The sequence below is a fragment of the Falco biarmicus genome, chromosome 12, assembly GCF_023638135.1.
Source record: "Falco biarmicus isolate bFalBia1 chromosome 12, bFalBia1.pri, whole genome shotgun sequence".
In the NCBI taxonomy this organism is placed as follows: Eukaryota; Metazoa; Chordata; class Aves; order Falconiformes; family Falconidae; genus Falco; species Falco biarmicus.
The window spans coordinates 27,258,597-27,368,048 of NC_079299.1; the positions used below are offsets into that span (position 1 = coordinate 27,258,597).

General features: G+C 37.4%; 4 protein-coding genes across 12 annotated transcripts; 3 read left to right on the forward strand and 1 right to left on the reverse strand.

Moving 5' to 3' along the window:
- Window positions 1–2,355: 2,355 nt before the first annotated feature.
- Window positions 2,356–82,203, reverse strand: SLX4IP (SLX4 interacting protein). The gene is made up of 9 exons (XM_056357788.1): window positions 82,019–82,203; window positions 80,531–80,698; window positions 75,950–75,998; window positions 41,694–41,783; window positions 38,327–38,450; window positions 21,142–21,219; window positions 18,324–18,412; window positions 5,666–5,775; window positions 2,356–4,188 (listed from the first exon to the last, which is right to left on the reverse strand). Exons 3-9 carry the CDS (start codon window positions 75,974–75,976, stop codon window positions 3,372–3,374), a joined length of 1,335 nt encoding a protein of 444 aa, XP_056213763.1. The 5' UTR covers window positions 75,977–75,998; window positions 80,531–80,698; window positions 82,019–82,203; the 3' UTR covers window positions 2,356–3,371.
- An 81-nt stretch (window positions 82,204–82,284) lies between these two features.
- Window positions 82,285–85,776, forward strand: LOC130157831 (uncharacterized). 9 transcript variants are annotated; one of them, XM_056357790.1, is made up of 4 exons: window positions 82,285–82,406; window positions 82,999–83,050; window positions 83,599–83,828; window positions 85,574–85,776. In XM_056357790.1, the coding sequence occupies exon 3, from the start codon at window positions 83,616–83,618 to the stop codon at window positions 83,805–83,807; it is 192 nt and encodes a 63-aa protein (XP_056213765.1). In that variant the 5' UTR covers window positions 82,285–82,406; window positions 82,999–83,050; window positions 83,599–83,615; the 3' UTR covers window positions 83,808–83,828; window positions 85,574–85,776. The 9 variants fall into 9 exon arrangements, with proteins under 9 accessions (XP_056213765.1, XP_056213768.1, XP_056213769.1 ...); XM_056357793.1 differs by having other exon boundaries at window positions 83,603–83,828; XM_056357794.1 differs by lacking the exon at window positions 82,999–83,050 and adding an exon at window positions 83,051–83,198 and having other exon boundaries at window positions 82,292–82,406.
- Window positions 85,624–86,093, forward strand: LOC130157833 (uncharacterized). Its single transcript, XM_056357798.1, has one exon. It carries the CDS (start codon window positions 85,624–85,626, stop codon window positions 85,762–85,764), a length of 141 nt encoding a protein of 46 aa, XP_056213773.1. The 3' UTR covers window positions 85,765–86,093.
- Window positions 86,019–91,105, forward strand: MKKS (MKKS centrosomal shuttling protein). Its single transcript, XM_056357786.1, has 4 exons — window positions 86,019–87,009; window positions 87,504–87,679; window positions 88,385–88,495; window positions 88,998–91,105. Exons 1-4 carry the CDS (start codon window positions 86,019–86,021, stop codon window positions 89,436–89,438), a joined length of 1,719 nt encoding a protein of 572 aa, XP_056213761.1. The 3' UTR covers window positions 89,439–91,105.
- The last annotated feature ends 18,347 nt before the right edge of the window (window positions 91,106–109,452 follow it).

Sequence of the window (109,452 nt, forward strand, 5' to 3'; positions counted from 1 at the left end):
ATAAATATGTAAAAGGCTGGGCTAGCTTTTGATGTGTGTTTAAACACAAAAGTTCGCTAAACAAATATCGTTAACTACTTTGAAGTAAAGAATAATGGAAACAATAGTCTGTACACATTAGAAAGCGTTTGGCTAGGAAAGGACCGTTTCACTACCAGCAAACAGCACAGACCAAATTAACCAGATGACCCATTAAAAAAAAAAAACAACCAAAGCTGACTGGTTTGGAATAAACAGTTATTTCTCTTTAAGGCAAACATGCATTTTTTAGTGTGAGCTCTGCATTGAGGGCTTTAGCCAGTCTCAGATTTACGCATATTTCACAGGAGTTAAAGAAGCTCTGAAAATGAAAAAACCCCAATGTAACAAACACACACACACACACACAAAAAAAAGCCAAAGAAATTGTTTCTGTGTTTCAATGGCAGTTTCAGAACAGAACAGAGCCTTAAATATTTATTACTTTTAACAGAAAGGTATGCTAATGCTGCTCAGAAGCAAAGAGAAAGCCGCAGCCACAACTTGCAAACTGCTAATTTTACTCTCTCTCAATTTCCAGCTTCCTCCCCCCGCTGCAAACCTGATTTAGGAAATCAGTTTTGTTGTTCCAGAGCATGTCAGAGCACAACTCCACCAGGCATCTGGGTGCAGGTGGATTATTGATAAACACAGACTGGGAAGATGACCTTGGGCTTAAAGTACAGAGATAACAGAGACATACAGTAACAATACAGCCTGGATGCCACAGCATCATGTAAAGCACCCATAAGGTTTGCAAAAGGGAAAATTCTATAATAGTCCTGCTGCACAAACAAGTTTTGAGCAGCGACACCATATAAAATCCAGAAATAACCATGAATTCAAAGCTTTTTCCCTGAATAACTGCATTTCTGAGAGGATCCAAGAGACAGATTTTTGAAGTAAGCAAGCTCTAAATACACAGCTCCAAAGAACTAGGAACCTAACAAGTCAGTAATTACAGTAAGAACGATGCAGCTATGCACTTTTGCGAAAGTCCACTTGTATTTCTTCTCTCTAGGCTCTAACACCTTTAATTGATCTAGCCTTACATTTCTTACTGTTGCACAATCACTGTTTGAAAATGAAGGTGTTCCTGTGCCGCCAGTGAGGTGATGGAAAACAGCATTTTGGGTAACAAATATCCTAAAGGAAAAATCAAGTGTTCTTAGCTACATAGACAATGGCTTAATCTACCCAAGCCCCTATAAATGCATGAGATTCATTTGCAAGGGTGCATGCAGGTAGGCTATTCAGTTAAGATTAAAACGAAATTGTATTTATAAGGTTGAAATATATATAATAAAGTATGCAATGATACAAACCATATGTGGTCACCCTCTGGCTTCTAATACTTGAGTTAAATGGATTAGAAGAGGAGAGAGGCAAAAAGGGAAGCTTCAGAAATCCAAAAAAATTTGGGGTGTACTTGCTCAAGACCATCCACAGATACAATCAGTACATCTGCCAGCTTGCAAAAGCAGGCATAAGGTCTTTTTCCTAACCAGAATGAAATGAAAAGTAGTAACTGAAGTGGTTTTATAAACTCAACACATGTCTGTTACTGCATAATCATATAAACCTTTCCTGTACATATCTGTTACAACCAAGAACATCATCACAAAGATCCAAGGAAAAGAAAACAGAAATAACGGACATTTTAAACTGCAGTCTAGAATATATGCTTGTATCATTTTTTTATCAGTTTATTCACTGTGAGAACTTAAAGAAGCCACCCAGAGAATCTAAGCTAAGACTTTAAAAGAAACTTTCAAATTATTCCATTTTAATTACTCTTGCTTTTCTGATACTTACTTAAAAGTTCTTATACCTCTCTTAAGCCTATCAGAAAGGTGCTTTTTACTCCGTGCCTGGCCCAGTCCATATCTCCAGTAACAGTAAACATACCTCAGACTATTCTTCCTCCAAACCCAGGTTCATTTGCAGCCTTGGTTTTGCTGTTACTAGAAACGACCTTTTTGTGGAGCCCGAAGATTTGTAAGCATTAATACCTTAACACAAAGTGCTGTGAAAAACATCATGTAAACAGGCTGAAAGAAAAAAAGAGAAAATGTCACCTAGCAGGCACACAGAATCTTTTTCATTTATAGCAAAATCAGAAATTATTTACAGCAGAAAGGTGCCGTTCAACGGTCAGCTGCCAAGTTGCTCTCCTAAGGACCTGTACTACACCACCGACTCTAAATGCTTATGGATGTGAATCTTCTTAACCCAAATGAGGATATCCACAGTTGTAAGTACATGTCAGTAAGATTTTTTTTCAATATTACTTCACATAAAACCTCTGCAGTCACACTGATTAAGAGAATGATGAAAGAAGGCTTATAATTTTATTTTAAACATTTTAAAAATAGAAGCATGAAATAAGAAGTTACATTTCCTTAACTCATTAGTATATAACATACAAAAGTAGTATGAAAATGCACTGTGCAATTAAAAGTTACGTCTATCTTAAAATAACAAATAACTCGAGTAATGCTAACACATGAAAATCAGCGTGTCATCCCTGCACACAAACAAGGCCTGGTTTTGACACATGACTGTGTGAAGATGTGTATGCATGTTTATGTATGAACTTTTCCCAACAGCAGTGTTTGCACATCGAGGTGAGTGCATATATAAAACCAACCTCCATTATTCCGAACGCTCAACGCATGATCACTTGTATCCACAACTCGGGTTAGAAATAATAATTGTTCATATCAAATCTGCACAAGCAGAAACCGTAGTTATTTGAAATATTTGAAATTTGAAATAACTATTTTGAAATAACATAGTTATTTTGAAAAAACACTGAAAAGGTGGGCCTGAAATTATCAGCAACATTAAATACTGGTTAAAGCTTTTTTTTGAAATAACCTTAATTTGCCTTACTGCTGTAAAAATCACGTGAATAAACCATCAACTTCCTAACACAGAAAGGATTTTCGCTAAAACTTTGTTCAGAAACAAGCAAAACACTGTTGCTAACAGATCACGAAAGTAGTTTTAAGTTTTACTGTCATCTGAGTTTTTTAAAATAATAAAACATACACAGATCTAAAATTTTCTAAGTAAATATTATTTTATAAGAGATTTTTCTTTCTATAAATACCACACTAGTTTGTACAATATTAATGTCTAATTCCTAAAGGGTTAACAGAATTACCTTCATTACAGTTCCAAATTACGAAGATACTTAGTTAAATAAATCTTCTTAAAAAGTATTATCTAATTTTGGCTTTGTATTTTTATTAGTTTTCATTATTTTGTATTGCTTCCTACTTCTTGCATATGTTTTCCCAACACAAATTTGGCTGTCCACCCATGCCATCAGGGTAATATTTCAGACTTTATGATTTCTTATGCCTTCGCAGTTTTAACTTGCTGAGACCATTTTCAACTTCTCTTTTTCTTTTTTGGATAAGCTTCTCTGAAGACACGTGCTGCTGTTGTAAACAAGATGATGGCTTCACTGGCAGTTCTTTGGTGGTTGTGCTTGGGCCATTTTGGTTTGTCTGCACTACACTGTTCCTCACAGAAAGAGGGCGGGAGAGGTTTTTTCTCAAAGTTAGTGACTCCTCATCAGATGCAATCTTTGTCGTGTCTTGTTTAGAAAATAATGTGGAATTAAGTGGGGTCTTCTCCTCCGGGAACGGACCTAAACAGTTATCACCACACTTGGTTGTTTCTGCATGGCTAGGAATGAAAGGAGTCCCTTCAGAGGATACTTCTTTGAAATGCTCTAACTTTTCTTCTGAACCACAGCGCTCTTGTTGAGCCTGTGTTTTGGTCACTTTTTGACTTTGTTTTGGACTTAGCAGTGCTGACTCAGAGCTACAAGAAGGGTTCTCGCTTAGAAGACTCAACTTCAACAACTCCACAGAGTGAGGTTTTTGCTGGCTGCTAACACCATCTGGCTGTCTCTGATTAACATAATTTTCCAGCTCTAAAACAGGAAGCTCCAAGTTGCTCTCAGCTGTATTTATGCAGTTCTTCAGCAGTCCTGCACTCCTACATTTCACTTCAGATTGAGGACTGAGAGAAGTTTGACAGTTGCTCTTTCCGTTCCCTGTCTGCAAGTCCACTGAGCCAGGATACACGTTCTCAGAGTCCTTACTGATCTGAGGTTTGCTTGTGCTCCTTTTCCTTGTTTTTGTCCTTTTCACACTGCAATAAAAAATAATTTTGTTTTAAATTAAAGACGACTCTTCACTGCCTCAATCTGCATTTCTTACAAACTCTGAAACACCACAAGGTCAACCCTCTTTCTGAATGGGGAAAAAAGCCCTGTGTATCATCTTGACAAGCAGTAATGTTTGTCTAGTGTGGATAATATCAAGTGTTATCCATCTGATTTTCCACTGCACTAGGGGAACCCTATTTACTAATGACTAAGCCTTAAAAGAGTTCACATTCTATTCGAAGAGGCAGAACCGGATTCATTACAGATGTTAAAGGTCAACACGGCATAAGTACATTGAACTCCTTCCCAAACTGGCTAGATAAAATACTATTTCAATAAGTGCCTAAATTATTTCAAACCATTCTCATATATTCACTTGTATAATGTATATCTAAAGCATAGAGGGGGGGCAGGTGGGGAGAGGCAGCATGCGCATTTCTGTGTGAGAATTTCTAATCTCTATTTTAAAATGTTCCTCTGGAATTTTTCCCAGGACATTTCAAAGCATTTCTTTAAAGTTAACCACTGCTCTTCTAGTATCAAGCCCATTCATCTGGGAAGGACTTCGGTAATACAAGTAGATGATATTCTAAAAGGAATTATACAGGAAAATGGGATCACAAGGGACCTGCTGGAGTGTCAGTACATAAACACTCCACAGCAGTGTGTTACCTACAAATCTAGATTTCACATACACTGTAAAATTAACTTTACGCACAACTACTGAAGCTGCATCTCGAATCTAAAGATATTACTATAGATTGTCCCATGCTGAGACCGCTTTTGGCTGCTCTGCTGAAGCCAAGCAATTTCCATGTTGGCGTACCTAACTCTTCAGAAAAAGGACTCTTCTGAAATAGGTAGAGCTGGCTTACCTCCAAATCTAATCTCACTTCTAAAGACAACATGGGTAAGAAGAAAAGTTGCCAGGGTTCACAGCAAATCCCTGATTCCACAGCTGATTTGGGGCTACCGACAGCTTGCACAAGCAAAGAACGACAAAGAACGACAGCAGGGACCCAGTGAAATGCTCAGCTGACCAACTAACCCTCCCCACCCGCTACACCAGGGCCAACTCTTTTAACTGTGACCAAGGATCCAGACTGCACTGCAGACTCTCCAAATGAACAAAAAATATATTTGCAAATGTGTTTTTCACCAGATTCAAGCATCACATATTTATTTTGGCTCACAGCTTCATTCAAGGAAAAAACACCCTGTTTTGATTCTGCCTAGCGCTATGTGAGATATGTATGTGGGTTGTAATAGCTTTTGTCAGGCCGTACAAAACAACGACGATTGTTTTAAGTGTTTATCCACACTATAGTAGTAGTCTCAGTAATTTAAAATAATCTTTTGTAAAGTTTATATTATTAGATTTTTTTTTACATAAGCTCGATTCTATCTACCCAAATTTTACCAGATTATAATTTTAACACCTTAGAAAGGATAGTGACATACATTTCTTTCAATATGTCTTGCTTTGTTTGGTCATTCAGGTTAATTTTGCGCTCATTGTTCTCAGCAGGTTCAGTAAAATATCTAGACATTCCACTGGCAACATCTTCTTTCTGTTCCAAAAGAAAACACAGGTTTAAAACATGACACACCAAGCTGTAAATATTCAGCATAAAACTCCATTTCTAATATTAAGACTTACAGATGTTCTTTATTATTTTGATCTGAGCAGTCTAAGAGAAACAGAATTATTTTTTAATCTTTTAATATTTGGGAGTCTAGTCAGCTCCCGCCCCTTTCAGAGTCCCAATGAACATATTTCATATGCTAAAATACACCGCAAACAAACAAGACTGTAATGTAAAGGATGTAGCTTTCCAAACCGTCTGAGGAAACTGTTGGCAAATATTTGACATCTTTGTGGCTCAAACTGTGACAAATGCCAGGAATCTCTCTTGCAGACAGCAGCATGTTTGTCAGGTTTTTTTCTGAAGAGACTGACTGGCGCAGTGGTCTATACACTTATTCTCAGAAGAATTCCCATAATTTTCCATACTTACAAAAAATATACAGAGCGTTATCTGCTCATTTAAGAAGGCAAGGGTTAAAACTTTTAATACTAACATTCAAACGCTCACAGCTTGTAGTGGTTGGCTACTACAGGACAACAGGGGAATTCTTTCTGGTCTCAGCTAACAGCAGCACCATGGTTTTATATAATACGAAATTGGGGCGAGAGGGAGGGAAGGAAAATGCTCTTTTTCTTCAAGCTGTGAGCATTTCCTTTCATAATGAAACGATCTCAATCAGAGAAGGGCCATTTGCTGACTTCACTACTAACTACCACATACTTCAAAAAAAGTATTATCTCTGAGGCTATGGAGAGGACAGAAAAAAATGTGGCCAAGTCAAGAAGAGAAGAGGCTTTGTGCATCTCCTTTTCTTTGACAGCATCTCTCTTCATCAGCCTGCATGACGCAACTTCTGATCGGGGCTCATCAAATGTAGGGAGTACTCATTTATACCATTTCTTGCTCTGCACTGCGAAGCTAGTGCGCTGGAGCCAGGCAGTACAGAAGAACTGAAGAAAGCAGAGAAAGACGGTGCAGGCACAAGGCCAAAGCATGTACATGACTGCTGCCTGGAACACCTCTCAGGAACCTGTCACTTACAGAGGACGAAGCCCTGCTGATTTTTATTTTTATTGCTGTTTTACAGGAGAGGGGGTAAACTTCACCGCTCTTTCCAGAAGAATAAACCAGTGAAAACAACTTCCTGTTTTGTAAGCAGAAGGAGGGCAGTCAGGCAAAGAAATAAAGCCATTTTGACAGTTTAAAAAAATACAGCTGCTTTGAGTCTTCCTTTCAGAGGCAAATTACATGAGAGTGTGTGTGTGTGTATTGATAGATGCATGAAGTTCTGTCCACTAATGATGCAACACATGTGTTTACAGCAGGCAGAAAACACACGGACATACATGCAATGTGATTTCAACCTCAGAAATCAAGCCTAACTAGTTTAATCTGAGGGATTAATTGCTGCTTCTATTCTTGTTAGAGGTACGGACTCTCCTAATTTGACTATGTTTTCATATTTTGTAAACTATTAAATGGAGTACTATTAAGATATTCGAGAGCCTTGCTAATTTTAAGAGAAAACACAGACTCTTAACTGTGAAGTCTGTAGAAACTATTCTGATTTCCAGTAACATTCACACAACTCAGACTGAAGGATCTTGCACAATCCTTCTGCATCAAAGCAGCTGCAGGGGACTCTTAGTTAACCAGAGAACAAGAGCACAAGCAGAAGCTTTTGAATTTCTGCTTTATGGTAACTGGTAAGGCTAGTTCTATTAAATCTTCTTCAGTCCTCAACACAGCAGACCACGACAGGTTCGCCGGTGCACTAAGGCACTTCGTGTATATGTGGTAAGCAGCGCTAGTGCTTTGTACAAAACCCAGGAGGACTGGGGACAGTTCCTGTCCACACGTACTCACTACAGTTCTAATTTGCATCAAATTATGGACAGCAGACAATCGTTGGCTGGAGTGTACTGTCATGCCAGAGCATGAAGAACAGACCCTGGAGAGAGGCAAAGATGACGAAGCCATGTCACTTATGAGCCGAGTCAGAGGGCAGTTAATGGTCCAGAGTGGAAGGGCTCACACATTCCCTTGTTAACGCCATCGGCAACCTCTCCTTTGGTCTTCACAGAACTTATCACATAAAGCAGTGACAGAAAAGGGTTAATGCATTAAAAAATTAAAACTCAAAATGATTTATATGTGAAACACTTCTGAACATGCCCTCTAAGTACAGTAGATTTTCCCCTTGGAACCACACCCTGTAAGTGCTGTATTTTGAGAGCTGAACAATTAACATAAGGCATATGAGTCAGTCTTTGAAAGACTCTGTGGGAACCAGAGAGCCTTTTGCTATTAGGAGTGATGTAAACTCCCTAAGGCTGGAATAACTCCACAATAGAAGGCAGAGAGAGTCATAAATAACAACAATGGGCACTCCATATACTACTAAGACACTCAGCCATTATTGGTGATACTTCCTTTATTTTCTTTATTAGACTTAATAATTTTAGTTAATTAAAAAAAAATAAAAAACACTGTCTGTTTTGGGAATACTATTTATTTCCTATGGGAACTTCAGGACTTGTTAAAGAAAGAAAAAAACCTAATCTGCTCTCATCCTGTCTAGTAATCCCAAATTCCTTTTAGGCAGTGAAATAATTAAAGAAAAATATTCCAGGCATAAAAAGGAGGACAGCAGAAGCAGACATCATATAAACAATGACACCATGACAGAGAAAAACGTCAAAGCACCGCCAGACTTGTGACTTGACTCTGAAAGAGCTGCAGGGAGTGGGATTGCTGCTAACAAATTAAAACCACATTTCTTGGCAAATTGTTAAAGACAGACATATTTACATTTGTATAGAGACTGGGTGGGCACAAAAGATTAAAATGCTTCTTTAGCCCTTGAACTGGCAAGTTCTATTAGAAATATGTGCTCTTAAAATCCTAGCGTAAGCTCACTCCTTTTTGTCACTAAAACTTGGCAAAGAAGGGCTTGCAAAAACGAAGCTTACGAAGTCTTACTACCCTACCTGCTCATAATACTGGCCTCTCAAAACCTGATTTTGTGATCCTTAGTACTTATCCAAAGAGATGTCTGGGAAAAAAAAAAAATTCTATTAAGACCGACAGAGAAATACGACTGCTAGGCACACAATATACTTGGTGTAAGGCTTATCAAATTGAAAATTCTTTCTTTTACTTTCTTACTCAATTTTTCCTCAAAATGAAAAAGAAACCCTCAAAGTAGTAAAAGTGGTGACTGCCGTCTGCAGCAATCCCCAGAACAGCTGAATTCAGCAATACAGCATTAAATACCTGTAAAAGAACTACTTGTGGATGTGCACTTGTAAAGAATCTTCACAACTCATTATCCTGAAGAAGAGCGAAATGTTTGGCCTTTTCAGCCTGACAATAATACCCATACAAACACTGATTTCTTTTCAGTCTAGGGTTTGAGATACTGGGTTGAAAGAAAAATTTGCAACGTGAACAACGCTGCTCCCCTTCCTGCCCTGCCTCTCGTTTGGTTTCACATTCTCTAGCTGTCTCTTATGCTTCCCAGGATAACGGTTGCACATGCTTATGTACCAATAAGGTAACACTAAAGGATAATTAAATGTCTAGTTAAAAAAAAACACGTATTTTTTTCTGAACTGCATTTATCAATGTGGTTCAACTTGCTCATCAAAAATACTTAATAAAAGACATCAATAGGTCAATAAATCAAATTTAGTATCAGCGTGGCATACAGGAGGCGGGTCAATATAATAATCTAGATTAAACAATGAAATTAAGTATTATCCCAGGTACACACAAGCAAATAAAATTAAAATTAGTAAAATGAATCAGACAGAAGCACTTATTTAGGGGAACTTTATGTAAGCTTGCAATTGCATGATTTCTCTTAATGTCGCTCTAAGCAGTATCATGAACTCAACCATCTAAGAAAACCTTTAGGATTCAGAACTGTTCTAATAGATCCGACGGCAGATCAGAGAGGTCAGACAGGACTCTTTCCAATCTGATAAATAGAAAAGGGCTCCTAAAGCAAGTGAAGAGGCTTGTCAGCGAAGGATGAATCACACACCATAATCTAACAGATAGAAAACAGACACAGACAGGATTTTGGGTCTAGCCTTCTGCCCTCTCCCATCCCACATGAAGGAAGAGCTTCCCACAATTTCACGATGCAAATTTTTCAGCGTTTCCAATGTAGTGATGCATCTGTCCTAGCAATTCTACTTAGGAACTTCTACCACGTCATACAACATTCATAGTTTCCCAAGTACAGACATGGATACTATTTTCAACCTGACATACAGTTCCTTGATCAGACTTGTGGAATATTGCTCTACGTTTTAAAATGGACTGTCCTGCTCTGTATGTCAGCAAGTTCCAGTAGAAACATTAAGGATCATTCCACATTACACATGGGAATACTGATTTTTCATTTCAAATAGATATTTTTAAGGAATGCTGGTGGTTTTAAAAATTACATCAATTTCAAGACAGAATCACCAGACAAAACTGCATGAGTCCGTGAGGACCAGAACTGTATGGCCTTGCACAGGAAGGAAAATCTAACTCCCAGATCAGTGGAGTCTTCATTATCTACTACCAAATACCACTTTGATTTGACACCGTGGATATTAACTATTAAGTTTTTGCTTGTCAAGAGTCCCTGCAGTCTGTACCACTTAGTCCGAGAGCTGGCTCAGTCTGTTACAAGTCCCTGTGATACACATTCCATTTTCTCAAAATACAAGGTGTGAACCCAAGTTTCTCAATTGATGCATAAGTCCTGGCAATTCCAAACACTCCAAAGGTCCCCAAAGCATCGTCAATTAGCTTAAGGTGTATGACTTCTATGAGGAAAAAGCCGCCTTCTTTTGAAGTCTTTTGTTCTGATTTTAATCGTATGATACACAGAGCAGGAACACTAGACTATTCCAAGTGTAGGAAATTGAGTTCTCTAGATTTTCATTTGAATGCTTGCTAGATAATAGAAAACAGAAAAAATCCTAATAAGCTGTAAATGGCACAGAACAAATAAAATGTGATACTTCATAAAAAAACCCAAAGCTGCAGGGGCACCTTTTTAAAAAAAGATGCACATCTGTAACACAGATAGCAAGAACATACACAACAATTTCTAAAGCCATAGAAGGTGCTCCTGAAACAAACGATTTATTTACATACCGAGAAGTACATGACACATGCTGTGTGTATTTGCTTGAAGGCAAAAAGTGTCAAAATTAATGTTAAGTAATTGAGCTATTAATCATTCTGATTTTATATACTGATGCTACAAGACTCAGATTCTATCTTCAGCGAAAGTGTCCACTGATAAGAAATGGAGGAAAAGACAAGAGCTTTTCAACCAAAATAACTCCTCTCAATGACACTGAAGAAAAAAAACCGTAAAGCATATTAATGCTGAATTTTGGGTTTGTTTTTTTTTTTTTTTTAGAAAACCAATGTCTTAAAAGCATACATCTTTAGCTAGCCTTTCCCATCAATCTTATTATTCCTGCTTCCAGTAGTTATGAAAGAGGGCATGCACGCAAGATATACATGTTTTATACTTCAAAGACATTTTTATAAAATAAGACAGCAATTTTACATGGCACTCAATCCCTTCCCCCAACTTACAAATCACGGGGGAAGGAATCTACTACTCAACTGTCACGACTATCTGAAAAAGCAAGGCACTCCTGTAATCCTGTACCGCATTTTTTGACATGAGGCTCCTCTATCTCACCAAAGCTAAATGGGTATCAGCAACAACAAGTACAGATGTCTAAACATCTATCAGTAATAGTAAAGTAAATTTTGTATTTATCCTTCCAGATATAGCACAGGTTATATGACATAACAGAATACTACTTAGAATCCGTTATGTATACAGCAACATGATTTGTATACTTAAAACAGAATTCTTATGGAAAGAAAAATCTGGAAAAGAATACAGCAATTTTAAAAACAGCTGTTCTCTATATACAATTACAATAGCGTTTAACAACTGTAGGAAATCTTGGAAAGATTAACTTATACTCTTGATCTTGCTGGTTATACAGAAGCAAAATATGTAAAATAGACAGAGCTGCACAGCCCACGAGATAATTACTGTTCAACAATTTAGTCAATGTTTTAGCTTGGTTTCCAAAACAAACACCACCACCACCACCACCCTCAAAGCCCCCAAGATTTCTGAGCTCACGCTGGGGATATGTCCCTCCAAATACATTCAAATCATGACAAATTGTTCAAAAATCCTTCCATGAACTTTACCATCACATATTTCAGCTTACTATTCAGTCAAGTTATGAAATTCCTATTAGTTGTAACAGATTTCTGCTGAAGGCTGAGGAACAGCTTGCTCTTTTAAACAATTTCAATCCAAAATCCACCAAATATTCTTTGCCCGACAGGAATACAGAGAATTATTATCAAAACATGAAGCAATTTAAACGTTTTAAAGTCCTAGAGTCATCAAAATCTTGCCGGTGCACAGCAGCTAAATCAAACCTTTAGCTCGCTGCAGCTTTAAACATTATCACTGCCAGCCTTCCACCCTGCACCGCTGCTGGAGGTGCCAGCCCCCTCAAAGTCAGCAGAGAGGAAAGAACACATTCAGTGCAAAGTCCAGAATCTTAGCTCAGATCTGCACTAACCACCAGCACGAGCTGTGACAGCAAAAAAGCGAGAGGGGAGAGGAAAGCAAGGCAGGTGAAAGGATGATGACAGACGATAATATCTTAAATAACCACAAGGCTTTGACAAATGAGATCTTGTGAATGCTGCTCAGTAGTTATATTTAAATCAACTGGTGTTCTCATATATATAAGAAACAACTACCAAAATCAGTAAAAGATTATCCAATTTGTCCCTACTTTTTGAAGATTGCTTCAGACAGAAATCATTTTACGTGCTTAATCACTTACACCGCTGTTATAGGGCCTTTTGTATTTCTGTTGTCTTTCATCTGGATTTTGCATAATGAGAGAGACATAATCTTTTATTGAAGAAGTATTCAACTTACTGGCCTTAAGACAATTTAAGTATTACTTTTTTATTTCATTCCATATATATTCTAATACTCTGTCTGCTTTTCAGATAAGTCATCCTATGGAACAAAGATTTTCAAATCAGTTCGTCGCAGCAGTATTTAGGCCTTTTTCCAGATCCTGTACAGTTAATTCACTCAGTGGTATGCATGAGCACTGTAATTGCTCTTTTCAGTAAAAATACCGTGCATTTATCAACAGATGATTTTCATTTACAGTCCTAATGCCCTCTACCCAGCTCTGTGAGGTTTCCCTGAAATTCTCCACAGCATTCTCCAGTCCTGGACTAATTAAAATAATTGTGTCAGATTTCATTTCATCATTTGTCCACTTCTCCAGGTCATTAATATAACAAACACCAGACAGCTATTAAGCTTTTTGCCATGCAGAAAGTAAATCAGTCAGTTGGTAAGCTATAAGAAGAAACTAAGACAAGTTCAGACAAATGTCATTGAGGCAATTCACAGCTTTACTGCTCTCAGGTATCCTCCCTCCCCTTTTGCAGGAGGTTCCTACCCCCGCACACACACACCCCCAGCTGCTTCCACCCACAATTCAATGCACTAGCTTAAAAACCAGGGAAGTTTGGTTTGCATGAATCCACAAGACTGTGATATGCAGCAAGATGAGATGCAGGCACACAGCCCTTTTGGCACACTGCTGTAGCAGTGGTAATCTGCATGGAGAAAAGGCAGACAGCTGGGACAAAAGGGAATATTGTAAAACTGCCATAGCCGTCTTCTTTATGACCAAGGCAAAGACATTTGTATCATTACTTTGCAATGTAGTTTCTCAGAGAGAACAGCCTTATGATTGAAGCTAATTTAAAGCCATCCTAACATTGAAAGGGAAGTCTCACCTTCACCCAACACGTGGTCCTGCCAAGTCTCCGTGTCAACACCTGTGTTCATGCAGCCATGCAGTGAGAGCCTGACTTAAGTCATCCAGCCAAAAGTTAACCATGCAAACAACAAAAAACTCCCAAACAAAATAACCCTCTTTTTTTTCCAGAGGAATCAATGAATTAACCCAGCTCCCCACACATGCCAGTACTGACAGACACTGTAGACAAGAATGCCTGGATAAGAGAAGGCAGGAGCACTGCATGTTTCAGTATCATCAGTCTTGGCATCAGCTTGAGAAGAATGTGAAGGGTAAGCAGAAAAAAGTGACAGAAGCCTGAAGTGTCAAAAGTGAGAACTGAAAGAGAAAAGCAATTCTTTACCTGTCCCACATGGTATTTGAATAGAGCTCATTAGTTTCCCCTCTCTACCTTTTTGAAAAAACAGTGAACCCTATTCACATCAAACTACAGCTTTATATCAAGTTCTTTTCCTCTAGCTATGTTTCCTACAATGACTGAAAAGAATTAAGCATATTATCTGAAAACACATAAAAATTAGATTTTATGAAATTTTAAAAAGGATAATGAAATTGAACACCATCAGCAAGACAAGTATTAAAACAAATGTAATATTAACCTGTGTTTTGGATGTTACTTCCAAAGCAGGGCAGCTATCAGCTGCTACCTAAAGGGGTGGTCCTGCTCTCTTCATCCAAATCCTGGCTGCACGTTCCTAGAACATTTTTTTGTGTGACAGTTGGCAAGTGTGTGGATACAGGATGACTTGATTCAGTGAACTGACATGATGGAAAACTAATCCTCCAATAAAAGACACAGAAACTACATAAGTGAATTGGTTTTTGCCGGGTCAAGTCAATGAACTAATTCATTTTCAAATGAAGAATCACTTGGCCCATTGTACCCAGAAAGGAAAGGAATATGTAGCTGGAACTAGAGGGGATATGGACTGACCTTTTCAGCAGTAGCCCACCACAACAACAGTTTAACTATAACATTACATATATCTATATATATATATATACACACACACACACACACTTCCATGCAGAGATTAGCACTTCCACAGCGTGAATTGTGCAATTGTATTTCAGTGTTTCCTTCTTCCCCTACCCAATCTGATATCACTTAACAATAGTCTTTAAAGTACTTAACTAAATTCCACTTGAAGTCTTTACTAATCTTTACAAATTTCTGCTATCTGAAAAAAGTTTTCATTCTATCTTCCAATAACACACTATTCCAGCAGCATATACTCTCAAGTTAAGTCTCCTGTTAATTACAGCTAAGTGTACGTGTTTTCATGAAAGAATCAGAATCCTCTTCCCAGAATAACCAAAATCCAAGCAAATTATGTCATTTATGCTCTTATGAGTTCTAAGAGAATTCTCTAATGTACCTGAAGTATGTTACAATGGCACAATTTATGAAGTCCGACACATATGAAGAAGATGAAACAGTTTGCTTTTATTTCTCTGTTGGGGATTTAAAAAGCACTGGGCATAACTTTAGCACCTTTCTTCTCTTGTTTACCTATCCCCACTTTCTTTTCTGACTTCATATGCATGGTAATTTCAAAATTCCACTTTCCTATCATCATTAGCTTAACCACCTTCATGCTTTCCCTATAACTGCTTCCTCTCATAGATTCTAGTATAAAGTTGATGTGGTTATCAATGAATACTCCATTGTTAGCACATTTTCAAATGTTCACAAGCCTCCAGTAAGCCTTCCACCCATTTCCATTTCCACTGTTTCTTCAGATAACCCACTTCCAATTTTCCATTTTAGCTCTCTACATAATAATCATCAAGAAAATGCCGTCATTGACAAAGATGACTAATGTTTCCAGAGTGCTCATATATTTCCCTGGGTTTCCTCTTTTGCCATGTTCCCAAAACTGCCATCTTTTTCAAGATAAAACTATTCAAGATTACAAACAGTTTGGCAAAACAGGAAACTGGTTTTATGTTTAAACTTAGCATTAATCAGCCAGGCTATTCTTCCATCTTTTCCTTGAGACTTCCAATTTGCTTATGTATTTTCAATAACTTGCTGTATTGTTTCTTTAAAAAAATTTCCCTCCTTCCAAAATGATTATTATTGCCTGCAGCCTGATTTTTAGATATGACCACAGAAACGCCCATTTCTAAACATTTTCTTCTGTTTTATTTCAGCTCTACTCCTTAGAAGTGCTCTCAAATATTCCTTAGTTTATGCTTAAAGCTAATTTGACAGCGATTGCCTAATCTACCTTTTCCTTGGTCTTTACAACATGCATCACAGAAGGCTGCAAATCACTTTTCTCGGCAACTGATGCTAAGGTTTATGCTTGTGAATATCTCAAAAGCAATCTAACGATGATCTTTCCTAAGAAAGGACGTAAGAATTTAGTTTCATATCTGGCCACATCCCTCTTGGTTAAAGCACAGTCTATTTCAGAGATACAGAAAACAGCCTAAAAGGCAGAGAAAAGGCAAAGAATGAAGTGCTGAAGATAGGTGAAGAAAAAGTTGCAGTAAGTGAAAGTAATGCATATCAGGCTGACATAAAACTGGTTCCACATAATAGGAAGGCAAGACATTGAGCCTGACTTGTCTTGACAGAGATCAGGAATGAAAGCTTGACCCAAACCATAAACCAGCATAAAAGCAGTTAAAAAAAAATAATTGTTAAATTGTGACCAAGTCAATCGCAGTGACATTCAGCAACACTGAAAAGTGACAAAGTCTCCATTAACATATAGTCAACTACTTTTATAAAACACAGATAGGCCCTCAAAACCAAGAGTGTGAGATGACTGAACATTTAAAAGAACTTGCATGCAACATTACGAAATTATGCAAACCCAAACAACATATAGAGAAAACCAAAACATATGCCTCATTTTTAATCCGTGACAGAATACACTGGAGTATATCAACGGAAAGGTCTTGGGTGGTCTTTTGTAGTCTAGTTTAGAGTTCAAGCATACTCACTGCTAAATTGATATAGAAAAGTACACACACAAAGTGCAGCTCCTTAGCTGTTACTTCTGGAGCGCCAAAAACTTGAAATTACCTCTCAGTGGCAATCAAAACACTCCCCCAGTTTGGCAAAGTACTGAACTGGAGTATATGACAAATTTGGTACTAACGTGCCGTAAAATTCTGGATCAACAAAACAGTCTGGAGTGGACCCTTTAAGTCAGAGCAGTAAGAATTAAAAAGATACTCCAAAACATCTGCTGAGGGTCTGTTTGCATCTTCTTAGACTCTCTCCTACCAACATACTACACTCACCTTTCCAGTCAGTTCTGTGCGCACATATTGCATCTGTAAGTAAAGCAGGCCTCCAAGACTTTATTATTGATTAGGTTATGATCCCACTAAGAGATTTATTTTTTTAAAACGTAAACCTGTTTAAACTGGCTTTTTAAACAAGGAGTTTCCATAGATCAAGATCAAATTTTGAAATAGTCAAGCTATAAAGTCCATAATATATTTTTCATTTGCCTTCTCCTTAATAGACAGAACCATGTGAAACAAGCTAAAGGAAACTTCTCATCTTTTATTTTATGGAAAGATTAAAAATACCAAATGGGGTAATTGGATATCTCATAAGAGACACTTAAACAAGTTTTAAAAAAAAAAAAAGAAGATAACTATTTCTCGGTCAAAATGCAGAGACAGGGTTTTCTACTTAAAGCATCTAAGTAGTTTTCAAGACAATACCAAGAAAGCAGTCATTTTCAAAACAGCAAAGTATTTCTAAAGCAGTTAAGATTTTTTCTGAGGGGAAAAAAACATTTGCTTGATCCTCTAACATTTAAGGATACTTGTCAATCTAAAAATCAAGATAATAAAATCTGCATTTAGTATAATAAATAAAAGCACTCTGCTTGATATTAAAAAATATTAAGTTGAATGACTAGAAGAAAAACTTTTTCTTCATGGGTCAAATATACTTTACTATGTTTAAGATAAACTACTAATATATATATATAGACCTCAGCATGTAATTCTGACTCTTACTGTGAGCACAGAAGAGACTGCCTGCCATAGAGCAGGCCACCTGGGTCAATGTGAGCACTCCTGAGACAATCAGCAGTTAAATGTGGCATAAAATTTATAAGCCTTTGACCCCGATAAAGCCTTCAGGATGAAATATTTAAGTAGAATTGTTTATGCTATTTAACTACACACCAGTGCCTTTTTCTCCATAAATGTTTGGGGAGGTTTTTTTCCCAGCAGGGCTAGCACTGATCTATTTCAGTTGTTTTGCGGAACAAATGCTAAGAAAACACACAAGAAACTCATGGATATTAAAACCTACCTCGTTACAATTTTGGAAAGTAAAATGTTACAAGGATAAAACAGAAACAACAAAAAAATCCTTCAATCAAGGTGCTAAAATCATACCTAGCTTTCTAAATACATGGTCACCTTCTCTGAGCCTCATATGGCTCAGAAAACCTGAGCTTCAAGAGTTCCCTTCACTCACTTCAGTATGTCCTTTTGAATACTTTCACCCAACTGTTAATATGACTTCTTGGTTCCCAAGATGACAGTCACAAATAGGTTAATAACTACCTCTATATATAAAAATTAATCTTAATTATAAAATACACCAGAAAATTTATGTAAAAGTTTTGTACATACCAATATGCCATTTTCATATGTCCAGGCACTTGGATTAGATTCCAGTTTACTGACACAAACTATAAGCCTGTCTGGAAACACACGTAGCTCTATACAAAAATAATTGAAAAGAAGATTATAAAAATTACAACCATATTCAAAAACACACACAATGACAACATACATACCTGTTTTTAGTGAACAACATAATTTATTTTTTGAGTTGCACTCTAACTCACTTCATACACTCCACTAGTTTCTTACCTACCCTCTTCAACACTGCATCCCTCCTTTTGTTCTGCTTTTTTAAACCATTTAAAAAAAAAAATCAATTAAGTCAGAGTAAGTTTAGTTCCCAAGAGGATAGCCATGGCTGCAAATTAGTCCACCTGCACCCCTGGACAAACATGCCAGACAGAACCAACAGACAAACTACTTAATGATGATTTCTTTTGTGCTCTTCTGGTGATGAGTCTTTCCATCACAAAAGCTGTAAATTATGTTTATAATACAGCACAACATATTCAATCAGGACTTGGCATAAAAACTCAGCATAAGGTTAAGTGTTTCAAAGTCTGACTACAGTGATTTTTGAAGTCATCAAACAAACTAGTTAACTACTACCAAGTCACATTTCACTCAAGATTACATGGTTTGTTATGAACACAACAAAGTTTCTCCATTTACAAAGGATTAAAAACTGAAGGGTTATCAGAATAGAATAGACCAGACAAAGCTTTATTCAGTACCTAGCAATGCTATGAAAAGAGCGTAGCTGGATATTGTGTTATTTTACATCTCAGACTATTTTCAGATCACTACCTTCATATTTTCAGCTCAGATTTTTTTCTGTGTTGGGTTTTGTTCTGGTTTGGTTTTATAAAAAGAGAGTTACTAATTTTTAATGGTTGCTATACTTGAAAAGCAAACCATAACACCCTATTTTCTGGGTCAAGAAAGAGACAAGACATGCAGAAAAAAACATGAGGTTTTGCTCATAGATTTTTTTTTTTTTCTGGTAGAATGTCTTCTCACGATGAATTGAGCACAGGCATGATGTGAACAATTTGTCAGTGATGATCAGGTCACCCATATGGATGACCGCCTCTCTACAAGGTACTGCTTCTTCACCAACAGCGTATCTCCATTAGTATCTGACAAACCTCTGTGAGTGCATACCAACAGCGACTCTTCTAGAGTCATTACAATGAAAGATGGGGATGTTGAAACAGATTACCTTGCATTTGCCATTGGTTGAAAAAGCATACACAGAGACTTCTGATGCAGCTGTATTGGCACAATAGCTTGTCAAGCTACCATGACTTGATAATGAATAAAGTCTTTCATAACTCTCTCAGAAATAACAACTCTGCAACACAAAATTGTGTCCAAGGAAGTAGTCACGCTGTGCCTTATGTCCAGACTATTCTTTTTCTGCTTGTATCCTCAAGACCTGAAAAGCCACCCACAAAGGTCTAGTACAACGGCTTTCAAACTGCAAGCAGTCTACAGGCATCTTCCAAATGGGTTACAAAACAAAAACTGGACAACTGTTGCAAGGACTGAATGTTTTATGTGGGGTTCCAGTAATAGCCTCTTAGACAAATTTACTTTAGTCGTTGAGTGAGCATCACCGATTAGGCTCAATGTCTGGGTTTTGTATGCAGAGTACTAGGGGTATCTTACAGAAAAGAAACACTGGTGCCAAATTCTATTATTTACTTATTTTTTTTAGGATATATGCTTATTTTGCTATTTATTGGGAGCAAAACCAAGCAAAAAGAAGTGTTTTTTATTTGTTAGGAACTTCATGTGGAAGCCAAATTTTGACTGCAGCATCAGAGACTCTCTTTTTGGTAGCACTAGTAAGGCAAGTTCATTCCAGTTAGACATTTTTATTGTTACATTTTATAACAATCCCACTTGTTGGCTAACAAAGTGAAAATATCTTTAGGTATTCATTGCTGCTTACAAGAATTTCAAATTTAACACACAGAAACCAATGTTGAGATACCAATGCAGACACTCTTCTATTCTATTCCAGCTATTCTTCTAGGAAGCTGTGAGAACAAATTGATAAAATATTTAAGATCAACACTCCTATCTCTTCTACCAATATAGCCTTAGAAAACAACTAGCTGGCATTTGAAGAGAGATTTAAACATGTATGAATCTGATGAATTACTATAAAAATAAGAAATTCTTTAAAAATATCTATTCAAGCATTCAATATTTTTAAGGGCACTTAATTGATTTATTTTGCTTCTTTTATTATGAAAAGGTTAACACAAAGGGCACAAAATCACTTCCTTACAGAGCATCTTGGCTTGAGAAAACATGAAAAAAAGATCTGGTCCAGTGACATCACCTACGTAAAGATTTTATAGCACTGAGGTGAATAAAAGCCTTTTCTTGCATACACTTGTAGCGTACAGTTGATGTCACAAGACACATGAGCAATAATGAAGTGATTCATACTGCAACCTCTGGTTGATTCACCCTGCAGAGACTCAGTAAAATGCTGAGTCTCATCGTACTTACAGAATTTGGTGTGGCTTAGCTGATTAGCCTGGGGCAAGGTATATACAAATTTAAAATTAAGTTTAAAAAAACACCCCATCATATGTTAAAAAACACTTGCCTTTTTTTTTTTTTTAAAAACAATTTCTTGGTTTTAAGAAACATTCTCTGGAAAAAAACCGAAAACCAAGCTCTGAAAGAAATGTTGATTAAGTAGAACAAAATCTGACAAAGTATTAGTTTATGTTCCCTTTTTTCCCCTCCCAGAAATGCAAAATTCTATGTAACGATGTAACGATGTAAGAAAATTATTTCTTACCACGATAATGTTTCCCTACAGCACAACGGAGATTAACCCATCTCTTCATAAAGTAGGCAGTAATGTGAAAACTGTTGGCTGCAACATAAAACAAAGGGATAACAATAAGTGTCAGGGTATCTTGGGCATTCTGGTCTCAAAGTGTTGCACATCTGTGAAGACAGGATTGAGAGAAAGCAGCAGCAGCTCAAGAAAACAAGAAAATGTAACTTTAAAGGAATATTTTTCAAAAGAAACTGTTCATACTGAATTTTCAAGAAATTAGTATCTGAAACAGGGGAAAAAAATCTACATTAATTACTAAACACCAAGTTCTGGTATTCAACCACAGAAATAAATTAAATTTGATTGATTGATCAGAGGTGTCATCCGCTTAACAGCCTCATGTCATGGTCACTAGACCGGTAGGCTAGAGTCCTATTCACTATGGTGGTTTTGTGCATATTCTACAAGAACATTACAGATGACCATTTACCTACCTGCATTCTAGGGAAAGGTAACATACTCAAAGCTGATAGAAGGAATGCTGGCTATAACAAAAAACCACCAAACAAACAAACACGAAAGGTGCTAATTATCTACAATTCCACTGAATTAAGTGAGAAATGCATGCATTTAAACTCCTCAGTACCTATAGGCGTAGCTGACCCAGCAGACACCTGTAACATACGCAGAGGTTTCTTCTGTTTCTATTCCTGAGAATGACAGAAATCCTCATGCACCAGGAGCATAAGAAAAGGACAGAAAGGATTATATTGCAGCGAAGAGACTATTAGACTATGGCTAAAGAAATCAGCTTTTACTTTTGTTCCACTTTAATTTCCAAATGACCCTGGGTAAATCAGTTAGGACTTGATTTATAAAGCTATTTAGCAACTAACTCCTGCTGAAATTGAAAGAAGTTAGCATCTGTGACTCCTCCTCCATAGTCTCTCTGTATACCTCACTAAAATGAATGTGCAAAAGAGGGTTAGTGGTATTTCACTTCCCCTAACTCTGATGGGTTTTACCAGACTTAAATTATTGCTGCTTCCAAGCCAGTACAGAAACCCTAGGTGCAATTACAACAGGAAAGTTATAAAATTAACTGCTACTGCCGTTCTTCTAACATAACTATTTAAAAAGAAGGAAAGCTTGTTTGTTCCAGTCTTAATCTCTACTGAGCAAGTGCCAAGGCATGCTTATTTATAAGTATAAGCTCCAAAATGCATGTCCTCTCCTGCAGAGTTTACAACTCTCCTATTTGTACAGCAACTCCTGGAGCTCACCACTGAGCACTGTTTAGCATCACCTCTCATTAAGAGCTATAGTTATTGATCACAATCAATCCCTTTGAAATTTATCACCCATCTTTTTTCCTTCTCCTCAGGAAGATACCTAAAATTTGACTTCCCTTAAGAGATCAAGTCAAGATGGGACAAGTTGAACCATCCCTTAAAAATGATGAGCGCTAGAGAAAAGTTTGGATGTAATCCACCAGCTTTATTATTTACGAGCACAATTAAAGAAAATTACTTTTAGCTATTTCCAGTTTGGCATCCACAATTCTTTAACATTGTTAGCAGGGTTAGCCAAATCAAAGAATTTGCCCTGTATATAAATAAGTTATTAGTGTGATAACAGCACCTTCCACTGTGACCTCCATAATGCTGAAAAAGTAACATTCCTGAAAGTACAACGTTGCAAAGAAAACTTCAAACAGAGTAAATACTAAAGAGTCTTTCTACCTCCATTTGTCTGAGATATTCCTAATGTAATCTTCTCTAGAGGAACTTAAAAAGGTGTGAATCTTTTGCTTTTCACAGGAAAAGCACAATACTTCTTTCCTGAAATTCTTTATGAATCAGTGACACGTATATTTGTTTATTTTTCTTGCTATCTTGGTATTCTCTGGGAGTTTAAATGTTTAATCATATCTGATTGACTAATGGCCTGAACAAAGTTTCAATTCCTCTTAAAGGCCCTTGATTCAGTTAGCTACTGTTCTCTGGAAGAGAACATCTACCTCAAATCCAACAAAATAAATAATTACATAAGAGGTCAGGACATCTCTACGCTATTTTTGCAGTGTCAGCTCAAGTCTGAAAGTCTTACAAAGCCTTCACAGGGAGTTGCACCTGAGCTAATAAGCTCAGCCTAGAGGGACTAACACCAGAAAATAATTTTAGTTACCATGATTATTTACTACTATGCTGAAAAAGCATGAACTGATTATTTGTTGTTACTTACTGGTAACTGTAAGAACATTTTAAGATGCATTACATTCACGATACTTATATTTTTAAAGTACCACACAGCTATGCTCATCAAATGTTTTGAAACCCTCTTGTATGTGCCATTTGATTTAATCCATAGTCAGCTGGAGTTTACAAAACTTCCCTAGTTTTAAAGTTGCCAGAGTTACTGCAGAACTACAAAAAAACATGATATCTTCCTTCTGCTTCCTTCAAGAGAAATATATCATCCAATTCACCATTCTACTTCATGAAATAAGAAACTAAAAACTAAGCCCTGCAAGAAAAACTTCTTATCCAACAACTTCATGTAAATCACAGCTTTTTAAACTTTCTACACAGTTACTCAGCATGAGTCTAAGTCTGTTCTCAATTCCCGACTTGTCCACCATCCATGTTGTTTATATACTAGCTGGCTTTGAGCAAGCTGTGGATTATGCTCCAGGGAAGATGGCGAGTATCTATTCAGCAAGGACCAAAAGCTGCTATTCATATACGGAAGGAGGGACCAACTAATCTGTACCAAATGATCCATCACTAACTCCTTTTAAGTGCACCATGGAAGTTTTAACTTCAAGTGACGTACAGTATTTTGCAGCCACTAATGTAGAAAGTCCACAGATACTAGTCTCAGCAAACCCAGTGAGCCCAATCTTCAATTTCTTCATCATGCAACATAGACAAAGCTTCATTTGTAGATTACCAACATAGAAGTGAAATGGTTGTTTAGTGATTTGGAGTTTTGTTTTTCTTACTTCAAAACTGTGTATCTAAATCACCAGATCCAGGTTTCAAACACAAACAAGAAAAACAAAACAAAACAAAAAAACCCACCAAACAAAAACCCCAAACCCCCACACCAAATAAAATAAATAGACACTGAAAACCCAAAATGTGACAGAACAAAAGTGGTTCTAGAAAAGCCACAGTTCAGTTTCAGCTGCAATAGGCACCAGTGAGTGCTGCATTTTAAGGGAACGGTAATTTACCCTGCTTGTTATATTTCATAGTCCCACGACACCGGGAGGAAGTATCAGACACTGACTCCTTACTGTAAGACTATCCAGCAACACTTGTTTTCCAAAGGAGTCACAGCCAAGCTGACTTGTGCTTCCAGAGGGCTGCCAAGAAGAGGCTGTGGTACAGCATGGAGCAGTGGGAAGCCCTCTCCCACGGCTATTACGGACCATTCATCTGAGAGCCTGGGAAAATGCCTCTGAGCTGCTGAGTTATCTGGAGCAGCCTGGCAGGTGTTCACTTCCCAGCACGATCTGGCACCTGCATGGCTCTGGAACTAAATTCAGTCAAGTCTTCTCCAAAGCCACAGTACAAGCCTAAGAAGGCCAACCGGCCCCCAAACATTTCCACATCTGTCAGGGGCCTATTTCTCATCACACAGTATTTTTTATACCACCTTTAAAACACCACCTATTTTTCCTCCCAGCCTAGATGTTTCAATTTCTAACAGGTTGTTATGGATTAGCACTGCCTCTATGTTCGGAAAGTAACAACAAAATAAATCATTGCAACGCACAGGTATTAAAAAACCAAGAGGATGACTATCTTATGTTACAATGTAAAAGTAAATACATAGGTATATTAGACTTTCTGAAACACTGTACTGTACATTCTAAAAAAAAAAACAACTACATTTTGCTTATGCTAGATTAATTATTCCACACAGATTAATCTATACTAGTAATAATGTTTACAGTATATAGAGCTTTTCATCTTCAAAGGCTTCCACAGACATATCATTACACTGCTTTTTAGCAGTCACATTTCTCCACTTAAAATTATTCACCACCAAATCCAAATTCCTGATTGTTTGTAAACAAAACAAAACCCAAACATTTTATTCTAAACCTACTGTTAATCGTGCAGCTTTACTTCCCCAGAACAAATGTTCATATTCATAGCATGTGCTCCACAACAGGTTGCCATTTCTGATTTAGAAGAGAGTCAAAACCCAAATGTTGGCATGTAAGTTGAAGTCCACGTCTAGGATAGACCAGGGACAGCAGACAAAAAGCTTTTGAGAATTCCTGAGCCTTTTCTGGTGTTCAGAATGGGTACAGAATTTCTGTGTCATCTCAGACACACGCACACAAAATATTAACTTCACAGTTAATGAAAACAAGCATCTTCACCTAGTGCTAATTTTTATACACCAAATAGCGGCTTTCAAAACAACTTAAACAGCTCAGGATGACATCCATTCTTTCCATCCCTTCTGCCTTCAGTTCTTTGGGGTTTTTTTTAACTTTTATTATTTCAAGTGATAATCACAAGCACATACACATTAAAATGTGTACTGATGAACATTAAATAAAGCCCATAAACTTTTACAAAAATATTTACTACATGAGAAAAAAAAAGATTCAGCCATTAAATTTATATACATAAAGTATGGACAAAAAAAAAAAAAGACAGTGCAGTACTGAGTGAATGAGTATTGCTGCAGGGTCTGATCTTGCAAACTTAACACCTGCAAATAAATTCAGTGATGTAACTTGCCTCTGTCTTTTTCCAGGATGCCTTACAGTCACGTCAGCTAAAACCAAGTATAGACAAAAACAGATTACTGATTTTTTTCACCTTTCACAATTTTATTAGTATTAAGGCTATTCTTCTATATGTTAAATCTTCTGAAAATAGGCCAGTTGCCAACACAGATAGGTGAGAGATCTGTTCCATCAAGGACCTGGGGACAAGACGTAGTTCCTATCAGGTAACAGGGTCCCTGACTGGCAGACACCAACCTTTAAATGAATTCTGATCAAGACAGGATGAGATACACCTAGCAGAATCCTCTCTGCTATCAGAACATTGATAGCGAGCACAGCACACTGTCTAAAACCTTCACAATATGAGCCATGAACAGTGAAACTGGACTGAGCTGTTTTATGAAATCCAAGAGTAGGGTTGTAGGGCTCTCCTCTAGCAGGAGAGGTGTGAAATTCTCTGAAATCAGAACTATACTGGCCAATCTAGATCCAGAATAAGGCATTTCTTACCATGCTTGTCAGGGGTATTCTGGAGGAAAGAATAGAGAAGAACAGCATGTATGAGACCATACAGCCGCAAGATGATAAATGTGTTTGATGGACACCCTGAGAACACACCAGCTCTGAAGGAAAAAGACCGTCTTCCCCTCACTAATACTTGAGATGGAGAGGCAGGCTGATCCAGTCCTGGGAAAGCGCTCTTAAGGTACAGTCTCTTTATAGCCATTCCTAAGGCAGAAGCAAGAATCGCTAGCACCGCCTGCTCATGCCTTCAAGCAGATAAATGCAGAGCAGTATTTTGAATGGCCAGTGCACTGCTATCCCAGACAACTGTTTTCTAATAGCAGACAAGATCTGATTTCACCTTTTTGTTGATCTCAGACTCAATGACCATATTATTAATTGCATGTGATGGGCTTTAAGACATGAACTGAAAGCCATTTATGAATCCTCACTGTTTTGAACACATAAACTGTGTTCCAGAGGAAGCCACGTGCCTGGACTTCTTTAACCACTGGAACAAGCCAGGCAGCTGAAAGAAAGGCTGAGAAAGGCATCTGTTGCTACCAGCCAAAAAGCAGACAGAACTGGAAAACAAACTCTGTGGTAAAGGCTGTCTGACAAGTCAGCAGCAGAACAGACTTCAGATTCTCCTCAAAGCGGCTGTATCACCATGAAGGAGCAGCTTAGCTAAAAACTGTCTGATGCCACATTTGCACATCAAACTGAGCATCTCCCCCAAACTGGCCAGACACAGCTGTATCTAAAAAGAGCCATGTCAGCCAGTTACATCACTGAATTCCTCACAGCGATAAAAGTAAGGTAGACTAGCTAAAATGAAGCAGACACTGTGATGGTGACAAGCCTGACTTCAGGGCACTCAGGAATGCATACAGTCACCTTTTAAAGCATGTCTCTTTCAAAATATATGTCATTTCAACCTAACTATCTCCGCAGTTTTTTCCTTCAGAATATCTGTGAGCTTCATGAAATCTTTGACGCAGTGAAATACTTGAAGGGATGAGTTTGTATTTTAAGTGTCAGGAATCTCTACAAAGCAAAGTCTCTTCTAGCACAGAGACTCAACCAAAATCTGGAAATAAGCCTTTCAGACTTTTAACAGACATGACTGATTCCCCTTATTGTTCATCAGAACAACATAATTGTGGGTGCTGATACTACATTGCTGATTTTCAAATAAAGTCAATCAAAACCTTCACAGGTCTCCAGGCTTTATTTCCCCCCCCGGCAATAGGAAATAACTTCTGCCAAACTTCTTCCCCAAGAGGAAATACAGGTTTTAACCCTATAGCTCCCACAGCTGATGAGACCTTCATCTTCTACCAATAACAAGGTCTCTAGGCAACGTCAGGAATATATTGCATCACATGGTTACAAAACCTATGGGTTTGGTGAAGAGAAGCCTGACAGTGTGCCACTGGAGACATAACATGAGAGAATGAGATGGAAACAAAAGCTAGTAGCAGGTATCTTCAGTAGAACTGAAATGAGCATGAAAACGTAGTTTCTTGTTCTTATCTTTCTTTTTTGGAGGCCTCCTGTTAGGATAGCCCAGTGGAGCTAAGAGGTAGATGTTGATGGTCATGACTCCTTTTTTTTTTATTCTACCCTATTGTCTAGAGGACGCTTCAGAAGAAAGTGAATCCTAAGGGACATGCGTGGACTTGAACCAGCAGGCATTTCATGCTGTTCTCTGAATAAAGCAAGTTGTGCCAGTTTTTTGTCTTTTCACACAACAGACTCTTGTTAGGTTTATAACAACTCAGAATATAAGGAAATTCTGGAGCATAGCAAATAGGTGGCAAGTCACCACAACGGATCTTTCAGTACTTCCCCTTTTTAAATGCTGGCAAATAGACTGTAGTTAAGTCAGCTGCTGAAAGACTCTATTTCCAAGTAAGTCTCAATCTCCTTCTGCTCTCACAAACTCTGATGCAAAGAGGATACCACCAAAAAGACAAAAAACCACCCATACTTGTTATAATCTGATCAGTGCCACTCAGCTCTAGCCATGAAGAAGGTGCTGGCTGTGGGGCAAAGAGCTGGAGACTGACTGCAAGAGTAAGTTGTAAAAAAATGTCCGTTTTAGCTTACTCAAGAATGCAGTGTTACAAGGGACCACCTGAATTATGCAGCTCAGTATCCCGCAGTTTCTGGCATCAGTGTAACAGGTGCTAAGTGCAAAAACATTTACATAGAACTTCTCAAAATTTGGTATCACATTGAAGGTCTTTTATACAAAAGACCAAAAACCATGAGCCTGTCATGTGCCATGAGAAGATAACAGAAAAGAACAGACAGGCATTGCTCATATCCCATGACCCATATGTGCACACACACAACCCCCCCCCCCCCCAAATATTTTAACTAAAAGAATAAGAGAAAGATACTCTGAAACAAATACAAGACTGTCACTTTCTATCCTCTCTAAAGCAAGCATTGTAATTTAAAACAACTTTGGTTTTCATGAATTTGTACAGTGAATATTTCACATGTACAATGTTTCTCTCTGAATACACGTAATTTGCTCTGCACTAGAGCATCTCTTACTGTTTGAAGATGATGGAATACATCAAGTTCTGTTACTGTGCCCACAGTTCAAGATTGCACTGGACTTTTTTCCCTCCTATTTTCAAGTAAAAGTCTTTATTATTTGCTGCACTACTATATGGTTTTTTTAATTATTTCTACATGTTTTTAATAAATTAAGGCCCAAGACCTGCAAAACTTCCCTGGTGTAGGCTTGGTCTGTCACTGGTGCCTTTGTAGTCAATAGAAATACTCAGTGCGCAATACACCCAACAGATCTAGTACTTTCAGTGGTGAATCAAATGCACGTAACTGCTTTCACTGAACTACTTACGCAAAGAAAGTATGTAGAACTTTTTCAGGAATTGGCCCTCCATCTCTATCTGGGCAGATTTCTGTAAAGCCTTGTAAAAATTTTCCAAATATAAATAAACCCACAAAAATGTTTGCAATTTAAAAAGCTGTATTTTCTCTCTACCTTTGTCATATGATAATGAAACCTAAGAACAAAAGAACAAAGGAGAGTATTATTGTGTAATATGGTAACATGGAAAGGATAAAAGAAATTCCTATTCATATTTAACCATGAAATTACACCCACAATTACTTCCAGTTATAATGAAAATAGAACTTCAATGTTCAACACATATCTATAATGATTTCTTTTTCTTAAAACATAATGACAATTTTTGTTTTTCTTGGGACTGCTGGTGATAGTTTGGGGACTTTTATATTGAGACTTTCATGGAATGCAGGGGTTAAAGATGTGTAAAACAGATTTTCTCACAGTTTAAAGAGAGCAAAACAACACATTTAGGAAACCAGACAGCTAAAAGGTCAAAACGTTACACTTCCAGGTCAAACTTCTGGTTGCAATTAAGTAAATTCCTCTAAACATTTCTGGGGAAATCATATTTCTTTTAGGTTTTATTTCAAATCCCTATTCTTTCTTGCTTACATTGTAACCAAAACAATATTGCTCTCTTTAGAAACATTTAATAAAGAATACTTACTTTTTTTTTTTATAAAGGAACCTGACATTTCATCTTAAAATAAAAATCAAATCCTCATTTTTTTCCATCTCATTTAATATACAGTTGAACTAATTAAAAAAACACAAAAGAAGTTATTAAACCTGGTTAATTAAAAAAAAAAAAAGATATTCTTTCTTTTCCCCTTGGTAATCATATGTCTTTTTTCATCCACTTTCATTATCTGTATTTGCATAGTAGGGTTTGGTTTGGGCTTTCCGGTTTTTTTTACCTAATCAAACTATTTTCCCTCTCCCATGCAGTTACACGAAAAACCCTGAAACCTAAGATGCTGACAACAGTCCTGATGTAAACGCTTATGTGCCTACTAAAACACACCAGTAATCTCATGACTCCTATCGCTGCCCAACAAGACTACTTAGGTCTAAAATCATAGAATCTCTGCCCCAGTAACAGACAGATTTTCAGGTTTTTTCAGAAGTCCCAAACTCATAGCCGCCAAAACTGCACAGCACACAGACAGAGCATTATCTGTACATGGACAAGAAACACAACAGCAATGAAGTGTATGTGAGTTTTATAACATATGAGAGGTAGACCTGGTATGTATCCAAATAGCGCAACCTACTATGTATGTTAGCAAGTGTTATATGCAATCATATGTACCCAAGCTGAAAAAACATATTCCTAAAGGCATATTCATATTATATGAACAATACAGCCCAAAGCATATGACCAGATTCAGACATTAATTGCAAACACTTCACTTCAGCAGAATGCACATATTATGTTAAACTGTCCTCACTAATTTATCTGTAGCATATTCCAGGCAGCACAGTGTTCAGGCTGCCCCACACACATATTTGTAAAGGTCAGACAGCTAAGGAAAGTCAGGTCTATCAGACTGACCAAATCATTTCTTCTCTGGTATTTTAGACATTCCAATGCAAGGAATTTGACCATTAAATGCAGACCACAAAAACTATGAAATGTTTCTAGCAGAAATCCTATTTGCCATGTTCACAAAGAATGGGAGAAGACAATTTAAAGTCAAACTTACTCTTCAGAACATTTCAGCTGCAACAGTAAGCACTCAAAAAAAACCCCCCAAACCTACTGCTACCCATTCCAGCTGTGCCTAATGCTTAAACAGGTCCACAGAAGCTGTACACTGACACCCTATCCTCAGTATTCCTGCTTCCAAGTGACTACAGAAGCTTTAAAAGGCTATACAGTGCACACAAGAAAGAGTACCTTCAAGAGGAACAGATGTTACAAAGAATAATCAGGCAGTCAAATCAGAAATGGGAAGCACTTAGGGACATGTTTTTAAAATCACTCCATTTGGATTCCAAAAATGCTGAATTCCCACTTGGACAAACAGATGCTAAGGGCTCTTTCGAAAGGTAGCTGTATGTTTCCTAGACTAGATGAGAGTCACTTTCATATTCTCAAGTATCAAATCAGAAATTAAAGGTTGGGTTTATCTTGCCTAACTTGCAACACCTGCACCAAACTAGCATCCTAATTTAATTCTTAACTGATAGAGATTAATTGCCTATTAACTTCTAGCCAGCTTTGACAAATTGAAAAAGGAGACATAATTCCACTTTGTAAATACACGATTAATAGATACAGATTTTTTGCCTAACTATATAATGAAAACTCCAAAGATAAACTTTGAATTTACATAAATATATGTCTTGTGCATAAACTGAAGTACTAACAGCAAAATTACTATGCAGAAGTACTTGGATGCTATAGACAGACCTTTAGAGCTTATATAGGTAAGACAGTAACTGTAAACATATGTGCATGCAAATGTATTTTTTTGCACACACACATACTTAAAGAGTAGTTGTCATAGTATCTTTTCTTTTCATAAATTGGAAAAAACGTACAAAAACAAGAGACAAACAAAAGATGGAAACAAGAAAAACAGAATTAAGGCAGACAGTAATTAAAGGTTAAAGGTCAAGACTGTTTTCAAAACCAACAGCAAATTCTTTCACAAAAATACACTCAGTTAAACAACTCTCTTGTTTTAAATAAATAATATTTCTTTTCAATACAATACTAACTATATAAAGTACTTTATTAAGGTCATCTGTAAAATAAATACACCATTTCATTTCCTATCCAAGACCATAAATAACTTCACATGGGAGCTGCAAGTAGGGAAGAAGTAAAGTTAGGAGAATGCATTCTACCCACCTGGTGCTGCAGCTGCAAATGTCCCATGTAAGACAGCAACAGCAATTGCTAAAGTCTCTGCAAATCTTGGTGTAATAACAGGAAGACAAAGGTAGATCCTTCAGTCTAGAAAGTGCAGAACTTTCTCTGACAGTCTTTGAAACACCAACTCTCTCTGGCATACTAATGAGTTTTCAGTTTATAGTGCAGGCTTTTTCCAGAAAAGTACAATAAAAAGGCCATATTGGGTAAGATCAAAGGTCCATGTAGCTAAATACCTTGCATACAACAAATGGCTACAAGGCAAGGGGAAACAAAATACAAGTGCAAAGTGTATGCAGCTATTTCCCCAATATTCTCCCAGAGTCCAAGCACTCTCAACTCAGGCCTTTATCGAACCAAAACAGATTTGTGAATTCTGTACCCTCCCTGGATCCCTCTCCCATGTCCTTGTGGACTCATTGTAAGCTTTCATCATACCCATTATCCTTTGGCAAAGAGTCCCACAGCTCCTTTAACTACCATGGTGCTTCCAATACCTCCATTTGATGCCCTTCTGTTCTCAAGTTGGAAGAGAATGAGAGAAGAAATTATTTTGCAGAACTCTGTTGCATTCCCCCCAATTCATGTATTTGCCAGGCTCAAGAGTCCTATCACACTTGACTGACTGTTCCCTGTATTTTGCATGTTCCCTGTATTGTATTTCCTCATCTTGGATCATCTCTGTTGCCCTTCTTGACTTTTTTCCCAATTCTATTGTATTATAATCTAAGGTAAAAAAACCCACACACCAACACCAAAAACCCACTAAAAAGAAAATAATCCAAACAGTGCATAAGTATGGGGGTTTCTGTGCTTGTAAAATATCCTCTACACCAAGAACAACAACAAAAAAATATTCAGATATATAACCTTGATCTTCTAGAAGAAAAATGTTTTGATGAAAAAAGATGCCTTTATTTCCCATTAGCTGGCTGAAAAAAAAATGGAAAAAAGCAATCTAAAGCAAATACAGGAAATATTAAGCACAAGATACTAATCAAAACATTTTTCTTAAGTTATTGCATAAGTTACTGCATACTTCAGGGAGCTAGGAGGCTCTGTTGTCACAGACAGATGACTGCAAGTTTAAAGTTCACAAAGATCTGCAGGACTTGGCTACAAATCATAAATTACTCCAGTGTAAAGAAGCTGCAATATAATTCTTCTGAGAGACAGAAATTACAACGTGCAACTGTAGACATGAAAGTTCATTAAAAGACTTCTGTCCTCCTCCGTCCCCTATGGTAGCTTATCTGCCATACCTTACTTTCCCTCCAGTTGTACCCACCAAGTTTTCGTGGAGTTGCTCTTTAGGCAGGATAGGTGAAATAGTTCTAGTTAAAACCAAACCAAACAGTTTCACAGTAGGGGAGTAAGTTAACAGCTGGGAGAATAAATCAGTTTTGCTGCTACAAGACTGTAACATGGAACATACCCTACGAACACCTTACACAATTCATGATCTACAGTAATAGTGAACCCTCCTAAAGCAAACTAGGGCAGTCTGAAAAGGGTGTTTTTCTTAAAAACATCATAATGTTCAAATTAAAATGCAAGGCCAAAACAGTTCAGAATATTTACGATCATGTATTTTTACCATCATTGTATATTTTTTGTGTACTTACAGGAGCCAAACAAACTGATAAGCAATAGAAATGTATTTTCTTATGAAATTGCATCTTATGGGGGTTTTTAATACTAAATAAGGCATGAACTTTGACTCCATATCTTTGTAATGCTGAACTATTCATGACAGCTCTTATACTTCTTCCAGTTTCTCATTTTAGTAAGCTTATCAGAAGTAAATGTCTGAGACTTCTACCTGTTGATAAAGTTCAATCGTGTTTGCAAAAAGCAACAGGGGGGAAAGATAGACAGACAGACCCAGAGAAAACATGATCACAGTAAGCCCCATTTCCTCAGAAAATCAGGTTGAAAATATTAAAAAAATATACACAATCCCAGAGAAAGCAGATAAAAATCAAGCTGGGAACTCATTGTACCATGTGACAGCACACTCTCTAATTATTTTCATTGTAGAAGAGACTGTACAATAGAAAGATCTGAAATCAGAGCAAAAATGTTCCACTCTCAAGCCAAGAAAAACAACAAGGATGCTAGGGAAGGAATGAGAAAAGATCTGAAAATTACTTGTAGGATAAACGTAGTTAACTTTTTCCTCCCCCAAGAGGGGGAAGAAGGTCAGTTTACCAGATACCTTCTTCCTTCCTTCCATTTTGAATATGGACATTTCTACCAGCCATATTTTCTTTCTGCATCCTCCTTTTTGTTTCCTCTGTGCCCATATAAACTTTGCCTTCTTCCTTAGTTTTCCACAGTCCTTCCTTCCCCATTGCCCTACATCTTCGTTCAGTCCTCTTTATAGCCTCTAGTTACTTCATACCCATTGCTTTTTATGAAAAACAGCCACCTCCCATGGAACATGAAAAAACAGGCTCTGATTTTCACTTGTTTACGTCTACAGTAAGGTGAGCATTACGACACACTAACATCCTTGACATCACTAAACCCCAGTACGTGTTACTGAATAGCGCAAGTGGTGCAAAGTGAAACTGTATGGCACATATATATAAAAACATAAGTTCTAACTTTAAAGATTACATATCTGTAAAGTGAGGTAGTGGGGTCCTTTTAGTGAGAGAAATTCACTAGTACATGGCTTTTGTTATCGAATGGCATGCATTCATCAGCTTCAAATCAACGACAAACCATACATGATCGATGCCCTTCTTGCATGACTTTGGCCATGCAGATTGGATGCAAGCAAAATAATCTTTGAAAATCTGCCCCATTTTAATTTTCTCTTAAAAAAAATAAAACCAACCAAAATCAAACAGGTTTGGACATTAATTAAACAGAGGAAACACAGAGTTTATACCAAAGCCTATGTCCAAAGACTAAATTAAAGCTTACTTTGGCAAATTATTCATACTGGCCATTTGGGAGGGGTGGGGAAATTGTTCAGACAGAAGGAAGAATAGGAAGGACTTGCTTGTCTTGGCTACTTTCTCTCATTTTTCCATTCTTTCCTTCTTTCTTTCTTCTCCTGTGTGTAACACCCACAGATTTCCTAATGAGATGGTATGCGACCCACCACACACTGCTGTGGGGGTGTAACTTAAATGAAAAAGAAATGTAAATTAACAAGTAACCTGCATAGATATTTATATTATGTGCCACAAAACTGAAAGGTGGTATTAAATAATATTAATATTAAACATACTAGAACATTAAAACTAAACAGAAATTATGATAGGTGAAAATTTTCTCTTCAAAATAGTTACAGTAGCCAGCTTAACAGCCTTCCCCGATTAACAGATCTAGACAGCAGGATGAGATCTGCTCATCAAAGTAACGTAGCTTGGCTTCTATTTCTGAAGAAAATCCTAAAACAACATGCTTTGATATTAGAGATAGACTAAAATCTTACTAATACTGGTCTAATAATTCTGATTCTAATAGCTTTTGAATACATCTTGCAATGCAGAGAGCAAAGTAATTAAAATTGACCTGAAAAGATGCGAGTTCAGATAAGGGTGGAATGCTGACCTGGATATTCGAAGTAGTAAATAACCAGCTAATAAGCATCTTAATGTTCCTTCCATAGATACGCTCTTCCTTTACAATAGCAGGGATTTTACAGCAGTGAAACTCTAGACACAGACTTGCATAACTTTGAGCAAAAGAAACCACATTCAGTCTGAAGAGCTCAAAACCTTCTAATAACCTCCAAATGCAACAATAGCTGCAAGCTTAAACATTTCACCAGCAGCACCTACAGTATGTGTATGTCCTTAGCCACATACCAAGCCTGCGCATTTCTTTGTATACACCAACACAGTCAGCCAAACACTGGCCAGCTATCTTGCACTTCATCTGTTTGTGAAAAAACACAAAAACATATCATTGTACTCTACAAACAGAACCTGTGATCCTGGAGTGGAAGGCAAAACACAAAGAGGTTTCGGAGCCACATTTAAGTGATGGTAACTGCTGAAGACTATTAGACTTGCAGGCCATCTAAAAGGGTCAGTCCCTTAGAGGTAGGCCCCAGTTGCTCCAGTGAGCACCCACTTATCCTGTTATTTCCTTCTCAGGTAAGAACAGACTTGAATGTAACTTGAATAAACTTGATTCTGGGACTTGAACAAAGCACTTCTTTCTTACAAATTACACCCTGAGCAAAGCAAGCTGAGAGAAGAGGAAAAAGATGGACTTAGAAATTAAGTTAAAAGTGAATGTTGATTACCACAGACTATTGTCTTCCTTTATTTCTTTACTGTTAATTAATGACAGTGAGATTAACTTCAGAAAATTGATGGAACAGTAATTCTGCCTCATACAAAGCAAATATTTTTTAATTTAAAACTGTCACAGATATTACCGATAACCTCCTCAAATGCATATCCTTAAGTTTTTCACTTCCAAGAAATAAGGGGAAGGGTCAAGCAGAAGATCAATTCACAACCTTGGGACAGCATGCCAGTATTTTTACTGAAAACGTCACAACATAAAAGAAAATGTAAGATCCTAAAATCTCACAAACACCCTCAAATTAGTGTTCCATCTATCTACATATATGAAACCAATTAATTATGTCCGGCAGTTTTATCTTACAAACTCATTGTTTTTGAAAAACTACTATTTTATTGAAGCAGGAAACTTAAAAAAAAAAAAATCATAAAAAATATCACTCAGTAAAATAAACCACAGAAAACCTGCAACAAATCTCAGAAATTCTGATCCCACCCTCTGTAATGCCCCTCTGCTTTCACTGCAAGGAAATTCTATTTGTCCACTCAAAACCAGAGAAGTATGGAGATCTGATGTGTTTTATAAAAATTAGTAATATTTTGAAGTTGTTACTACAACTTGTAAGGAAGAAAGGGCTTGAAAATCCTTTAGTGTCCTGAAGCACTTTTTGCTTACATGGTATTGTTTTAGTGGCTGGAAAATAAACCTTCCTGTCATGCCATAACAATCTGGCTCCCACAATATGCTTAAAATTTTGCAATAATAAGCCAACCATACAGTATTTAACCTGTGTTTTCTTTATTAAGAACAATCGTTAATATTGATATTACTGTTTAAAGCTGCAACCATTAACTAGAATTCTATAGAATACTTTTTCAATAACCAAAGATATTTTGAAAGGCGAAGAATTTGTTCTGAATTAGAACTGTTAATGTAATAAACATTGAATTCAATATTTTCTATCAGTATACTGATTGTATATTGCAAGTGCATAATTACATTCATTACAGAATTCATAGTTCAGTACAGACCTATTTCGAGATATTTAAGGAAATGTGAGAAACTATTCTGTGACAAGTTTATAACATGCTCCAGGCTGGTAATAAAAGAAAAGTCATTCTTTCTTAAGAACTATTTAAAAAGAAATTGCTTGTGTGATATAACACCAATACACAAGCCTATCAACTGTAAAACCCACCATGATGACCACACCACCTAGTGAAATAACATTAAACAAAAACTGGCAAGCCATTTAGCCCCCAAAAGATGGTCTATCGTTAGAGCACAGGCTATAGTGATCATTATCTTTAGTTTACAACATGCGTGTACTGAAATTGCACCGATTAGTCTACCACCCTCACATACATGAAGAAAAGTTCTAATTGGGTAAATGCTCTTACTACTGTTCTCTTCTGGACATGAATTACTCCCAAGGTCATTGATGCTACTGCCAAGCCTGAAGTAACACCGGTGAAATGATGAATGCTGTTTATCATACCATAGCAACTTTTTAAGACTGAACTCTTAGGCTCTCAGAAGAGGAAGTAAATAAATTATTTCTAAATAAAAAAATTAGAAACTAAATACTCAAGTTGAGAGTAGACTTAACAAACCAGCACCATCAATTTAGGAGAATTATACCATTTATTCAATTCTGCTGACAGGCTCTCATACCAATAGTACTAGCACTATGTTCATTTTTCAATAATGTAAAAAATTAATATCCATGCAATTTTTTCAGTAACGTAGCTCAAGTAATTTCAGACCCAAACACCAGCTATTTCAGGCTCACTGGCTTTACTGATGTCAAATTTCTCAAGGAAAAAATAAAGAAGTTTCCACCATACCTTATCTTACTTTATTTCACATTAAATTAAATAATTTATCTTACTGGTAAGAAACAAAGGGCCAGATGGTGCACGTTCTGTTGATTTCCCTTGACCTCTCTGTTTAGGTGCTTCCAAGTAGTGTTTGACCCTTGAAGCCACAACTTCTTCTAGCAGCATGCAGACCTCCTGAAAAAGCAACCATTGGCCTGTTTAGATCTAAATTTATATACGTGCCCACAGACACACAGCAGAAATCAATAGAAATCAATACAAAATCACTGCCTTTCACATAAAAAGGGAAAACATTATTTGCAATTACGTACTGAGGTATTACATAGAGGTGAGAAGCACATAAGTTAGGAAATGAATGGGAACAAGGGCAAGGTGGGTGGGGAACCAAACAATTTTGCTATAAAACAAGAGAGGAAGTACATTATGAAACTCTAACTTGGCAGATTAAATACATTATATTATGATACTAGTAATTTCTGAACAGCAAATTAGTTTCATTTGCGTGCAAAGTAGGAAAAAATACATGTTAAAAATGTATCATAACATTTGGTATTTAAGCAATATATTAGTAAAAATCCTCCCAGGAATTGCCAACACACTATTTCTCTGCAAGAATTCTTACGAAATGCATCAGATATTTTGGTTCAAATCAGGGAGGGGGAGGGAAGACTCAAAGCTAATTAGGTCAAAACAACTTAATTTCTCTAGTCCATTTTGATTTTTCTGCTCCTAAATATAACTGCTCATATCTTTCATACTCCCTTCAGCAAAGCATGGTAAAAACTACATACAACTCAAGAAGAACAAACCCTTCAGCCAGAATAACCATGGAAAAAAAACCTCTGGAGTAAAAGCAAAACATTAATGTCTTGAATACCAGAATGAAGCTTCCAGATTAATACATACACACATATTTGAACCTTTTCCCTCAGTATTCCCATTTTTCATTGTGCATAACTATGTGTTCACAGAAACGATACTTTGTGGCACACAAAAATATCATTTTACCTTTTTACAGCATTTGGACAATAGACAGAATTATATTAGTACTACCTAAACTAAAATATCTTTGCTTGAAATTTACTTTTGATTAATCTAGAAAGTATGCAGAGCAACAAATTTTTAATATATTGCTCTAAATGAAAGCAGTGCACATATACTGGTCAACCACAAACAGTATTTTCTCCTTACCGTAAGAAATAAATTTTCCTTTCTTCTAGAAGAGTACAATTATAAAATACTATATTTACTTATTCTTCTGTTTAACTCATTAAAGTGATCTCATTACACATTCCTTCACAGGACTATGCATTCAGGTTAAAATGAAAAGGTCTAGAAAGCAGCGGAAACATCATGTGCATTTGGTTCCTTCTGCAACAATAAAGATTAGGATGCACTTCCTTAATTTACATGGAAAATATTTTAGTTGTTATGCTTATGGAAATATTATTTAAACGGTTCTTCACAAAAACCTATACAGATCTATACTTAAGAAAGCATAAACAAGAGTAGGCTTCAAGAGAATTGTGTCTACGTACTTTCCACTGCTAAAAAGAACTTGTAACTGAGACCTTCTATATGCATATGGAGAGATTATAGCAATGACATGAGTAGAAATCAGTTTAGTAAACGTTTCTCAAAGTACAAAGGCAATACTTTGACTTTGTGATTCCAGGGGAAAAGAGATAGGACAGCAAGGGCAGAAAGAGAGAAAAGCTCAAAAATGGTGGTCTTTACAATGCCCAGCTAGACAACATGCACTGTGTTTGTCTTCTTACACCAGTCTCATGCTTATGGGCACTCATTCAGTTCCCAGCCTGCTCAACACAACCCACTCTCCAAGCAGGAGCTTACACCTGGGACCGCATCGCCAGTTTCCATTTGCTACAAACAGCAGCCGCCGACTTTCATCCAGGGTAAGCAGGGGATCAGCAGAGATGGTGTTTTAGTTACAAGGGGTCTAAGAAGCATCTGCTTTTCCCACAGACAAGCAGAGAGGGCTGTACCACTATTAGTGTTTTCCAGAATCAGGAAATAACAAAAACTCAGAAAACTGTTTGTGATGAATGTGTAAAAACTCTCATAAAAAAACCATGTAGGCATAATTTTCCTGTAATACCTTACTGACCTTTTTCTTCCCACTTTAACAAAGATTCTGCATAGGACTTTCAGGAAGCAAATTGTAAAGCTATTGGAATCACACTTCTCGGCTGTTGAAAATATGCAACCTTTGTACTTCACTCAAAATGTGTGGTCACAGAAATGTAATGAATGCTGCCCTGTCATGCCTTTTTATTAAATCAATCATGATCTAATTTCCTGAAATTCATATCTTTTGTTTTGGCAGTCTTACAAAATACATATTGAAAACACTTAGAAGTCAGATAACCAGGATAGTAAAACTGGTTATAAATAGAAGGGGTAAATGAGTATTCATTTAGTTAGAAAAAAGAAGTCTAAAAGATTTCCCCTATTTTCTTTTTTCTCTGCTTAATAAAGCACCAATCAGATGAACCACATGCTGTTAAATATTCTGCTTTCACTGCCTCAGGATATTAATTTATTGTTTCTTTAAATTTTATTTAAACATATTACTTTGAGATGTATGAGGATGCTCTGGAGTGACAAGTTAATTATGTCATTATTAGGAAAGCTATCTGCTGAAAATTACCGTAACAGAGACTTGCGGGAAAGTCCACAGGCATTTGAAACATGTCCTGCATTCATTTTCAATAGGGAACTTCTCAAGTTCCCACACAGACTGAAATAGGGGAAGGCTCCCACCAGTAGCTCATCACAAGACTCTAGCAGAAGTCACACAGAATCTGATAAAAGCTACACTCACAATTTTGCTGGTCATTGATGCACTGATTTTCAAAAATTTCATCTGTTGTCAGGAGATAAAATGCTACACTTAAAGATGAGTTTCCTTTCATAAGATACAATCTTATTTTATCATTAGTTAATCATACATACTAATGATGTTTTCTTGCACACACTACACACAATATCATTCACATTTCTCAGAATGAGAAAAGACAATAAATAGAAAGATATTTCACCAACAAGCTCTGCAAAAGTGATACCTGTCACAATCTGTTTTACATCACTCAGGATAATTAACAAACCAAGAAAAATATGTTTTATAAATTAAAAGTTAAGTCAGAAGAATCAAAACAGCATGCACGCTGCATGTATGCACACACACAGAGTTTAAAAATTAAAAGGCAAATTGAAAGTAGTCATTAGTGACCCGAAAAGCATATGTGGTTGACTTAGGGGTCCCACAGCAACCATTGACGAATAGGTATAACTAATAATATTCTCATAACTCTGAAAAATTCTTAACAGTCCAAGGCAATCCAACTTTTCCCCTGCAGCCACATGCTTTTGAAGTAGAATTTATATTTGTTGTACCTCTTTCTCATGATCTGAAAACCAGCTGGTGTCTTTACTGGAGCCTTGAGGCAAAATATGAACATCCACCAAAACTGCAAAGTTCCCACACTAAAAAAAACAAGAAGAAAAAAATGTTCAGCTGTAGCTGCTATGAAGCACATGTCAAGCAGACAAGGAGGTAAACGATCAGGTAAGCATATGCATCTGATTTAGAGACACAGCAGGCAGAACATAAAACTGTGAAAGATTATGAAGTATGGAATTACAAATTTATTGTTTGTTTGTGGGCACAGTGAGAAACAAGAGCACCAGACCTAACTTGGATAACTCACTGAAAAGTTTAAACACCACCAACAAGCACAAGTACATGGAATTTTCCTCTGCTATCTTTGTGTCACTTTTAAATCTGAATTCAAGCAAATTTTAACATGTGAAGAATTAGCTGTTCCTTCACCAAACTCCCATCATTCTGTTTTCTGAGAATTTAGTACCATATTAGTTACCTAGTTTGCATTTTAAATGTATTAAGTCCTTAAAAACTCAGTCTCTTTAGAAGCCTTTTTCTCTCTCCAGATTACCCAACGTAAAGAACAGCAAGTTTGAAGAACTTGTGGTAACTACCTAATATTCACTGACACCTGCCATTTAACCAATGCTACACTTTGAGTGGTTAAATGATAATAAGGCTAACTTATTAATAAACACTGTACCTAGCTAGGATGATACAGGCTACATCCCAAGATGCATCAACTATTTCTGAAATTCATTGATAGGCTTCAACTGAGGACAGTGTGACATACAAGGTTTAATTATTTTCTTTCTTCAGTACAGCAGTCTTTAAAATTACCTAATATAAGGCAGAGTGAATGGCACAAACACATCCCCTTAGCTCCACTGTGTACTAACTCACTCCTAGCAAGAGAAAACTGCCTCTTTTCTTGCACAAAGGTATGGTGCATCGCAAGCTAATGCCTTCCCTTTCTTCTACTGTAACACAGCACCCAGCCTCACTCAGGCATCCTTTATCTAAACAACTTGCAAGGTAAAAGCCAATTTCATCATTCTATTTTGGCTGCTGTGCTGCACTTGTGATGCAATGAACTCACTCTTTGAGAAGACTGGACATGTGCAGTCATGGCAATCGCACATCCGGAATGTCTGATGGAATAGAAACAACATCCTGCTTCCAGACAAATCTCAAATGTGTATGTACAATCCAGCATCACTTTGGTCTTGTTTCAAGTGGACGTTGCAGCACACACTTCCTGTCCTAACTCATTCCCTCCATATTTGCTCTTCACCGCCAAACATCTGCAAACCCCATGCCAGCATTCCAATTGCTAACAGAATTTGTTCTAGAAATGGTATGATGCGTATTTTTACACTATAATTCTACATCACCTACAGTCTAAGAGGTACATCTATATATTAGGCTTACGACACAGATGTATGGTCTTTGAGAGTACCCTTATCTTTACAGTTAGTACAAAGAACAAGATTTAGCTTTGATTTTATTAATCATGACAGCGTATACGGTAAATTAGAAATTTCTGAGTTTACAAAACACTTAGATCTGTTAATTATCCATTTTTATATATATATGTATATTTAAATTATTTAAATATAATTAGAATATAATTATTGCCTAATGCTGTCTTGTACCTAGAATGCCAAAGTTTGGCAAATGAGACAGGCACTGTGAAATCTTTTCGAGAAACTTCTAAGTTACTTATAGGTATCAGTCACTGAAAGAGCAGAATGCTTTGATCTATTTTATCAAAAGGTTTCTCTTTCCTCCAGAGAACGAAGAATTACCAGATGGCTGCAACAGCAAACCTCTCCAAGCTTTAAACTGATGACAAACTATCTCTCAAAAATCTCTGGTGAATCATCAGTCAGCTCCAACAAACTTTTGAGTTGACTACTGAACTTCAAAGTTAGCAGACACTGCATATTATAAAGAGAAAGGCAGTAAATTATTCATGGTTCAGCACTTAGAACAACGAACAAGCATTTGATATGTCAAGAAAATTCAAATTATCAAATGTTGCATGTTAACTTGCATCATTTTCTATTGAGTACAGAAACTTTGTAATAGATACAGATGCAAAACATAGACCTGTTTATTACAGAGAGATACTGTTTACAATTTATTTTCTTTTGAATGGCAATATTTGTCTCAGTTGCCAATCTTGAAACAACTGGAGAAAAGAAAATCTTGAACCACATTTGAAACTATATAAAGTAACAGTTCAAAATTATCTTTAAAATATTACAAACTGACCAAACATTTGTAGCACTCCAGAGAAAGACAAATATATATGAATAACGTGTAAATCCTCGTAACAGACGAGCTTTCCAAATGGAAAATTTCTATCACTCTGAGTCTTGGAGCACTCTTCTTATAGACAGCATAGCTGGAACTATTTCAACATCCCAAAGCCAATGGTTTTACCACTCAATTAGAATAGCTTTGGGACAGGACACAAGGAAACGTAACTGTCACAGACAAAGAGGAATATGGCGAGTAAGAGCACATAAAGCATAGATCTTTCTGGGTCTTGTTACCTCCTATTTTTTATAGTCCTGAATATGATATAAGCAAGAGCTCCCATGCAGGCTCCTTCGTGCTCTCAAATGATACAATACTTTGCATACCTTACACCTTTACTTACATTTTATATGCCTTCGCTTGGTACACCTTTATGTATGATATTTACACTAAGCAGCTCAAGACAGTTTTGGCTTCTCCAGCAGCAAAGGAGTTCTCTGTACAGACTAAAGTCCAATACAAATAATTGTGGGGAACAAAGGGAAGCGGAAGAAAAATGTATACTGTTTATAATAACAGATTTGATGATCTTATAAAAGTTTCTAAATAGTTTTTATTTCTATTCTGAAGACATGCAATTCCATGAAAATACTAGCTTTTATTTTAGAGGAAATGAAGTGTTTCCAGTCATTGTGGCTGCAAGAAGCAACTCGTGACTCCTAGCTACTGTAACTGGAAGGCAAACAAAGAACAGATATTTAAATTGTATGTTTTCAACCTCAATCTCAAAATTTGCACTAGAAATGATTTTGAGGTATGATTGTCACAACTGAAACCCAAACACCTGATTTGATGGGAAACACTTTTGTCAACAATCAATAGAAAAACACGTAACCAACTAAGTAAAGAGAGAAACAGAGGCACCAACTGATATCCTCCCTTATTCTAGAATTCAAAAACTCTCTCCATTTTTACAAACTGTTTTTTAATGGTAACATATTCACTGCAACAGTCTAATAACATTCACTGTGTTATTATACAAAGGGCTTTAAATGAAATCAAAATGTTGTTAGTGCATTGTTGTACAACAACGGCATTTAATTCAGAACATATTTTCAGGAATCAAACCGTTTATACAAACACATGAAACACTTCATAGATTCTGCAAATGGAAAAGATAACCAGACATATAACATAAACAGAATTATTACCAATGCAAAGTGTTAAATCAGTCAAGGGAAGTCATCTGCTCATAACCTGTTAAAACCCTTGCCCAGGATAAGCACATATTAGATGATGGACTATTATCTCACCCCACCCCCCCCCACCCCCCATGAGCAGATAAACCCAAACAAATGCTTTTTATTGCTGTACTTGTTTTTACAGTCAGGGAACTCCTACATGGGTACTCTCATTTCTTTTAACTGCCTCACTTCAAATAGTGTAAAAGCAGTCATTACAAAAAAAAACCAAAACAACTTGGGATGCTGGGGACAGGCATGGTGAGTTTGTATTCAGTTACATCATTCCAAATGTGCTGTATCACTAAAGGAGACAGGACTAGAGATCCAGCCTCCCAAGACACATATTAGCATTTCCCATTCCTATGATCCTTCTACAGATGTGGGCTGTAGGGTCAGAATTAATTGAAGCTTAGTTGAAAGGGAAACATACAATATTTTGGCTAGCTTTTGGAGGCATGCAGGAAGGAGGCAAGCTGCAACTGTCACACACACTTTCACTTTCAAGAAAGATAGCAAATATAGGTGACACCATCAGCATAACAGTAGCAGTTAGCTTGAAGTTTGCTGTCTCTGCTTGAGATCAGAATGGTCTTTGTAGTATCAAAAGCTTCGGGAGTTTGTTGTATTAATTGGTCTACAGAAAGACAACACCCTTCCCTATAAACCTCAATTTGTTTATAATAAATTTTAATTAAAGATGATTTTGAAACACATTTCCCAGTTTAACTGGGAGAGAAGCATGCCCTACACTGTAAAACTTCAGTTCTCCAGGCTAAACATACAGCTTACATAAGCAAACATTTCTATGTTACCTCTTCCTTGAAAGGTGGGATATTAGTTACAGTGATAATTTTATTCCACTCTCAGATGTCGTCAATAGTTTAAAAAAACCCAACACACTAGACCCTGATGACCACTCAAAAAATGTCACGATGCTGAAAACTACTTCCAAAGACATAATTGATAGGAGGCATCATCACTTTCCAGGTGGCAAAAACATGGCTAAAAGATTGAAGGGCGGGGGATAAATATGATATATAAAAAGAAGCTTGTGTGAAGTGTCTTGTTTTATAATAAACAGGGAAATTCTAATTACACAATTTTAAACATACACAGAATTAAATACAACAATGTCTTGTCATTGGCTTATACATTGCACCAACTGTATTATGACTATATTTTATTTTTCCATGTTTCCCAGGCTTTCTAGAAGCAAGTTTGTTCTCCTCTATTTTTCTGACCCCAAAGAATATGATATGTCTTCCTTTTGTTTACACATTTAGCAGCAATGACTTTCAATATTTTGACTTTTTCTCTTTTACAGCATAGCAACAGGCAAAAATCATTTAAGCAAGGGAGCATACATCACAGGAGATCAACTTGTCATTATACAAAAGTAATTTAGCTTTCATTTACAAGTTTGTCTAGGAGAACTATGACTCGAGGTTATACACAGTTACCCAAACTGTAGGACACACTCTTTCAGTAGTCAAATGCCTCAACCTGCATAAACACGAGTCAGGATAGCTATTTACACCATCACCACTGCCGATGGCTACACAGGGGCAAAAGAGGTTTGGTGACACTTGACATTACCTATTTATGAGAAATGTACAAAGTTATGATTTGATATGTGCGTACCTTTTCTACAGATTTTTCCAGAATCTCCACTTTTTTGGGGTTTGGTTTTTTTTTTTGGGGGGGTGGGGGGGGTGGTGGTAGAATAGAATTTTTCGCCATACAGTCAAATTGCACAGAAATAGTACTTCTAGTAGTTACTGTTCAAAGCAAGGTGGTTTTTCAACTGAATTTCACAAAGGTGTTTAGAAACCAACAGGTCAACAGTGACTGGTTTTACTGTCGTGACATTAATCAGAAGGTCACCTAATAAAAGGAACTGGCTATTTCTCACCAGCTGATTCAGAAAGAGACCAGACAGAAGGATCTGGAAGAAGGCACCAGCGGGAACCCTCATGGAATTTATAATACAAGGCCATTCCTCAGGTTCACAGAATGGTTTGGGTTGGAAGGGACCTTTTAAAGACCACCTAATTCCAACTCCCCTGCCACGGGCAGGGACACCTTCCACCAGCCCAGGCTGCTCCCAGCCCCATCCAGCCTGGCCTTAAACACTGCCAGGGATGGGGCAGCCACAGCTTCTCTGGGCAACCTGTGCCGGTGCCTCGCCACCCTCACAGTAAAGAAATTCTTCCTTATATTTAGTCTAAGCCTACCCTCTTTCAGTTTAAAGCCATTCCCACTTGGCCTATCACCACATGCCCTTGTCAAAAGTCCCCCTCTTTCTTTGTAGGCCCCTTTTAGGTACTGGAAGGCTTAAGGTCTACATGGAGATTTCTCTTCTCCATGCCAACTCTATCAGCCTGTCTTCACAAGAGGGGTGCTCCAGCCCTCTGATCATCTCTGTGGACCTCCTCTAGACTTGCTCCAACAGGTCCATGTCCTTCTTATGTTGGGGCCCCAGAGTTGAATGCAGTACTCAGGAAATAAGCCGCAAAGGTCAGGGAAAAAAAAAAAAAAGTATATGCCACTTCTGACCATTTTTCTGGATAAGAACTGCTTGATTCTGGAAATTTTGCATAGTTTGTAGTCTGCTGTAAATATTACATGGCTCTGAGGAGGTGAGTTGTTACCCAAAACCATCCTGAATGCCAAGCCATTCACTACATTATTGGGGCAGCCACAGCTGCCTGTACCAGAAGCAAAATGGGACTACAGGATCTCAAATTATAAAAAGGGGAAAAGGACAGAAGATGTGCACAACTGGAAGAGTAACTAGAAACTCATGCCAACAGACTGAGCTCTGCTATGTTTCAGAAAGCTTTACAGTATCTGGGCTGTATATTTTAGTTTTGTCAGTGTCCAGCAAACCACCAGGCTTTAGAAATCTCAAATGGGATTCTATTTTAATTACTAGAGTTGTAGAACCGTTTTGACAAATAGCTGGTCTTGTTCAAGAAGAATTATTGCCATCAGCTAACATCACCTGGATTTTTTTAGTTCTCAAAAATATATGGGAACACTCTGCCACAGTAAAAGGGAAGCAGCAGATGAACAACAATGGCAAAAGCAGGTCTAACTTGAAGATCTATCCTCAAAGATAGCTGTACTAAATTATACACAGATCCAGCAGGAACTGGACAAACCTAAAACGCATTCAGACTTTCCAAAAGCAGGAAGGAAATTCCCCCTTTTATAACCTGAATACGAGTGAGATATAACTAATCTTTCTCAAGTGGTTGGCTTGCTTTTTTAGGAGTATAGTTTATGCATGAGAAATTCCTAAAGGGAGGAGTGTTTAATTTTCTGGTATTTTAGTGGAAGAAAAGAAGCAGTTATCTGAAAATTCAATCAATGAGCTACAGGAGTGTTAAGATCACATTCAGAGGTTCCCATGCCAAGCAAAAAAGTCCAAGCAGAAAACAAGACTTCAGAACAAACTTTCAAGATATGTGGTCTGAGAACACAAGAAACTAGGATGCAAGATCAAGGCAGTATTTTAGACTCTGAAAAGATGCAGATGTGATATTAAACATCAGAAATCATGAGGAAAAAGAAAACAAGAAATACTGGCGTCTGATTCAACCCTTAGGAAAATGTCAAGAAATCTAAGTTGCTTCGAATGTGATGGAGCTGTGTATGACTCTGGAGACTTTCAAATGAAGCACTAATATACTGTTGTCACAGCACGTAATTGTGAGAGATCCACCCAAATCAACAGATTAAAATAAATTAATCAAGACAACTCCTTCAAGAACACCCTAAGTATCTGCTGAGGTAAAGGATCTGCATGTTTTTAGAAACATACATAAGTGCTTCAGTGCAAACAGAGCCCTTCAGTTCATCACCCACAGTCAGGCTAAGCAGTAATTACTTAATGAAAACATCTGAACTGGTCTCAGAGAACTGCTCTATCAGGTACAATGTTGAAAAAGAGGCCAAATTGCATGAGAGAATTAAGCTTAATTTAGCTTGTCAATCTCTGCTGGTCTGATCCCAATTCCGTAGGAGGTTTTGTAGCCTACATATTGAAAGGAGCCATGTAGCTGGAGCTCAAACAATTGCAAAAAGCAAGTTTTTCCTCAGGGCAGTCTCCAAGTAGCAGTGCAATCTCAACATTGTTTTGAAAGGATATATACCATGTCCCTGCCTGTGTCAGAACTGATTCAGAAAAACAGAAATAGCAGCACAGTATTTGTTCAAGATGATAAAAAGATAATGAGAGATTCCAAAAGGCTGCTTTCACCCTTTTGTCATAAAATATTACTACAAAAATGATGGTATTTTCAAAATCATAGCTAGCAAGTGATGAAGAAATACTTATCTTTGCAGCAATCTGTATTCATGACGCTTTGGGTTGGGGAGGGTGAGAGCTGATATATGGATACTGGATAGCTGAACACATTCACAAGCTATCCAAATGCAACTAATTCTGAATTGTAAATTTCAAGGACATTTCCTACAGCTTGGACACACCAACAGCGTGCCACAGAAGAGCATGGTATTGTCTATCACCTGATCTTTGGTAAGTGAGTGCAGATAAAGATTAGAGCTATTTTACCTAGCTCTCACCCCCTAAGCTATCAACAATAGAAGTTTGGTATCATGAAAGTGATTCATGACAAGATGAATGGCCTTGTCACTGCCATAATAAACTGGAATTTGGGACATCCTTTGTGGTTCTAGAAAGTCAGTTCTGGGATTTAGTTTCTTACCCAAGTGGAAAGACAAAGGAACTACTACACACCTTGTACAAAGAGCTCCACATCTGAATAATTCATTTTTAAATGATCAGATAATACAGTAATAGGTATCATTATATTAAGTATTAGGAACTGGTAACACTAACAATGATGGTTACTTTTCTGATTTCTGTACTGCAGATCAGAGAAGTATCTAGTTCGCTACCAGCTTCTTCAGTGCTTCCTCATAGTAACTAAATTGAATTTCAAGTTTAGCTATTTCTAACTATCACAGGTCTAGCAATTAGTTAAAACTAGAATAAGTAGAGGTTCATAATACATAAAAGGGTTTGCTTAAAGTCCTGCTAAGAAACAGCAGGGATGACTAAAGCTTCCAACAAGCCTAAAAATCATGAACAGTAAAGTGACAATATACTTTTCTAAGAAATTACAGCCAGTAATAAAAAGGCTTGAGGGCTTTTTAGACCTTTAACTTGTTAAATAATTTTCACAGGTTTTCACATACATGCTCTACATGCTATATTTAAAGTTTGGCTCATTAATATTAAAAATATAAAGAAAAGATCACCAAATGCGTATTGGCAAGCTACTGATGTATTCGTTAAGCATATGAAAAGAACCATCATACAGGACAGCTAAGGAGCTTAGCAATGTACCACCTGATTTTACGTGTTTCTGCCTATGTAGTTGTGAGTAGAAAGTTAACATAAAAAGACCCCACAGTCAGTATCTTTTGATGTAAGTTTATTGTACAACAGCTGCAGGGATGGGCCGACTTCCCTCTCACAAAAACAGAACGGGGAAGTGAGGGCAGGTCCCACGCAGGAAATTGTTCCATGTTCCCCAACTTTGCTATTATTTCACAAAGCCTCTCACTCCTTTTTTTTACTAAGAGCCAAGGTCTCACCTGCCCTAAAATTTACTTCCTTTCCACCCTCTCATGAAGATGTTACCTACCGCAGCATGCAGCTACTGAAGTGGGAAGCAAGAGGTAACAGAAAACCAAACATCTGCAGTCCATGTTTCAATATAAAATATTTGCAGATGTTAAATCTTTATGCCAAAATAATTTAACAGATTAAAGATACATCGATTACACATGCTCAGACTTTGAGACAAATACATAAAAAGCAAAAGTATTTTTTTATTTGCAAAAAAAGTACTAGCAAGCCAAATTTCTTAATATTGTTAAACTTGGTTAAGTAGTTGAAATGTTACATTTTCCAAGTGCGTAAAAGTAGTACCTTTTAACTTTGTGTTTTAACTAGTTTGTCTTCAAAACAAAGCTAAGCCAGGAAAATTTCAGAACTGCATGAAAGCTTTTTCAGAAATAACGTAAGAAAAGTGATTCATTTCTGAAAGAGGCATATTGCAAAAGTGACACCCTTTGGACAAAATCCTGCTATTAAATGGGAGCATATTTAGTCAACATAAAGCAGAGGAAAGCTCAACAAAATAATCAATGCTTTATCTACAGAAGCAGAAGGGAAGAAACCGATGAGCCTTTCAAGTGACCAAGCGATACTCTAAATCTTACTGCTGAAAAAACAGAATCAAATGGATAGAGAATACATTGTATTTCAAAATGGAAACAGATCAGCAAAACCCTCAATGAATTACCAGCTGGAAAGCAAAGGAATATGTGTATTACTTTGCTTAATGTCCAAGGGCAAAATTATTTTCAATCGGTATTTAACAGAGCATATAATAAATAGACTTTGTGCATAAATAAAAAGAAAAATGGATACAAAAGGAATAGGAGCAACAACTGACTCATAAAAATGCATAAAATACTAACACAGTTTAACACTGAAGAGTTGTGAAACAGATCACTGATTCCAGGCAGAGGTGTTTGTCACCAGAAAGGCTGCTTAGATTAAAATTTAATCTGCTAAGGAAGCCATTTCCCCATTTTTCTCTCCTTGCCCACTCTGCCTCCATCTTACTTCTTCCAGAGGTTACCACTTCCAGAACTGAACAGGTTCAACTGTCCCCTAAATAAACCAGTTTCGATACAACATCTGTTTCAAAATGCATACCAAAAACTATTGAGTTTGATAGAAATAAATATGGAGTGACTATTCATGTATCTCTTCTAGGAAACTTAAGCAGTAACCTCTGGTAGGAGACCAGGGCAATGAAAAGCAGGTGGCAGATCACTAGTCCTTAACTGTAATCAGATACAGCTGAAAGAGTACACCATCGGGCCTTCAGGATGCACCCAATAACACATTACTTTTGCCTACAAGGAAGACAGGCGTGTACAGGATTAGATTATACACATGATACTCAGTATTTACATGCACATAGGAGGCACATAAATTTGTAACAAAAAGTGACTCCTGCAAATTTTCCTCTTTCTACAACTCAGTTTCTCAGGTTGGGGGGTTAAGTGCCTACCATTTCTCTTCTCAAGATTTTTACAAATGAGTTAAACAACAAGTCTTTTCAAATTGGGGAGAAGAAGATCCAAACTACATGTGATTGTTTTTAACAGGAAAACAAACATTGAAGGAACATAGAAAGAAATAAACTCAAGTACTTTACACATGTATAGTTTAATCTATAACTGATTTTGTCAGTTTCTATAATTATTTTTCACACTATGTGCATTGATAAGTATCACATTCACATGTGGTCAATCAAGTAATGAAAACTCAAGGGAAAACACTTGGGTTTAATACAATGTACAGACAGTATGGGTAACACATTGCTCATTTTCACCTATTATGAAATGTAATAGAAACAACATGATCCCAAGATTTCAGAGAAGCCCAATTTTAAAGCTAGAGGGGCGGAAAACCGCTAGAAGGACTGAGTTATTCTCAAAAAATATTTAACTATTTGACTGAGATCAAAAAAAGCTGCTGCCTCAAAGAAAGGACATCATTTTAGTAATATTAAGGACTATTAGTACCTAGGATTTCTATTGATATTTGGGAATGCATTTCTATAAAAGCTGAAGTTTTACATTTCAAAGCCAATTTTTTCAAATTTCCTGTGGATTACATTACTAATTGAGAGTATGTGGAAAATATTTCCCACAATTATAAAAGTTCCAGTGATAATTAGCATCAATCCTAACACACGTGGAAAACATTAAAATCACTGAAAATTATAAATAGTGTCGATTTTATGTAACAAAACGTATACTTTAAATACAGAAAAAGTTATATTGGGTCATTCCAAAGGTCCACAGTGACCCATATGCTCTGACAGTGACTAGCAGTAGGTGTCTACAGGAAAAGGTCAAAAAAAGATTAACAAATAATGATACTTTCCTCAGTAGATGTATTAGACATTCAGCAACGTGATATTCCGGGGCTTTATATCCCATAGGCTGTATCTGTATTTAGAAGTCGTCAGTGACCGTTTTCTCTCAGAGTTTGTTACGCTGGTTCATAAAACTGTGTGAATTTTTGCATCCACAATATCCTGTTGCAAGCAGATCCAGATACTAGAATTGTATCTTATAGTTAATTTCAAATTATTGTGTTGGTTTAATTAAATATCCTTGGCTGTTAAATTAGAACAAGCAGTCATTTGTTATTTATCTCTACCTGCCATTCATAATTTAATAGACCACTATTATTCCCCACCCACTCACCTCCAGCTTTTCGCTCTTCCAGGCTGAAGAGTGTTAAATTGCTCCTTATACTGAAGAAGTTCCACACCTCTAATTCTCTCAGTTCCACTTAAGGAGAACTATAAGCATACATAGTGTTTAAAAAGTAGATGTGCCCTCAATTTGTGCCATGGCACAGCGATGGTATTAACTTCTGTTTTCTTCATTCCGTTCCTACAAATTCCTCAAATTGATTTTGCTTTTTAAAATGCTGCTGTGAATTGAGCTGATGCTTTCAGAACGTATTATAAACTTTAAAAAGTCATTCTTTGCATCCGTAAGTTTGAAGGTGTTCTCCCTCATCCCCACATACATCGTGTTACCTGTTCATCTGTCATTTAATAGTACAGTCACTGAACAGCCTTGAGATGTTTTGCAATACTTCGTTGTATGCCCTTGTTATTCAGCTCTCTTCTCAGGTCATTTACAAATACAGTGTCTGCCACAGTTCCCTGTTCAGCTCCACTGTTGCCTCCATCCACCTTTATCCTTCAGCCAGGTAATCTATGTAGGTACCTCCCTTCTCAAGCTCATTTAAAAGAGACTTTGGTGAGGCACCTTGTCAATCACTTTTGGAGAATCTAAATGGGTTGTACCAACCAGATTTCCCTGCCCCTCTTGCCAGTGACTGTAAAGAAGCCAGAAGGCTGTGATGCATGACTTCTCTTTACAATGGATCTTTTACCTTTTTCCCCAATGTACAACACACATCTGTATATCCATTCATTCTGCCATAATGGAGTTTGTGCTAATTTGCCTGCTAAGATGTTAGACACTGATCTGACAACTTTCTAGTCCTATCATACCAGGCACTCTCAAATAAATAGAACTAGAACAGTTTAAAAAGATCTGCCAAACTTCATTATTCACACACATGCTAAAATCCAGGTTTCTGTGTGCTTATTCCAGTGCAGAGTACAAACTAACTAACATAGACAACTATATTAAACTCCATTGTTTCTTTTGCAACTAAGAACATTATTAAACTGGAAAATTAGTTTTCAAAGTTAGCACATCTGTTTCAAAAATTTTGGCTCTAATGACATCTTAGCAAACAGCAAAACTCTACAAATGCATCTTAGCACCTTCTCCTGTTGTGTGCAAATACAGAGCGAGAATCATGCTCGGGCTAGTGCCTTCTCCCTCAGGAAACTCGTTCTGCTTCACTTGCCTCCCAGATTCACCCCATACTGAACCAAACTGCTGCTCACCACCACCACCTCTACATAAAATTATAATCTCGCATAGAACAATCCCGTAATTTTTTATTTTTATAATGTTCTAGCCAAAAATACATAAATTTCTACATTTAACAGATTTTTTTTTTTCTCCTTGCTCTATCAGCAAGCCTATCATGAAAAATTGCCATAGGTCTCCTAATGCTTTCTCCATGACTGCCAAGGTCACAATTCCTCCTTAACACATTCTGAACAGGTGAGTGCTATAGTAAGACTGACAGAAAAGAGCAGCTCAGTAAAGTATGCCATCTAATAATGAGCATCTAAGATATCACCTAGTTGAATTAAATTTTTGCTTAACTGCAATGTTTATGTACATCCAGCAATATGTTAAAATGGAAAACAAACCGGATTACTTAACAAGTCTGCAGTACACCTAGTTTTCCATAACCTGTATCTACCTGCTTAGCTCTGTAAAGGGGGAAAAGAAATACAGCTCACACACAACAAACATCCCCACCTGCTGCATGGGAATTTAATGCCCATAATCAACAAAAACAAGATAACCATCATTGTCAACTGCTTCATATCTTGCAAGGAGTAAATTTCCATAAGTTCCAATTTTACTCCTCTGAAAAGTGAAATTTTGAGACTGGTATCAGCATTTTAAATTAATAAAAATAGCACATTTTTCTTTTAAAAAAGTCAACAGTCACTTGTGAGAGCTGTAAAAGTAGACCCAGTTTATACCACATGCCAACAAAAACAACTGTTTATTAACTTGTTAGTCCTTTTAATTTATTACCATAGCAAGGAGATATAACACAAATTTGTAATTGACAAAAAAAAAATAATTACTGGTGCATCAGCATAAGAAAAGACTTTTTCCCCCCTGCTTGCTGAAGTACAGTTCTGGTCTATATCACTCTCAGTTCCCAAGCCTCTTTCCACCTCTCCTTATCTCTGTCTTCATTTTCCCACTGTCAAAGCCTGTTTTTCCAGGAAGGAAAGTTATGGTAAAGATGAGGAATATTGTTCAGCACCTCTTTGCCCTTTGGCACTGCTATCAAACACTGGGATTTTATCTGCCACATTAGCAGAGATCTTACAAAAAACACATTCCTTTTTGTATAATGTACATGGTGGTCACTCAAACAATAACCAGTAACAGATGTCTGAAGTGAGGAGAATGGACTATTTAAATAGAACTTTATAAATTCTGATGATACTTTCCCAGATTTGAAACCTTGACACTTAATTTATAACAATCAGTATGGCCATATACTTTCCTTTGTGTGTTTATTTCTAGTTCCAGCCTCAGTAAGTATACTTTGTCCATTATGCCTCAAGTTTCACTATGACCTTTGCAGATAATCTTACCCTCAACTTGCATTCATTTAATAGTGTAAAGATAGTGGTAAAAAATTAAAAACTCTTTGCAATGAATCCAATAACCAAATAGGGAATTCTGGCAGGGGCTATGAACTTAAACGCTTACATAAAATTACTGGTCGCATTCAGTACCCTGCAATGACCACCTGGGAAAGTTTTTCTTTCAAAGAAAACACAAAAGTATGAAAGAAATGTAACCTGCCAGAGTCTTTTCCATTGAAGTTTTAACATTACAAGATTTGTATTTAGGTCTGCTTTCCAAGGATTTTTAAAAAGCACTATCACTCAACATGCATGGGAAATGAAATAACTGTTTTAAATATCCTGACAGTATTTATACTTTAGTATTACGAGAAAGTGTTGGAGGTTTTAGAAGAAACTTCTGCATGAATCTATAGAAATAAACCTTATCTGCCAGTAGCACTTTTACTCGTACAGAAACAGCAGAACTAAAGATCAATTTGGCATAATACAGAAGTGGGTTTTTAAGACTTTGTTTAAGACAGCTTTTACAATGCAGCATCATGTTTAATTACCTTGTTTTCATAATCCCTTTTAACAAATAAAGATTCCTATATGTATTTCTGGTTACAGCTGCTTAAGTAATTTTTTTAAAGTCTAATTAAAAAAAAAATCCATCTCCACTACAGAAACAAATGATACAAATAACAGTAGCAGTAATGGAAAAGAATAGATTTTAAAAGACGGGGTCAAATTCTGCCATTGTAACTTCTTTGCATAGACGCAGAAAATTTACAGACACACATTTAGAGACAAGTTGTTGTACTTGAGGACAGAAAATATGCTTCAGGATCTTGAAACCTGCCGATATGTACAAACAAGCACATTCAGAAGTTTCACACTGATTAAATTTTTAAAACAGTTGAATAAGATGAATAATCATCTCAGAAAACATGCAACTCTAATATTTTAAAACTTTTCATCTGCTTCAGTAGTGTGAATCTACTTGCATTTTGCTCATGACATTTAGCCATGAATTTCAGGGTCATTTTTAGGGAATACACTTTGCCTTTCTTCTAAAGGTAATGCAACAGTAGTATCCTGTGTGAAGGTTTTACCCTCTGTGGGCAGTAGCTACACAGATCTATGAAGCATTCTTCTTCCAATAGACAGATCATGTTACAGGTCAGAAAGTTTCTTTTCTTCCTGTTACAAAATTCACCTGTACCCATGTTATTGGAAACCCACTAATTTCAAAAAGAAAGGTTGACAAGACGGAAAGGCCTCTTTGTGTACAGCACTAACATTTCTGATAGAACTTCAGCAATGCCTACCAGTAGTCAGAAATTTTGTATTACAATATGTGATCGTCGATGCTACTAATATAATGTGATTTCATTGGTTTAAAAAAACCCACAGCTGTCATACAATTTTAAGTGTGAAAATCACAGGAGCAAAACTATTGCAGAAAAACATGTTGCAAAAAAACACGCACCAAAAAAACAACGGCTGGTAAGAGTACACCAACGAAGGATCTGCAACAGTAACTGCAAAGCTAGACTGCCATGGGTGAGTTGTCACTGCCTACCTTTTTAAAGGGCTAATACAGGACAGAGTATACTTTATAAATGAAGCAAAAACCCCTAAATTTTTCCATGGTTTAAAAAAAAAGACAAAACCACAAACAAAACCCCAACCATTACAGACAGAGGGAATTACCCCTTGGAAAGCAACAGCTCATTTTTAATAAAAAAAAAATAAAAATTGATAGTATGCTAGGCTTACACCTGTCTGTTAGAAGGAATGAAGAAACAGATGACAGCACACGACAGATTATAGTTCCTCAGTGTCAGGAACACAGAGTACCACAGAGACAGAAACAAGTGAACCACTGTCCATTTTATCTTAGTAAGGGGAAGACAAAAAAAGAACTTTGCTTCATCATGAAATCATAGAATGTCGTTAAACTTCATTATACTTACATATAAGCCATGTATTTATAGCTTTATATTATTTTTTTGCTTCAACTTAGTAACAAAGGTCCACTCAGAACTTTTTAAAAAGACAGAAAACAAGTATTTGTATACAGAAAATAGCAAAAATACATTTAGTTAATCAACTAATAAGACCTACTATGTTGCCAAGGAACACAGTTAAATGAAGAGGAAGTTTTTCCTTACTTGTCTGACACCAAGAATGAATTTGTGATCTACTGTACAGTAATTAACATCAAAGAGAATACTAGAGACCAGGGTGTGTAAACATATTCATTCATTAATATTAATGATCATCACATGACAGAAGTACTAGATAGTCCAAATCTTGCTGGCTTTTAAGTTATTAAATACGGCCTTCAACCTTTCCTTCATTAGGGTGAAGAATACTGGGAAATAGTTACAATAGAAATTAATAGATAAAAAAGTGATCTGGAGCTTAAAATTTACGTCTTCTTGAAATTATACAGTAAAGTCATGAATAACTGAATTAGCTTGACTAGCAAAAATAAAGTTATTGATAGGATTCAGTGCAAAGTTCTTCACAGACCAAAATTTTACATTTGATGTTTCAGAAAACCAATGAAAAACAACAGCACCTTAAAAAAATATTCTGCAATTTATCAACCAAGCATTTTTGAAACATTCAGGCAAATATACAAGTTTTTAAAAGCCATTAAAAGAAATATACACTTTTTGGATAAAATGTTAGACCTTTTATATAACCATAGATGATAGAAACATAATGAACTAAGAACGTAAAAAATCTAGTCATACAGACTTCCTGTTTTAAAAGGGGTTTGTTTTATTTTCAAAGAAATACTGTCCTTCTATACTGCTGAGGATGTGGAGATTATGCAAATTTATTTTATCCTCCATTAACTGATTAAAAGTAGGATTAGCTAGGAGACAAATGTCTTGAAAACTGGAACTTCCGGAATAGCTTTAGCTATATGCCAGTTAAGTACACCTTTAAAGACTTACTCCTGTAAGAATATCACATTGAAGTGAATTTTTGTTTTTTCCAGCCTTACATAGATACTGTTCATCTCTTTGTCTGAAAAACACGCAAAGCGATGCCGTGACAAACTAAAAACACAGTCACAATATACTACAGAAAGACTTAAAAGGCCAAGGACATCACACATGCACCTAGATGACTGCAAAGTTAAACAGTTTCTGAGTAGGACCTTGGTAAGAGCAGGTAGACAACTAATTAAGGAAAATCTACCATATGGTGATACATTGACTCCCACAGGGAAATCAGCAGGATTGGAAGCACCACAGAAGTCTCTGCCCATTGAACCAATACAATCTACAGCAAACCATCATCCTTTCTTTTGATTAGTACTGGAGAAAGATAAAACATTTTGCAACTTTTTTTCACTTCAGGGGCCTGAATTTCTCCTTCCATTGTGCAAAAGACAGCACAGACTATAAAGCAGACAACCGTGCCCACCATCCCCCCAAATCGACACTTGCCAGCACCTGGGTATTCCTAATCTCTTCCCCATTCCAAGCTGCCAAAACCAATGTTTTGACCAGTTAATCTTGCCACTCAAGATTTTCCATCCGTTGGAATATTGTTTACGACTCCCAATCCTCATCTCATGATCAAGCCATCACCAATTGCTGTTTTACTCCCCCTGCTCCATACTTCGCAAAAACAAAGGGCAAGCAGGAGAATTCTCCCCTGTTCCTAACCTTCTCTCCGTTCAATCTTTTAGTTCATCTTTCAGTTTAACACTACCTGCACATCCCTGCTCTAGTGTTGACGTCCATCATTAATTTTCTCTTCATTCTTGCTCCACTCCTCTCCTTAAGTATCAGTCTTTTCTTCACCCAGACTACTGAATCACTTTAGCCCATCCTCATGTCAGCCACCTGCAGTCTCTGCCACATAAATAATAAGGATCTTCAGCAGGTTTTGGTTTGTTTGCCTTTTGCTGTTGTTGGTGGGTGGTTTTTTGTTTTGTTTCGGTCACTCATCCCACCCTTTCTCTTTTTTACTTTCAAATTAGACAGCCTCCATCTTTCCCCTTCTAAAATCCAGCCCAGCAGGGCCCACTAAGATCAGTCTCAACAGAGTTTTCTTCCCTAAAAATTGAATTTAGTGAATAAATGTGAACTGATTTTCCCAGATGTGTATAACTTGGTGGGAAGATTGTGAAACCATTGGCAAAGGGCTCATCACAAAACAGCTTACAATTACTGTCGCTTCTTAAAGCCTGTGGCTTGTTACCATTCAAAATACTAGAATACATAGCTGGTAAGCATGTCCAAAATTTACTGTTTGCAGGGGAAAATGAAGTAAAAAAATAACTTTTTAATATATCTAAAAATATACAGATTAATACAGAAACACATAAATATTATACAGTACATATATATATATGTATCGAAGAGGCCAAATGTTGTCAGTAGCCATTGGAAGGGTAAAAAAAACCCTAAAATTATTAGGAACAGTTCTAAAGAAGCTGCTTTACAATACCGTAACATACAGCTAGAAGATGATCTGGTTCTGTAAAAAAAAATAATAATATTCTGTTCCAATTACCGTACTAAAATTCTTTGCACAAAACTCACAATTTAAGTGAAATGTTTAAAATCTTGGAAAAAAACCCTGCCATCATGAATTTAGTTTTAACTAGCAGATAATGATCATTTGCTGCCTCCCTTTGTAATTTCTATTTATCATTTTTCCATCAAAGGAAATGAAGCTGGGCCAGACAGCTGAACAGGAATGATGAAACACATTCTCTTTGTTCTTATGCTGTTTGGGAGAATGGTATGTTTGGTTTTTACTGGGCAAAAGACTCATTCAAATTTTAGCACTTACAAAACATCTGGCCTGAGTGGTATTCAGTAATGGTAACAGAATTTAAGCAGCAAAGAGCATTTAAGTCTTAAAAATTAAAGGATAGTGACCTACCAACTGAAAGTTTTAGTAACCTCCTATAGTAATACTGACATATTTATTAAATATTTTATAATACTGACTTTAAAAATGCAGGTTTGCCTTTTAAGAGTTTCAGATAATAGCTTATTCTATAACCTGACTGTTCATAAAATTGAACTTCCTCCCAGTAATTTAGTTCATCTATATTGCAATTCTGTCTTTGAGATTTTTAAAGTGGCAGTCTTAGAGATCAGTGCGCATTCTATACTATACTATTATTTTTCACTTGAATAAAATACTCATAGAAAACAAATACTTCAATTTGTACAAACTTACAAGAAAAGCTTAACATTTTAATTCAGTGCCCCTGAGATCACGGAATTAATTAATGGCAACCTTCTCAGGAGCAGTGGCAAGTTTTATTTAGTGACTAGACAGCCTACTAAGTAAACAAAAATATCCTTACCAAAGTTTGGTAGATGTGTCTATTAAGTTCTGAGGTTTGTTTGGGATTTTTTTGGTACCTGTAAATCCTCAAAGATATGCTGAATCTAAGTTCATAAATTCTTAATAAAGACCTTGAGAACAGACATCAAAGACGCTATATAAAAACAAGTATTTATTGTTTGACTAGATATGATATCCATAAAAATGCTTCTATGCCTTTTTACTCTTACTAGCTCCATACTATAAATAAATGAAGAATAGTTATCAGAACTTGTAGTCTTCATAATTCTTTGTGAAGATATGGCACTCAAATAACATTGCACATGACCACTGCACTTGCAGTTCCTAATGGTAAAAAGAATGCTGAAAACGTGCATTCATTACAAAAAAATTTACACAAAACAAGAAATCCTTGGTGTGCTGAAGCCATGCCAAATCTCATGATAACAAAGGTCTGAAACAGATGTATGCTCCTGTCTCTATAGCAAAATTAATGTCAAATAGTAGTTACAGAATCTTAAAGTATTGTACCTGTGCCTACTAACAAACTGATATAAGAACAATATTTATGAAATTTATTGCTCCAATATTCCTTTAAAGAGCCCAAAGCCAGCTAGAAAAAAAAATCCTTTGTTTTACTACAACCAGAGTGATGATGCAAAATAATTCTTTGATCTATTATCTATTTGAAAGTACTAAGCTAAATGCAGACAGCAATTGCTGACAAATCCCAGTAGTAAACAAACCAGTTTCACATTTTACATATTATCAAGAGGCTACAGAATTAATGGTTACAGCCAAAGAAATGTTGACACAGTTGCAGATTGAGCCTTAACATGCTGATCATGTTAAAATACTGCACAAGAAATATTTTTCCACTTTGTAAAAAGCCAGACTGTTTACATGCGTAAGTGGCTAGAGACCTTGTTGTCTGTGTGTGGTCTTAACATTTCAGTATCATAACCATGAATATAAAGAGAAGCAGCATGAAATAACCTATTATACTTACAATGAATGCCAGACTGCCAATATTAGAAGCGGTGAGATTTAAGTTTCTTAAAATGAGTACTACAACATACATATACCTCCATCTTCACCCCCTTTTATAAAGCAATTAATAAATTGAAACAAAGCTTTTTCTAAAAGTAAACAGAGAACTCTTATTTCACAAAAGTTAATTTTTCTTCTCTTTAAAGTGTTTAGAAAGGAAAAGAATTTGGAAAAAAAAACCCAATACAAGAAATTAAAACCAACAAACATTGCCATCATTAAAACCCAAGACAATCTGCAATGATGGTAACTTCACTCATTCTCTTAGCATGTAAGATGTATGTAATTAATTTTTATTACAACTGTAACTACGATATCACAGCCCTAATACATGAGTGGCTTAAATCTCTAATTTTAATTTTTAGCAAGTTTTTGCCATAAATTGATGTTGCTGATTTACTTAGAAATCACTGGAATTTCTTCAAAACTACTGGTAAATGTTATTTTTTTATAATAAAACCCGAAGTCCTACACTGCTGTCATAGTTTACTGAGGAGGGCACTGTGAAACCATGAGGGGAAAGAAGATGCAAGCTATCTGCAACACACAGAGATCAATTAGTGGCTTTATTATTCACACATGGATCTAAAGACTGCCACAGCTAAAGGGTATCAAAACTGTCCCATCTTCCCACTCTATGCCTAGCAATAAAACATGCAATTTTAAAAGTCAAGTATGTAGTATAAAAATATTTTCTTCAATCACTCCATCCAAGAATTCTCAATATTTTTCACACTAATTGGGATTTCTTCTCACAGCCAGCAATAAAAAGCAGAGGCCAGCATCTATCTGTGAACCGCACTTCCATGGCTGAAATTTCTATGGTCAAATTGAGAAAAAAAAAAAAAAAAAAGACAGATAGAAAGTAAAGTTTGTTATGAGGAATGTTGAGTGTAAAAAGATCAGAGACAGGTTTCTGGTTCTATTTGCCTGCTCCCCCGTTCATTTGCATATGGAAAGCAAGGTTCTGCAAAACATTTCTTCACTAAAATTACAGGATTAAAATTAGAAGGAAAACTCAGATATAATGGATTAACACAATTAACATTGTGGGACCATTCTAATTCCATTTGGGACACACATACCTCATGAGGTTGTGTTTCTGTTCCCTAAGTCTTTAAGAAAAATAAACATGCCACCAAAAGTCTACTTCCCAAATTAGAGACATGATCAAGAAGTCATTGGAAAAGAAATATATATGAAGGGTAATTCACTATAAAAACAAACAGTAAATGACCCTTGGAAGGGGTTCTGAGTTTCCTCAAAGGAAACAGTAAGGCTCTAACTAGACAGAACTGAAGTGACCTAATGCCGCTTTCCATTTCTCTGTCTTTGAAAGAGGGGGACTAGTTAGCTGAACACACCGGAGAGGTAAAAACCACGCAGCATGTCTCGCTCCCACGTCAGGCTGCAGGCTGGGTGAAGCCTGGGCCACGGGCCACCACTCCCCTGCGGGAGCTACTGCCTGAGCCCAGCCTGGTGCTGGAGCCTCCCCCCGCACTGGTGGGGTCCCCCACCACCGCTAGCACCACCTCATCGATGTGCCCACTGCTTTCATATCACTGGCCTCCTAGACCAAACTTCATCTTGCAAAGGCGGAATACAAGAATGGTAGCCCACCATGACTGGACTCTTTTAACAGAGAGTTTAGGGGTTTGCTGGTTGTTTTTCTGGGTTTTTTTTAGTTAAATAGAGCTTTATGCCATGCATTTCTTCAGCGTGGAGTTACTTGTAAGCATTTGGCTTTTGCTGTAGTCCAGAAACATTAATGGAATGGTTGAAGACAGCTGCAAACAACAAAGTAAGGCCTGAGAATTTATTTTTTTATAATGCCAGATTGTAGAAGCTTCCTACAGAAGTCACTGAGGGAAACTCCAGAATACACAAGTATTCACTGACAGATTTTCTTTCTGTTTAGGTAGCAGTATAACCATTCCAATCTCATTACCTGCTCACATGCAATCTGTTCTTTAGAATATTAATGGGACATTATTACATTTTCATGCTTATAATATGCAATTTAAGTCGCCAAACATACACCCCTGCTATTCAACAACAGTTATCCCAAAGCTGCACCCCCCAGAGGACCCTGACCTTCCACAGCCTGCTCCGCATCCCTGTCACTTTTCACTTTACTCTCTTTCCCTAGTTCCACCCAATTTGTAAGTCTCTGTAAGGTGCTGCTACAAACATGAAAATAAAAGCAAAGGAGGTCTTCACCGCTGAGAATAAGTTCTCAACAGAATAGAATTTTTATAGTATTTTCACTTTGTGGAGAAGCCTGGAATCCTCACCTTAGTTACATGGGAACCTCCATCACACAGCCCACAACAGAACTACCATTTGAAAGAAACCTTGCTGGTTTCCACCTCTCTAGTAAGATAACAGACAGCATCACATTTAAACTACATATAGATTTTAACACATTTGGACTAATATCTCACTACTTTACCATTTAAACATGGAGCATACTAACTTTTTGAAGAGATCCAAACTATTACTGAAAAGACAAGGGAACTGTTCTAAACATCTTGATGATCACTGAACTGCTTTGCAGATGGCCAAATTAGAGAAATATATAAACCACTTGCTGACGAAGGTCTAACCACTAAATCTGCATAGCAATCCAAAGATTAAAGAAGTAGTATTTCAAAATCAAGTACCAACATGATGACAGCCAGCAGCAGAGAAGATTTTGATTTGGGCATTACTATAAAGCAGATGTTCACAGTGAATGAGCTTACCTTCTTAACTACCATTATGTTGCTTATTCTGAAACTACCATTTGAATCTATGTAAAGTCACTAGTATCTAGGTAGATGAAGTCAGGTGTTAAGGTCACAAACACTTCTTACATTGAATAGAAACACTCAGGAGGAGGATACAAGCTAAAGTTATTCCAGGAACATCCATATTCTCTGAAGAGTAGGCACAGCTCTGTCTTATTATTAAGGCACCATTTCAAAAAGCTCCACGTAAGAGCCCACAGCCGAAGACAGTTAATAGTGATACTGAAATTTTCCACTTTTTGCTTCTTAAAAAACGCTAAAGCATTTGACAATCTACTATTCCTAATACCTCCATGTAAAGGAGGAATACCAAATTGGCAAGAGCAATAGAATGTGAGGCAAGGCTCTGCTTACACGTGGGTCTCTGAGGAACATGACAAGCAATGCTGCTGGTAATTCCAGAGGCATTTTCTCCTTCTAAACTAGTTTTGAACTTGTAGTCCACTACGAAGATCAAACTTTCTATTATGTTTCAACAGTCTATGAGAATCAGTAGTCTTCATAACATTTTGTTACAGATCCAACGGCCTGGACAACTTACAAATCTGGAAATTTTATTTTGCCCACCTTCATTTTCTCTGCGTGGAGTGAGAACGCTGTCTCGTAATGGTATGTGAGTAACAGCTGCCTCACCTTGTCACAACAGTTGCTACCAACAACAGAGCTTTAAGTGATTTTCTAGGTGTACAGCTTTAAATACGGTGAGATTTCTTGATGTGTGCAAAAGATACTCTAAAAAAGGTAGGTTCTAATGATATCTGAGTGTTATTGCACTTTTGAACTTACAATATTTTTTATTGTATCCTTCATCACTGGATCTTGCCTTCCCAGAATCTGTACACAGTTCAAACAGGAATTTACAAAAACAGGCTAAATCCCAAGTTTCTACACGCTTTATAACATAGGCCCCTCTAAGACAACAATGGCAACACATGACCCATCACTAATAGTCCTACAGAAAATGACTTCAAATTAGCAAAGAGTTTTCTGAACTATGTAGAATACGCTGGTCATCTGTAATTAAATCTCTTTTCAGTCTATAATCAGCAAGTACTCCTAGCTGTATCCAAATACTCTACAAACCAAATACTTCCTGCCAGGTAGTAGGGTGAAGGAACACAGGCAAAGAAACATTTTCCTTAATTTTGTCTTTTGAGACTTTTAAGAAGCCTTTTTATGTCACCTCTAAAAGCCACCCTGTGTTTTCACCAATAAAAGCAAAATAAAATACTTGGTTCCATTTCCTGAAAGATGCATAAATTGACATACAAAGACTTAAAACTAATGACAAATTTTAACAATTTTCTGAAGATATCTATAAACCAATGTTATTCTTTTATTCCAAATCCTCCTGTAAGATTTTTCTCTGCTGGGACGCCCATGGCAGCCAATGATGATTAAATCACCAGTCACTGCTCTTCGGTATTTTTTTATTATCCTACAAACACTCTGGACTCAGTACTTGTTTGAGGTGATAATATGTTTTTGTTTGATTGCTTTTTTTTAAATCATGGGCTTCATTTTCAACTTTTGATGTGTCAGACTTACTCATCTTTTAAATTGTTTGCAAATTCCCTAAGACACAGACTGCAACTATGTAACAGTTTAACATCCAGCAAAGTAAGAACCAGAGACCTACAGGCTACCACAAAGGGAATAACTCTTTATAAGCTTGTTTTCCACTACTGAAGATTACCTTATTATGACAAGGCAACGCACTATGGCAGTGGTACTTATATTACTCTCCTTCCTATTTTTATTCTACAGAAATGTCAAAATAAAGAACGCAGAGTTATGTACTGCATGATCCTACCAACTGTCAAATCCTAGGATCTTGGCATTGAACAGATCCTCCTTAATGGCCAAAGACTCAGCTCTTTCCCAGCTCTTTAGTTCAGCAAATATTTTATGTTCAGAGCTACACACTTCTCTTCTATCAGCCTTTATCTGTATGATACAAAGCAGGATAAACCATGACCATGTATATTTGGTTAATTATGAGTGCTATTAAATCACTAGTATATTCAATGAACAAAGACAGCCCTCTAAGTTTAAAATAGGAGAATATTGGCTTGAACTTTAAAGGCTGTACTTAACTGTATCTTATATAAACTATTGTTTCACCAGTTGAGTGGTGTCAGATATGCCAGGCACCTTACTACTTCCTGGAAACTCAGAAGGGCCTTGCAAAGAGGACCTTGCATGTGGAATAGAGCTTAGTTTAGTTATTTTACAGGTTTTTAGAGTAAAATGAGGATAGAGGTCTTGAAGTACCTTTACAGATATCCTCAAATCTCAGTCATCAACAATACGAAAACGCGGAGAAAACGTTCTGTTGGTATGTCACATTTTTTCATGTGAAAACCACTACATCATTTTTTCTTACCTCTGTTCTTTCCCTCATTCTCCCTCAAGACTAACAACTATTCTTCAATGAGCATTTGATGAAACATCTTTACAGTGATCCTCCACTTGAATGCTATTTCATATGTACATGGTAGGTTACACAAAAAAGGAATAAAAACTTTTGTTTTGCTGAAGCTTGTAGATTTGGGATTTCATGCAAGGAGGTTCTGTCTGTAGAATGTACAGACAGCAGAAAGAGCAAAGCCTCAGTGAAGCTACAAAACCAAGAAAGGTGACACTTGCTTGTAAGGCTTCATAAACAGACCATAATTCCCTAGCAAAGTGTACATAGCCAACAGGAACAGACCATCCTGAAGAACTCAAATCACTGAAGTTAAGATTCTGATTCAAAACCATCTGCACATGATCTAGACCACAAACGACTTTTTCCCCACTTTCCCAAGAGAAAATCTCTCACCAACAAATACTGTTTTGTAGTAAGAAGGCAGAGTTGTCTTTTGTGTAGGCTGCATTAAAAATACTGCGTTCTATGAAGCAGGGAAACAAAAAGTAGGTTAGCTTAATACGCAAAGGTACAGACACCATGGCTTGGCAAGACCTATCTTCATTTACCAATTGTCTGTATGACTAAAGGAACCTTTACAGCAAATCTAGGGTTTTTTCATTATGTAAAAGTGGTTATTCTTTCTGTTCATTCAGTATCACACAAAGACAAAAGTAGATTCTGTTACAAAACAGAAGGATAGAACAACATACTACAGGAGAAGGGCTAGGATACAGATAAACTCTACAGAACTTGCCTTCTGTAGTAGGAGTTCTTTTGTCAATTCAGATACCATTTCACTCCATAGCATAGCTTGTTTTTCAAATGTGTTTCTGACATTATTACTACATTTCATTATTAAATCTGCAACTTTTTGCTTCTTCATTACTACACTGCTTGTGGTAATGAAAATGGCAAAGAGATTCATGGGAAAAAAACACCACCACACAAACAAGCTATTATTTCCCCATATGTAATTTGTTGGCATAGTTTGTATGACTGATACTTTAGCATTTAAGAAATTTATCTCGCTCCCACCTTCTTTTCTTAGTATCTGAAGTTAACATTCAATTCGGTCAGACCATTCTTTCTCAAACTAGATGGGCCCCAGTTTTTACTACAGAATAAATACATAACTTTTATCATCTAAGTCTGAAATGAGTCAGCTGGAAAATAAATCGAAAAAAACCCAGGAATGGAGATATAACTACAGAAGTGTAGGAATCTGCACGTTAAATTTTAAAGCATGAATTTTGATTAGTCAAAATCTGTTTAAAAAGAAAGAGAAAAATCAAAGTTTTCTAATGATCATTATCCATTCTAGCAAAATTTTCAGTCATACACATTCAAAATCAATTCATATTTTTATTTTCTTACGCATGGTGTCTCACAGCATTTCAAGTTAGAAATATTTCCAGTTACCACAGGGAAACTAGTGTAAGGCAAAAATCACCGAACTCCTGATCACATAAGCCTGAATGAGCCATCCCACACTACCCTACACATTCAATTACTTGTTGACAACCTTTTTCTGCTTCGTAATACAGAATCATACACACCTAAAGTCTAATTTAATGTTTTTTTTCATAGTTCTATTTTCACTTTATCAATCTTTTCACAGTCCCTGGGTAATCACAAGTTGGCAACACAGGGACTGTGTTTTTTCATTTTACTCTTTTCAAATTGGAATTTGTTTTTGGATTTATGTTTTATTATTTGGCTGTATCACTTTCCAGTATTTCTCCAATCTAACTTCTTTAGACATTTAAATTATAGACAAACAGACTACATTTAAAAAAGACAGATAAACTGAACTGAGGAGGGCTGTTTATAAAATAAATTAGTATGTCCTTAGTTAGGTACAGTGTGCTACCAATATACTCCTACAGGCTCTGAACCAAAGCCCGCTGACTTCAGTGAGGTTTGGGTCAGATCCACTGTAAAAAGAACTTAATTCAGTAATGGTAAATGAATTCTAAAATGTATAATCTGATTAGAAAACACTCCAAATAACACTTCAAAAAATGTTGGCGACTTCTTCATAGCTCACACAGATTTTAGTTCCTTAAACTATTATTAAAAAAGTCTGGAATTTATAGTTTTTGCCAACCACATTGTCACAGCTTAATTGAGCAGCTGTCAACTGTTAGAAAATAACTGCATCGTCATCCCTTTTAGAATAACTCGTGTGGGAAGTGAAACACATGGGATCTAAAGTATCTGGAGTCATGGTAATGAATCTGTTTTCATCAGGTGACCATGAGTCATCATTTTATCAGCAGTTTAAAGGGTTTTCACAATAGCTGAGCATCATCAATGCTTAGCAATGACTGCAGCAGAGAACTGAAATAGGGTGCCATGTCCTGTGGTACCATTTAAAGTCTGGCTATTGAGTCAAGAAAAATACTGCAGAGTCACAGCTGAATCAGAGCTGCAGGGAACACAAAATGTCCAGAAACAAAGCTTTTATTTAAGAATTGAAACTAAGCAATAATTTTGCTTTTAAAAATAGACTCCTTTTAAGGAAGTTGTGATCAACATGGTTGAAACATAAGGAAAAAATAAAAATATGCTGTCAGTCTCTTCTCCCAGTCCACTTCCTACAGTCTCTCTTCTCCATAGTCCAGTCAGAACACTTATGTATCAAACCCTCAGATAACCTCCACATACTGGAATCCATTTATGTTGTCCAGAGTGGGGAGAGGCCACATGAATAATTAAAAAATATTTTATATTGCATTTTCATGATACTAACATCAAGAGCAAAGACTGCATCTTGAAATTGTTTGTACACAGCATTACCAGGTACGGCATGAAACATGGATCCCTTTACCTCCCACAGCCCACTAACCTCCATCTGAACTCACTGGAAAGAATCGAAGTATTTCACCTACAGTGCAAGCTGAAGCCTCTCCCAGGACCTAAAGGTGTTTAGTGACCCCATGCAGCATCTCTGCTAAGCCCTGATGCTTTGTTGGACTCAGAGACTGAAGTCTGCATATAAGCTTCCCATCCCTTCTTCCTTCGCTGCTGGACTCAGGGGTCAAGCAGGCAGTACCACCAAGATCTCTAAGGAGCAGAAGAGTAGAGGTGTAAAATATGGTAGCGCTGGTCAGAAGTAAAGCCTACAGCAAATATTACAGAGATTACATCTTTGAATTAATTACATCTTAAAAAAAATCAGTACCACTTGATATGGTGTTTATTTAGGTTCCCATATCACTGCCGCAACAGTATAGTGCTCACAATTACCAAAAGCCTAATTTTCTGGCACAATTGGTACCTTTAAAACTAACCAGATTTATGTGAATTACCAACAAAAGTAATGCAAGTTCAACTACCCTTTTATTCCTTATTTGAAGTGATCTCCGTGAAAGCAGTGTTTCCACTACTGATGTTTACCCCTCTGGCTTCCTATTCCTTTCTCCTTCTGCTAACACTTTAATCTCTCAACTCTTCATCCACTCATCATTTCCCTAGGCTTGAAAATTAATCCTCTGAGGTCAGTCAGGAAACTTCCATTGACTCCAGAAGGTTCAGAATTAGATCACACACTTAATTTTCCTCCCCTTTCTACTTCCCAAGTTCCTGGTTTCTTTCTTCTGGGATTTATTTACTCATCACTTTAGTTGTTCCATATCTGGTCCCATGAAATTGAGAATTAAACGCAGAATTAAGAAAACTAAATAGATGCCCCTCTATCCACTGTTTTTCTATTTCCTATCTTACACCATATTGTCCCCTGCCACCCAGTTTTTTATCTTCTTCTTTAAGACTTTTAAGCCCTTTTAGACAAGTATCATATTTTATGCATTTATATAGAAATAAATATCACAGCCCAGTGAAGCATATGATGCTATTTGACGGTAACAATTCCAACCAACCTGTATTTATAGTTATTCTGAGCAATGCCACTTTAGAACTCCATCTCTAGAAAACCACTATTTAATGGTTAATATAACTGTTTCTTAATTTTTGAAGACCCAAAAAGCAAACATAAGAACCTACAGAACATGTAAAATTCAACAACCTTTAATCAGTTTGGAGAACACCAGTACCTTACTTTGAAGATTTAGAATACTTTTACAAATGCCATCTAATTGCAGAAAACCTAATTATAGCACATTTCTATTGAAACATTTGTTGAATACTCCAGGTACAAGAATTTCCTATACAAATGTCTTAGTTTTGCAATGGGGAAAAGAAATGGGCATGAGAAAATACTGTATTTATTAGTAATCTTAACAAAGCACTCTAAAAAAACCCTAGTACTGAAACTAGAAATCTGCATGCTAACAAGTTCAAAACTATGTATGTAAGAAAATAATCTGTACTCTGAGCAGTCACAACACACAAAAAAATTTTAAACACATATAGTATTCCTTATTCTTGCTCTCTACTTGAGAGCACGGCATTCATGTATCTATAGTCTTAACATAGCAGTAAAATGCATTTACTATCCTCCATTACTCATTATACAGGAGAGAAAATAAATAAGATTAGAAAACCTACTCATCTCCCTAGCTTTTTTCACTCCAAACAACTCACAAGAAGCAAACATACCACTTTCTCACTGGGCAAAATATATACAGAAATATTGATCAGCTAATTCAATGGACATACTTCAGAGGAATGTGAACTTTAATCTCTCCATCCCACCTAGATGTCACCTAAGAATCATCCAAACAGGCACATTCAATACAGAAATCTTTGTTGAGATACTATCACTGTATTACCTTTCAACTGGTAGCTAAAAAAAAAAAAAAAAAAAAGGAAGCACTAGAAAGGCCAGCGATGTGGTGAAGCGTATCATTAGAAATCTATTAACATTAACACAGGGAAATATCAGAAAAAGCCTCTTCAAATTAAACTATTCACTTTCTTATTCCAGACCAAACACAACAATACTACACACCTGTGAACAGACCCTAAAACTACCTGTACAGCACTAAGTACATCCCAGTGTATTGTCTGATGGAAAGATATCTTTCCATTTCCTTCTGCCTACTGTTAGGGCCTATAATCAACATTCTTTCTACCCGCACTCTCTTTCATCCAGTACTTCTATGAGACAGATGTTAAGATGCCTTTTAGTTATAAATCAGTATCTTAATGGTTACATTAAGATACATCAACATAACAAAGGAAACATACAAAAGCAAAACAAAGGGGGAAATTGACCACATTACAGTCACACTGTCATTTTTCTGTCCAATCATTTCCAGTACTTCCATCTTTGTGCCCAATATAAAACAGAAAAACATGTTCGCTGTTTCAAAGGAACTTGCAATTTAAAGCAAGCAAAAAGTCTGAAGTAGGAATAACCAAAAAGTTTCATATACACTTCCAGCAGGCAGTATTTTAAATTGATAACAAGGAACACTGCTGAAAATCTGACTGCAGAGTATGCTGGCTGACCAGAGGGAACATCGAAACTATAGTTATCTTAATCTATGTGCTAGCAAAGACCTACAAATCTGAGACAGAACAGAGCTCCTAATTTTTCAAAGTAGGAAATGGCAAAGTAAAAAAAGCTTCCTTTTGAGTTGAGCTATTGAATTGTCTTATATTGAATTGAACAACTTAGTCTTCAGTGTTTGGCAAATGAATGAATTGCAGAAAACCATAAATTAGATTTTTCTATTACAGCCATAAAAAATACTAAATTTAGCTCTGCAGTTTGGCATGAATAAAGTCAATTTACACAATTCTGGAAGAGCAATTCTTTCTAGTTTGTCCAAAATTTTAAACAAGGCCCTAGTGATGCTATTTTTCAAATCCATACAGAGTTCATGATTTTGCTTTAAGCCTCACCAATTAAAGTTAAGATTTATATCTCAGAACAGCAGTAAAATATTTTAGCAACACACAGAGAAAACTTAATTAAATTTGTATGGGTTTTTTTCCAGATTTGGGGGTATTTTACCATGCAATGCTTTATGAAGTATCATTATTTCCTGAAATTGTAAATTGCCAATCAAATTAACTTGCATAAAATATTATCTATTGCACATCACAACACTATAGCATCCAGCCACTTGGCAAGTGAAGAAAGCATGTTTAGGACCTAACTGTAGGTTTTTGTATTAAGGTTTAAAGCTATTTTACTGCACCAATTATTTTATTTCAATCGCTGTTAATTGCCCATAAAACCAAGGGTAGGATCACCTTTCAAAAATAAGGAAACTACTCCCTCTACTGAAAAAACTGAGCATTACACTGGAGGCACAGAGACTCATATCAAATACATGTTGTTAAGAAGCAAAGCCATTAAACACATTATAGGTGTTTTCCTCTTAATTACGCCCCAGTCAGCTAAGACTTGAACGACTGATAAGCTGTACTTTTCGCTATCTTACCAAAAAGATTAAAATACACATGCTTGCAAAATCAAAAAAACTTAAAAGTAGAGAATACAGAAAACAAAGCATGCACTAAACAGACTGTAAAATACCCCTATTTCAAACACAAGGAACCTGTAAGTAAGAATTTATAGTATTTTCTATACTCCCCCTGCAGAAAGGTGTGAGAATATTTTCTGCCTTTTAACGAAGAATCTTAGGCACAGGGATCTTTCCTGAAAAATTTATGTGAAAGTTGAACAGTCCTGAAAAAAAGGTAATATTCACACACAAAATCCCCAGTCTAATAAGTGTTAGCATCTGTGCACAAAGTGCATTTCAATCAGCTTTTCACATATTTACATTATATATTTGACACATTTCAGTCAAGGCAAAGTTAATTTTCAGCATTCAGCAGATGCAAAAATGTATCCTCATTTCTCAAATACTATCAGAAAGAGAATATCTCATTAGCACTCTCAGAAGTTCTGTCTGTGCTATTCCTTACATACAAACACATGCTCAATGAGAACCGATCCATTTGCTCAGATACTCAGTGATGTTGAACTCATTAGTGATGGCCAGGGTACATTCTGAATACCAGTACAGTGTCTACGCTGAATCAGCAAGCTGTAATAATGGAGGTCAGTAATCAAACATCTTCAGGCTTCTTATCTAGCGAAGATGTTTCAATTCACACCACTTGTTTTCTTGGGTGCTTACACTAATATTGATGATATCGAGAGTTCTCAGCTGAGAAAAACAATGCCTTCAGGCTCAGCCCCTATTGTTACCCATATCGGTGACATACAGACTCAGCGTATCAACTAAAATATACTCAAAATTAAAGAAATTTCTCCTAACTCCTGTATCAATTCAGAAGCAGTGAATAGTATAGACATTATACTGGCAATTTAAGGTTTGCAATCATGTTAAACATTAAAAAGATTAAAGCAAACGTCCCACTAAATGACAGCATTTTTCCTTGGAAAAGAACACATAACACACAAAAATTAAGCATTTGGTCTGTTTGTTGAACAGGTTGGTTACCCACAAAAACAAAGCTTCAGCAGCTTCCACAACCTGATCAGTCAGGAAGGTTTTTGTAGCTGCCCTCCAAATAACCCAAGCTTATCCTCAGAGGAAAATGTCTCCTCTGTTAAGAAAATTCCTGGAAAACACATTTTCCAAGAGAATAATATATTGTGCTAATCACTTCAAAATGTATGCATTACCTAAACTACACTAGACACAGAAACAAGACAGAAGGTCCAAAAGATGGGATTTCACAATTTTTACTGAACAAATAGTTTTACTTATTGATAAGCTGAAATAGTTATGGTAGAAGAATGAGGAAGTGCTATGTTTATTACAGAATGTTTTGAAAGGCATCGTTCTTTGGATATATAACCAAATGTCAGATACTGCAAAATAAACTGCAATCGCATTTTACTGGATATAAGACAACTAATCCCTGAAAATGGGAAAAGCAGCAACAAAAGATGCAAATGAATCAAGTGATAAACAGTTAAAAAACATTGTTACGCCTTAAACCAGGAACTCTTAGATTATCTGGGAAGTACACAAAGAATATTACAAGATTACAGTAAGAGAAGAATCACGTATTTTAATCATAATCATAAATTTTATTTCAGGTAGAAAACACTTTTATCGAGAAACTATGCAATTTCTAATTTTAACTACACAACTAATCACTTTTAGTTATATGATTTTAATCTTCAGCTGACCTCAGACACACTCTCCTGTGATATGGCAGCTATTCAAGAAGTTTGCTTCCAAAGTGAGAGAAAAGCTGACACAAAATATGCTACTATGACCAGAAGCCTGAAGGATGCACCTCATCACCATTAACTTTTAAAGTCAAGATACACACATTCTAAGTGGTATTACATTTTTATTTTTTTAATTAAAGCTATGACATTCTACTTACCTTAATGACAAATTTGTTGGATGCCATGACAGGTCAGTGGAAGCTGGTCCTACAAAAACATCAATTAAAAGTGATCAGCGCTAGAGAAAAACTCAGATCTCCATACCAACTGAAAAGCATTTCTAAAATCTATTACTCTTTTTTTTTCATTACTACTGTTCTTCAAACTCCATATTCTGCTTTAAGAAAACCAAGGCAAACTTTTATTTAAGGGATAATTACTTAGCTACCTGTGTTGGTTTCCTTTAGTGAACCTCATAACTGTTCAGGCACTTAACATCCAACACATGATACACAAAATTAGAATTATTTTTCAGACCAGTACCAAGACAGACAAACCCACATAATTTATCCTCAAAAAGCCTTTCAAAGAGCAGCAAACTAAGCTTGCCATATTCCTTTACTAGTCTCAACCACTGGTCTCTGTGTATATGGCCCCTAGCCTAGTTTCTCTTTCAAAATAACACCTTCACACGAAATCCCCTTGCATAACTTAAAGAAAGAAAGAATGAAGAGGGGGAAAAAACCACACAAAATTTAAAAAGTAGTATTTTCAAGAAAAAACAATCTATGAAATAATATGTGTTCCCATCAAGAGTCCTCACAACTCTCTACGTCAAGTTCATCCCTTCCTGTCTTGTGGATACTCCGTTTCTACCTAGCTAGGGAGCTCACATCAGCCTGCACATATCAGTGGCCCTATAGAAATAATATCCTCCATATGCTCTCTTAACAGGGGCTCAGTAACACTAAGCAACTTCCAAACTTTGCCTTTGGACCAAGCAGTAGTAAGCAGACTTCGAACTGAAACACCCATTCACTACCTGCAGTTCTGGTAACCAGTAGTGTCAGAGACTGAACCAGTTCAAGAACAAAGCACAGCCAATTTTTTTTTATTTTTTTTTTTGCAATAAGAAACTATGGCTTCTAGTTCACCTAGCATGCATATATACACATAACGCATATTTACAATTTTAAACTACTACAGGCATAAAGCAATGTAACCTGAGCATTATTGCGGTTGCACAAAGGTGAAGCAAACTTTGGATGTCCTCTTTATTTGCTTATCCCCAAAAGAATTTAGATTACTTGATTTAGGATATTGGGTGAAACGTTTAGCTGCACAGACACTGACCTTGCCTCAGATCATTCCAAGTAACTCAGGAAGCATTAATTCATGCCGAAAGTTAAATGCACACTACCTTGTATGCAAAAAGAAACCTTCAATTAATTGCTAAGATTTCCATCACTCCACCCCCCTTAGAAGAACCTTGCGTCGTGCAAATGACTACAAGCTTCAAGTTGGCTTTCAAGCCAAACCACAAGTCTAGTCCCCTTCCACATCAATTGCAGTTTTTAAACTTTTTTTTTCTCTCCAAACTGACAATTACCATTGTACCCCTAAAACTACTGAGGAAGTCCATCATTCTCCCCATAAATGGGAACTAAACATTCACTTGTCAAAAGGCAGAAAATTAGGTTAAATTCATTAAAATCTTTCCAGCTAACCCCACAATGTTAGGATGCACAAGAGACATGGAATGGCCCTATAGTACCAAATTAATATTTACAAAAACCCAGAAATAAAAAAAAAATTGAGATACACTATTTTCACACAGGATAGGAACAATAGCAACAGGCAAGGACAAGACTTGGATTGGACAGAAAACCCAAGCAATACAGTTCAAGCTTCAAAATCAAGAGGAAAAAACAAGTGTCAGCAGCTACTGCCTGCAGTAGACGAACTGCAACAGAAACTACACTGAATACAGCTGCCTTTTACACTCTAAAATATCTTAAAGGATTAGTCTCTTAATAAGATGTAGAAATCCAGTCAATTTTGTAGAAGTCGGTATAGGAAAACAATAAGAATGCAGGAAGACATACTCATTTCTCATTGCATACTTCCAGTTAAAGTACTGCAATAGAGCTGTCAAAATTTCAGGATACAACTCAAGTTGGTGATACGTGTCTCTGTCAGGCACTACACATACACATTTCAAAATGCAGTCATTATCCTTATTTAACTTCAAAAAAGTGCAAAACGAGATAAAGACCCACGTAGCATAACACAGGTAATTTTGATGTTAAGATTCAACAGTAATCATATTTAACTAAACAAACACCTCTATGTAGTGCTTCTATTCCAAATATCCAAATGCTGAAATCCAAGACCGCAAAACAACTACGAGAAAACGTGTAAGTAACAAGGGCACAATTCCATATACTGGCTCAAGGAAAACTCCAAATTACTTCAATGGTTTTTTTTTTTCTATATATCATATCAATATCCAAGCAGTAAGGAACGGAAACAGTAAAAGAATAATAAAGAGAGAGAAGTAAAATGGTTGTTACTGTAACCAGGTTAAAATGAGTTTGAACTAAAAACGATTCTGCAAGTAACTAACTACTGAAAATAAACTTTAATACAGTTAATAAAGTTCGTTCTGAAAAAGCTCAAAGTTAGACTTTTATCAGTTGCAAGTAAGCAGAAAGCTACATAGAGCAAACCCAATTTGCAAGTAACAGTCATGCAGACAGAAGCTGGAATACCATGCCTTGTATTACACGACAATCATTCTCCCTTGCACAACACAGCCCTATAAACTTTTCTATTTTATCAAGAGTAAATTCTGTCAACTTTACCGACAGCAAATGTAAGGAACAGTGCTCTGAACCACTTGAGACATCATACTTCAATTCAGTCAAGCAGTAAGGTGCTACTCTATAGAAGTAAACATAGTACAACTATAAGAACCACCTTAGTAGAAGATAAAACTCGGAAATGCTTGAAACAGCAGCTGCTAGTACTCGGTCAGGAGAGACACTAATGGGAAATGGCAGCTACCAACTGAAAATCAACTGCATTTCATAGTTCCTTATAACTGTGTACAAGATTGTATTCTCGGTGTTCAAGAACTCCAAGGAAGGACTACCCAGGCCATCATGCAAAACCAAAAAGCAAATACTAAGATATATCACAACCTTTTTACAACACACAAAACCTGGGCACATACAACTCATCGGATTCTCTTAACAAAAAAAAAAAAAAAAAAAAAAAAAAAGACAAGGTCTCAGCAGCATTTCAGAACTGGGGTTTTAATATTAATGAAAGGCTAGTACCTAGAGCTTTACTGATGATCCCTACCTCCTCCCCCCAAGCAAAATAATATCAAAAATAGGAGAAACAGTAGGCAAGAAACAGCAAAAAGTAGGACAGTTAAATGCTCTAGTCTCTTCTCCAAGCATCTAGAATCATGGCCTGAAGTTCGGAAAACTGTAATTACAAACATAGTTTGCTATGGAGCACACCATCAACTAAGAGCTCCTACAACAGCAATGACAAGATTGAACAGACCTAATATTGACATGGAATTGCTTGCACCTTGTAATATGGTAGAACACAAGGTGCTTTGCCTCATGCTTCCAGGGACATAGTTTACCAAGATTGTACGTAATTACTGAGCTGCACATGGCATACAATTCACAATGGTACTGCAGGCCTGTGCTCTGAAGAACGCTACTTGCACTGCTAATATTTTATCATTAAACCTCACAGCAGCAATAACATGAGGAAAAGTTGCAACAAAACATGCAAGAGCATTATCTCTTCTCCAAATGCTCACAGCCTGCTTGAGAGCAAAGCACATGGAAGAATCAGCTGAAATCATCCTGGTGTAACAGCTCTCTTTTTCCAAACAATTTGCCATCCAGAATAACTACTGTTGCAACAAGTCTGATACTACTGATGTAAGAGCCACCACTGGCAGTCAGAAATCCTCTCCAAATCCAACCTACAAAATAACAGAATTAAAAAATAAAAAGGATGCACAAGTTACCTTCGGTTCAATTTGCTCTTCATGGGAGTAAGCTCGATTTAGGAGTATGCCAACTATTCCATGCTTTGCATTGACCATATAGATAAAGGAAATAGAGCAGACTGAATAAATGTAAGCAAATCGTTAGAAAACAAAAAAGAACAGACCTAATATGTGAACCATCAGGAAATCACTGAACAAATGAAAAAATATTCAATGCTAAGGTATGAGAAAAATGAGGAAACCCACCCATCAATTATACAACAAAAGAAGCCAGAGAGCCCCAAAAGTTCCTATTTTCTGTGTCTAAAAAACCCACAAGAAACACAGATCTATTACAACTGCTACTATTTGGTAACAAGACTACCTCTCATGGAACACCACATCTGTTGCAAACTAATGCAAAACTCTAAAGGAAACTATACATAAGGAAATGTGAAGATAAGCAAGGAAGGCAGAAAAACTCCTTTCAGAAACTAAATATATATTTAGAAAAAAATATCGATGTGGTATTTGGAGTATTGCAACATCTAAATTTTTGGTAAGACAGCCTGTATAAGAAAACATGATCTAGAATTAAAAACACATACATTCCTTGTAACTAGAGTGGGACATGCTTCAAAAATAACATGGCAGAATATCCTTCTTTCTTAAATTTGACATTAAGTGGAATGGTAGACATCACAAGAAGCCAGGAAAGGAAACATGGCCTCCCAGACAGCAAGCTAAAGTGTCTTCTGCCTGCTGATAAACAGCATCTTACCTCAGCAAGGCAGCAGCTTCCTGTGGTGAGGGAATTTGGAACACAGTGGGAATGAGGAACTGAAAACTGCCACACATGCCCGCTTGAAGGTACAGCGGCTCCTAACACAACAGCTGCGAACCATTCACAGGCTGCCGGTATCTTTGGGCACCTTTACCACATGTAGGCCTGAAAAAAGCAGAAACAGAAAAACAAATGCTAATCAAAGAACTCCCTAAAATAAATTAATATTAACCAATTTTGTAGTTCAAAATTAACTATCATAGCATAAAAGAGAATTTTTCTGAACTTCTCAGTCATTAGGTATCAGTCAAATGCTGTCCAGCCCAGATCCAGCATATGTCAGTTTCTAAGAACTGATCCTAAAGCTTAGGATGAACAGTGTAATACTCAGCTACTCATGCATTTAATGAGGCATTTCCAGTTCTGAAAAGACAAGAATCTTCACATTTTGCAGTTTCAGGATTTTTAGGCCCACTGTTGCTCATTTCACCACTTAACCTTTAGAAATTACCCTTCCAACAAGTTAGCATATTTTAAGGTCATTGTTATCTACACTCCTTCATTCATGAACTGCCAAAGGTGAATTCCTTTAAAGTTCAACAATTCAATTTCAAAAGTGTTACCCGTTCACCAGACAACTGCATAGAACTGCAGGAAGGAGAGATTCTGAGGAATATCAGAGTGCTTATTACAGATGGGTGCTGGCTATTGTTTTGTGAAACAGCTAAATGCAGTTGTACTTCTGAATTGCATTCAGAAAGGAGTTTAACAATTATTTTTTTAAGCTTCATGACACAGCTAAATGCAACTGCATTTAGCTGTTTTCATGAAACTTAAAAAAAAACCCAACTGTTAAACTCCTTTCTGTATGGAGATAAGGCATTAAAAACTTGTCTGATGCCTACAGTTTTACACTCTGCAACTATGCACAAAGTTAAAATTAAACCCATCCATTAACACGTTAATATAAGACCAGATATCATGAAGAGCGACTGCAGGAGTAGGGCGAGAGATAAGAATGAATACAGAAAAGGTGCATGATACAAGAGCTTAGAAAAAAACCTGAGGTCAGACAACAAAGTTTCCTTGTTCTGGCCAGGGCAAGGCCGTCCGCCTCAGGCAGGCTCCAGCAGGCGAGCGCAGAAGTAATGCAAAGGGCCTACAGCAGGAGCTGGGAAAGAACACAAACCAGGGGGCCGAGTGTTGCGGGCCGGCGGGCGCTGCCGAGGCTCGCACCTCGCCGGGCCGGGAGGGGGTGCTGACGCGAGGCCGGCACAACAGGGAACCCGCCGAGCCGGCCCCTGCGGGAGGCGCGCCGGGAGAGGGAAGGCAGCGCCACAGCACCGACCCCTAGCGTATCGCCTCATGTTTATCTAGGGAGGAAAGCGAGACTGAACAGCGAGGCGCTGCCGCTTCCCCCTAGAGCCTCCCGGCTGTGAGTCCCAGCCGGGCAGTAGCAAGTCCACCGCCGCCATCGCGCCGTACCTCCTCCCCACGCTGAGCCTGCCTCCAAGGGTTCTAACGGCTCCTCTGCCCCCAAGCAAGATGGCAGCCAAGCACGAGCTTCTTCTCCCCTATCCAAAATGGCGGCCGCCGGCCGCCCTACCCTGCCCGAAGGTAAAATGGCCGCCCGTAAGCAGAGCGCGTAGCGCGCCTTGTGATCACCTGGCGCGGAGCTTGGCCAATGGCGAGCGAGAGGGGATACGGCCGCGCAGCAGCCTCAGCCCTGGGCGGGGCGCGAGCCACACTTCCGGGTCTGCGTGAGGCCGCTTCCTGTCGCTGGGGGCGGAAAGGGGCCGGGGAGGGTGCGCGGCCCTGGTCTTCCTCCCGCTGAGGCACCGGCGCCTGAGGCCTCCCCGTGGTGGCAGCCGAGGTGAGCCCCAGGGGGGTGCTGGGGGTCGTCGGGCAGCGTCTTCCCGCGCCTTCCCGCCCGCGGTCCCTTGCTGCCTGAGGAGAAGGGAGAAATGCCTCAGGTGTGCCGTCTCCGCCCGCCGCGCCGGGCCTCCGCAGCTGTCCGTAGCCCCAGGGCAGCCGCTGCTCCCTCCGGCGCCCGTGCTGCGCGGTGGCCGGGACGCGGCGGTGGGGAGGGTGGGTCGCTGGGGACGTGTCGCGGTGTGCCCGAGGGCGGTCGAGCCCCTGCCGCTGGCCCGCCCGTAAGGAACGGGCTGCTGGGGCCGGGCGGCCGCCGTTTGTTTCAGCGTCTCCTCGGCAGCCGGCGCGGCTTGCCTGTGGCGGTGCGGCCGGCTGGGTGGCTGGCGAGCCTGCCTGGCCCTGTGCGCCGGGCGGCGTGAGGCTGCGAGGCTCCTACCGCCGCGCCGAGGGGCCTCTCGCATGACACGCTACTCCTACCAGGCGGGTAAAGTTGGGCAGGTGTAGGAGTATTTACTCTGAGTTGTGTCTTTGTCGTTGTTTAAACCAAGAAATTAGTTTGCTAGACTGAGTATACCTTTTTTTCCTTACGGTAGGTACTGCTTAATGAAACCCTGTGAAGAGTAGAGCTTTATGTATTCTTTTTAGGTAAGGATGAATTACTGTGTTTGCACTGATGCTGTTGTAGCCTCTGAGGATCAAGGGCTGAGACAGTCAGGCACAGTTTCCGCTCCGGGCAACGTAAACTGATGTCAGCAGCATCGCAGCGTGTTTGGCCAGCAAGTTCCATATTCTGGTAGGAGCTTGCTTAGTTACTGAATGTTATTAAATGTGAGGGGAAAAAAATACTGGTGTGTCTTGAAACTGCTTTGTTTTAGACTCTGAATATTTACTATCGGAAGCAGTAATATTTGTAATTGGATAAAGCTTCATTACTTTGTTATACTTAAGATTTAGTATGGCAAAGCTTGAAGCAAATGCAGCAATTAATGCTTAAAGATGTCTGAATTGAGGTTATTTATGCTTTTTTTTAAAAAGTTAGCAAAGTAAGACTTCCTTGTGTCATTTTGTGTTTTAAATGTCTGCTGCACTAATTAAAGGTATTAATATTCAGGCTCACCTGTTCTTTGCTATTATTGCAGAGTAGGAAAAGGATTTCTAGAATATATTTAAAATAAATTATTATCTCTACCTAGGTAGATGCCAGTTTGCAATGAGTCTTAAAACCATCTGGAAAGACTACAAAGTTCTGATCGTTATGGCACCTAGCCTTGCGCTGGTGCACTGGGGCTGGTTTCACATCAAGTCTAGTCCTCTCTTCCAAGTGAAGACAGAGAGCTTTGTTCCAGAACCTGGGATTGTGGCATATGTGATGCAAAGCAATGAGAAAAATAAAGAAAAATAGCATTAGTCCTGTGTATTTTGGGTAAGTTGCCTAATCAGTTGTATCTGTATATTTGAGGCAGGAGATGAGTAAATTAAATGAGAATTTTCTAACAGATGCAGTCTTGCTGCTCTAATTTTAGTCTTCCAGAGTTTCATTCTTTTTTGCAGCTGAGTTAATCCGTTAGTTACATGGACCCAAAAAATGTATCTTACATCTCAAAAACTACTGCTAGGTCCCATGTGATAGTATTAAGTGATGGTATTGCAGGTCTTGGAGATACTTAAAACCAAACTCGCAATAACTTCAAGGCACCAGTCAAACTCTTATGACTGATGGGGTCTGCAACAGTGTCCTTTCAGGTTCAGAACTGCCCAGAAGTTGTGACTTTACATAGTAACACATTCTACATTGTTAGTAGGGCAGTAATTATAATAGATGACAAACAGAATTAAGTATGAGAGAAGTCTTAAATACTGTAGAGATTACGTACAAATGTAAACGAATATCCCTTTAAGTTTGAAAGTGTTTTAGAACTTCAAAAAAATAATTGTATGCTAGGCATCTTGAAATAAGGAACTTTTTTTCAAAGGCAAAGATTTCTTACAGTTGTTTGAACATTAAAAGCTTTTGTCTCTGAAATGGTTGCCTGGGAAGCAGTGCTGAGTAGTTCAGTTATTTTGTTCTTGAATAAAAACAGTTTAACATTGTAGTTTTGACGCTTTAATACAGTTCAGTGCACTTTATAGTGGCCTGTTAGTTACAGACCTACAAATAAAACAGTATATAAACTGGTGGTCAGAATTGAAGCTATTAACAAACATGTAAATTTGTGTACTACATGCGTGTAGTATATGTCATACTAGTAGGTTTTCTCAATTAAAAAGCATTATAGCGTATATAGACCAGTTGCATGGGGTTCAAAGAGCCAAGTGTTGGGTCCTGCATTTGGATCACAACAATCCCAGTAAACGCTACAGGCTTGAGGAGGAGTGGCTGGAAAGCTGGCAGGTGGTGAAGGAAGGACCTGGGGGTGGTGGTCCAGAGCTGGCTGAACGTGAGCCAGCAGTGTGCCCAGGTGGCCAAGAAGGCCAGTAGCATCCTGGCTTCTGTCAGAAACTGTGGCCAGCAGAGCCAGGGCAGTGGTTGCCCCCTGTGTGTGGCACTGGTGGGGCCGCACCTCAGACACTGTGCTCAGTTTTGAACCCCTTGCTACAGGACAGACACTGAGGTACTGGTGTGTCTGGAGGTGGGCAATGAAGCTGGTGAAGGGTCTAGAGCACAAGGCTTAAGGGGAGCCGTTGAGGAAACTGGGATTGTTTCGCCTGGAGAAAAGGAGGCTCAGGGGATGCCTTATTACTCTCTACTACCTGAAAAGAGGTTGTAGCGAGGTGGGGGTTGGTCTCTTCTCCCAAATAACAGGTGATAGGACAAGAGGAGGCAGCCTCAAGTTGTGGCAGGGAAGCTTTAGATTGGATATTAGGAAAATTTTCTTCACTGAAAGGGCTTTCAAGCATTGGAACAGACTTCTCAGGGAAGTGATTTGAGTTGCCATCCCTGGAGGTATTTAAAAGACACATGGATGTGGTGCTTCGGGGCGTGATTTAGTGGCGGACTTCATAGTGCTGGGTTAACAGTTGGACTGGATGATCTCAAAGGTCTTTCCTAATCTAAATGGTTCTGTGGGGTTCTGTTTATGTGAGTTTTTTGTGACAAATAAAATAGCAGTTCAAGCTATGCAATATTGTCATAAGATTATCCTAATATCTTTCTGGTTTTTATTGTAGGAATAACTAGTTCTGAAGCTTTTAATCTGTGAGTGTTGCCAGAAGAAAAGATGAAGAAAGCAAACTGGAGTAGAAAAAAATTTCTGCTTGTGGCAGGGCTGTCACTTATAGGTTTCCACTTTGGAAGCATGCTTGTAAACTTTGCTGCAAAAAAATCTGTTCAATCACATTCGGAAGCTAAAAAAAACTAGTCATCAATGAAACCGCCTAATGCTGTCATTATGTATGAACTTCACAATAAGATTTAAGCTTCATTCAAAGAGATCATGAACAGTCACAGGAATGCTGTTATGGTACTGTATGTACTGTTTCATATTTGAAGTACTAACTCTTGGCTGCAAAGAATGAAAGTGTACTGCTTTAAATTTTAAAAGTGCTATGAATTATAGATCCAAGTAAAAATTAAATCTGTTTTGTTGTCCAGAGTTAAAATCTTACTTCAAAAATGTCTCGTCTTGAAGCTAAAAAGCCTCTGTTATTTATTAGTGAACCTTTAAATAAAGATACAGTTAGTCAGTCACTGTCTCTGCTGACTGGAATATTAAAATCTTGCTATGGTCCTGCTGGTAGACTCAAACAGCTCCACAATGGTGTGGGAGGCTATGTTTGTACAACTTCACAATCTTCAGCTATACTCAGTCGTCTTTCTGTCAGTCATCGTGTGCTGAGTGTTTTGATGGCCTCTGTACAGAACCATATATCCCGCTTCAGTGACTGTGGCTTATTTACTGCCATTCTGTGCTGCAGTTTGATTGAAAACTTCAAAAGCCTGAATGTTGCACCTTGCATTGTCATTAAAATAAGTAAGCATCTTTTGAGTTTGTGTATGGACTATCTCAAATCTGAGGCCTGTGGTTGCCGAATATGGGTAGATTTTAGCAGCGTTGAGACTCTTCTTTGCTTGGTACGTAGCATATTGACAAGCAAACCTGCTTGCATGCTTAATAAAACTGAAGTTGATCATCTCTCCACTCTGATTTTAAAGGCTTTTTTATTTACTGTTCCATGTCATGTGGAGAGTAATGCTGTTTTAGGAAAATGTGTAATAGTACCTGTGAAAGGTAGAAGAGTTGTGGATTCTGTGGTTCTTCCTGGTCTACTGATAGAAACACCAGAAATTCAATTGGCAAAACCACCTACTGTCAAAAGAACTTGTTCAAACATGATCAGGATAGCTCTTTTCTGTGTGTCCATGTCAGGAGACAGCTTCAACCCTGAAGAAGGAACTATAACAGTCCATCATGGAATTTCTATAGAAACATTAGAGCTGAATCAGTTGCTTAATGTAGGAAAGCAGCTGGTTAATGATGAGGTTGGCCTTGTAGTGTGCCAGAAAGTTATCCATCCATCCTTGAAACAGTATCTGAAAGAAAACCATGTCATCGCTGTGGACAGAGCTGGGCTATCTCTGATGGAACCTCTGAGTCAGATGACAGGTAACAAGCGGCTTTTTCTGTACTAAACAATTGTCCTTAACGCTCATGTCGTAACAAAAACCTGTCTAGGTTGGTGCTGTTGTAGAGTAAGGATTTTATTTCTCTCAGTGTGCTACCTTAGCAGCTGAGCAAGAGTTGTTCTTTTCTAATCTGGAAACCATTTTTTAAGGTGAGATTGGTCTTTTGCAGGTCTAGTGATGACATACTGCATGTATCCAATTGTAGTAACTGTTTGGAAACTTAGATTATTTTCAAACTCTTATTTAGAGAGAATGAAACAATTACTTTTTCATCTTAAACTATTGCTAAGTCTTGCACTTTGAAAACGTTTGTTTCTGTTTGTGATTTGCTGTGTAGACTAAAATGTTAGGTATTGAAGAATATACATAAATTTAAAAAGCCAAGAGAAAAAAGTTCATGCTTTATGAAATGCAACAGATGGCTGTTCTGATGACAGTAATACAAACTGTTCTCTGCTTTTCTTAACTGGACAGGTTCAAAGCCTATAGCTTCTGTACATTTGTTGTCTCCTAGTTGTTACGGCAGTTTGAAAGATGTGCGCATTGAGAGTTTTGCTTCAAAACATTTTGTGCATCTGATTCCTAATGATACAGTTGTCTGCAGCTTGATACTCTGTAACAGAAATGAAACAGCATGGGATGAGTTGAAGGTAGGCAACATTTCTTGAAACTTTTCTTGAAAAGTCCTATTTTTAACAGAAAAATAATGAAAAATATTTTTTAGTTTAGGAAAGTGATTTTTCAGTATGTAAATGAGTTACGTTAGAGTTTAGGTATTCAGTTTCAAGAAAGCACTTAAGAAATGCCGTGGTTTCAAGAATTTCAAAATCCTTGAACTGCTCATGTTCATTTAATACCTCTATTTTAATATGGGAAGTTGTCTTGAGACGGAAACATTTTTCACCTGTTCTTGAGCCCAGTGCTTGATAGACATTTTCATTCTCACTACTTGGTCTATGAAAGCCTAAAGTAAAAATTGCCCAACAAAAGGCCAGCAACAATACCTGCAATGGTAGTCGGGCGTAGTTTTGTATTGAATAGTTGCTCTAGAAATGTCATTGATACTGATTAACTTCTTATCTATAACCCTGGTTTGCACAAAGAAGGAATAAAACAGAGCTTTTTTTTTTCTTTTTTTCTTCCTGCTTTTCCATACCGTGTGGACAAATAAAGACAATTTCTCCTAAAGTGAACGTGGTTTTTGGAAATCACTCAACAGCTTTATATCCACACATACTTCAAGTCTATGAAGTCTGTACCAGAAACTGCAGAAAATCTTATTTCAGTTATTTTTTCAATGGGGACAAATCCTGTTAATCATGGTATATGTAACAATAAATTCATATGGTTTTCAGCGTACCTGTGAAACTGCAGAACATGTGTTACAGTTAACAATCAAGGAACCTTTGGCATTATTAGGAGGTGGCTGTACAGAAACTCACCTGGCTTCATACATAAGACACAAGGTATGTGAGACATAAGGGTTTTAAAAGCTGCTTAATATACATAGGAAATAAGAATTTACATAGCATCACTGCTATAGTTAAAGCACTTCTAGATTAATGTTTGATTTTTGCTGTCTAACTACTAATATAAACCAAAGGGGGGGTCTATTTGAAGCAGTCAGTGCTAATTCTGTCTTTCAGACTTATTAATACTGTATTTGTACTTGTTAATCTTTCTTTAGATACCTATTATGGTAAGTGTTTTTTAAGTGTTAAAACAAATGTGTAGAATTTTTGTACTGAAAGATAATCATGCAGAACTCGGTTTTGACTTGTCTAGAAATCTTTCCTATTGTGGAGTAATTATCACATGAACAATTTCTGGTAGGACTGAACCATCTGTTTAAAAAAAAACCAAAATAACAGTACGATGTGTTTGATTAAAATTATTTCTGTAAAAGTGTTCTAATTTTTTGTTTTCCTGGTTTTGTGTTTCGTTTGTGTTTTGTTTTTTTTTTTTTAGAGTTGTAGTCTGTCCACCAGCACCTTTAGAGATCTAGATTGTTCTCGGACACAATACCAATTGGTTGCTGATGGTTTTTGCCGTTCCCTGGAGTCTGTAGCTTGCTCTCTGAATCATGATGAAGGAGAAATTCTTACAGACATGGTTTATGGACACTGTTGGTTTGTTCCATCAGGATTTCCCTCTGTCTCTAATTGGTCAGATTTAGTTTCAAAATGTGGCTGTGGGATTAACGGTAACACTGAGAATCTCAACTGGAGGCTTTTGCAAGGCCAGTTTGACTCTCCTACTATACAGGGCTGCCCTAAAGAGCTCTCAGTAAAGGTTGTGGACTTTCTGACACTGGACTGTTTTGCTGCGAAGTGTAGTGGCCTACAAGTAGCTCTGGAGACAGCCAATCTGATTTTGGATCTCTCATACGTAATTGAAGATCAAAATTAGGTCTAATCTTATGTGAATCATGTTGCACACCAAGATACTTGATTGAAAGCAGAGTAATATATAATGTGTTAAGATACTTCAAATGGTTAGAATGTGTGCAGCAGACAGGAATATTAAATCAGACAGTTGACCATTAAGTACTCAACTGACAGTTAATCTGCTGTGCCTTCAAGAATTTTTAAATGTTTAACTTTTTGTTAGGAACTGTTAAATGATTAGCTAAATATACAGTAAATCATAGTAATGTATGACTTAAGAGTATTAAAATTCATGTATTCAAAAGAGCGAATGACGCTTTGATATTCCTCTGCATTAAGCAAAGTTTTGGATGTATGTTAACTCTGTGGCATCTTCAAAGGAATGGAAAGATGGATTCACTTGCTGAGAAAATACATGTTATGAATTGGAATTTATGTAGGCTCAGCAAAAGCTTTACGTACTGAAACAGACTTGTATTGCAGCAGAACTTTGTCACTGATATTTTTAATTTTGTAGGTAAAAAAGAGGGCTTTCCTTACAAATATCTTGAGCCACTTGTTTTCAAATTGTATTCTGAAGTTCTTGGCACCACGTACTGTATGCAGTGTTTGTTTCTAAATGTCCGGAAGATTTTAATTCATTTATGTAATTTATTTAGCAAGTTTTTAAAACTCAGCCTGGAGATCTTAAGGTAGCAGGTAGGTAATAGAAGATTTGAAAAGAAATGGCAGACTGTGTGGAAAAAACTTCTGTGAAGTGGACCTTGATTGTCTTCTGTGGAATACAGCACAGATTATAAATAATGATACTTCTATCATTTAAGCAAAGCTGCAAGTTAGAGTGTCCCATTTACCATTCAATTAACTCTTTGACTGTGCCTAGCTTCTTTTCTTTTAATGAAGTAAGGTATTAAGCTGCTCAGACTTGTTTTGATCTTTAAATAAGGCTGTAGACTGAATGATCAAAACTTTTTTCTCATTTTCAGTTTGCATGTAAGACCAAAAGGGGTGGTACAGTTTCTTGCTTTTAACTCATTTTTTTTGTCCCTTCTCCCTCTTTGTTTTCAGTCACAAGGGACAAATTGTTCATGACATGCTTTTCCAGAAAACCTCTGAGTTGGCTATAGACTAGTCTGCTTATTTGTTTCCTGGTCTCTTTAAGTTTTTAATATATTTACTGAGTAGAAGCAGTTGAATTGTTATGTAAAGTCAGTTTTGAAATATATAATTAAAAACATCTTTACAGACCTTTTGTACAAAGTCCTTCTCATTCTAAGAGCAAAAATAATAATTTTCTCACTGGAAAAAATGAGAATTTATTTAAAATTCCTTATCTTTTTATGACCTGAAATATTGTTTCAGTGCTGTAAGGCATCATTTGGGATTTTGTTGAAGAATGTTAACAAGGGTTGAGATGGAAGCTGGTTACTAAAATGGCACCTTTCATATCTTGATCCTCCCATATACCATGAACCATGTGAAAACATCAGGAATAATGAAGCCAAATGATGGTGTATATCTTAAGGCACAGAGGAATCTTGGTGATACTTCATGTAATTATGCGTCTCTAACTCAGAGTGTTGAATTAGAGTATTTTACTTCCTATAATAGCAGCTTGTTATGCAGTGCAAAAATGTTGTTTAGTGACTACAGCTGTGAAGTGAAAATTAAAACAATATTTAAGTTGAAGTAGTTGCTAGTATTCTTTTGTCTTTGTATCTGAAGGTTGATTCACAGCTCCCATAAAACCATTGTTAGCTCTGATTTTGTTCCTCCTCCTCTCCAGTTTTAAGAAAATCACACATAAGAAAATTGTGGGGAAAAAATTCAGTAAGTAGGTAAAATTTCATTTATACCTGAACCAAAGATTGTTCTGTACATAGCTGTTATTAATAACAATGAATTTTGGTCTCCCAGTGTGACTGAAAAGGATAAATAAGTTGCTGGCAGTGCTGCCTATGGACAGTTCAGGTTCAGTTCTTAGTTGTACTACAGTCTTCCTCAACCTTTAGTGGTTACTGTGACACTATCTTTAATGGGTAACCTAAGAGGAATACAAGTTTGGATACTGTTTAAAATGCAAGTAAATAGAATTTTGACTCTCAATCCAAGAGCAACATAAACTCTGCTGAAGTCCCGTGTTTCTGATAAAACGTAGGTGCAAAAATGGTGAGGTTTCCCCCTGTGTTTTGAAACTGACAATATAAAATATCCTTAGTTGCAAGTCCTCTGGGAAACCACTATGTTGTTTTTTTTTCTTGCTCCCTTTAGAATTTAGTTTGTTCAATGGGAAAAATTAGCATTACATAAGTATTACGAAGAGACAAGTGTTTTCTGATCATGACCTCAGTTGTTTGACTTCCATAGATTGCTCGGAGGCTATTAATTTAAATTTTAATAATTCTACCAGTAATGCAAAGGAAGTAAGAATATTCATCTCCAGCCTTCTCAGCTGTGTTAGTGCTCCAGGCCTAGCAGGAGAAATAAGAAGTGCTGATACTATAATCACTCAAGTCAGCAAATTTAAGTAAGATGCCAGTTTAATGTAGTTGTTCCTCAGTTCAGTATTTCAGTTTGCATTTGGTATTTCAGTTCCCATTTGGTATTTAAAACTTCAAAGTGAAGATGACCTGAAAATGCTGATCATTTTAGGGAACTTTACTATTTCTATTATTGTGTCCTATTTCAAGTAGACATACCATTAAACATTACTATTTTGGCATTGGCAAAGAATGCAGAATACCTGGTTTTTACTGATTCTGCTACTGAACTGTGAATTTGTAGGCTCACTCTGAGCCATATCTGAAGTCTTTTTCTGTCTATTTTCCTATCTATAAAATGGGAACAAAGATAACTCTTCTTAAGGCATAGAACTTTGTGGCTGAAGAGTTCTAAGATCCAGATGTAATGTGAAGAACTCAGAGGAACAAAGAAATAGATAATTCAAAACAAACTCAAATCCTTGCTAAAATATTAAAATTTTATTAAGGGAACTTTGGCCAGAATTTATGTAGACTCTTTAAACTAGTGTACTAGGTAAAACTCCCCTGTTCTCCTTTGTATATTGAACGTTGATGCGTTTTCTTTCTGTCTGAAATTCCGGCAACAGTAACCTAATTTATTGCCTTACATCTTCAGTACACACACCCAGAGAAATGTGACCTTCAGGCCCTGTGCAGAAATGGTTGAACTGCAAGAGAAGCATTGTCAGACATCTACCTCAGCAACCCTTACTGTATCATGTATGTCTTCCGAGTCTGTGCTCTGCATGTGTTTCAAGACCAGATGCTCATAGGTGCTAATCCTTGAAAACAAGGTAGAAACAGATTTATAAGTTTGCTTGCTGTATTGGTAGTGTAACACTGATTATTTATTTTGGGTTTTGTTCTTTCAGAAATGTTTGGGCATTTTTAGGCTAATCAGCTGTTAGAATGTTAGATCTGTCCCAGAAAGGGAAGAGAGTATTTATTGTTGTAAAAGCTTGTAAGAAAAAAATTGCATGGGATATCGCAACCACAAAACAATTCACCTTACCCAAAACCTGAACTTTTGAATTTTGTTTGTGCCGTTATGTTGCTGTGCTGAGAAGCAAAATACAGTATTTGTCACATTTTCAGCAGCGCCATGTGAACTGAGTCATGTTAGTACTGCATTCTTCAGTCTTGGGAAAAAATCAGTATCTGTGAGTCAGTCGATGTCATGGGAAGAATTTTAACTGGATTTGCGTTTACTACGGTTGTGAAGATGCAGAAACAGTCTGTTTTTATTGCAAAGACTGCCTCCAGCATGCTTATAATCTGTGCAGACTGGCTTTTTGAGAAGTCAGTTGCTAGTCACATTACAGTGTTTATTTTAAGAATTGTAGTAGCTTTTATCCGGTAATGTAAACATGAGTTATTTCTACCCACTTGTCAGCAGAGACAGGTTGCACAGTACTAATAAATAACTTCTTGGCCAGTAGCACTGTGATCTTAAATTCTCAGTTACATACCTTTATTTTTGTCTATATATATTACACTGTATAAATTAGTCGTGCACATTGTAAGCTCAAACATATGTACAAGTTTATTCTTTATGCTGGAAGCAGAAATATAGTCATAGTATATGTAGATAGAGCCACCATGTCATTAGTCCGCACACCAATAAAATTAATTGCAGAATAGGTTCCAGGATGGGGCTCAGCACTTTGTATCTTTAACTGTGCTGATTTCCATTATTCTTGACCTAGTTTTACATTAAGATTACAAATTTCTGGTAGACATTCCTCCTGCAGAATTTTATTTTCATACCTTATTACAAACATCTTTATAAACTTGAACTTACAAATCTGCTTGCACATGAAAACCTTTTATTCAAGCTTTCATCGTGTGCCATGAAGGCCACAGCTGTGTACTGTTTGGCTTCTGCAGACTTGATTACTAGTATCTTTCTTGTTTTCTTTCATGACAACATCAGCGCTCTTTGGATACACAATAAATACTAGCTGCTTCTTATTATGACAGTATTACATGATGTCTGCTAAGGATTTCTGTGGCAGCATACTACACCATCAACAGCTATTCCTTATCCAGAACTTTCTTTTTATTACCATTAAGTCTTTTTGGAAGTAGAGAAGGTACGTTGCCTGTCATTAATCTTTAAAAGCTATCCTTAGTATCTTTTGCCTTATGGCATATGATATTGTTCATCTGATTTGTTAGAGCTGGTGAGTATTGGGTAAAAAAAAAATAGGAGGTTAGGGACAAAATGAGCTCCCTAGTCTTTGGTGATGACTTGGAGAGCCTCTGCATCATCACCTGTGTGTGGGGCTAGGAAGGACCTGCTGATGGATGGTTACTCAAGAGTGACGATGGAATGATTTTCAGTGAATTGCTGGGACTGTGGTACTTCCAGATCTTGAAAGACTTTGTGAATTAGAGAGGCAGAAGCAAAACTATTATGCCCTCATTTATGACTCCTTGTCCGTGTGCCCAAGGAGCCTGAGCTGTAGTGGGGTTTGACTTCGGGGGTTTCTGATATATCTGACTGCTTTGCAGGCGACTGTGGGCAGTCTGCGGCCGGCTGCCAGGTGCCTGCCCAGCTGCTCCTGCACTCCCCACCTCACCCGGACTGAGGGACAAAATGGGGTGGAAACCCCCTGGGTTGAGGTAAATGCCCTTCCACTGCATTTCTCCTGCTTTCCTCCCCTCACTCCTCGCTGCTGAGCAGCGTTTTGCCCTTTCTTAAATCTGTTTATGCAGAGGTACTGCAGCCTGGCCTATGGCATGGCTCAGGGGCTGGGCTGCACCCTGTGGTGCAGCAGCGGAAACTGGCCAGAACTGGCTGGAACTGGCCAGAACCGGCCTCTCCCTGTGGGCGCTGCACAGCCCCTCCTGCTGGCGCCTCTGAAGTACCTCACAGGCTGCCGTCTGTGAGCCCTCTCGTCGTCGTTAAAGGGTGTGGAAAAATTTTCAAGAAACTTGGAGGAGGGGGTGAAAGAGCTAAGGAAGAGCACTGGAGACGTTAGCAAAGCCTAATCCTGGAGGAGGTGCTGGGAGAAACAAGATTTTTTTTTTTTTTTATGGCTTGTGCAGTGAGTGTGTAAGGAGGTACGTGTGCCGCTTCTGGAGATCAAATGGCCAAAAGGGCTGACCTCGAAAACCAGGTGAAGAAAATCCCAACTTCTGTTGGCTGTGGATGGTGTAAAGGTGTGGTTGTAGGTGGCTGTTACCTAGAGCAGGTGTGACAGGGTGCCTGTCATGATCCACATGCTCCTCTGAGGTAGATCGCTGGGACCTACCTGTGGAGAAACAAGGTTCAAAGTTGTGCTTAAGGACTGAGGAACTTTGCACTTTCTGGGAAGGCTGAGATGGCTTCCTAATACCTTTGAAAAGGGGAAAAGGCCCAAGAGCCACTTCCTGTGGGCCTCCCTGGCTGGAGGTCGGAAGACCACCTACCTGCACCCATAAAGCCTTCCTCAAGCGTGATCTGAGGATATGAGCACGTATGTGATTTAGGCAGAGGATTGACCCACAGCCCTTCTGTCATCGTATGAGTATTGCAGTCCATGAGGTGACTCCAAAAAGTGAGTTTTTCCGTATTTAATTTGCACCAGCATGGTGCCTACTAAACAGGGGTGCATGTGGCATGGCATATGTCTATGCCAGCCTTTTGCAAATGTTTCCTCTGTAACTAACAAAGTTAGGACAAACTCTTCGCTTTGGTTTTGGTGCCTTAACCCTGGCCTCTTCTTTGTTGAGGTCAGCCAACAGAGTTGAGAAAAGGAAAATTAGATTGTTAGTTTGTACCTGAGTCCTTTTGGGGTGTTCAAAATCATGATCCTAGGAAGTGGCTCCTGAAACTGTCTGTCTCTGTAACGCTTAAGTGTCATGTTGTTTTATGATCAGTATTGCACTGACTTCCATGCTTCATGTTTGGTCCAGATATCTTTACTGAATCAGGTCTTGCCTGTCCTGTTGCTGTACTTGTATGAATTTGTCCCTGAATTACGCTTTTTCAGTATTATACACAGGCAGTGATGTGTTTGGTCTGGCCACTCAAATATGTTAATGCTCCACAGCTGGGAACACTTCTCTTGAAAGTTGATCTCAGCTGAGACGATTAATCAGGCAGTAGCTAAGACAGTTGAAGATGTCCCTGCTGTCTCTTATCTTTAGAATAAACGGTTTTATATGTATTGGTAATTAGAAGAATATAATACAAAATTTTAAGAGTGGGACAATTGACCCATGTATTAAATAATAAATAAAAAAAAGTCTGGATTATTGGTATTGTGCAGGCCTTTCCAAATAAGCTATTCAACTCCAAAGGAAAACAGCAGAGAAATTAGTTTAGACTTTTAATAATGAAAATTGCTGTGTAAAATCCTCCTTTGAGTACTGAAATATTGTAGTGTCAATAAGAAATGCTGTATGCACTTGACGTCTTTGTGAATGTAAAATCTCTTCAAGGGCTTCTTCATATCAGTGCTCAACAGAATAGCGGCGTTCTGAGCAGAGCTGAGTGCACGTGTCCTGGTTTTAGGTGTTAAGACAATCCATTGCATATGTTTAATCAAAATGGCTGCTAAATTAAAAATCTTATTCCTAAAACTGCATGCGAGACAGCAGGTGTCACTCCAGTCTGTCTCTGTGTGGGCCAGGGAAGTATTTGCTCCTGTACAAGAATAACTTGTGTGTGACATTATTGCTTACGTTTAATACAGTGTATGTTAAGGAATAGATGGAATGCATTACGAAATTGCTGAGGTTAACTGTGATTGCTGTTTTATATACTAGAGAAGCACTGTTTCTGGACTGCCTCCATTTGGATCTGTGTATATTGGCATGGGGTGGAACCAATTTATGAAGAGATGTGGGCAATGGGTAGCAACACATACCTTTCTCTAATGCATAGCTTATGTTTAAGACAGTGGGGTTATTTATTAACTGAGAAAAAGATACAGTTGCATGGCTGAATTGTTCTAAGCAATTGCTTTAAGATTGCATTATGGTTCTTAAGTTCATGATGAAGTTAACATTTTAAGCAAACTACAGGAAATAGTTTGAATGAGCAGTTCGTTTCAGTGTTCATAGTTTGGTCATAACAATTACTAAATTTATAATAAATTTCTATGTGTAGGAGCCCAGAATGAAAGTCTTAAGTTTCCTGAAGTAGTCCTGATTCAAGTATGCACCTCGTCCATGACTTTGTATGTAGTATGTGGTGCAAAATACGGGCCAAAAATCTCATGGCAAAGTGGCAAAATTCCTGTATCACAAAGAGAATCATAAGCATCCCCAAACTCCATATTAGATGTGAGTATTCAGTGTAATCTTGAGAAAGTGGTTTTCAGTGTGTGGGTGGTTTTGGTTTGTTTTGCACACTGGTAGGGATTTAATGCCTACCTTGCTATTGGCTCTAAAGACACTAGAGTAGAAAGCAAAGAATTTCTTTTCTTATAGGCTATTTTTGCTTAAAACTCTTACTTATGGGCATAATGTCACCCAGGACTAAATCTGTCTGAATCTGGTGCCTTTAAGCGAAGGAAGATGGAGTTGTTCTTACATTGGGGGAAGAAAAGAATAAAGTTTTACAATATTGAAATGCACTTTACAGGAAAAGAACTGTGGTGTTTTGTTTTTTAATAATATTTAAAATAACAGTATAGACCCACATCATTCTGGTTTAAGAAAATTAGACTTAATGAGCCTCTGTTACAGAAGACAAAAGCTTAGGAATTGTAGATATCTTTGGCACTGCACAGAAGTGTAAATTTTTTGTTTACCTGTAAGTTAAATCCTCAATTATTAGTTTCTCTCCTGAGACTTGGATCTTAGTACATTAAAGTTCTGCTGTTTTAAAGGCTTTGCAAGCACATACAGCCTCTGCTCCAGTAAGTGCACGATCTGAATTTTGTTACTAAATCTTGGTATTTTAAATAACTGACTTTTCCTTTCCACCTTTAAACCCTGATTTTTTTTAATCTTGAGATATTTTGAGAGGGACAGGAAGGGGAGAATCCAGTTGTCTTTTCTCTTTCTTGCTTCCTCTTTTAAATCCACACCACCACCAAGTGACTGAAAAGACCTGAACTTACAGTTTTAGAAAGTAATTGTAAGAACATTAGTTCGGGGCATTAGATATGATTTTCTGGGATGTGTGTGGAAATTTCTTGAGTGGTTCTTGACAGTTCCTTAAAGTGCCTGTGACCACTACCTAAGAATTTTGGGAACATAATTGTTGACTATGAAATGTCTGGTCTCCGAGAGAGGTGTTTATGTGAACTGAACAAAAAACGAGGCTTAACATTTCATTGAGCTTTGCCAAGAATAGTTCTACTTCTGAGAAAATCCATAGGTGAGTTTACATTTTGCTGACAAGTGTTTGACCTGAAGCTTTGCATAGTGAAAGGTGCTGCAGATAGGTTAATATTAACCTGTTAAAAAGGTAACTTTCTCGAATATGCCTACCAGCCTCAGAAGGACTACTTGTATTATTGGGAAATAGGAAACATAGCAGTTGTTGCAAGGTGCCAGGCAGATGATATTAAAGGATTCAAAGTAAATGTGCAAATCTGCTTTGGATATCGTGTTTCTTTGTTGTGTTGTGAGGCCTTGTGGCAAGACTGCCTGGCTTACTATGAGTTTTGCCTTCAATTCAACACTGGCTTGTCATTGCTAGAATTGCAAGTCTTTCTTATCTGCATTTATATTAATAGCTTCAGATAGAGAATAAGTGCCAGTCTAAATGTTGAGGCATAGTGAGTGGCAAACAATCAGTAATTTGTAAGGCACAAAATCAGTTCCATAGCTGTAATAAATACAATTTTTAAAAACAGCCAAGAAATGCAGAGGAGCGAGTGGATTTGAAACCACAGGCCAAAAGATTATTTCTCTACAGGAAGGGAAGAAAAACCCACAATTTTATCATAATTGTGTAGAAAGGCTCCCTGAATAGAGAATTAGATTGATATTTCCAGGTAATAAAAGCATTAGTTCTGTGGTAAGTACACTATGGTCTTTACAAAAAATCAGTGCATTGCATATATAATCTTGAATTTTATTGAGTAAAAATGGGCCAACTATGTCCAATATGCTTGTCACTTGCATTCAGTAATGTTTAATCAAGGATTGGTCAAATTCCTACACAGACATATTATTTGTAGCTGCCACAGTTACAGTCAGAGATCTGGCTATCAGTAGAAGTCCAGCGGAACGTGATCTCTGTTGTGAGCAAGTCACTTAGATATGAACTTTTTGCCATAAGAAGACATCCAGAAGTTAAAGTGCTGTGCTTCAGCCTCTTCTTGGCAGAATCCTCAGGGTCAGTTTGATAATAAATAGAGTTGAAGAAATGATCTCAACAGAAGGTTCCTCATGTGATGAATTTGAAGGCAGTTGTAGGTCTCTCTGGTTCTGGTTATCATCAGTATATGGCAGGCTCTGTGTGTAGACCTTGATGGAGAACCTGGAGATTTTGTGTGAAAAGTGTCTTCCAGAAAGATTCCTGGCTTCAGCCAGGCGGTAGGTTCAGAAACTGCTGTGTTCCCAGAGTTTGCACATTTGTGTGTTGGTTTCTTTTGGCCTTAATGTGTCAGGGGGATGTTGTAGTGCTGTGCACTTAGCTTAGCTTGCAAGAGCTGGAGCTGATGAGAGAGATTCTGACCTTCTCATAATCTAACATTTTTTATTTTGATTGTCTGGTGTGTTAAGCTTTTTTTGTTAAGATTTTTTTTCCCTTCCTTTTTTTATTGGTGGGATTACAGTGACTTATGTGGTAAGAAAAACTGTAAACCTGATTTTACTCAAATCTTTAAAAAGGAAAATACTCAAAATTTGGGCTAGATCTTAGGTATGTCAAGGAGACTTTTGTCTCTTCTTTGTCCTAGGAATGTGGAAAAGGGTCATTTCCCCACTCCCATGTTGAGAATTTGGTCTGTTCCTTGATGCTGTTTGAGTATACAAGGCACAAAACAAGATACAGACCAAAAAGATGGTCCCTGTCCTCAAAAGATACGACTAATGATGAGACAAAGTAAGCACACTCTCAAATGAGATCCAATTATCCTTACTCTCTACAGTGGCCTTTAAGTACTGAAGAAAGAACACCAAGAACTCTCCTGACTGCTCTTGTAGCTTCTAGCAGTCAGCAGTTTAAGGGCTTTCTGGGTCAGGCTGCGTCTGGATTCTTAGTTTTAACAGGCACTGTTAAGACTATTTCTCAGTTATGCCTAAACGTGTGTTTCTTTAGGTATGTCCATATTTGGAGCAAGTGTTTAAAAATCTGTCTCGAAAGTGAGGGGACAAAGCAAGCAAGGTTTTGGATCTGCAAGGGAGTATGTCTAGAGCTGAGCCTTGCTTTGGCTAGTTCTAACACCAGTACCTAAAAGCCATAATGAAAATACTGAACTGGCAGGATGAGATACAAAAGTGTTTATATGGACTGTCTGAGGCCCTGGGTCATGCTTTAGTGAGAGATTTTCAGGCTCTGCTTTGGTCGTAAGAATCATGAGATCATGTGAAGAATCAAGTGATCATGGAGTCGCTTTTATCCGCTTTGAGGACAGAGCGGGAGGGCTGAGCTTCAGATCCAGACAGATTTACTGTGTGACAGCAGGGGAAAAAAATCTGAAAGATGTGCATGTCCTATTCTTGAATTCTCTACGTGTCTCTGTTCTTCTGCCCACCCGTACTGAATGCCATCTCTTCTATAACTCACAGAATCAGATGATAACAGTCATAATAAAAAAGATTTACAGTTTAAGTTGCCTAGGAAATTTACTTCATAGTAAATGTACTCCAGACTGGTTAGCTCTTCTGTAATAGCAAGTCTTTAAAATGGTTTAGGTTCCTGATGTCTAAATGGTCACATTTTTGTGAGTAAACAAATGCACTAAGTTGTTATAAGCATACAAAACACAGATTAAAAAATACCACTGCAAAGCACAGTGTAGGCTGGGCAAACCACCCATGATGGAGTACTGTCCTCTGCAGCAGGAGCAGCCTTGAATTATTCATGATGTAAATGCTAGTAGTAAGAGGCCACAAGATGAATTTAACAGATCTTTTAATGTACATTGGGGACTTAACTTTAGACTTGTTTCCATTGTTGTGGTAATCAAGACAGTAAAATAAGCCCTATTTGCTTCCTCCTCCCCCCAGTGTGGGGATGGAGGTAGTTAGGAGAGATCCACTTGAATGTGGCTGATATTCTGCTGATTTAGGGCATTCACCTGAGAATCCAGTTAAAGTCCTTGTGCTGTGTGGCAGCATCCCACAGTCCGTGGGATTGCCCCAGCTACCAAGCTGAGTCTTCTGAGAGGAAAAAACCCATGTGTATTTCCTGGTTTTATTAAAAAAGCAAACAAAAAAAGTTGTTCTTCAGTCAGAACTGTCTGCATATAAAATAAAGGGCAGAGTCAGGTTCACTTTGTTAGATAATTCTTACAGCAAAGCAAGTGTGGAGAGATGCAGCTTCCAGATAAATTAGGTCTCTTCTAATCTAAGATGCTGTAGGTCACACCTTAGGTGAGAAGAGGTGGTATTTGATCTTTTGTCTCATGAGTCTTAAACTTGTGTCTTGTCTACCGAGGGCCTGGGATTTTCTGCTTTACATCCACATCCTTATAAATTAAAGATTAAGTGTTCGTTTGGTCTGGGCATCTGGGATTTTGCAGCTCTGTATCAGAGTTCTGCTATACCTGTGTGTGAAGTTATTACTGAAGTTCACTTTACATTAAAAGTTGAAACCTTTGAGATGCCCTTGATGTCAAGAATGAGAGTCCATTCTTCTAGAATTAGCTTTTTTTGCGAATTGTTAGACTAAGGAAACTGTAAGAGAGAGGAAGTTGCACCTTTTGCTGAATTTATGTCTGCAGTAACTGTGGAAATCAAAGAAAATATCTGCTGCTCTGCTTTTGCTGCTTTTCTTCCCTCTGCTGTTTGTATACTTCAACACTTTTATCAGCTGCAGATGGGCAATAAGTGAAGGACAGAAAATGGCAGGTGTCCAATCCTTCCAAACCCACTCCTATTTTAGAAAAAAAAAAATAAAAATTGGTTGCTAGATAAGACTAAGTCATCAATTACTTTTGCTTGCTGCAATGCTGTCATGGGACTGCAGTCAGGTTGCTGAGGTAAGGCAAGCATTTACTCCCAGTCATTTGGTTTAACTTGCATAAAATGCCTGTAAAATTTTGAATGGTGATATAGTTCTGTTGCAAATGTACATTTTACATCTCTCTTGGTGTTGGACATATCTATTTCCAGAGCAGCTCAGGCCTTAGCAGTATTCCTCCCCTGCTCCCAATATACCAGTGAAACACTGCAGTGCTGCTTATGTCGGTTCAAAAAACTGGCAAGTGAAACATGCAAAACTCATGGCAAAACTTTTACAGAACAAGCTGTTGAACTTGGGTTCTCTAAATATTTTGTTTCTGGCTGGTGGGTGGGAATAGCAAGACCAAAGAGGTTAAAATCCCCAGTAGTCTGGCCTGTCCCTGGGCTCTCATTGCTGAGCTCCAGCAGTTTAACCCACTGCCTTTTAATGCAAATCAGTGATTGACATTAAAACAATACTGTGCTATAAATTACATTTCAATAGCTCATTTGTAGTTATTTCAGTCCGTTATAGTAGGTGTGAGTCAACCAGTTGGCAGTGCTGTGTCTGCTTATTGAACAGGTATCTCTAAGCCATTGCCCATGCCAGCAGTCAGTCTATCCTTCCTCCTTATCATTAACCCCTTTGGAATAAGCAATAGTTTGGGTTCTCAGGTGGTTTTTTGCCTCGCTTGGTTTAAGTGGAATGGATTAAGTTAAATAATAGTCAGCAAATTAAAAGTAACACTGCAGGCATGACATGACAGCCAAAGACTGTTCTTAGAAAAGTGAGAGCCAGAGCCGTCAGCACTAGGGGAAAGTATTAAATCAGTTTTAAGCAAACAGTAATGGTGCTTTACAATAATCTGCAGTAATTAAAAAAAAAAAAAAAAAGTTCAGCCAGTAGCTATCTGCGTGGTATATAGTGCTCTAAGGAAGAGCTAGCATGGGTAAACAAAGGAGGTAGAGCTGGAGAGTTTTTCATGCTGAAAGCTGTTTATTTCGATCTATATTTATACCCATTTTCTTTAATAAATATCTCTGTTTAGGAGTTAGTGTTATGCCATATGTTTCAACAAATCTAGTATCAAGCAAGTCCTAATGGCTGAAAAGCATTTTATGAAATTTCTAGTCTTTTTTTCCTTTTCAGTGGGTAAAAGCAATCTATGAAGTCATGCACAGTGTATCCAGATGCTATGGTTCTAAAAAACAAGCTTTTCCTGTGATTTTAGAAGCAGAAAAGCTAGAAATTCCAGTTGCTTTGAATTTTCCACTTCACTGGTGTGTCCAGGGTAAATGCAGGTAGCTCTTTCCACAATGACAGTGTGGTGTGAATTCTATCTTTCTTTTCCTTCACAAGATCAAAGTAGTCTATTGGTTTGGGATGACAAGCACTATTTCTTTCACTCTTTAAGTTTTATATCTCAAGTATCTAATAAGTTCAACTTTTTTTAATTGCAATGTATAAAGCATCTTCTACCAAAAGCAGTTTTCCTTCCACATCTGGCCATGACTGTATCTCAGGACTTCTATTTTAAGACAAATTTTGAACTCACTTTCCTTATAGAAGCAAATGTGTCCTGAACTATGTCTGAAAATGTTCTGATCCAATTAATTTATTTTTAATATATTTGCTAAATTCACCTATTGGTGTCCTAACTTTGGCAGGAGGTGGAGAGTGTGGGGGATGACTTTCTTTTCCATGAGATTAGCAGGCGTGATCTCTGCAGCAAAATCCAGGGTTGTGATTTGTGTACTTGGTGAAATTGAGAAACTTTTTTTCTGTAATGCTTGCCAGTCAGTACTTATTTGAGTTGCACAGCCAGGAGTGTCATGACATTCAGAAGACTGAGTTATTGAGTGTTCAACACTTCTATTATGTGAAGAATAATCATGTGGTCTTGGAGCAGTGCCATGTAACATGCAGCATCTCTCACTGCATGGTGTTGTCATGGCTCGAGCAAATCCCCTCCATGTAACCCATCATTTTTTATCTGATTTAAAATGGATCCTTCTATTGTAGTAAAAAGTCTGGGATCCCTTCAATAGGTTCTTGTTCCTGTGATTCAGTACTTAAATTGGCATCTTTATTACAAAGGAAGTAGCTGGACATGAGCTGTAAGTCCTGTTAAGATGTCTCACATTGAGTCATCTTGACCTCCTGTATTTCACAGGTACAGTGACTGTGGCTTTATAGTCACCTGCCATAGCCAAAGGGACCTGATCTCCAAAGGTGCCAAGCATTATCTTTTTTAAAGAAATGACAGCATTCAGATTTTTGCACTGGTCACAAACTGTTTTATAGTAAAAATCACTAGTCATTTCTGACAATTGTCATCCTGTGGTAGGTTTGCAGTTTTCTGACTGCTTCACACCTACTCACAACTCCCTGTTGCTGTGACTCAACAGCAGGAGTGTTCTGCACTGCTGTGGCTGGCCTGGAGCAACACTAGTCCTATTTTTGTCGATTCACATCTAAGCAGTCCTCTTGGTTCTGATATATTTTGATTACTTGATGTGAGTGCTGAGCAGGGCAAGCTACTGAAACTCTGCACAGGCTAGTGCTTGTCCTGAGCTTACTGTGAAAGGGAAGGTGATGACTGTGAAGTCGTTAGTAGAGTTCTTATGTACTCCCAGCCTCTTTGCTTGTTGACAAGCTATCCTTGCTGTTCATTCTCAGTTCTCTTACAGGTAACTAGCTGGGCCATAAAACAGATAGTTTGGGGTGGGGAAAAAATAAAGCGCTCTTACTCTGATTTCTTCCATGCTCTATTTGCACTTCTCCTTTGCCAGTGGTCACAAAGTGTCATATCACTGTAGCTGATCCAGTACTGGGATATCTTCTGTGTCAGTGTATTGCATCAGCAGAATTTCTTTACAAAAAAGAAAAAGAGGTGTCTTATGTTTTACCTGGATATCTCATTCCACCAGCTCGGTTAATTGAATACAGGAATCCTTAGGGCAGAATTGACAGTGGTAAACTATTCAACCAGCTTTCAGCATTCAACACTATAGCTTATAATCTGCTTGCTAAAATAAAGCATTCTGGGGAATAAAATGTATTTTGTTTTTATTGAGTTGGTCTTGTAATGAAAATATAGGACTTTTGCACAGAGAAGAAAAGAGAAAGTAAAAGAAAATACCAAAGTCCTTTTTGTTGCTGTTTTCTTAGTAGCACAGAGCAAATGAATGTTTAATATAAAAGGAAATATAGATAAGATTAATCATTAACTAAACTAATTTCATGACAGGCACTTGATTGAATCCATTTGAGACTGGCTTTATGATATCTTCCTTTTCAGAGTGTATTTTAGGTTAAAATACAATGAAGCATTACTTGATCACCCAAGGATATGATAAAAATAGGATTACTGCGTGGTTTTTGAGGAAAAGAACTGGTGCTCTGTAATCTGAGTGTTGAGACACTTGAAATGGGCTCATTAAATTAAAGGTTACTCAATAACAGTGAGTATTAAGTGGCTGCCTTAAGTTATTATATAGCAATTACAAGGATATTTTTTTAAATATTTCATAGGTATATTTGAAGTTAATGGAAAGTCTTGGCATAATTCTGTTTAAAAGTCAAGCAAGAAATTTGTGGAGAACATAATTTTACAGGAAGAGATGTAATAGAGATTCCAGGACACACAATTGACTTAGTTTTGCCATTCACAGGACTCCATAGTGCTCTTGGTCCAGTAGTTGAACAAGAGTTTTCTGGAATTAGCCAGCCAAAGCAAGGATGGTTTTGTTTGCCGGAGGTAATTTACCAAAATAATTTGTGCCCCAGTCTATGCTGTTAACTTTCATTGCGCTCTTCCATCTCAAAACAGCAAATAGGAAGAGCAAGCACTCTTACAAACACAGAGGGAGTTCTTTGTTCAGGCTGCTATGCATGAAGACCCCAAAATTCCTTGGCTCATATCCCCAGGAACACAAAAAATCATCGTCAATCACAGAATAAATTGCCAGGATTTCTAGCCCATTGATTTGTTGGAGAAATGGGTGTTAAGTATTCTTCAGTCTTTATTTCTTATAACTGGTTACCTGTGTTGCTTCTGCTTTCTAGCCAAGATTAATCTAAGCTGTTCAAGTAAAAATTTCCAAAATGCTCCTCTTTGTCAGTATATTTAGGCACATACTTTTAAATCCTACAGTTTTTTCTCTAAAGCGACTAAGGTGTTTTGTCTGTAGTTTAAGACTTCGGTAGTTCCTATCTTGAATCCAAAGTCAGTGTCCTCCTTTTCCTCCTTATTTTGACTTTGTGAAAGACATTCAGCAGTATAGAAAGTCTGAAAAAATTTAGAGCTCTCTGAAGATCTGATTCACTTCATCTCAGTAGTGGTTTGACTATTATTAGTCAAAGCCCTGTTTTACTGATCTTTATGTCCCTTGATCTTTTTAGGGAACTGCTTCAAGTGATGTGTGCAGTCTATCTGGATTCTCAGATACCTATCTGCATGTATATTGTTGTTCCTAGGAAGGCTGTCTCTGAACTACTGTAGTGGCAAACATGGCAGAAAGTTACTGGAAAAGTCTGATAGAAAGGGCAATAGGACCTAGGCAGATTTTGTTTTACAGCAACATCTGAGGCAGTAAATGACTTTTCACAACTGTGACCATAGAGACTGGACCACCAGAAAGCCTGAATGTAAGACTGGTCTGAGAATTAGGATAGCACATGAACACTGAGTCTCAATCTGTATCAGGAAACTGGGAAATCTGTGAGTTTGGATGAGATATTTTACTGTCCTTTGAAAAAGAAATTATTTAAGAAAGTTCCCTTTTGGAATCAAAGAAAATATAAATCATAGTTGCCTTTAGTCTGCGGTTAAAAAAAAAAAAATACCCTGGTTGCTGAAATGGTAGGAACTAATGCTAAAGATCCAAATCAACCTCCAAGAAATAATAGGTGAATTCAGATTTTTTTTTTTGGTTAGGAGGGTTCCCTCCATTTCAGTTGGACTGCTTTACTTTAGCCTTGTTTCATTTTGTCCTGTCTGTTTTCACAACATCAGAACAAATGAATTCCTGGCAATTCATCCACTGCAATGGCCCTCCTAATTTATATGTTTGAATATGCTTTCATTTATGCGCATGTATATATGAATGTTTTTTGCTTGAAGCTGTAGTCAAGAGAAGTGGCCATCATTAAGTGTTAATCTTGAGTTCGGTCCAAATCATCTCTACAGAAGTACGGTGGGAAATCAGGTAAGTACTCTTTTGTTAATCTGCTCAAATATGTGATTTTTGGACATATTTGAATCATAAATAAGGCCTAGCTGTTACTTGTGCAGCTGATAGAATTATAGTGAGGATATTGTATGTGCAACAGAGGGCAAATACATGTATCATACTGCTAGAAACCTGTCCCAAATCCCTAGTTTTGGCATAATCTGTAACCTTTATTTCTGTAAGATACTCTTAGATTCATGCCCATTTAGTAATCTTGAGAGTCCTTTGGGGTTTCAGAGCGTGCCTAAACAGCCACGGTTCCACCCTTTGGCAGCAGGAGTTTTACTGTGTATCTGGTTAATTACTTCTGCATCATGGTGCAAGTGTTCACTCTTCTTGTCTAGGAAGCCTGGAGTACTCCTCTACTGCAGTGTTAAATAATCAGATATAATGATTTAACTTGGCAGATGTAATTTAACTCTTAAGGCTTCTGTCTTGAAGTGGTGGAAATAAGCCTGTTATTTGATGATTTATTTGAATAGTGGAAATAAGCTTGTGCTTCCTGCAAAAACTTCTGTGAGCTTGCCTTCTTCCTGCTATTACAAACACTTGGAGTCCCAGTTTTCAGATAAAAAAATATGAAAACTGATTGGTACTGAGAAGCTTGAAAATAAGAATCTGACAGTTTCCAAACACATGAAAAACTATAACTGTAAAACAATCTTGTAGTCTGCCTTATTATGAAAGGGTGAGCATTGGAGGGTATTTAAATGTTTGACATGACTAATATTGGTTTTAAAAATGTGGGTTATCTTAGCGTACATACTAGGGGACTCAAGTGGGGAGTCATGATGTATTTCGTCCCAGAGATGCACAAGGAGGACATTTGCTTTCCCCACTGTTGTGTATAGTGAGGCATTCTTTCCCATAGCACAGTCGATCATGTCTGTTAGCTCGGTAGCTGCTGTGAGGGTTTTAATTTTTTTTTTTCTAACCCCAGCCCTCCCTCCCACTTTCCAACTTGGCCATGTCTGTCCCAGACTGAGGAATTGGACAAGCCACCTTTCTTTTTTTCCCATGTACAGTAAGTGCAATTCTTCCTGGAAGTGTGAGCCATAGGAAGCCTAAGGAACAGCCTGTTCTCCTCCACTGTAGTGTTCTATAAATAATGGGCTGACAAGACTTCTGCCATCTCTGCAGTGAGAGGACCAGCTGACTGACATGCAGCCAAAGCAATAACTGGGAGGTACAGAAGAGGACCCTGCCGTTTTGAAGAGGATGGCAAATGCCGTTGTTTTCCTGATGCTGTCAGACAAGATCTCTGTTTTTGTTAGGGCCTCATCAAATAATAGGTGTGTGGTAATTTATTTGGCAGTCACCAAAGTAAATTCTCTCATAGTCTTTCACTTTTTCTTCTGGACATGAGGAGATTAAAATCAGAAGAACAAAGGAAAACAGCCAGATCTCAGTAGTTGTCCACTGTCAATCCTTGCTGCTTTTCCACATCATCATGTGGCAAGGGTAGAAAACAAAACTCAGATCTGCACTGAGCTTTGAGGTGGTGGTTTCTTTCTTTTGAGGGAGAAGTTGCTAGTTGTTGAAGGCATAAATGGTTCATGTAGCTGCTGCATCTTAAAAATAAAATTGTTGGCAGGCTTCCCTGCCTGCAACATAGTGTGCTGAATTTCATTGAAAATCACCTAAATGTACAGAGCTCATAGGCAGCTCAAAATGCTGCAATATAAAATGCTGCAGCATACATTTCTAGGCAACTTCCGTGCCATTTGATTTGTTTGTTCATAAATCTTTTCCCAATCAAAATACTATTATTTTTTTTCAGATGAATATCTAGATTCTGAACTGAGCAGCATTAATAATACACTCTTTTTTCTTTGAAAATGTAAAATACATTCTTCTGAAAACAGTCAATTTAAAAGGCAAAAATCAAATCCAAAATATATGGGTTTGAAGGAGTGGAAAAATAGTTTGTCACAATTTATTTTAACAGACAGATATGAAGATTTTGTCTTGCTCAAACTGTTGAGAATTCTCTTTCCCTTTTATCTTTTTTTTTTTTGTTGCTTTGCATGTGCTAAAATTATCACAGGTGTGACATAACAACATTGGATTACTGCTGTTTAACCAGTCTTCTGGCTGGTTAACAACTGCTGTGTGGATGGTGGCATTGTTCCCCATGCTAGTTAGCCATTAATTTGTTTCTGCCATGTTATGCTTCTTCCCTAGTCCTGTGCCAAGTAATGTGTATAAACCTACTTCAGAGTG

Coding starts and splice junctions, on each gene's coding strand:
- MKKS (XM_056357786.1), top strand. CDS start 86,019: ATGTCTCGTCTTGAAGCTAAAAAGCCTCTGTTATTTATTAGTGAACCT. Junction 87,010..87,503: donor ACCTCTGAGTCAGATGACAG/GTAACAAGCGGC, acceptor TTAACTGGACAG/GTTCAAAGCCTATAGCTTCT. Junction 88,496..88,997: donor CTTCATACATAAGACACAAG/GTATGTGAGACA, acceptor TTTTTTTTTTAG/AGTTGTAGTCTGTCCACCAG.
- SLX4IP (XM_056357788.1), bottom strand. CDS start 75,976: ATGGCATCCAACAAATTTGTCATTAAG. Junction 5,776..18,323: donor CATATGAAAATGGCATATTG/GTATGTACAAAA, acceptor CTTTTGGAACAG/AAAGAAGATGTTGCCAGTGG. Junction 4,189..5,665: donor CAAGACATATTGAAAGAAAT/GTATGTCACTAT, acceptor TTTTTATTGCAG/TGTGAAAAGGACAAAAACAA.
- LOC130157833 (XM_056357798.1), top strand. CDS start 85,624: ATGAAGAAAGCAAACTGGAGTAGAAAAAAATTTCTGCTTGTGGCAGGG.
- LOC130157831 (XM_056357790.1), top strand. CDS start 83,616: ATGAGTCTTAAAACCATCTGGAAAGACTACAAAGTTCTGATCGTTATG.